The sequence below is a fragment of the Dermacentor variabilis genome, chromosome 9 (genome assembly GCF_050947875.1).
Source record: "Dermacentor variabilis isolate Ectoservices chromosome 9, ASM5094787v1, whole genome shotgun sequence".
NCBI classification, from domain to species: Eukaryota; Metazoa; Arthropoda; class Arachnida; order Ixodida; family Ixodidae; genus Dermacentor; species Dermacentor variabilis.
Genome location: NC_134576.1, coordinates 123345754 through 123489932, shown reverse-complemented (window position 1 = coordinate 123489932; position 144179 = coordinate 123345754). Strand labels below are relative to the sequence as shown.

The window sequence follows — 144179 nt, the reverse complement described above, 5'->3', positions numbered from 1 at the left end:
TAGTTTCACAGCAGTATATCAACACGTTGACTGGAAAACAGAGAGTCATCCTGAAGTATATACCGACAGGCTGACGACACAGCTGTCTTACGTATGCATTACGGCGAAGGATATACCGCTGTACCAGATGCATTTCGGTGTAACGCTATACGTGTGTTAGGTCGCGACAATTAGCTCAGCACGCCTGCAGAGACTTCGAGAAAACCAGCAATTCGAATAAACCGGTTTTGTCATAGCGAATGGCGTCAGTAAGTACACGACATCGATTTCAAGACGACACACTCAAATAAGCAGGCTCAGGCATAGTGGTGGCTCAGGGGCCGAAGGCGAAACCGCGACCTCGTGCTCAGGTGCGCCGAGCCGTAGCCGCCGATCACGAAACCTCGGACGGGCCAAGCTACATCCATGGCGTAAAACTTTCATAGCCTCTGTGTCCTTAAAGAACGAATCAGGGTGATTAAGATGCAGTATGGATTAGATGGCAAACTCGTTTAGAGGATTAGAGGGCAAACTAGTTGGCTCCTGACAGAGCCTTCCCTTGTTCACCCTCTGTTGGTCAATTCAAACCTCACCATCTCCCTTTGACCTTGTGACAAATACAGACCCTTGTCGAAACGTTGGCTCCTGACGCAGACTTCCCTTGTGCGCTCTTTGTTGGTCAATCCAAACGTCACCATCTGCCTTTGACCTACTGACGAATACAGGCCCTTGTCAAAACGTTGGCTCTTGACAGAGACTTTCCTTGTTCACGCTTTGTTGGTCAATTCAAAGGTCACCACCTCCCTGTGATTTTATGACGAAGACAGGCCCTTGTAGAGTAGTAGTCAACACTTTCTTTATCCTTTTTAAAGGAAAGGGGCAATGGGGTAGAGTAGGGGAAGGGTCTACTCGTAGTGGTCCTCCGCCACCCTCCCAGCCCACGAAACGTTGAGCCCTGACAGATACTTCCCTTGTCCATCCACTGTTGGTCAAGTCAAACGTCATCATCTTTCTGTGACCTCTTGAAGAAGGGAGGTCCACTTCTGAGCGAGACTTCCATTGTTCGCTCACTGTTGGTCAATTCAAACATCATCGTCTCCCTGTGACCTCTTGATGAAGACATCTTGTTGAAAGATTGGCTGCAGGCTTATGACGATACGTCGGTTCCTTTTTAATTGCACGCTGTTGAGCAATATTATGCAGACTACGGGCGCTGCAAGAAGGACTTAATTATTTCCCAATATAGGCAAATAGCCTGGAAACGAGGACTACGGCCTGAAATTATTCCTACGTAGAATTTCTTTTGACGACCACGATGGCCCCGAAAAACAGCTAAAACATTCCCAGTGCTTTGGAAGATAAAGTAACGCCTAAAAGCGCTGGAAATGTCACAGATATCTAGGTTCTGTCTAGTTGAGCTGTCTGCTTTTAGCCGTGAAGTAATAATAGGGATAATAGAATGGTGGGGCAGAAAGGTGTGAGATAATTTTGATCACATGGTTTTTTTTAAGGTGACGTAAGATTTGGTACAGCAGCCATTTTGCTTTCCGCCCCATTCGGGATGTGGCCGCCGCGACCGGAAATTAAATAATCGAAATCTACTTCAGTAGCGTAATTACCGCATAAACTCGTGTAAGGGCCGCACTTTTTTTTTCACAATTTTGACGAGGTGCGGCGCTTACGGCTCGGTCCCGTCTAAGGGCAAGCTACTAGACAGCTCTAGATACTATATGCCGCTACTAGATGGCTCTCGCCACCTATTAGTGGCACGCGGTAGTACGCAGCTCGCAAATATTCGCCTGTGCGCGCGCGCGCGGCATCGGGGCACCAAACGCGGTTGCTTCTCCGCTGCACATTTTGCCACCAAACTTATGGGCTGCTAGGTTGGAGGTGCGGCCCTTACACGAGTCTTTACGGCAGAACGGCAATCTGGGTGAGTTGGTGATTTGACATCTTTGAAAACAAGAGCACGGTGTGTAACATACGAAGGACAAAGAAACAGGCAAGACTGAGGCAACTGTTCCTTTTTCGTTCGCTTTGGGACGCTAATTTCGGAAATGCCATGGACACTGAGATTAAAAACAAGCGATGTGCTCGTTATGACAGAGCTTTAGCATTCCGCTACAGTTTCCGCCATGTGCCAGTATTGAGCGTGCTGTCCGAGCGGTGCCATGTACGCTTGGAGCTGATTAGCTACAGCACGCACGAAGCTGGCAGATGGCTGAAGCGGTATGCTAGAGCTCCCTATTTTCTGATTGTGCGTCTTAAATAGCACCGATACTACAGCTGACACGCATATTTTTAACTGCGACACAGAAACAGGGACGCGACACAAATAAAGCAATAAGAAAAAGAGAGAACAAGGTGATTTGTACACAACAGCGCTGTGATCTTGTGGTACTCTTTCTCCGTGCCGTGTCTGTGCCTTCGCCCTGTAGTTGCAAGTCTGTAGGCGCGTCTTTCTACGCGTCTGTATAGGCGGTGTAAAAAAATCGCTGTTTTCCCGACATCCGTGGTCCGCAATTCATTTACTGACGGGCGCGTGCACCTGCACTTGTCTTTGAACACTTTCTCAGCCCCCTCAATATTTTGTCGAGTGCAACCCAATCAATATTTTGTCAAATGTGGAATAAAAGCTTTCGTCTGGCAGTGCGTGACTGCATCGTCTTTTCGCTAATCCGTGTCTGTTGCACCGTTCGCGCAGTATAAGGCAACTAAACCAACTATAACCCGATTCATTCATTCATTCATTTTCATGAGACGACACAATTGCATCATAACATCTGGATCCCTAATCTCTGATTACTTGGGACCCGTTCACCGAATGACTATGTCAGTGACTGATCCATATAATTAAGAAATAAAGGCATATTGGAGTCAGCCACCTTGAAGGTAGGTTTCGGGGATGCCGCGACGTATAAGGGACAGAGCCCGGGCGAGCCCGAACTCCTGCACACTGCAGGAACGGGGCTCGTCGAGGGAGCTATAGGAGCGCCGGCGAAGGTTCGGAGGGGAGGACGGGAGGGTCGGGATGTAGCGGTCCGATGGAACGCAGGAGGGTGGCCGCGTTGCCCCTGGCAACGGAGGAGGCAGCGCGCGGCGCTTGCACACAGAGGCCGGATGCCGGCGGGCAGCCGTGCGCGCACCTCGGAATCGATACTATACGCGACTGTAACGGGTTCAATTTCGAGAGCCGCGCGAGAACTCCAGGCGGCAGAACCCGCCCGGTCCCAGCGAGCGAGCGGGCAAGCACAGCGGGTGCGGGGAGGGGGGCCTGCTGTATGGCAGAGCGGCGGCTCGCTGTGTCCGGTCGGGCGCAGAACGGTGTACCGCATCTGCTCGCCACACAACTGTCGTGCGCTACAATGCGGGGACGTATACTTCCGAACCGCCCGCCTCACTACCATGTGTGGATCTACGGTCGGCACACCATACAGATACGCAATGAAGGGAGGAAGTCAGTGCTGCTCTCGCCTGGTTGTGCCCACGTTTTTTTTTTTTTTTGCTTTAAAACCTTCCTTTCGACCTGTTACTGCTACTGAATTTTCTTCTAGCGCTGTCGCACCTGTAGCACTGCAGTATGCCATTCCTGGGAATATAAAACGAGATGCTGGCTTATGCTCTTATGCCACGAATATTAAGGTGCAAGGCTTTCGGGTGAACGATTGGCTGAGCTTCAAGGCCGCAGCAACTAAAAGGCTTAACCGATATGTTCCACACGATAGATCATTGCTGACCATTTAAAAGGGATCGAAAAAGCTAGATATGCACCATCAGAAGAAATGAAAAAGCGAACAAGTCGAAAACGACTGGAATGTACGGATGCTTTTGTAAGTTTGCCCGAGTTTGTAACCACGGTGGAAAATTTAGGCTCCAAGACGCTCACCTGGGACTACATCATGCTTAAAAGCCTGCTACGAAGTGATTGCGCATCGCGCTTCTATGTAATTATGCTAGACAGATGTTATGGTCAGTATTTTCTTGCTCGCCTTTCAGTTTGTGCTGAGGGTGCACACGATACACTTAACATGTTTTCTTCCACAGAGCTAACTTTCGCATCGAATGCACCGTCATGCGCACCGTCTCTTCCAAGAAATTATGATCCGCCATGTCAGACCTCGTGGCTTGTCCACAGGCTGCACTTACTTGCCACTGTGATCGACCGACTTAGCAGTGTACACGTTCAAGTGTGTTTATGAGGACTATGCGCTGACGTCGTCTCAGGCGCCAGGACGGTGTGTAGTTATAGCACAGTGAAACACGCTCGTTATGTCGGTTCGGCTATCTTCAGAAGCGCTGTCAAAGCTGCGAATGCCACAACAATATAGCGTCTGTGATGTCACGTGACAAACTCCATACACATACCGGCGCTGGGAAAGAATGAATACCAGCGAGTGCAGCGCTATCGCTATAGGCTCACGATAGAGCTGGTGGTCTACGCATATTTGGAAACATACGGTGCTTTTTATGCATTTTTAATCGGCACATCAGACAAAATCACAGACAAGCTGCAAGTTTGTAAAGAGGTATCTGGAGCACATGCAGAATAAACAGACGATTATGTTAAGGGGCACTGAGATAAATAATTCAAACTCATTTGTAACGTCCACTTCTGCAATAGCGAAAAAGCCACTCTTTGAGAAAAGGTGTGCTGAGCCAGGGCAGACGCAAAAAATGATATGAAGATGGCGGCCAGCTTACCGTGACGTCATGGAATTTGGCGGCGTCTGCTCGAGGTTTGTTATTCTTCAATCGGTATAAATACAGACTGCATTGTATTGTAAAAGAGCCAAATACTCAACTTTACAAGTTTGAAGAACTTACACTAATGCAGAACAGCCAAAGTTCGAGGAGATACATTGAAATCCGTGACGTCACATTGAAGTACGAGCGCTGGCCTTTCGTGGCGAAATTCGAAACCTAGAACTACGGAGTTCCGTTTTCTATTGTGGTAATCAACTTGCTATTGCGGAATTAACCTAAATAGAGTGGCGAAAAAAATATTTTACCAGTCTAAACTGATTGAGTGTTTCTTTTCAGTGGTTTATTTGGTAGTTAACATTTGCTTCCTTCGCTGTTAATTCACCGCTTTGAGCAATAATTCTTGCCGAGGAAATATCGAAACATGGCTATTTGTGTCAACTTTGCCGCAGAGAAAATTCGTGCCATTAGAACCGACGAAAATTTTTATTGCGACAGCAGTTATACGGATTCTCCAGGCGCATTTCTGCCGTCGGCGTCGCCGTGAGGTTCCTTATAAAGTCCAAAGGCGATAAAATCATCGTATGCTGTATGTGGGAATGAAGGCGTGCGGGGGTGAGCCGGCAATCGCTGCTCAATGTCGCTCGCGCAAGCGAGGAAACTGGTGAGGAAGCACGCCGTCTTCAGTCGCGCGCAAAGCTCAGGGGGAGGGAGGGGGAGGGGGCGGTCTACACCGGGCGCACGCGCGTGCCCGCCTGGGGCGCTCTATCTTGAAAACCATCGGCGACGGGGACCGAGTCCGGCCGCGCGCTGTGTTTTCGCGGCTTATAGTTCGCGCTGATGCAAGACGCAGCAGGAAGGTGAATTCGCTCGCTGCTGCTACCGCGCTTCCTCGCTCCAGCGTTCTGACAGCGAGTTTTCGCGGTCATCGAGTGAGATGCGTTCATGTTCGCTCGTGCGCGTGTGACACCACGCTTGTTAGTTTTGCTAGTATGCCTATGTTTACGAGCTTATATGGCCGATAAAATTACTACCCTTACTTCGTATAGCTAGCTGTCTACTAATTTGCTATCGCAATCGATGCTTCGCTTTACAGGCGAAACTGCGGCTTCTTTTTTTTTGCTTAACATCTTCGGGACGTCAAGTTCTGGTGAGATAACAGACACGGTGATAGCCGCAGCTAGTATTCTTCATGCCAAAGTGGGCCCCAACAAATAGCCGTGTTGGAACTGTATGTCGAAGAAAGCACTAAAGTTGGGTGTCGAAAGAAATCCGCGCGTTGCAAGGAGCACTAGCATGAAATTGAAACTGTTTTTGAGTACTGCGGACTGGAGTTTAATGTGGCTGTGTTGAGTTGAAACTTTATTGGGCTAAAGGAATTGTTAGAAGAAAGGAGCGCTGAAGAAGGAGCACAGGTGAAATTGTTGCAAAGTTTACTAGAGTTTTGCAAGTCCTGCTCGTATTCCAGTTGCATAATACAGAATGGCGTATGATTTGCAAATATTTTTCGCTTTAGATGTCTGATCAGGTGCGTTTTGTAGCCTCGTAATATCGAATGTATCCTGAGTTACATTGCAAACTTGTTTCGGCTTTGTTATTTATTTTAGTTTTTTATTTCCAAGCATTCGTTCTAAACTTTTGATTATCTAAACGCAAAAATTCCTTGAGTAAGTAGATTTTATCTATTTTGAATGCGACGATTCTAATCAGAAATAGGTAGTACGGCGGATTTAGAGAAAAACGATTTCTCCGTTCCCGTGTATTTTGATAGCAGCCCTATCTTGAGGTGAGACATCTTCATAAACCATTACCAGGGGCTGTATCTCGCCTGTTCACTGAACGTCAGCTTGTGACCCTGCTTTTTGCGAACCGTTCGACAAGGACTGAGACAGAAATTATGAGAACAGAAGTTCGAAAGGAACAGACATTAGGGAAGACACGCTACAGACGGGTCGATACGGTAGACTGCTTTCGCAGGGTTCGGCGCAATTTTCCGAGGAGGCAGGCGCCGGGCTAGCTGCGGAGTATCAACAGAAGCACCGGAGGTTCGGACCCTTTGCCCAGCGCAATATTCACGCCCCGTGGACACGGCTCTGCCCGGTGTGGCTCCGAGGGCGAGTGTACGCCCCTGTTCCGTCTCAAGGATTTCCGTCCTCGTCTTACAGTTCACGCCACCGCAATTTCGGTGCGTCGCTTTGAGAGTGCGAGAAGATTGCTCTCCTGTGTCACGTCGACTTGTTTACGTGCGGCTGTGCGCCTTAGCACGCGTGCATGTTTGTGGAAGTGAGTGAGTGAGTGAGTGAGTGAGTGAGTGAGTGAGTGAGTGAGTGAGTGAGCGAGCGAGCGAGCGAGCGAGTGAGTGAGTGAGTGAGTGAGTGAGTGAGTGAGTGAGTGAGTGAGTGAGTGAGTGAGTGAGTGAGTGAGTGAGTGAGTGAGTCTGTGTGTGTGAGATAGAGTAAAATTGTATGTGTGTGTTTGTGTGTGTGTGCGTGCGTGTGCGAGAGTGAGTGAGCGTGAGTGAGTGAGTGTGTGTATGTGCGTATATGTGAGTCAGTGACTCAAAGTGCATGTGTGTGTCAGTGCCTGTGTCCGTGCGTGTAAGAGAGTGAGTGAGCGAGGGAGTGTGTCTGTGTCTGTAAGATAGAGTGAGTAAACGTGTATGTGTGTGTTAGTGTGCGTGCGTGTGCGAGAGTGAGTGAGTGTGAGTGAGAGAGTGACTGAAAGTGTACGTGTGAGAGTGAGCGTGAGTGAATGAATGAGTGAGTGCGCGTATGTGCGCATGTGTCAGAGTGAGTGAGTGAAAGTGTATGTGTGTGTCTGTGCCTGTGTGTGTGCGTGTGAGAGAGTGAGTGAGCCAGCGAGCGATTTGAATTAACTATGCTGATACTGATTTTTTTTTGTTTAATAGAGGCATTTCTTCTGTATCGGTCTTTTTCTGACATCAGCTTGTATATATAATCATGAGTTGGAAGATTAGCGTAGAAAACACACGCAAGAGGACCGAAAAGGACAACCGAAATGTCACTTTTGTTCGTCACAGAATTTCTTATATACGCAAAAAGCAATAGTATGGCGCTAGTGTATATGGGAGATGCACGCACAGTGGCCCATAAAGCGTGGGAATGTTGGGTAACACATGAATGTGGCTAAACCACATCCTTCTAGCTGGCTTGGAACGGCTTTGCGACTTGCAAATTATCATTTTCAACAAAATGTGCAACTATTCGCAATGATTTTATGTGTGTTCAGACACTTATTGCATTTATGCATTTAGAAATATATTACCGTTTGGAAATTTAGAAACAGAAAGCGTGATTAAAAATAAAGGTAGGCGAACATCTGAAGCCACAAGCCTGAAGAGTGGGAAAATCTCTTAATGGGGTACTCATCAGTAACATGGTAACTGAATAACCACAGCGCCTTGGCCTTCTGCAGTAATTTCAGTGGGAAACTATATGGTATCTGTATCACCTAACCTTTCGAATCATGAATCCTTCCTAACTTGCTAATGTTTGTCATTTTTACATTATTGTTCCTTTTTCTCTTTCTCTTTCAACCTCACTCAGTTTGAAAGGAACGGTGAGTCTGAATGCTTGTGTTTGTCTTGTGCGCTCGCTTTGAGTTGCCGTTCGCACGAGTACGTGTGCGTTTGTGTCTGGCATATGAGCGCGCTGAATATGCATCGCTTTCTTCTTCGCTACTTCAAAGAAATGCCGTCTGCTTCCTCTGCTTGCTATTTCTGCAGATGCCGCTTACTCCTTGCGCTGTTATAGCTGCCGGCCAGAATGTGCTCACGCTAGAGTATTCATATGCGTTTGTTGTGCACGTTTGCCTTTACGTCTGCTACAGAACCCGAAAACAACAATCTTGCCGTTCATCTCTCCACACTCTGGCATACACTTCGCATAGTCCCGTTTTGTTTTCGTTCAACCTGCTGCCGTTTCTGTTTACCGTCTGCTTCTGGAAGTGCGGTTGGTTGTGCAGACGAGCAGTCTCTTTCGCATTTCGATGCAACGTCTCGTCCGGCCACATCGTGAAACCTCCAGTAACGATCGAAACACAAAGCCCGACATGGGTCTCAACATATAAGATGAATACAATCACGTGAAAGACAGTTGGCTGTACATGTAATACCGTTTATTACCAGGACGCTGGTGCAGCGCGGCGGTTATAACAATGGAAGCTCTCGAGCGAACAAGTGGTCAGCGAACGAAAGAAGATTGAGCCAACGTTTTGACAAGAGCTTCGTCATGAGGTGATAGAAAAATGAAGACCTTTCAGTAGACGAACAGTGGGCGAAAAAGTGAAGGCCACAAGCGGACGTTAACATTTCGATAAGTTATCTTCTATAAAGGAACGGGCTCTCAGCTGAGACTTCCTGTGTTCGCCCTCCGTCTTCCTGTGACCTTTTTGTCTTGTTTAGTCCTCTTGAGATGTAGCTTTCGGGCGTAAACCTACATCAAATAATGCTTTTGAGACATTCGTATAATCCCCTTTGAAAACTGAACTATTAATTTTTCAGCTCTGTTACTCATTGAATTAAAGACAACGCCATACCTATGTCAATTGCACCTTCTGAGACATCTAGAGCGGTCAAAATTGGTCGAAAGATTAAAGCGGTTCAAGGAACTTAAATTTTGTGCGGTCGCAACATGTGCGGTCGCAACATAGACGCACATGCGCGTCCCGCCCATGGAGAGTTCGGAGGTCTCCGGAGAAGCGCAGTGCGTTTTGGCTGCAAAAGCAATAACGACGCCAAGCAGACGCTCCGTCACGTTCCGTTAGTCGGGCTTTGAGGAACCAGCGAGGCAACCCTTCGGGTTACACTGTTGGCACGAGTGCTGGGCGTTCCTGCTGTGGGAATTCCACACTGTGGTGCATACACTGGTGCGAGCGAAACTGACAGTAGACGCCAAGCTAAACCTATACGTACTCCTTTCATCGGGCACTCGCAAACGCCGTGGGTTTTCCGTCGGTCTCATCTCGTGCACCATCGAGGTGCGACGCCGGTAACGCCTTAAAAAAAAATTGGCAGTGGCTTAGCTCGGCTATGCCAGGATATACGTAGCGAAAGCTAAGGCATAGCATGGTTAGCCTTGGTTAATCTTGATTGCTAGTCCAGGTTAGTCTGGTTGTCTAACTATGTTGCGGCGTTTAGCCAGTCGTTCGGCGCGCTGTTCGTCTGTTACCTGGGCGATTCGTTTCCTCTTCATCTCGTTCCGATGTCGATTCCAGGCCTCCTCCTGCTTATCACAATTGTCGCCGTCCAAACTGCCGCCTCAACTGTGGTTGCGGCGCACGCGAGCTCTTTTTTTTTTTCAATCCTCCGACATGTCATCAGGCATTTGACGCAGCTGGCGAGCGAGCGGAGGCGAACGCAACGACGAGGAACGCGGTGTGACGTCATGTGCCTCCTCGGAGCACGGCCACGGCGAAATCGCAAGCTCGCGGCCAGTAAAGCGTTCGCTTTAAAAGAAAAACACAACTCAGTGGCATTCCACTCTGTGAAGAAGAATGACCAGCGAAGCTGTGTGTGTGGGCCCCGTAATGGCGAACTGCACCTCCGCCGCAGGTCGGCATTATAGTCTGCACGGCTGCTGCTCCATAAGAATCCCAAATCATCATCATCAGGTCGGCCCGGCATTGTACCATCTTCGGGATTTGTTTTTTCTGCACGCGGACACGACAGTGGGGAAAATAGCCCTTGACAGGTTCGCTGTAAAAAGTGTCAATACTGCCAGTGTTTCTTTAAGGCGTTAGCATTATAGGAATGTCAAAGTGGAAAAACGTGCGTGTGTGTGAAGTTCAAATGACGGTGGTCTGCTCCAGACCACAGTCGTGCAGTTGCACTTCGCTCCTTGAAGAGGCAGGACGTATGTACGCCCGTCGAGCGAGCTCCTGAACAACACTTTGCAATGTGGCGAACGCAGCTAAAGTCATGAACCCAGGACCTCAAAGAGCTGCGACTTAATGCTAACACTTTTATCTTTAGCAGTTGCCACTAAATTGACCATGACTCTTTCTTTCTTTCTTTCTTTCTTTCTTTCTTTCTTTCTTTCTTTCTTTCTTTCTTTCTTTCTTTCTTTCTTTCTTTCTTTCTTTCTTTCTTTCTTTTATGCGATAGCATCAAAGGGCTCCTTGAGCGAAAAAGCTGGCGTTTGTACTGTGCAGCAGCGAAACGGCAGGTGAATTCCCATTGGCATCGCCGCAATGGCACGTCACATAGAGTTTTTCACTATGACATTAATATAGTGAGAAACTCTATGGGCACGTCACCCTTGCTCTCGGAAGCCTGTGTCACGGCCGTACCTGTGTTATCCGCGCGTTGCTTGTCCGCGCAAGCTATCGCCAGCGTACTAACTGCGCCTCGGTAAGGCTAAACCAAAACGCGCCGAGCGTCTCAACGCGCTCGCTTGAATGCGAGGAGTCCATAACTCGAAGAACCGCTCAGCGGTTTTCAATTGGATATGAGTGCTTTCGCATGCACAATTCGTAAGTGCTTAGGTGTCCTCCGATTGTTTTTTCTAAGTTATAGACGTTGGAATCAGAGAAAGCATAGAGGTAAATGAATCATCGTGTTTAACGGAGACGTTAAACGTGCCCTGGCCTCGACAGAGCCGGTTGAGCGGAACGTGACGATGCGCCTATACTTGGGGCCCTCGAGGGAACTCGCCTCGAGTGTCCGCATAATTTTAAGCACAATAATAATGGAAAAAAAAGGAAATAAAAATGGACGAAATGAGAACTTGGAGCTGCAGGTGAGGGGCGAAACCCATACCTTTTGCGCTACGCTTGTGACTCTAAGAAATAAGTTATATGTACCACGGGGCCATTCTCCCGTCCATGTTCTAATATATTTGTGTATTTGTAAAATATTATTCATGGGGACAGTTAGCCAGTGCCACTCACGGTCACGGGAGCGGATGCATTTTAAACCCCCGGCATCACAAAGTGAGGTTAGTTGTTCGCTGGTATCGTTGTGATTTGACGACTCTTGCCATCTCCTTCAGGGTGCTATAGTTCGCCCAAACGACGATTAACTTCTTAACGCACGACTTGGGCAGTGCTTATTTCTTCCCCGCGTCGCTGCAACGTGGTGCCATCGTTGCCAATATTCCTTTTCATCGCTGTGCATGCCTGTCACTTCACTCCGGCATATGCCATAAGAATGTTGCACCGGCAGAAACTCTCCGGTTTCTGCAGTCTGCAGATGGTTCTTCGCGCTCGGCAAACAACCTAGCGTTGCAACTAGCGACGCTCCATAGGAGTTCATCCACTCGGCTGATCAAAAGGAGGGAGCGCCAAGCGATCCCATCCTCTCGCCTCGATGTTCTTCGCCCATTAAGGTGTCTGCCCACTCGTGCGCGGCGTCTTTTAAGCGTCCCGAATGCGACAGCTGGCGCGGAGGCGCCCAAGCACGTCAGACGTCGTTTAGGGAAGCGCGGGCGCCTATTCCCGAGTTTTCATTAAGCGCTGCTTCGCCGCACATCCCCTCGTATATGTTTACTTTCAAATGACGCACTTGAGTGCACTGAAAGGCTCGTACTTTCCAGCGTCTCGTCGGCAAGCATCGAGGCACGTGCTTTGTGCAACGCTCGGAAGCATCTACCACCGCCACACAGAGAGATTCGCGGGTCTGCAGCTCGCTTCAGCATTCCACCAGAACCGCTATTTAAATCGCGGCGTCCTGCGACGAGATTCGACGAGATTCGCGACGGTCGTGCAACAGTTGCCGCCGCATTATATGATCACCACGGCCATGTACCTCGGCTATGAGTTACGCCAGCAGGCACGCACGTACACCCGCACCTGTCGTCTCGCGAGATGGTGCACGCAATTACAGTGAAATAGGAAGGCGTATACGTGTACTATACATGTAACTAACGGCGCCGGGATCCGCCTGGCAGAATAAACACGGGCTCAGCCTGCGGGCGCTCGTCTCAGAAACGACGGGAGCGGCCATTTGCTAGCGTCATTCGCGAGTGCACCGAAGGCCCTTTTCAAAAGGACCTCCTCGTGGGAATAGGGAAGGAGGGGATTGCGTCGCCGCCACCGTTCCCTTTAGGGAGCGGATAAAGGGAGGACTCTTCCCTTCTTGCCTCATATCTCTCTCCCTATACCTGGCGCTGCGAGCTGGAACGAGCTCTCCATCCATTGGGGATGCTGCATGAGACCAGCGTGCGCAGCGCCTTTCCCGTTTCGGGAATTACGACCGCATAATAGGACCTCGCTAACGTCGCCGAGCGCGCACCTGCTGCTACTGCTGAGGCAGCGGCAGTGAAAGTGGCGCAAAAGGACGACGCACGCTCGCCAAAAAATTATAAATTGATATAAAAGAGCAACGCCAGCTTAAGGAACTGAGAGGGGGAAATGGGATGTAGAAGGATAGACTCTCGCGGAGACGGAGTGCATGGAGAGGTCGAGGGGAAGGACTATCTTTTGTGCGGAATATGGGATAATAAGGACAGACGCTTCCCTAACAAGAGCTAGACTTAGACTTGCCCGCAGCTCAGTGCACTCGCGAGAGGTTTTCTTGCGGGGCCGTATAGCGTTTCGAAATGTACGACGCGTGTCCGTACAGGTTTGTTGTACTACACGGGTGGAAATAGGGGAGCCCTTGTCGAGAGGATAGGGAAGGTTGCGGTGAGAATTTAGGGATGCGAGAGAAGCGAGCGCTCGTAAACTAGATGAGATGTCCGTCACACTCTCCCTAGGAGGAAAGTAGAGAGAGAGAGTGACTGTCCGGAGGAGGAGGTGCTACTTTCTGCAACGTTCTTTTCACAATCTCTCTCTCTCTCTGTTTTTCTCCCAGGGACAGTGTGACGGACGTTTCATACGGTTTACGAGCGAAATAACGTGCTGGAAGGCATCCGGCAAAGACCAGTCGTAAGAATATAAAAAGGAAGTAAAGTGCGTCCTTACAAGGACGGCTAAAGAAGCTAAGCGGGACTTTGGAGAAAGGAGAAAGTGGGGAGAGGGATGATTTCTGAGCCACTTCTCTATCACAGAGAGACAGTGTTCTTGTGGTGGAGAAAACAGAAGTCCAAGAAATAAAAGCTAGGGAAAAGGGACTAGAGATAGGAGAGGCGGCATAGAGGCATAGAGGTCGACACTTGGCATGCGAGGAGGTCGCTGGCTACCCTCTTGTTTCTCTTCAGTTTTTGTCCCAACCCTGGGGAGAATGAAAGGGAAAGCGTGCCAGCCACCCGTATACGGGAGCCGCGCCGTCTATCGATCCGCAGCGTCGCTTCGATCGAAACCACCACGTGCGCCACGTCGTATAACGTACAGGCGGTGCCGGCTGGGTGGTAAGGAGGAGAGACGGGAACATAGCGAGAGAGAGATGGAACGAGCCTTGGCCGTCCGTCTACTGAAAAGACAAGCACGAGATATACGTCATCCGTGCGTGCGCATGCGCGGAGAGGCCATGATGTTTCCGCCTTTCGTCCCTTGCAACCTCGATTTGGACTCTCTCCCTTGCTTCCTCCCTGTTTTCTCCCCCGTCCACTGAATCGATAGCTCGGCGGCGGACGGAGGTTCTTTCGGGGTTCTTCGGCGGAGCTTCAAAAAGTTTCGGCGCAACACACAACGGTCGGGCCTCACGACGGCGGCCACTATAGCTGGAGCAGGAACCGGCAGACGGCGCGGCGTTCTTTCCAGCCAAAGGGAATGAGGGGAGTGCGTGGGGAGAGAAGGGAAGCTGGTGGCCGGCAAGGGAGAATAATGTGACAGACAGCGGAGGAGGCGCTAGAGACTGCAACCGTGGGGCTGTTCTGTCTTTCCCTTTCGCTCCTATTCGTTCACTAACTCCTCTCTCCACTTTTCAAGGCCTGAGTTTGCCTTCTGGGTTCCTCTTGCACTGGGAATGAAACACCCTTCTCTCCATCCCGGTTTGCTTGATTTCTTTCTCCAATCCTGTGTCCCACACATTTCAGTTAAGGGAAACATCAGGCACTTCTTTCACTACCCTCTTGCCTGTTATATTTTTCTTTTGGGGATGATTGCTCCCTTTTGAAAGACTTGTCTCTACCCGAAACGTTCAATTTCATTCGTTTCGGGAGACCCGTCGTCCTTCCTTCGATTCTTCAACGTACTGCATCGGCGTTTTCGTTCGTTCCTCCATCCCCTTTCCCTCACTCGCAGTCCTCCTCGCCGCACACACGACGCGCGTCACGAGGAAGCGTTCTCCCGATCGGGATCTGCGCGTGCGCAGGCGTACGTAGCTCCCCCTGGATCCCGGCGTCGCGTCATCAGACCCGGGGACTCGGAGGAGGTGCGTTAGGTGCTCCGGTGCAGGGCTCGCGACGTCGCAAAGGCGCCGAAAAGCTTTTCTGTTCCTTTTCGGAAGGGGGAGGGGGGAACGGTTATCCCCTTCCCGTTACCTCCTTGCACCCCCTGGGGTGGGACCTGGTCGAGAACTGCATCCGTCGCTCGCGAGAACGCGCGCCGTGCGCTGCAGGCGTCTGCTACGCAGCCCACGTAGCGGCGTCGTCCACGTCGCCGACTGTGCCGATGGACAAAAAGAGGACGCGGAGCTACCACTACCGACGAACTATGATCACTGTTATTTCCCATGCTGCTGCTACTGTTCCTACGTGGTTTGGTTGATTGGTGCGCCATCGACCTCGCCTGAGCCAAGACCCCTTTTCCCGAATCGACCTCGAAAGCGACGACGAAGATCCTGCTGGAAGCAAAAAAAAGGAAGAAAAAGGACGTGATGCTTATGGGAACTGCGGGAACTCCCACACGCGGAAAGGCCGAGGGACCGTAAGCGCAGTATGGAAGTCACGGAACTGGATAGCTGTGAGTACTTTATCGTGTGCTTGGAAGGTAACTGTACAACGCCCCTTCCGACCTTGCTTTCACCCCGGTCCTCCCCCGCAACCCCAAAGCCTCCCTCTGTGTTTCCTCTACCCCGCCCAGCGGTGGTCGCCGCCCCGCTTGCCTCGCATGATTTGTCTAAAGATTAGTGGCTGTGCATAGATGGTGGTAGCCTTAATGAAAGAATCCCGTAGAACTATAATACGTACTGACAGCATGGAACGCCCATGTAGAGAATGCTTCTCGGCAGCGTAGGCTGTTTCGTAGGCATCGTACATACTCTCGCTTTCAGGCACCGGTGCTCTCTTTGTTCGCCTCGTTACCTATGTGGTCACTTGAGTAGGGATCGTGCGCGAGGGCCAGCGGCCCTACTTCCTCAGTACATAGTTTCTGATTCTAAAAAAAATGATTGCCAATCGAGACTACTTTTCTGAAGACACTGCAGGCAGATTTAGTACACGCATTTACTTTTGCCTCAGCTAAGTTCTTTTCGGCCACGCGCTCCGCCTCCCCCCCCCCTCCGCCCCTTTTTTTCCCTCACGAGAACTGTTATACCATGAATTACGACGCTAGATATACAGCGCAAGAGACTTTCGGGCCAACCGTGTGCAGACTTGATCCCAAGCCTAAGCATATAAAATGCCGGATGGTTACCGACCGAAGAGCGTAGTTTTGCCGACTTTGGAGGCCAGTAAAACGTTAGACGTTATCGATGCAAAAGGCAAATGGTTGGCAGGAAATGTCATTATTACACGAGTAGTCGAGCTAGCTTTGTTTAGGCCGGCGCCATATGGCAAACGAAATCTATCGGACGTTGCTGAAGAAAGCATGTTAATCCCGTGTTGATTTCGTCCACTGTTTGTAGGCGTATTATTTCCTTTTGCATTAAATGCCTACAGGAACTCGAACCCTGCACACTACCTGTTTCGAGACCTCGCACAGTTACTTGTGTGGAAGATAACTTGACGGCGTAGTAAGTCGGAATTGAAACAGCACTGCCGCACTAACTCTTGCACTGAAACCACTTCGACAGGAAAATTACGTCAGAGTGCTTCAGACTTGCGATCTCTTGGTCACGTTTCGGTTCTCCTTGTGCAGAGAAAGGCTTCAAGTTGTCAGTTCTAATTTTTTTGAATTGGAACTAATTTATTGTATTTAACAAATACCAAGCCCTTCTTAGTCGTCGCTACAATCTGTGAAGTCACCAGGTGCTCCTTACAGAGAAGGTTGCAACGACGCTGGTCATTTAATTTAACCTATTTCCGTTCTTTCTTTCGCACCGGAGCTTTCCAGTTAGTAAAAGCGAAGCACTTGTTAGCTTAGATGTGCTGAACTAACCAATACGGCTTGAAGCCTTTTCTTATCATTCTTCTACCTGTTGTAGTTATAGCTCTGTTTGTCCTCTCTGCGAACGTTCTAGGTGTCCGCCAACGCAATAATGATAATGGTATTGCTGTATTCTTCAAGCTTAATGATTCGGGCAAGCTGTGTAATATTTTTGCCAGTAGAAATATATACATGTGTAGTGGCGGCCGGCCGGCGTCGTTCCGGCTTGTGGCGCCACACAGCGAGTGAACGCCGAAGCTCAACCCTCACATATGCGTCCTTGAAGATGCTTCCCGAGATGTGCGCTGTCTGATATCTTGCGCGTAGTATCGCATCATTTCACAAAATTTTTATGCGATGCATCTCCACCCAAGTGGGCCTAAAGAATATACTGGTGGTGGTGATGATGATGGTGGTGGTGGTGATGATGATGATGATGATGATGATGATGATGATGATGATGATGATGATGATATACGGGTATTATGTATGCAGTAGTTTTCGCTTCTTCGGTATCTACTCTATGGCGCTCCTTAAACAACGCTCGCCTCAGATGTGCATTCGCATATTTTGTCAAAACTATCGTGATCTTCACCCGCCGTGGTTGCTCAGTGGCTATGGTGTTGGGCTGCTGAGCACGAGGTCGCGGGATCGAATCCCGGCCACGGCGGCCGCATTTCGATGGGGGCGAAATGCGAAAACACCCGTGTGCTTAGATTTAGGTGCACGTTAAAGAACCCCAGGTGGTCAAAATTTCCGGAGTCCTCCACTACGGCGTGCCTCATAATCAGAAAGTGGTTTTGGCACGTAAAACCCCAAATATTATTATTATCGTGATCTTCATTGTTCGGGAACACGCTTGGTAACCGAGCTCGAAAACAAAAAATGCGCACCGACTAGCGAATTTTAGGCAGCGCCACTTTTCAAGTTCACTTTGTAATAAGCTTCACACTATATATATATATATATATATATATATATATATATATATATATATATATATATATATATATATATATATATATATATTATAAGTTTGCCCCCGGTAGAATGGGCAAAGTTTGCGTATCCGTCAACACAGAGCCGTCAACAAGTTTATTCACTGTTGTGCCGTTTAGCTAGTTAGTCAACGCGGTGGCCCCAGTGGATGTGGTGGTTTTGCGATTCAGCACGAAGTCGCGGGTACGATGCCCGGCCATTGCGCGTGCATTCCGATGGGGGCGCTACGCAAGAATTCGTCATCATGATCATCATCATCGCAGTTTATTATGCCCTTAAAGGCACGCTGTAGGCGCACGTCGAAAAATTATCAGGTGGTGGCAGGCATTCAACTGGAGTCCGTACATATACGCATGTATATATTATCCGATTAGGGCAAACCGGCTGGGAGTCTATTTGTCCCCGCAACGTTTCAAAGGGCATGCCAATAAATCATCATCATCATCATAATCATCACCATCATCTCTACGTCGCCTCATAACCAGTGAGCTGCTTTGGGGCGTTGAACCTGTTAAATAATCTAATTTTATCATTGAACGGGCAGGTGTCTCTAAAAAAAAAAAAAGGAAAGTGATGATACATCAATGGAAGCGAGTGCACGTGGTTGCCGGGAAAATTCGACCTTCGCTGTTGAGACATCATTATTTTTTTTTTCATTTGTGTGTAGAAAGCAATCGATGAACACGATCGCTTTCTTACATTGTGGATACTTTTTACAAGCACAAGCCACTTTTCTGTCAGCCCGTCCCTGCATCTGCACCCGACGGAGACTTTCATCGCTTAAGCCACGTCAGGAACGACGCTTCGCGTTGAATCATCATCATCATCATCATCATCATCATCATCAGCCTAGTTACGCCCACTGCAGGGCAAAGGCCTCTCCCATACTTCTCCAACTACCCCGGTCATGTACTAATTGTGGCCATGTTGTCCCTGCAAACGTCTTAATGTCATCCGCCCACCTAACTTTCTGCCGCCCCCTGCTACGCATCCCTTCCCTTGGAATCCAGTCCGTAACCCTTAGTGACCATCGGTTATCTTCCCTCCTCATTACATGTCCGGCCCATGCCCATTTCTTTTTCTTGATTTCAACTAAGATGTCGTTTACCCGCGTTTGTTGCCTCACCCAATCTGCTCTTTTCTTATCCCTTAACGTCACACCCATCATTCTTCTTTCCATAGCTCGTTGCGTCGTCCTCAATTTCAGCAGAACCCTTTTCGTAAGTCTCCAGGTTTCTGCCCCATATGTGAGTACTGGTAACACACAGCTGTTATACACTTTCCTTTTGAGGGATAGTGGCAACCTGCTGTTCATGATTTGAGAATGCCTCCCAAACGCACCCCAGCCCATTCTTATTCTTCTGGTTATTTCAGTCTCATGATCCGGATCCGTGGTCACTACCTGCCCTAAGTAGATGTAGTCCCTTACCCCTTCCAGTGCTTCGCTACCTATCGTAAACTGCTGTTCTCTTCCGAGCCTGTTAAACATTACTTTAGTTTTCTGCAGATTAATTTTCAGACCCACCCTTCTGCTTTGCCTCTCCAGGTCAGTGAGCATGCATTGCAATTGGTCTCCTGAGTTACTAAGCAAGGCAATATCATCAGCGAATCGCAAGTTGCTAAGGTATTCTCCATCAACTTTTATCCCCAATTCTTCCCACTCCAGGCCTCTGAATACCTCCTGTAAACATGCTGTGAATAGCATTGGAGATATCGTATCTCCCTGTCTGACGCCTTTCTTTATAGGGATTTTGTTGCTTTCTTTGTGGAGGACTACGGTGGCTGTGGAGCCGCTATAGATATCTTCCAGTATCTTTACATATGGCTCATCTACACCCTGATTCCGTAATGCCTCCATGACTGCTGAGGTTTCGACTGAATCAAACGCTTTCTCGTAATCAATGAAAGCTATATATAAGGGTTGGTTATATTCTGCACATTTCTCTATCACTTGATTGATAGTGTGAATATGGTCTATTGTTGAGTAGCCTTTACGGAATCCTGCCTGGTCCTTTGGTTGACAGAAGTCTAAGGTGTTCCTGATTCTATTTGCGATTACCTTAGTAAATACTTTGTAGGCAACGGACAGTAAGCTGATCGGTCTATAATTTTTCAAGTCTTTGGCGTCCCCTTTCTTATGGATTAGGATTATGTTAGCGTTCTTCCAAGATTCCGGTACGCTCGAGGTTATGAGGCATTGCGTATACAGGGTGGCCAGTTTCTCTAGAACAATCTGACCACCATCCTTCAACAAATCTGCTGTTACCTGATCCTCCCCGGCTGCCTTCCCCCTTTGCATAGCTCCTAAGGCTTTCTTTACTTCTTCTGGCGTCACCTGTGGGATTTCGAATTCCTCTAGGCTATTCTCTCTTCCACTATCGTCGTGGGTGCCACTGGTACTGTATAAATCTCTATAGAACTCCTCAGCCACTTGAACTATCTCATCCATATTAGTAACGATATTGCCGGCTTTGTCTCTTAACGCACACATCTGATTCTTGCCTATTCCTAGTTTCTTCTTCACTGTTTTTAGGCTTCCTCCGTTCCTGAGAGCCTGTTCAATTCTATCCATATTATAGTTCCTGATGTCCGCTGTCTTACGCTTGTTGATTAACTTAGAAAGTTCTGCCAGTTCTATTCTAGCTGTAGGGTTAGAGGCTTTCATACATTGGCGTTTCTTGATCAGAACTTTCGTCTCCTGCGATAGCTTACTGGTTTCCTGTCTAACGGAGTTACCACCGACTTCTATTGCGCACTCCTTAATGGTTCCCATGAGATAGTCGTTCATTGCTTCAACACTAAGGTCCTCTTCCTGAGTTAAAGCCGAATACCTGTTCTGTAGCTTGATCCGGAATTCCTCTAGTTTCCCTCTTACCGCTAATTCATTGATTGGCTTCTTGTGTACCAGTTTCTTCCATTCCCTCCTCAAGTCTAGGCTAATTCGAGTTCTTACCATCCTATGGTCACTGCAGCGTACCTTGCCGAGTACGTCTACATCTTGTATGATGCCAGGGTTCGCGCAGAGTATGAAGTCGATTTCATTTCTAGTCTCACCATTCGGGCTCCTCCACGTCCACTTTCGACGAACCCGCTTGCGGAAAAAGGTGTTCATTATCCGCATATTATTCTGTTCTGCAAACTCTACTAATAATTCTCCTCTGCTATTCCTAGAGCCTATGCCATATTCCCCCACTGACTTGTCTCCAGCCTGCTTCTTGCCTACCCTGGCATTGAAGTCGCCCATCAGTATAGTGTATTTTGTTTTGACTTTACCCATCGCCGATTCCACGTCTTCATAAAAGCTTTCGACTTCCTGGTCATCATGACTGGATGTAGGGGCGTAGACCTGTACAATCTTCATTTTGTACCTCTTATTAAGTTTCACAACAAGACCTGCCACCCTCTCGTTAATGCTATAGAATTCCTGTATGTTACCAGCTATATTCTTATTAATCAGGAATCCGACTCCTAGTTCTCTTCTCTCTGCTAAGCCCCGGTAGCACAGAATAGCTGGGAGCAGCATTCTGTAAGCAGCAAGGCCTCGTGGAGCCGCGTTCAACCGCATTTTTTTTTTTTTTGCAGTGGTGTTGCTGAAACGTGGCTGATCGGCGCTGCTCTTAGCTTGGCTTGCCTTTGTGACTCGACACTTTAACGCCTCGACTGTGACTCGACACTTTGCGACTCGACACTTGCGCGGTGCTTTTTACGAACGGATAAAATACTTCGTGCTAGACGCACGAGGAGAGTTGCCGGCACTGAGGCTTTCTCACACTACAGTTTTCGAAACCTGCGGCTTTTTCTTTTTCCGTGGCAATAATAATAATAATAATAATAATAATAATAATAATAATAATAATAATAATAATAATAATAATAATAATAATAATAATAATAATAATAATAAATCCTGCCGCTTTACGTGCCACAACAATCCAATAATGAGGCACGTCGAGGGGGGGGGGGGGGGACTAGGGATTGATTAGAACGATAGAAAGCTGAGCTAGTTGGTAAGGATTCATTATGCAAAAAAGAAGTGAGGCGTGCAGACAGGACACAAGAGTAGAGAAGTGGACAACACGAACGCCGACTATCAACTGAAGGGAACACTGAGGCGAAAAAAGAAAGAAGACACAAAACTCATCTGCGCATGCTCAGGAATGGTAACACCATGTGTCAGTCGGGTACACGTGCCGGTCTACGTGAGAGATAACTGTTAAGGCACTTAATCTCTTCCTTATGTAAAGTAATCGAAGGCTGACTCACGAACGCACTTCCACCATTATAGATATGCCATGCCTCTACCATAAAACGCGTTATGCCTGTACAATATCGCGCATTCATCTAACTCTGGCGTGCAGTTACAATCTCGGCAATGTCGCAAAAGATTAGAAGGCGATCCACCGGTTAACGACCTTTTATGTTCCATTAGCCTCTGATTGATACACCGTCCCGTTTGCCCTACGTAGACCTGCCCACAGCTAAGGGGAATATTATAAACCACACCCATACGACAGTCAGTAAAACTGTTGTTCTTATTGTGTTTCGCTGGACAAATATCTGTTCGTTTTTCGCCTTTTACCCGCTCCTTTTTTATTCTGTACGGCAGCGCATACCTTACCTAGCTTATTCGGAGCAGTGAAAGCAACATTAACATCATATCTACTTGCAACTTTTTTAAGCCTGTGCGACACTGAATGAATATACGGAATAGCCACTACTCTTTTTTTGCTATTATTACTTTGTGTAATCACGTCCGTCCCTCTCGAAACCGACTTCTTTAGGCGCTCAGCCACAGTGGCCACTGCTACACTAGGATAAATTGCTTCTAATAGGCGCCGGACCTGCGCATATTGCACAGGCATAAGAATGAAGATACGCGTCTTATGGTAGAAGCATGGCATATCTATAATGGTGGAAGTGGGTGCGTGAGTCAGCCTTCGATTACTTTACATATGGAAGAGATTAAGTGCCTTAACAGTTATCTCTAACGTAGACCGGCACGTGTACCCGATTGACACGTGGTGTCACCATTCCTGAGCATGCGCAGATGAGTCTTGTGTCTTCTTTCTTTTTTCGTCTCAGTGCTCCCTTCAGTTGATAGTCGGCGTCCGTGTTGCCCACTTTTCTACTCTTGTGTCCTGTCTGCACGCCTCACGTCCTTTTTGCATAATAGGGATTGATTTTGACCTCTAGCTCACCAGCGCAACGCCATAGCTATTAAGTTGCCGACGCGGATTTTCTCCGAGTCCTATATTAGGTCAATTACGGAAAGTGTTCCGCGGCGCAGCGGCGCATACGTAATGGCATCAATGTTCGAATACAGGCGCGTCATACGGGATTTGTATCTTTTTTTTGCCCTAGCCATGTACAGTCGAACGGCTCTTTAACGACGTGCTTGGGCCCTCCGAAATCATTCGTTATACAGGTCACTTCGTCGTAAAGGTCGCGCACCGCACAGCTCGCGAGAGAACCGGGACAAAATTATTACTTCGTTACAAAGGGAATTTCGCTACAGCGGGGTGTTCGTTGTACAGAGGCGCTCGACTATATAGGTTTGTTCGATTCAGATAAAGGTGCACGGCACCTCAAACGAAAGGGTGCAGGGGGTGCCGCTTATGGTGTGCCGGGCTGCACCCACTCGCTGCAAGGTTCAAGGGTGCATTGCACCGCGGCGACACCTCGCCTTGCACCCCGTTCAGTCGAACACTGGAGTGCGGGGGTGCACCGCTGCACCTCAAGGTACCGAAGGCCTGAGGTGCAGTGCACCGTGAATATGTGCAGAAGGTGCAGGGAAACTTGGCTGAATCGAATAGACCTTGTATAGTCGCATTTATCGCTCGGCGTTTGAGTGGACGCGTTCGCAAACACGCTATAGTATATCGACTACACCGCGTCGCGCGCACCCCGGGGCCAGCCGCCCGGGGTCCTGGCTCGGTCGCTGCCGCGCCCTGTGGTCGCCAAGGGCGGTGATCTCATGCCAGCGGCTGTGGCGCCGACTCGCGCCGAGGGCCACGCCACCGCGCGCAGGTTTCCCACCCGCAGCACGACTCGAGAGACACGCACGCACAGCCGTCGTCGTCGTCGTCTTGCCGCCGCCGCTTTGGGCGCGGCGCGACAAAAAGAAACACCCTCCCCCACGCCCTCCCCCATCCAGGCTGGCCGCACGTAGTCTTTGCCAGTCCCCACCCTTTCACCCCGCCGCTGTGCTGCCGTGGCTGCTGTTACAACCACCGAGGCCCTCGGCGTCGCACGGCGGCTTGAATAATGCACGCCCCCTCCCCCTTTGTCCCCCTTTCCTCCTGGAGCGGTGAGCGCGACAACCCGGGGCCTGGACCGTTGAATCGATGCGGAATACGTGACCACCCCTTCTTCCCCTACACTCAACGCCTCGTCGTCGAGTACGACGACGCACGGTATAGTGGGCGACGGCAGTTGTGCTGGTCCCCACCGACACACTGCTCTTATGTAGCGCCGGCATCGAGTCTTTCAACTTGTGGCGACTGCTCATCGGTCCAGCTTTCAGCTTCTAGCCGGCAACCGTGGCTCCGGGGACGGCGGGGAAGAGTAAATAAGCCCCTGTGGCAGCGATTTGAAGAAGGCGGCTAAAGAAAGATTGCTTGAGGCGAAGGAAAGCGTCCGCTGAAAGGAACGGTACATTTCGTACTAAATTGTAGGTGAACATGTCAGGTCTTAAAGGATACGCTGGTTTGGTACACCAAGATCCACAGGTCTGTGGAGTGAGGGGAAGGCGCAGCGGAGAGTTGGAAGGATGTGTCCCCCTTTTATATGTCCATCCATCCATCTATCAATCACTCATTCACTCATCCATCTATCAATCCATCTATCCGTATACCTCCGTCCGCCATTGCGTACACGTTTAGAGGCGAATATTTCGTGAGAGCGAACCGTCTTAGAAGGACGTTAGAGAGAATAGTTAAATTGGACAAGTACACTTGCGGCATTCTGTTAGGCCAGTTAAACCTCGGAAGTGGGCCTTGGTGAGACAGAACCGAAACAGACAGTATATAAGGGCTCGACTACGCCAACTCCGAAATTAACCCACAGGGTCATCCCGTGACGCCACGAATTTCGGCAACGCCTGCTGCTCGCGGATGGCAACTTCTTATCAATAAAAAAAACACATCGCATTCGAAGATGCCATAACAGTCGACCTATAAGCGTTACACAACCTTGCCGACTCAAGAATGGCTGAAATGCGTGAGAATGTAGGGAAGCTTGAAACGTCATACTGACGTCATTTGGGCGTAGTCCCATTACGGAATACAAAATGCAGTGATCGGTCGCCTTTCTCTACAGTAATGATCGACGTCGTTAATTAATAAATAAACACAAATAGTACTCTGAGTGACTCAAACACGCCACCTTGAATTGACGTTTTATTCTGATTTAGAATCTCTCATAGGGCTAGCTGGTATCCGGAAACGACGGCAACTGGAAATCGGCACCTCTGTCGGGAGGCAGCGTTCCGCTCAGGCCAGCGCCTCCTCCTGAATACGGCATTCACTTGCCAGTGAGTGCCTCTGTCGGTATTCGGCGTTAATTATAGCAGCTAGAGGTGGCGGGATCGAATCCCGGCCACGGTGGCCGCATTTCGATGGGGGCGATATGCGAAAACACCCGTGTGCTTAGATTTGGGTGCACGTTAAAGAACCCCAGGTGGTCGAAATTTCCGGAGTCCTCCACAACGGCGCGCCTCATAATCAGAAAGTGGTTTTGGCACGTAACACCCCAAATATTATTATTAATTATAGCAACTACGAGCCCGTTTGTACTCCGCCATTCCTTTGCACCACGCTGTTATTCTCGTCTTGCGCTCTTTGTCGTCATGTCGTGAAAGCAGGCGAGCTCGGGTGAATTCGCCGCACCTTCACAATGTCGCACTCGGCGTTATGTTATCCGTTATCCGTAGCACTCCCGTTGTACAAACAAATGGTGCTCTTTATTTTTTTTAAGCTGCGCCACATTTTTAAATATTGCATGCGGTAGACAGCCCATTGATAACCCTTGAGCTAAATATACTCGATGACAGGGGTCAGTACTTCGACACGAAATCAAGATGCTTAATTGTATAACTATCGAATGTTCACAAATTAATTTTTTACTAATTATTTTACGGCGCATATTGCAATCTACGGATTGCATGGGTGGTCAGCTTGCAAGGCATGTCGACTTGAAACGAATTCTAGGGATGGCACTGGTTTCGAGATACGCGTTGTCAAACTTGCGGTGAAAATGCACCGTTGCTCCACTTACTTTTTTAAGAAGCTGTTTCATGCGTCGAAGCACGAAAGTAACTGGAACGCCAGTGCATTTCGCCGGACGCATCGAAAATTGAAACTGGCATAGTCCTGAGAATTCTTTCCAAATGGACACGCCTTGCGAACTTGCCGGTTAAAGTTCATGAATCATCCCGGCCACGGCGGCCGCATTTCGATGGGGGCGAAATGCGAAAACACCCGTGTGCTTAGATTTAGGTGCACGTTAAAGAACCCCAGGTGGTCGAAATTTCCGGAGTCCTCCACTACGGCGTGCCTCATAATCAGAAAGTGGTTTTGGCACGTAAAACCCCAAATATTATTATTATTAAAGTTCATGAATCGAAATGTGTGCCGTAAAGTATTTCCTTAAAAACTTAGTGTCACTTTGTTAACTAATAAAAACTATTTAGATTTCCCGTAGAACGGCCGCCTCGTAAGGTAATTTAGCTCAAGGGATAGAATTGCGCTATCTACCACATGCAATTTTTTAAAAAAATTTGTGCAGCTAAAGAACAAGCACCTGCTACAGATTGCTACAAAAATCACTCTGCGATAAAAATCGCTCTGCGATCACTCGGCTACCACGGGACAGATGGATAGTACATGGCTTTATCTAATCTTCATGCTCATGGCTTCAGACCTTCCTGCAGGCTTCATTTATCTTTATGCGCTTCCTAGCCATCATAATTTCTCATGTTACGGCAATAGGCGTCTGCGCACATGCGTATACATTGCGAATTGTTGCGCTTATGACGCAATGATTTGTTCGGAACGTTAAATTTGCGATGTAGCCAAGCCGTCTGAAGCCTCCGAGATTCGAGATCGTCGGGGATTCCGAGATGAGTCCGATCTCGGAGGCCTGAAACTGTCTGCTGAAACAAAACAAAAGCTTCACGTAAATAAGGCGTCACAAATTGATGAACACTGGGTGAACAAGGAAAGTCTAAGGGTGCATGCAGTTACTCCGTCGTGCGTGAGTAAATTATTTGGACTAAATTGGAAATGTTCGTAACTATAGGTGGTGCCCCAAAAGCTGACGTCTATATGACGCGTTTCCTGCTCCCAAAATCGCTTCCGCCGCATTCAACCAGCAAAAGCATAGCCTTTAATATTTCCGTATTAAATCTAGAGGGCGCCACTCTATGGGGAGTGGATTTAGACTCCACCTATTGCGTCACACATAAAACGTTTCAGCAATAAAGCACGTTTTAGGATGAATTCAGCGGAAAGAAATTGTTACGCTACCTGCAGTGTCTCGACGCTGTCTTTCACAGAAATCGTGCAGTCGTGAAGAAGCAACATACTTTCGCCCAACATTTCTCGAAGGCAAGATTCAGTTGTCTATAGTGGCTTCAGACTCTACAAAGACCAACAGCACGATCAAGCTGTTTTTCGGTGTTTTTGCTACGTCTTAATTTTTGTGCCTGTACACAATAATTTATACTGACTATCCACTCACGCAAGCACTTGTGCTTACGTAGGCACTTGATTACAGAAGTGCTCTGTTGCGGACCAGTTTGTTCTCACAGAACAAGTACGTATAGCGCAAACACTTAAGAAAGATAGAACAGCGTGCAGTCCTATTTTTATTTTCACCCTCCTTCATCTATTTGGCGCAGGACGTTAATCTTTCTTACCTTGTACATGGCCTCCGAGACTGGACTAGGTTCGAGCCGATATTGAAGGCCACAGTTTGTTTCACTTTGGAAAAAAAAAATTTCATTTACAACCACAGACAACCGAGACAACATTGACAATAAGGCAACGAAGCTCATCAATGTATAATTGACACGTCAGTTAGTATCAATAATTACTTCTACGTGTAATCAATTACCATGACGCTAACTTCTTGTGAATGTGCGGCGTTGATGATCTCACGCGCTGGCATATCTATTAATTCAAATTCAACTCTAAAAATTGTGGGCTTTAACATCGCGAAAGTCTATGAGCGACGTCCTAGTGTCAGGCTCCGGATTTTGACGAGCTGAGGTTCTTCCACATCAGCAGAGGACGGTCTTGCATTCTGCTTTCTATTGGAATGCGACCACAGCGACCACGAATCCAAACCGCGACCTATTTCTTTAGCAGCAGATCGCCGTAGCCAGCGAGACACCTCGGCATTTCGCTTGTCATCTGGTAACACTAGCCAGTCGCTGTGACTTGAGACGATTATAGGACGCCTCTTATACGTATTTACGGTAAAATTATTATAATTAAACGTAGACATCATTCACGATTTTCACTTCGTACTCAGTTCAAGTACAGAAAGACGGAATCGTGGGCTGGTTTTCTTTCGTTCGCTTTCGTACAACGTGTGCAGCGAGCTATATCAACACCATCTACATAGCACAAAGCCTTTTCGCTCCCATCCTTGACGTCATATTAGTGGCCCAACTACAGTAGAATCTAATTGGGATGCTCCCGACTAGGCTACAGTGATTTTGACGTCACCGCTGTCGTCACGCCAGCCTTGGCAACGGAAATTATGGGCTAGTAGCATGACGCAGTGAACAGGCCTTGTGATATCTAGGTGGTGTTGGCTATATAAGCGTGTGAGACAATGGGGAAAGCCAAATGACGCAGCACTTCGTCTTTCCTGTCGTTTTTGGTGCTGCATCGCTTGAGCTGAGCTGCACGGGCGATACTCAGCCGAAGCGATACGAGGTTATTTCCTAGGTGGAACATTTCGCGCAGCAGCAGCAGCAGCCACGTGACGTAACTATGGCGGCGTCCGGATAGCCCTTCGTATGCAGCTGCTCTCACAAACACTCGCGAACGCGCACGCGCAAACAGACACCGCGCGCTGTAAAACACAACAGACAAACAGTCAGACACACCGGATGATCTGTTTCGTCGACCGGCGGTCAACGTGCGAAGCGCAGCACGTGGCCTTTTTTTTTTTTTTTTTTTTTCTCCCGCCGTTCTGTTCTGTCCAGCGCACGCGCTCGTTTTTACGCGCGCGCGCGCACACACACACACACGCACACGAACACGGTCGCCCCCGGCGGGGATTCCCCCCCCCCTTTCTCGGTTCTTTTGTGTGTCTCCTCCTCTCCCTTCCTCCCCGCCATACTTCCTTGCTTCTTTGCCCTCTCCCAACTGGCGGTGCTCCACCCCCTCTCCCCTGCACAAACCAACCCTCCGAAGACCTACCTACCCACCTCACCGACGTTCGTTCCACGGCTGCTCGACGAACATCTGTTCGCGCCCGGAAACTTCCGGCAGCCGGGCGACCAAAACCGGCGGGATGTCGAGGGTGCAGGAGGGGGAGGGTATATCAAAACCCCAACGAGGGGATAGGCCCCAAAATCGGGGGTAGAACCGGGAGGGGGGGAAGATAATGCAGAGAGGACACGAACAGTGAGCGCGTGCTATAATAGGAAGGGCAGCTTCGAAAAAAAAAAAAAGAAAGAACAGGAAAAAGAAAAGAGACAAGAATCGTCAACCGTTGCTGCGCCATGAGGTGAAGAACGTGTATGCCATTCTTGCGTATCGGGCCTCAAGCAAGGTTTTGCGCGGTGTCGCTCGCATCCTTAGCTGTGTTCGTACGTGTGTTTGCATAGCTGAGGTCGCGATGTGCGCAACACCACAGTCCCGCGTTTACAGCGAACGCTAACAAGCGCGGATGTTTGCGCACGGCACAAAAGCCCGCTTGAAGTAACGAACTTATTCGAGAATTTACGAACTAGGGTTAGGGCAACCGAGGCGGGGCTCCGCTGTTTGTTACAGTAACAAATCTACAACCGCGCGTAATCCAACAGGCAATGAAGCCCAGCTGAGCATCCGGATAATTAACTGCGTTTTCTTTAATTCAAGATGTGCAACGGGAAGTTGAGCGCGGACCACCCCGCTCGGTGCGGCAAGGCACAAGTGTAATAGATAGCTTGCACGTGACGTCATGGACGCAGCTTTTTATCGTGCTGGGTCGCAAACATGGCGCCTAGGATGACGTCAGTGCAGGCCGTGTATGAGCTCTTTGGAGCAATTGGCGCAGCAGTCCCGCCTGTGTATTCGACATGAATGAGAAGAATTAAGTAAACCGTAGGGGACAAATTTTTTGTTAGTAGCAAACGGTATGAAGCCAACGGAACAAACAAAGCCACGGAATACACGTGTGGAAATTATCCGCGTTTAGATTAAATGCAGAAATGATACGTAACTGGGAAATATGAAAGATGGACGAAAAGACAGCCTCGGCGCCGGTGAAAGTCGAACCCGAAACCTCGGCACGACGCGTGCCAACGGATTTTAGACTAAATGAACTTGCTGTTGAGCTACTTGGTGACAAATTTCAGCGAATCCAAAGAGCTCAAATAGGCACACTCACAACCACGCGCTCACCCACACACGCATCTAGGCGTGTCTGTGTGTGCCTGTGTGGACAACCAAGCGTGCACGAGTGTCTATTTGCGCTTTTTTGATTATCTAAGATTTATAGTCGGCGTGTGCTTCTATGGGCCGTTATGTTTTCTCTCTCTCTTTTACGCGGGAAAAGTTATCAAAAACGCGGGAGGGTAATTGAGCCATTGACTTCTTTGCAATGTGAAGATAAACTACTTAGTCTCGAGTATACGGCTACCAAAAGACGCTAGTGCGGGAATGTGACGGTAGTGTCGCCACCAGTCTAGCTTCTTTTATTTTTGCGCCTTTTCTGGCTTACCAGGTCTCTACAAGCAGTAGAGTAGCTGTTTTTTTTTTGGGGGGGGGGGTATTACGGAAATGTGATATAGCTGTCGCATTTAACGTAATGACTTTTAGTTAGCTTCCCTTTAGTGATACTGAAACACGCAGAAAATTGGGAATAGGACGGGGGAACTGAACGTAAGTGAGTGTGGAGGCGTAGGTTTCTTTTGATTGGGTGCACCTGTATGTGTTGAAAAGCAACAGGAAAAAAAAACATTACTGCTTTTTTTTTCACTACTGCACCTTGGGGCACACCCAGCGCCTAACCCGATCATCAGGAGCGTTGTTTGTCATCGACGGAACACTGCTCGTGCTTTCTCGCGTGTGGTAACATCCACTTCCTCTCTGCATCATTAATGACGATGCCACCGGTAACGAAAGACCGCACAATGTGACGCACCGACGTGCCGTCAATTTTCTATCTGTCGTTTACCAGAGGTCTGCGGTCGCCACTTTTTTCTCCGTATCTTTTAAGCCTTATTCGGAGTGGGTGAAAACTCTTCTCCAAACAGAAAAAAATTTCGTGCGCTTTTCTTTTTCCCTGCTTTTGCAGTTTTTTTTCTTCTTGCTCGTTACCTTGTCTACCGTTACAGTATACGAGTTTTACACAATGCTTTGACGAGGCTAAGCACTGCGCGCATGCGTACAATTGGCGTAAAAAAATTTTACGGGCCACGGGGACTCGGGAAACACCTTAATTCCGATGGCTGCAGGGGGCTAGCGCAGTTCAATAGGCGTATTTTCAGCTTGTAATGCTACATGCAGACTATAGTGCCCTACAGTTTCACTTTCTGTATGGTCACTAACTCCTCCCAAATTTAACGTTTTCTCAGATACTACGGTGCGTAAACATTTCACGTCGACTGTGCGTGCTCTAATACACGGGCAGAAACCTGGGAAACATGGCCCATCTACGCAAGACGCAGGAAGACGCAGCACAGACAGTAAGTGCTGAACTAACAGCTGAAGTTCGAAACTTCGCTCATTAGTCCAGGTGACCGTCCTTTGTATGCTTTCTGTCCCTGCTTTGTTTGTCCTGTTTTGGCTAAGTCTTGCCCTAGTCCACAATGCAGACCTTCCTCAGGACGGATTCTTTCAGGCGTAAAAAAATTCAGACCGAGCTACCTGCTGTACTCGAAGTCGAGGATTCATTGCCAGCCGCGTTCAAATGACAGTAAAGAAGCACACGTGCATCTATATTTCGACGGGCACTACACGACAAAAAAAAAAAAAATCCTACATGTGACGAAACAGAAACTCGCATATCGGGCTATAGGTAGACGTCTACTGGAGAAAGGGATTACGTAGAGGTCAGGTAGAGATTTTTTCCCACGGCTGATAAGAGGGTAGAAGGATTTTCGCAAACATTAATCTCGAGTACCCATTTGAGGGCCATGCTTACGGCACCAGGCACTAACGTCTCTTTGGAGAGGCTATCTCGACAAGTAGACGCCCGCTGTTCAGTTTATGTGCGCAAAGTGATAGCGGAGCTAGAGGTATGGGGAAGTGGTAATACTGAAAGGTTAAACGACTTAAACTGTCCTCTGTATTTACAGCTTAAGGAGGGGGTCGTCGTAACGCCGCTAATACTTCTCGTCTTTGGAGCAACCATTAGCATACTTCACTGAGCTTTACTTCGAAACACGAACAACGATCTCTTGTTTGCTGGTCGTATATACACACTGGACCAAGTTGAAAGGCCGGGCAGCCCTGTGCACAGGACGTGTCTCGTAAACGAATGTCGAACGTTAAAGAAAGAAGTCAGTGATGCATCGTGTGAACGGACAGAGTGCTGTTGGATTCAGCCCTTTAAACATGATGTTATACGATGGCTATTATTACCATTACTACCATTATCTCCGTTATTACTTTGAAATGAATTAATGTAATATGCCTTCTTTGCAAGGCTTGCGCACATTTGAGAAGATAAAGAGCTGAAGCAACAAGCAAGAAGCATGAGCAAAATTTTAGCGAACTATTGAATTAAGGACGGCAGTGATATAAACAATGAATATAAAAGCATATGTAGCGCGTCATGAACGCCCTAGGGCTGTATAAAGGCTTGCGTGTGGGCCTCGCCCTAGCCGCTTGGCATTCAGGAAGTAACACGCATCATAGGTAATGTTCTTTTTTTTGTGTGTGTGTGCTAAATGAGACATCCATTTCCATCATAATGCTCTAAAAGCAGTGAAATAATGTATTAGAGGGTAAATGAGGTTATTCATTGTCCCACAAAGAATTCGCGACGACAAATTAGCTTAGTAGAGGATCGTTTGAAGACAGGAAGACGAATTATATGTAAGCGAATGCGCATACTGAGCCTTCATCTCCAGGTGAACTTAGCTCTCACGTCTGTGGCGCACGCAGAACAGCAGCTCCGGACTTCAGTCTGGCATTATTAGAGCGAAGTTTTCGGTGCGCGCGATTCTCCGCCATCAAAAACCAGATGCGGGACAAGAAAAAAAGAAGAAAAGGATGTGAGTTGAAACTGGCAGCGTCGTCGTTCCAAATCCCCGAAACCAGTAGCCGCCAGTCGAACCCCCGCCCTCCCCCCCCCCCTCCGCGGATTACGTCCCATGCACGCATCCCTCAACGTGAATGAGAACCTCGAAAAAAAAAAAAAGAAGTCGCCGTATCAGAAGCTGCTGCCTCCAGGCATATGCGCGCGTACGTTGGATGCATTGTAAACGATGACAGGGGGCGGCCGTAAGGGCTTGGTTTTAAAAATCGGGGCTGGAACATAGCGCACGGCCAGAAGACCTCCTCGGAGGGGGGAGGGAGTCCGAGCCCAACCAAGGGCGTCGCGCGCGCGTCGATTCAAAAGGAACGGGAGCTCGTCGCCTTTTCTTTCTTTCTTTTACTTTTTTTTCAATGTTCCTCCACAAGCAGCTCTCCCTGTATAGTTTGCCAGGAACCGAAAGCCAGCCGAATAAAAAAAAGACAATAATACTGCATAAAGAGAACGGAACTTTTGAAAGTGTCGGGACAGAGAAATGATGTAGGGACGAAGGCCGGTTCGAAAGAATGTTGGTCGGCGAGAAACGGGGTTGGCGTAACAAGTTTGCGCTGAATAAAAACGAATACGTCGTAAAGAAGCACGGAGAATAGAATCAGAGAGAGAGAGAGATAGGGGGGAGGGGATTACACGAACGAAACAAGCAAGGTGGGGAGGGAAAAGGTGAGAGGAGAAGTACGTCGCTTCTATAAACGGCTTTTTCGCAGCTGCTGTCCCCAGGCTGCATGGCGAGGTCGAGGGGGCGAGTGGATAAGGGGGGGGGGGGGGAGGAGAAATAAAAAGCCACGCACGCGTGAGCACGAACTTTGTGTATCACCGTGGATGGCAGATTTGTGTGCACTAATCTTGGTGACTCCCCCCCCCCACACCTTTTCTTTGTTTATGTTGCGTAGTGGTCCGGACACGACTTTTCATTTGCACGCGTCACTTTGTTGCTCTCCTTCTTGGACAGTCCGTGCGTCCCTGTTTTAACGAAGGACGTATAAGTGTCAATTGCAGAGGTTCTGGTTGGATCCAGCCGAGGACTGTCGTACAGATGCACAATGCAGCTCGAACTGTAATGGCTTGAAATGAAAGCGTCGAAACTTTGCAGAATTATGAAATAGCGGAGGTCGAGCTGTCAGTTGGCATATAATACGGTCGAACAGGAGTGAAGAAGCGTTCGCTTAAGTTACCGAACGTTCTCGAAGTGTTTAAAAACAAACATTTCAAACTTTTCACCCATGTTCAGTAGCAACTAAGAAAGGCTTTCAGCACCTCCAGATGTTTCTTCGTCTTTTGAAAGCAACAGCGCGAACAAAAAGACGTGGATATAATGTGCAACGACACTAAACTATGTAGCGCGCAAGCTGGCAGTACCAAAAAAAAAAAAAAAAGATTAAGAAAACCGGACGCGCTCGCAAGACGTATGAAGACTGAGCTATAGCGCAGTTTATGTCATCGCTATTTGGATTCACTCAGTCTAGGACTGCGGTAATGCTGGAGTCACTGAGCCTCACGCCTTCCACCGCCCTTCACCCCCTCCCCCGCCTAATAGAGGCACTCTGTATTTCTTTCTAATATCATATGCTTGCATGATTTCCATGGCAAAAGCATTCCCACTCCTGCCTAGAATCCGAACACCAGAAAGAAATGGCTCACAAGCACAGGACCTACACTGCATAGGCAAATGAAATGAGGCTTCATTAGCTACAGATCGCTCGTGTTCCCGTGCCCGATGGGTACGTCACGCTCTTTGGCGGCGCGAGCTAAGCGCAGGGCATACGCGTTGTGGAGAAAACGCCGCCTCTTACTACACGTCTTGATGCCTCACTTCGGTGGAGGTTTGCTTGCATGCAGCGCAAGTCCGCGAGCGCCTAATAGTGACGTCAACGTTTCGCTGCGCAACGTCACTTCGGGCGGACTAATGTTGTGAGCAGAGCGTCTTCTCAGGCCGCAGTAGGAACTACGCGGTGCAGTGTTCGGTTACCCATGTAAATATTACGAAATATTAATCCGAGTCATTTAGCTGTGCAGAAGGGTTGAAATCTGGGCCAGTTGGCACATACTTGAACGAAAAAAACCAGTCAAGAACACAAAGGACAAGAGGACAAAGTTGTGGTGTGCACCTCTCCTCTTGTCCTTTGTGTTTTTGACGGGTTTTTTTCGTTCATTTAGCTGACCTGGCAGGTAGGAATATAACGACATTTATGAGCACGGAATGTGCTAGCTCGGCTGGCGACTAAGCATCCCAATGCCATGCGCTGAACGGAAATAGTGACACTACTTCACAAAATAAGAATATTGTGGGAAACAAGAACAACGACAGAATGTAAGCTTTATGGCTGCGAAACACACCGCGTTCGCTCATAGCACTTCTGACTCCCTTCTGGGTGGAGGTGGAAAACAAAAACACTCGTGTACCGAGGTCTTAGCGTGTGTTTCTCGAGTGATTGAAAACTCAAATTATTTTGAAATGAATGAATTGAAAACAAGCCGTCTACTACAGCGTCTCTCATAGCACCTATTTGCTCAAATTTGCATAACGTCCAGGCTGTTACGGCTGCTTATACGTCGCCCGAGAATCTCAAATGCAAGCTGGTACCTTTACCACGATTGAGCACGCCGCTACTCCGAACTAGATCACAGTGTTTAATCAGCACCTTGACATGTCGTGTTTCTCCGCGTGGAATGACATATATGGTCTTACGGTGAAAAAGTTAAGATTACGTAGAGAAAGTACCAGTATGTAGAGAAGGCAGGAATGGTCGCACAAGGTAATGGTTGTTTAAAGGTCAGCATCTCGTTTCAGCCGAACAAGAAGAATGAGCTAGAGTAGGGACTACGGGACATGTTTAAAAGGAGAGGCAGTCATTAAGATATTCAGTGGGGACTCTGTCAAAAGAAAATAATAGAAAGCCAGCCCCAGTGAGTCCTTATGCACCTCAACTGCGGTCCGTTCGACCTGGCCCAATCAAACACCCTGAATGATCAGCCAGATTGGTAGCCGGCCCCCGCCATCGCCAGCTGAGCACATTGGAACCGGCACAACCTTTCCAAGTTGAACCCAGCTGGTCTGGACCAATAATGCACCGATCCAACCGCCACACACCGCGCCCTCACGCCATACCACTCCCAGCAGCATCGATCCATTATGACGACGCAGGCGAGGAGTGTAGAGGAGGAACTCCTGACGTCACACCTAGCCCTCCTTCCCTCCAAACCCAGGCTCGATACGTGTGCCTCTCTCTCATGATCCGAGGTACTTTTCTTTTACGTCTGGGTTCACGTCGTTCCCTCTCACACATCACTGAGGCTCGCCCGCTGCGCAGGCGCACGGAAAGGCGAGTGCGAGTAAGAGAGGGCGATAAATGAAAGAGCGAGAGCGATAGAGAGAGCGGAGCATGGAAGAGTTGAGGCACTACGCTGGCGAGGGAGAGGGGCAACCGGGAAGGGGTGTGATGAGAGGGAAAGCGGAGAGCGAAAACGCAGCGTTGGCAACAATGGGCCGCCTCAGTGGGAAAGCAAGGGGGATAGGGGTGGGAAATAGGGAGCCTCAGCTCCAGCGCCAGACGACCGCGGCGCGCGGAGCAGACGACGCCAGTCGCCATGGCGCCGCGGTGAGTTCGTCGACGTCTTCGTCGTCTGTGCCTTCGTCAACGTAACCGGTGCTTTTCGAGCGTCGTTCATCGTAGCCCGTCTGGCACTGACTTCCTCGCCGACGACGCCCTCACTCCGCCCACCCCCACCACCCCCACCGCTGTACGCTCGGTTGTATCCCCCTCGCCCTCTTCTGTCGAGTCCTGGCTTCTGTCTAGCTTACCCTCTCCCACCATGTATCACTACAGGCTGGCACAGTGTCCAGGCCCCGAACGAACGCTTGCGTTTCCCTAACGGTTTCAACCCTTCTTTCTCTTCGACGTCAGTGGCGGCATGACTCCGATCCACCCCCAAACCCTCCCCAGTTCAACGAGTCCTGGATTTCCTCTAGTTCAACCTCCTCTCCCATCGTACCGTGACAAAAGTGGCTGTGCATCCGGACCTGCACTCGCGCTAGCGTCTCCCTAACGGTTTTATTTGCGACGTCATCGATGGCCTTCCTTTATTTGTGTCTTTTGCGCCCTCTTTTGCGACGCCCCTCCTTGCTCTTGTATCGTCCTTTCGCTCGTTACGACGAAGGTGTGTAATCGTAATCTGACATTTGGCTTTGCTTGTTCCAGGGAACTGTCCGTGATTTGTAGTAGTCTTTATTGCTCTCCGATAAACGTGCGTACACGTTCTGGATCTCACTCTTTGCACATGTTGCTCAACCGTTATGTACCTAGGGTCCTGACATAGCGATGTGGTTCCGAGATTGAGTTCATCGGCTACTTCCTTGGTGTACGTAGTCCTTAGTTTGCAGAACCGTGTCATACGCAATCGACGAGAGGCTTACGTATCGGCGCACCAAACCGCGTCGGATCCTGGCGGGGTGGATTCGAGAGACGGCCATCGGCATGGATTTGACGAAGACCCCAGGGATCGTACAGAGATCGTTGACCCCCGACTGGTGCGGCTTCGTCGTGGTAAGTCACTGCTACCGCACGTGCTGTAGTTGTAAGGGAACGTAGAGGTTAAATGCGCTTGCTTGTAACGGAACTTGTCTTGTTTGTCTGTAGACTAAACTTACACATCCATGCTTAAGACGTAGAAATAGTGTTAGTGCATGAAATGTCTGCGTTGGAATGGTCGGTAGTTCGACTTAGATGACGAGATATGTATTTTGCTTCTTGTGGCATCCTTCTTCTTCTTTTTTTTTTTTTGTCGTATTCGGTGAACCACACATACGAGAATCATTCGAATTAGTTGCAAGAAATGACAGAAATTACTGCCGGAGTTGCTCGACCTGTAATCGCTTTTGATGACACAATTGATTGGTTCGTTGCTGAGGTTAACACGGGATTGATAACTGTTATCTGAACTGTGAACTGCAGAGTAGCGCGGCATTTTCTGGTCGCTAATTAACGAGGGGGCAATCACAGTGTGGTTTGACTGCTTCCGCAGCGTATTTTGAGTTGCTTAGGACGAACTGTTAAGACAGAACAGCAGTGCCTTGATGACGAGTAACCGAAGCTTTGCAGTGGGCATGTATGAATCCAAATGCTAAGGGCAACAATCGCCGGCTTAAACCGCTGATTTCGTACACGTAATAGGAGAACGCCAAGTAACTTCCAGTTTAATTGACTATACCTAGCGGAGATGGCACACGTTGAATGAGAACCTATACTAACTCCTGTATGGCTGTTGTTAAGTGTCGTCAAAACGATGAATTCATACACTGATACTAAGAGTGCGACAAACAATTGCACATGTACTCTCTCGATAGAACTTGACCTGGTCGGAAAAAACTGGCTTAAGATGGGCGCACATGAGGAAGAGACAAATTCAGTGAAGCGTTCAGTGAAGATACGTTTGCGTGCACCACACCTATGCACTCGTTAGGACACTTAAGCTCTCAAAGTTCGTCATTCTTACTAGCATTTCGAATGGCTAACATTCTCACAATATTGTTGTTGGAAAAGGTGAATACAATTTCGCGCGGCATATATTCAAATGAAATTGGATGTACAGATTTTCGTACATCATTCGCATCCCGTGTGGAAAGCACCAAAACGGGTATTTCTGCTCATTGTGTCAATGTTCGTACGATTCTGCATGTCGCAACGTGACGACAGAAATCTCGTGCTTGCATTTCTGTAATGTTTTTGCGCGTTGACCGAGCACAGCGCGCGCGATTCGAATTCAACCTATTCGCCAGAAGCAACCCCACCTTTACGAAAGTCGTTTGTAGACATTCTACCGCGTTCTTGTTGAAGCCCAACGGCGTTCAATGAACTCTCTATAGAAAAGCTATTGAATTTCAACGGAGAATACTGTAGGGGGCATGTTTGAGCCTGATCTCGTCGGTTGTGCAACAGACAGGTAAGGTGACCGATCACGCGTAGCCGCGGTATTCTCGAATATATTCGAGCTCAAGCGCATGCACTACAACCGCGATGACATTCAGATCATTTCCGGACACGCGAGCGCCACGAGTCACCTCAAGCAACTGACAGCACGAGAACTTTCTGCACGTGAACACTAAGCTGTTCAAATGACATGTTCACGACATCCGTAGCAACTTCCAAGTCCTGCAGTTTCCTTAGCGACTGTTTTCAGGTCAGGCATTTGATATCACGTCTGTGATCGCTTTAAACCTCGATGACACTTCCAACCACGGCCTTAGGGAGCGTTTTTTTTTTTTATGGTCCCGTGTGATATGCTCGCGAGAACGTGTCCGAGTGTTTCTGATGATTTTTCACCCGTAGCAAGTTGCACAGACCAGTCAGGGTACGTAATATTTCTCCGACTAGTTTTTTTAGCTGTCCGCATAGGTTTTCCCTACTCCTTTTTGTCCACAGTTTCGTCAGAAAGCCTAAACCTTGTACATGTTCGGCGGGAAGACGTGTTTCTTTCTTTTATTTTTAATCCTAGTGTAATGCATGCTCGAATATATCCGTTGTTCAGAGAATATTCGCCTTGCAATTATTCATGGAAATCAAGGATTAAAATTAAATGTCTACGAATGAGGAAATTAAATCGATAAGGTAGTTTCTCCAGTGCTCCTTTGCGGATATACGACAGAACTCTCGCGGGCTTCCAAACGGCAATCCTGTTCAATGACATCGTCAGTGACTTAAAAATTTAATCTAACTACAGGTAAACTTTGTGCTCATTCGAATGCAGGGCTAGCAAGCGTTGGAATACGCAGGTGGTTCCTGATTAATAACCACGTCGGACGTCATCACAACTAGAAAGTTTTCAAGGCGTGCTAGTTAGACTGGATATTGCCATTCCTTCAAAAGCTTAATATTTCAGATTGCTGCTTCAGGCGGCAACCATACGGCAATATTGTGTAAGGGCAGAGGATATGCAACTGGCCGCGTGGTCCTGGTGTCGCCTACTACTCATATGCATAGTTATGAAGATAGCTCAATCGCCTGTCTTTCCGGAAGTGCCGCAAGCGATAAGAATCGTAACGTAGCCTTTGTAGCAGGCTGCATTCTGCATTCACTTGGGTTGAGCGGTCCGCCATTCGCATGCATTATCGTCAAAGACAGTGAGCTAGGCGTGAAGAGAGGGCCTATGCTCGAATCAGAATTCAATCTTACGTATACGTTGTTTGTCATTGCTTTGTTTTCTTCATCGGAATTAGAAAGATACCTTGCGGCGGGGTAGCGTGAGCGACTAACCACATGTGGACGAGCTTACGCAGCCCACCGAACCACCTTAGATAGTCAAGAAGACTCTCGAGGAACATAGTCTGTACTATCAGCACAATCTCAAATGCCACCTGTTCCGAAACTACTCCAATGGGTGTAGTACGTCTCCAGGTTCAACTGCATTTGTAACAGTGGCTTGGTTCAGACTAAAAAGGACATGCGCTTTGGGACTGTTCAATGCTTTAAAAGAAACGGCTACACAGAGAGGGATTAGACGTTGCACTTACACGTAATTGCGCATAACGGGCGTTGTAATCAGTTATTTCCCGTTCGCGTGTCAATTTACACGTCGGAACGCCTCAACGTCATCCGTGTACCTTCAAGGACAACGTCCGCCCTGCCGCGTGGCCCACCTACTCGAAAGTTCAAAGCGCTTGTGCGCGCGCAACTCTAACGGCTGCAGTGAGGTGGTTCTTAGAAAACGAAAACGAAAGAAAAAAAACCCGAAAAGGTAATGACGCGGTCCGGCCGGGTACGCATGCATGCAACAAGTTGCAGATGCCACGACGGGGCCAATGTCTCTTTCGGGAGCGGATGTCAGCGCAGATGGGAGACCGGCCGAAGACGTACAGGCACGCCGGTAACACAAGGGAGGAGGAACACACACACACAAAAAAAAAAAAAAAGAGAAAGGAAGGAAGGCGTCGGACGGCGCGAGCCACTTTTGTAACGCGCGTGCGCGCTCAAGCTTGCGCCGGAGCGCACACATACGCGCGCTCGCGCGCGTACGGCAGATGTTTGCAGTGCATTGAAGCGCGCGCTTTCCTCCTCCCTCTCCTTCCGTCCCGTGGCAGCGGTGGCCGGTGTCTGAGAGGCCTCCGTGTGTGAGTCGAGCCCGCTGACCCCGGCTATTCGCTCGCTGGCGCGAGCCGCATATTGGCATGGAACTCGCGCGCGAGCCCGCTGGAGATGAAGAACGGGGCGAGTACGGAGGGAGTGCGGTTGCCGAAAAAAATAAAAAGAATAACGCATAGATCCCGAGCAGCATTAAAGTACGCGCGAGAGTTGAACATCTGCGCGGAGAAAGCCTGTTGCGCCGCATCGCCAACTGTTTTGGCTTGCTTCTTGCGTACGGCTGTTCTTCATTGTTCGAGAAGAGAAAAAAAAAAGAAAAGCCGGGTGATATGCCCCCCCCCCCGACGATGGAAGGAAGATTGTGTGCTTGTGAATGTCTACAGGAGAGAGCAGAGAAGAGGGGGGGGGGGGGGGAGGCGGAGGGGAGGTTTCATATTTTATATTATTTCTTTCATGTAGCTATACCTTCTTTATTGTTATTCAGGGAATGCTTGGCGATAGTTCAGGCTTCTGGTGAGGGGTCTGGAGAGGGTAGGTCTGCTGGGCCTGGTAAAGGACGGGGGAAGAGAGGGAGGAACTGGGGTTCGCGATCACAAAGGCGTCGCAAGATGGCGCGGTCGTACTTCGGCTGTCACTCGCACCCGGCGGTGGCTGTAACGGCGACGGGTGAGTCGCAGGCGCATAGGAAGAACTGGAGGTGCGCGAGAAGAGCGGATAAGGGGGAGCCAAATAGTGTAACAGAGTGTGTGCTTACCCCTGCGTACGTCAGGGGGGAGTCCCTCGTTCCGGTCTGCGCGCGGTTCATCGCGAGCACGCGCCAGCGTTTGATAAATAAGCCGGATGGCGAGGACAGGATGAGGCACTGCAGCAGTGCAAGAAGCGCGGGAAACGGACGATTTAGAGGTTGACGAGAGGGAAAGCGCGGGAAGCCACTGGGCGAGAAATTTGCAGCCCCCAGAAAAAAAAAAATCGTAGCCCAGACGGACGCAGGCCACAGACTAAAGTTTTTTTTTTTAATTAAGGGAAACTGAGACATCCACCCGTTCGTAGCAACTGCTATAAGGGGAACCCATACGGGTTCCTCGAGAGAAAAGCCTAGAAGTTGAAGAAAAATTCGTCCTGCACCGGGACTCGAAGCCGGGACCACCGCTTTTCCTGGGGCAGCCGCTCTACGATCTGCGCCAAACAGGCGTCTAGTAGATGGCAGGCGAAGTCTGTCAACAGCTCGAAGCAAAGGCAAGAGTTTGACGTAATAGTTCTGCGAAAACCCGCAAGGCGGAGAAAAGCAATTAATTAAAGGAAAATAAAACGTCCAACAAATCGTAGCAGTTAATACAAAGGAAAATCCATACGGGTTCCTTGAAAGAAATGCCTAGCAGTTGAATGAAAATTCGTCCTGGTCCGGGACTCGAACCCGGGAACACCGCCTTTCTTCCTTACCTTTGATTCTTTGTTTTTGTAGTGCCCTAGCGCTGCGATATATACTAGAATTGAAAAGTTGCGTTTGAGGGGAGGTGGAAATTTAGTCATGCGTACTTGTTAAACTAAAGCGTCCAAACAAAGTTACCAGCGCGCCTGTTGTATGTTAGCTTCTTTACAACGTCGGCATTCGCTCATGCAGGACACTGACAAGCAGTTGTTGGCGAAATATTGGCTCAGTGCTCACTTTTGTGAGAGCCGAGTAGCGGATAAATCAATCGATCGATCGATCGATCGATCGATCGATCAATCAATCAATCAATCAATCAATCAATCAATCAATCAATCAATCAATCAATCAATCAATCAATCAATCAATCAATCAATCAGCCAATCAATCAATCAATCAATCAATTGGAGTATCTTTTTTGTTACTGTGGGCATGAGATATCAAATTTATTGCAGGCTGCACGAGAAGGGAATGCTATGTGTACACACCTTCCATACCGGTTGATCTTCGCAGCCGATGATGTTTGCCGCGATTGCGCGACGCATTTCAGGCCATCCACGCCATTCCCGTGTTCTCCTACGAAAACTATTTTGTCGCTGTCTCAACGCTTTAGGTATCATCATCGTCATCATCATGCGCAGTCTCCCTTTAATGTGTCTTCTGACTACGTGTTATGCCTGCAAATTTCCCAATTTCACCACCCCGCCTAGTTTACTGCCGTCCTCGACTGCGCTTCCCTTCTCCTGGCACTCGTGCTGTTACGCCAATAGCTCACCAGTTATCTGCTGCACGCAATGACTCCAAGAGTGTTAGTACTTATACTGCATCGAACAGCTTTTCGTAACGTATGAAGGGCGTGCAGGGGAGTTCTGTATATTATGCGGACTCCCCAATCACCTGTGTGATGACACGAGTGGGAATAAATGTTCCCCTTCTTTTAAAGCCATCCTGTTCTTTGGCATGATCAAAGTCAAGTGTAGCCCTGTTCTATGCAAAAAGTATAGGAGCGAACATTCCGTGTAGTAATGAAAGCAACCTGATAATTTGACGCCTCCCTTGCTATCAATTATTCTGATATTTGCATTCGTATAAGTCTCTCGTCATGAGGCATTGCGAATGAAGCCTCGCAATAATTTCGAGCACAATTTAGCCGCCATTTTTTTAGCAAATCTACTGTTATTCCATTTCTCCCCGCTGATTGTCTACTGGGCATGTTTTGAAAAGCGCTGCTAATTTTATCCTTAGTTACACATGGAGTTCGTGCTTCTTTTTGTCACTAAGTATTATTGTGGTGATGTGACTGTTCAGGACGCTGTACAGTTAAGTACGAAATTCCTCTGCTGCCCTTACTATATTGTAGAAATTACTGATTATATTATCCCGCTCACGTGTGACAGCGTATATCTTACTGCTTTCATCTTCAATCTGCTTTTTTACTCATTTAATTCTTGCCCCATTTCTACCAGACTCCTCATTTTCCCCCAATGATGTAGCTTCAGATGTCGCTCATTTCGTTATTTTTGATAAGTTTTGACATTTCAGCCAAATCAACCTTGTTTCTGGTTTTTTTTTATGTAGCCGTTTATTTCTTGGGATAGCTTGCCTGTTTGTGGCCTTGGTGTCTTGCCACCAATTTCGATTGCGGCATCTGATGTTGCTCTCGGTAAGGTACTATTGCTTATCTACGAATCTAAGGCAGCGTTCCTTGTGAGACAGGCAGTCACCGAACACTGTAAATTACTGCGCTAACGTTTACCGATGTTAGGCAGACGATGCTCACGCAACTCAAACTCACGCCTGAAGTTTCAGAGGACAATATCCGTTGGATAACGGACAACAAATGCGAAATATTTTTGCCGCAGTACCTGCATCACACAGGGCTGCATGCGTTTATTTGACGTACCTTCTTGTTCTTTTCTTTTTACTACGTATGCCATGCTGCAAATCTCTGAAAACAAAAGAAGAGAAAGACTGCTGCTTGTAAACAAATACAAAGCATTAGTCGACAGTCGATGCAACTGTCACTTCGCGTGTCCGCTCGAACTAGCATTTATTCCGGGGAACCCTTCAAGGCCCACTGCAACGCATTCCACGATCAGCTCGCGTTGTGGCTGGCAACCACAAATGTATCGGAAATCGTTCAGATTGCTCTGTTCCAGACGACAGATGCCCGAATCGTTTAAGAATGTCACCAAAGTAATCGCGTGGAAGCTGCAAAACCAGAAAGCACGGAGATTGCTGGATTTCCCCGTGGCACGCGGCAGGCACCCCTAGTGGTGCGGGGCGCAGCGACACGACGAGGCGGATGTGACGTCATACCGAGGATCACGTGCGGCGCACTGGGAGCTGCCCAACATTGTTATTTTTATATCTGCAAAAAAGACACCTTGAAAATGTTACTCAGAGTGCACTATGGTGTGTGGAGCCGCGAACAGGGGCGTCAGCTGTTATAAACGTTGTGGTCAAGTTTAGGCCGAGTCCTGGCTTAGCGCCATTTCGGGCGAGCTGCTATGGCAGCGCTTATTCAAGTTGCGGTGTGGCAAACGCGTTAACCTATTCAACGCAATTAACGCCTAATTTGCTTCAAATTAAAACGCATTATTGCCCATCGCATAGCTACTATGTGCAACACATTGTCGAGTTAGCTGGTTTAAAGCTTGGGAATTCGCTCCTGGCTGATATCAAACGTCTTTCCTTTTTTTTTCGTTTTCAAATGTTTTATTTATAGATATATCAGGCGAAGGTACTGCGTTATTATATATTAATTCTCTTGGATTTGTTCTTTTTTTCGCTTAACTTATTCGTTTACTTATTTTGCTATAGACGATATTGTTACTGCAGTTGCCTTGTGCTTTTAATAGGCACACGTTTAATGCATTCGTTAACAAGAGGTTACACTGCAGTATTATCCTCGGGGAACTCTTTCTGTATAGTACTACTCCACAATGTAAATATGTATAAACGACAAGCAAAACACTGCTACTACTAAAAGAAACATGGATTGACGCGAATTTTGGCCGACGCACTCTTTCGCACTTTGCTCGCTAAAATTTGCTGCTGAGTCTGCTCTCCCTAGATACACTGTCGCTACAAATAAAAATTGTTTGCGCGACTTAACTTCCGAGTTGGTCTGTATGCATAAGTTTCCCGTGGTGTGGCTTCCTCCTACTACAACGGAAAAGTTCGTGTTTGAGACATTTCGAAAAGTTATCTGAGGTTTACAAAAGAAAACACACAGGGAGGGCATAGTGTGAACAGAGGCGTCACAGTTATTTCACATCATTCATTGGTACTCTCTCAGCCCCGTGCTGAGCTATCGCAGGGCTGGATGGAAACAGTTGAAACAATACGCACTACGCTCACGATGGTGAGGATTTATTGCTCAGTCCCAGTTACAACAGAATGTATGAATAACTCACACGTGAAAGTAACGGCAGAGAAAGGCTGGCGTTCGTGGCGGAGAGATGAATAATATCAAACCGCTGGCGTTTTCTTAGAAAGGTGTGCATGCGTACGAAAGGATGACATCATGGAATTTTACTACGCCTTTCATTATGGTATACGCACAATTGAAGACTGATTAGGCCATATAGCCGTAGGCTAGTCAGGGGAGGGGGGACTAAAATTATCATACACTGAGCCTAGTACAAATAAAAAAGAACGTGATTTTTATGTCCCCCCCCCCCCCATCGATTACATAACCTCACTAAAAAATGAGAGTTTTGGAAAGCATACTTATGGAAGCCATAAATAATGCGGTTCAATCAGGAGAGTTAATCACAGCCTACGCGCAACGTATTACAATATATGTGTATCCTTCAAAAGAGAGGGACTGCAAAAAAAAAAAAAAAAAGAAACAAAGCGACCATTTTCCTAGCTCGCAAAGTTTCACTAGAGCATCATCCAATGTCCCTGATTCATCATTCCATGCAGGCGCTTGCGTTAATGCTGAATGTGTTGAAAGTCTGTGATGGTACACTATGCATGCTATACACATCATTTAGAGCCACGTTTACGTTATGTAGATGGCTATGTTGGCGTCATGCATGCGATGACGTTGCCTACTACTATATCGATACCCGCGAAAGTTTTAATCACATTTTCAATAGCGAGGATCTTTTGGTGTCGTTGCACAAATTGCAAGCAGGGGTGTGCGTACGGAAAAGTACGAAGCGTAAAGCTTGGCGTCTAACACGTAAACACCTTCTGCAAGGACATGATCGATTGGATTTTCCAATCGAGACATTGGTAAATTTCCTTTAGGGTCGCACTAAAGAGTACACGAAAAAAATAAACGCATTCTTTTTATGGAAATATTATGCTCCAATAACACGATACTGGAAGCTTTCTGGGGTCATAAGCAATCATCCCGCTTTATTTCAGCGGTTAACATCGTGGAACAAAATAAAGAAACAAGAATATTTCCACGAAGTACTACGACAATACCGTTGCAATGCAACGCAAAAGACGGTACGAGCGTTATGTGCCCGTTAAAAACATATGACTGCACTACAGACTGCTTCTTGAAGGCTCGTACAGCAATGAAGTTCAAGTTCGCAATAGAAGAGAAAAGTTCCTTAACATACCAAGATAAGTTTTACACTACATTCAAGTACGCATGATCAGCATAGGAGAGACGCCAGCGGAGTAGGGTAAACGTAGACAAAATTGACAACGCTACGTCATGAAGACGCAGCGCCCCTGCAATCGCATTCATTCCAGACAAAAAAGTTGCGTTCAAAAGATTATTCCTCGAAGCGGAGAACAGCGAAGAACAGACGTGCCATGACCAGGTGTCGGCACTTCTTGTCTGTACCATAGCCCCTGGAAGCCACCAGCTAATTGTGTGCATTAAACATTTTGAAGAATTTTTTTTTTCAATAGTTCGGTGAGCTTTACCAAAATATCACATTTATACGTTTAAAAAAAACGCTATTGCTTGGAAATTTACAAAAAGGTAAAGCCTGGCAATTCCACCAAGAAGAATGTCCGAAGAACAGGCACAAAAATCAAACAGAATCCCTGTAATTTACACATTTCCCGCGGTAGGTAGAACAATCAAACTGCGCCTGATTTCCAAAATTGGAAATCCTTGGAATTTACTAGGCTTTTCATTGTGTTATGCGCACAATTAAAGACTGATTAGGCAATATAACCTAATCAATATAGCCTAAAATAATATAGCCTAAAAATAATAGGTAGAGCGATCACACTGCGCCTGATTTCCTTCTGGTAATATTATTGAGAAACTACTCGTCAAACACCTCGAAATAACGAAGCCCGCGTGCTGTGAAAGGGTGGCCGTGTCTTCGATTGAAATCCCAAAGTCCGAACACCTGCCGAGGCTGAGCTCGACTAAGCTTCGCGTAACACTCACAACGAGACAGTAAGAATCTGGCGCGGTTCTCAGGTCGTATCGAGTGCGGCCTCCTCGTTTTCTTCGCAGCCCTGGAGGCGGTGTCGGCGACCCCGGATATATTATGGACGGGTAGATGAACGTTGTGGGCATCCCTTTAGAAACGGGGCGGTCGTTGATGCCACCGCAAGCTCGTTATGTTTACGTCTTTCCTGCGCTTAATATTAGGCCTTAATGCCCACGGTTTGGGTTAACGAACCGTGGACCCTGAAGAATGAGAGATGAAACAGGGCAAACTGCTTCTGACAGGCTGTCCAGCCTGTCTGAATTTGATGAGGTTTGTTGCATTAAAAGAAAGAAAGAGCAAAATAACAAGTTAATGTCCGCCCGGACTGCGGCAAGCAGCTTTTTTATTTAGTGCATAAATTATGAAAGAAACATTTCTGAAAATTGTAAAAATAAAAAAAGCAAGAAAAGACTCAAGTATTTAGTTTGCAGTAATGTACGTAGAGATAAAAATGATATCGCAATTGTGTTATGTGCCCCTATACATACTTATAAAGCGGATAAAAGCGATTTGCTATGCAACACAGCATAATTTATTACAGAATGTTTGTTTTAAGTAGAACTTTTCTAAAACCCTAGTAAACAATGTAAAAATTTACGTAATCTGTTTACTCGTACTATATATTTGTCCGCTTTAGATGTTCTAATAGATACAATTTACAAAACTGCTGTATTTGTGTTTTGGTACCGAGTTAAGGAGTTGTAAGCTGTGTGCTTCAGCTTTTTTCTTTAAGTTGCCGAAAATCGGCAACTTTCAAAAACAGTTTGAAGGAAGCGAATCGAAATTCAGTTTGCTACTGTCGGTAAAATTTAGCTTTCTCTCTTAAATTCAGAAAATTTGATTCAAATCGCATTAGAGGTTAGTGCTTATCATGTATTTCAATAAATAATTCCTTAAAATTATTCCACTGACGATTACGAATCACCAGGCAAGCTCGTAAAGTTAACCGCCCAAACAACGTGTACCTCCAAGTAGCGGGCGTATTCTTATACAACCTTTATCGTCGCTCAACTATTTTATGCATTATTAGTTCAAGTATGTATGCTCCTAGACAAAAATACATAGACTGTGTTCAGGAATTCTGCTACCCACTTTTGTTCTGTTATCTGCTCTTTCTCATAGCCTACAAGAAAGAAAAGTTATTACGAGGTTACGTGCTCTTATTTTGCCGAGCCCAACATCGTTTAGAGAACGTCATGCGTTCACACGTCACGTGTGAACACATGACGTGAGCAAGTTTCCCATTTCTTTGCTAATCTAGGTGTAAGGAGGTTTTAAAAATAAGCCAGTTTCCGTAGCAGAACTGCGAGAGAGAGAGAGAGAGAGAGAGAGAGAATAACATTTTAATGAGTGAAAAGGAAAGGGGTGCTGGGAGAGGGTGGGTGGGTCCCTATTCTGAGGCTCCACTAGGTGGCGTTTGTCTCGTCCCAGCGCGACAAAAAAACGTAGCCGTACAAAAGCAAAGTTCACAATAGGAAGTCAGAAAATTTGGTTGTGGGAATTCATCGTGTTTTTTTTTCTTTCTCTTTTTCTTTAACCTAGGTAAGACGTTAGGCGGTATAATAGCAAGAGCTTGGTGATGCGACCCGCCGCCCCGTTCCAAAGGGGACGCTCATACATCCATACATCCATCCGCGCATGCGCAGTGCGTCAGCAACTGCTTCAGTCGCGAACCGTACGTGTAGCACCTCCGCTCGCTTGCGATTCCGCCTTTAATACGTTTGTGTGCTTATCGACATTTTGCAAAATGCCAATGGGTTCCATCGACCATCGCCTCCACCAGCGTAGGACACGTGTGTAGAAACAGTTCGACGACAGCGCACGCTTTGGTACAGGTGTAATTGAGTTTACTGTGGCGTTGTGACAGACACGCAGCGTATTCGCCACGTCACCCGGCCTCGCAAACGCGAGGTTTGTTCCATGCAGCGACACGGGTAGAAAATTCTGGCACGTTTCCGCTTTGCAGGCGCTTTAGGAGCAATGAGGCCTGTGGCCTCCAAGATACTTCCGGTCTAGAGTCTTACAAGCAGAGAACACCTAAAGAAACCACTCAGTTATGAAAGAGAAAAGGTAAGAAAAGCGTGTTTTCAAGTTAGCTAGACCTAGGAGGCGCCCTTTTGTAAATTTTCGAATAAAAGAAAAGCTTGTCGGGCTTCGAGCGTCGGTAATTTGTATTTCTTTATGCATTATGTACGGATAGCTTTATTTGTACATCTCGAATTACCTATAGATAAAAAAAATGTTGAAAATCTGCGGGCCTCTGTCTTGCCGGACAACTGCGGCTCGACAATATGTGTCTTTCTTGCCCGCTCAGTTTCTCTTATGAAAGCCGGAAGCCATGCCAGGGTTTTGTAAGCACCAAAAACGGTCGAATACGAACGAACGCGTCTTCGACTACACCAAAGCAAGAATGGCGCTCGGTGGCGAGAGGCCTTGACTGCGGGTCTACGACTGCTCTGTTGAGTCTGAGTTCATTCTTCACTCCACAATAGCAAACTACACGAAAAGGAAAGAAAAAAAAGAAAAGAGGAAATCAAAGCAAGGAGCGCTGTGCGGTACTGCGTGTGTAGTACTCGGTCACACGATTGGGTGAGCTTGTCGCTGCCGTGCTTAACAGGATAGACATGACTGCTGCCGCCGCCTGCACGGCTTTAAGACGAGTGACGGGTACTCATTAGCATGGTAAGCACCCAAATTTGTGTGTGCGTGTGTGGAAAAATGGATAATAAGTCATATAGCCATATGGCCATCGCATGACCATCACATGGCCAGTAACATGGCCATCGCCTTGTTTGCTAAAATGAATGCTAAATAGAAATGTCAAATAACGCTAGCCTTGCTCGACGGTGAGAGGCCTTGATTGCAGGGGCTACAGCTTCATTGTCGAGTCTGAATTCATTCTGCATTGCACAATACGAAACTAAACACACACACACACACACACACACACACAATAGGAGAACAAATTAGCAACGTGGCGCAAACAGAAGCAGGGGCAAGAAAGACAAAAAAAAGAAGCAACGACACAGGCGCTCGACTCTCAACGCGGAAGTTTATTAGAAACGAAACAAATTTTGTGTGCATGTAGTACAATCAAGCCACGTGGGAGCTCGGAACCCAGAGTGAAAACTAAGTAAAAAATTAAATTAAAAGACAACGACAAGCCATTACACTATGCACTCTAAGTTATCTTTGCAAAAGCAAGAACCGGCGGGATGCTACATACGGGCGCATACTCACAGCAAAGCTGAAGGTCGGAAAACGCACGCGCAAAGATAGGCCTTACCCTTAACGCAATGTCAAGGATGTTCTATTCTTTTCCTGATAATGTCACCGTAAAGTGAATGATGCAAAAATCACTTAAAAAGATAATTATGACGAAGAATGATATTCAAAACATGATCCCCATGGTGAAGTCCCGCCAACTCGCTCAAATATCAATTCTGCAAATGACTCTTCTTGAATGCCAAGTAGCCGAGACTGCCCGACGCGGTGACTCCGTGGCTGTGGAGTTTGGCAGCTTATCACGGGGTCGCTGGTTCGAATCGCGCCCATGACGGCCGCGTTACGCAAAAAGGCGGAACGCAGAACCGGTCGTGTGCTGAGCATTCTATTCGTGTCCTATAACCACAGGTGCCAATGTGCAAGTATACATGCGCCAATGTGCACGAAGCAGTTGTAAACGAACAAGGAAGTACAGCGACATTGCCGTCTGGTCACGGTTTGTAGCGTGCAGCTGTTGAAAACTTATTGAAACAGTGGAACCAAGCATACAACGCGCAGTCTTGTTACAAAGCCGATACCATGGCGGTAACTGCCGTCTGGCGACGATGCCAAGATTAATAACATTCATTACCGTATAGACCATACCTCGCGCTACGCGTCGACGCTTCACTAGAGCGATTGATGCCTGGACTTCGTCAGGTGGTTGAGGCAAATCTACTCCTACGTGTTGTTTCGTTAGAAACGTGCAGTGTTGCGGAAGCTGCAAGGCTTGCAGAAACGTAGTGCTATGTTCTACTGATATTGTGCTATACGCGTCCACTAATCGGAACCGATTTGGACGTTGTGAAGCGGTTCTTTCAAGTATTTCATTAAATTGTTGATTTCGAGTAACGAAGTGAGCCTGCATGTGGGAGTCCGTGCGGAAGCCTGTGTAGTGGTTGGGCAGGATTTGCACAAACCCGTTCAAATTTCGAAATGGGTTAGTTTTAAGCGTGACAAGCCCTGCGGTTACATCACGCTCGCTGTCCCGGTTGACTGGTGTCGGCTCTACGAAAAACGAGTGCTTTAACTTGTCCGAACACGTCTTACCGTTTAAGGAGTACCGGGGCAGCGAAGTCGTGGACGGCGATAAAAACGCTGGTAGCGACATTTTGTGACGTTTTGTCTAACCACGACGCGTTAGCAACAACTTTGTTATCTGGCTGTTCTCTTCGAACGAACAAAAGGAAGAGAAATATAGTTAATTCGGGTTTAATGGCGCAAAAGCGACTAAGGCCATGCTGCGCCACTCACACAAGATGGAAGAGAAAGATGGGCAGCACGTTAACGATTACGTCAGGGCCGACCCTTTACTCCATGAAGCTATAACTAGGATGGGGTCGGTCACCGCAATAGTGGCCGTGAGTCCTCTATGGTTAAACTCTGTGCCACAAGATGGCACCACCAACTCGACCGATCACGCAAACGTCACCGCGGTGACCCCGGTGTTCCGTAAACTGCAATACATTTGCGGACAGGGCGAAAGCTTTCTCTGTTCTGCGACATCGGCGTCCCATCACGCCAGAGCAAAAGGAGCCTCGCCGGGTACGCGTTATGGCGAGGGGAACCACGGAGCCGGGCTTTTTTCGCGTCGTGACCTCGCCGTCCAGGCGCCGGCGACTGGCGGTCGTTAAGGCGTGCGTCGGACCGCGCATGCGCACGACTCGCGACGACGACGCGACGGGACAGTGACTCACGCGAGAGGGCACGGATATAAATACAAAACATGGGGTGTGGGAGGGACGAAGCTATCGATTATTTTGTTTCTTTCTGTCTTCGTTTATGATATAGCACGGACGGCTGCTGTCCTGCGCATTTGTGCGCGCGACGACGGTCGCGCGGCAGCGCGGAAAAACCACGTGATCGGAGGACGTCGTGCAGACGTGTTTGTCGTCTGCACCACCGCAGAGTTTACCCAGTAATGTTACCAGAGGGCGCTCTGGCACTGCTATCCTTCAGCTAACCGGGAATGACGAGTAGTACATTTGTTTCTCCACGTTTAGCGACGTGAAAACACCGGTGTGGATTAGAGAGCAAACGGGGCAGCCGGTATTTGGCAGCTGACATTGAGGTGAAAGCAACGGAGTTGGGCGGGCGATGTAATACGTAGAGCAGGTAACCTGTGGCGTATCAGACATCTACAGAATGGGTGCCAAACGGAGGGAAGCGCACTTGAGAGCGTCAGGGAATTGGACGGCGTAAGAAGGTAATTCGCAGGCACAAGATAAGCTCGGCTTGCGCAATACAGATGAATATTTAGGAATCACTTGGAGAGGCCTTCGGGCCTTGCTAGGGTGGGTAGGTCTAGCCAGCCTAGCTTTGCACTGGACGAACCCGCCGTGGTTGCTCAGTGGCTATGCTGTTAGACTGCTGAGGACGAGGTCGCGGGATCGAATCCCGGCCACGACGGTCGCATTTCGATGGGGGCGAAAACACCAGTGTACTTAGATTTAGGTGCATGTCAAAGAACCCCAGGTGGTCGAAATTTCCGGAGTCCTCTACTACGGCGTGCCTCATAATCAGAAAGTGGTTTTGGCACGTAAAACCCCATAATTTAATTTTTTTTTTGCACTGGACGAAGGTCAACAGCTGCTACTGCTGCTGATGGTGATTGTGACGACGACGACGACGACTACATGGATTTCTGCAATATTTGTGCTTGTGGCTTCAGAAGATCTTGCGGCGACATTTATTACGATTTCCCTTTTCTAAATTTCCAAGAAATCTTAACTTTCTTAAACGCACGAAGCCAGTAATTTCTTTCGGACACGCATAATTATTGTGAAATATCACATCCATAGAGCAATACCTAAGAAAGCCCTTTAAATCCCTTTCTCCTTAATATTTCCCGCTGCACAGTAGCCAGCCGGGCTCAGTCCTGGTTAACGGTCATGTCTTTCATGAATATTTTATCCTCTCTCAAAAGATAATTTCATTTGCAGCCTTTCTTTCCGTCGTTTTTCTCCCCTTAGCCTACCTTTAGTGCAGGGTAGCAAACCGGATACCTTTCTGCCGGTTAACCTTCTTTCTGGCTCATCTCATTCGCCCATCCACCTCTCTGTCTCTCTGTGCCCCAAGACTATCAGCTACGAAATTCATTCCAACGTTGGTACACATCTCGCTATACCCATTTTCGGGAGCGAGCAGACCGGTGTACGCCACATGTGAACGACGGACTGCGCAGTTCCTCGTTCTAAGGTCACCGTGCGACTTTACCGAGCAGTTGTCGTTTTGCGACGACGACGCCAGCAAATACGCGTAAATTCGAAATTTCGCGACCAACCCGCGCGAGACGGTTCTCGAAACAGGCGTTGCAGTTTGCGGTGTGTATCACGTTGCTCCGATTCGGAGGAAGTTCGCCACCGTTCCATGTCTTGATCGCTTCGAAGGTATTCGGCTGTAGCGAGTGCCTCCTCTCCTACGTACGCCTTCTTTCGCGAAGACGGAATTCTGTCAGTTGTATCCTTCTTTGCAGACTGTATGACGTCAGATACACGGGCCACAATTTACATTAGATATACGTCGCAACTGCGCCCTCTTCGTCGGTCGATGTTCTACTGGCACGGACAGTTTCGTTTCTTTTTTTCTGCTGCCGGAGCGCGATCGAAGATCACAATAACACAATAGCACAAACGGTACGTACGTTTGTTTTGCGACGTATCGACGTGGAGCGTCGGCCTGTCGTGGCCTGTCAATAATGCGAGAAGTCAATGAACTGCGTCGTGCCGCAAAGTCGTTATTATTTTTCTTTACGAGTTCTGAAGGTCTCGATAACACTAAATGTGATTTCTTTCTTTTTCTTTCCCCCTGTTACATAAGCTTCTTCAGGCGGAATAAACATCTTATACGATTTTGTCATTACAGCGAACACAATTGAAAGGCAATATAAATCCGCATGGATAAGTATAGATTATTTTTGTTAACATTATCCGTGTTTCTGCGTCGGAAGAAAAGGTTACCAATTAGCAGATGAAATGAATTGCAAAAAAAAAAAATCAACCGTGACGTCCAAGTGAACCTGAGAAGTCAATTGAAAGCAACAATAAACTCAGAGGAAACGCAACGAATTTCTCGTAACATTTTCTAAGGGGGAAGGTCGAGGTACCCTTCCTTAAATTTCGCGCTCCGAACGGTGATGGCCGCGACGTTCTGTCACTCTCGTGTAAATTCCACGTACGCTGTTTTACTTTCTTTAATTTTTCTTTTCTTTTTTTACACAACTTCTGCCTGTTTGTGCAGCTGGGCTATGCAATAGCCGGCATAGCGAGCGGTCTTTTTGTTTAGTGCAGTAGATTTCCTTCTTCTGAATAGACAAGCAGCTCCGAGCAGGCTTGTCAGAACCTGTGATGTCACGGGACGCTCATATCAGTGTCAAAGGGTAGCCTTCAAACACGAAACAGATTTTGAAGCAAAGATTTTATGAGTTATCGCGATGTTGCTGACATTTATTTGAAAATTTCGTCGAGTTTCACTCGAAGAAAAAGAACAAAACAAGAACGAAACCGCATAGGTTTCGTAAGATATCTTATTCTTACTATCCTTCTTGTCGTTGTCGCTGTACTGTTGTTGTGTAATAACTACAAGACAAATAGAAGGTAGGTTACTTTACAGACAGCCATATCGAGACAAAGTTAAGAAAGTAAGGCTACCCCCCCCCCTTTTTTTTTCATATAACACGGACGCGCATTCCACCAACACACAAGCATGCTGTACTCGGTTTGATACCTATAGCAACCAACGCTACGGAGCCTACACGAGTAGTGCGGTCACAGAAGTATCACTCCGCTACGCGTTTCGCAGTGGAGTTGTTCTTGCTCTGCGACGCTCTCTACGAAACAATTTCCTCGTTATATTACAGCCCCAGCTCGCAGACGTTAGGCTGCGTCAAATCAAGTGTTTCATAGGCACATTTTCGCCTTCAGCAGGCGACGCACTATGTTTCATTCGCGAACGCGAGAGGTGTGCTGTGGCTGCTGGCCGTACAAACGTGTCCCTCCGCGCTCGTTCGCTGGTGCCTTTTATGTAATGACTGCCATATTTTGAAGCGTAAACATATGAAGCCTAATGTTCCATTAAAATGTACGAAGTATACCTACAGCTTTGTTCCATATATATATATATATATATATATATATATATATATATATATATATATATATATATATATATATATATATATATATATATATATATATATATATATATATATATATATATATATACACGATGCGCTTATTATTTTGTGGTCGCGTTTTGGGAACTTGGCATTGCCTGCTATGTATGAAATCGAGTATACGTTTGCCTTTGTCTGTCACAGGATAAAACAAACAACACAACAAAACAAAGTAAACACAGCTTCACGCGAAGTTGAGCGCTGCGAGTCCGTGGCAGCCGGTAGGCTTGTGCAACTCCACGGACTAAGCGCTTGCGAATATCCCTGCTTAATTTTCTAGCTTTCATTTCGCACTCAACAAATGGAGCGTTAAGCACAAGCCGCCCACCCGACTACCATCTGTGGACCTACGGGCCGCACCGTAGATCTCCTGTGGGAGTTCGCCGGTCATAACACACTAAACACGACCCACCGCGGTTGCTCAGCGGCGTGTTGGGCCGCTGAGCACGAGGTTGCGGGATCGAATCCCGGCCACGGAGGCCGCACTTCGATGGGGGCGAAATGCGAAAACACCTGTGTACCTAGATCTAGGGGCACGTGAAAGCACCCCAGGTGGTAGAAATTTCCGGAGTCTTCCACAATGGCATGCCTTATTATCAGGGAGTGCTTTTGGCACGTAAAACACAATAATTTAATTATTTGAAAACTGTACACGAACGCATAACGTGCATGCTTTTCGGGTTTCCATTCCGCAGAGCAAACTTTCGTATTAAGGAAAACATGCACAAAAAAAAAAAAACGTGCACGAGTGCTAATCCGAAGCCAAAAACGTTTGAAATACGCAGCGTGTAAACCACGTACATGAAAAAACAACCTCACTGTCGCGTTTTTCTCTCCGAACCTCCCTAAGTTGCGCGTGCGCAGTGACCTGGTCGTTCGCAATTCCCTCACCGAGAACGTTTTGGTTGTTATGCCTGTATTGGATGGGGACGCTACATTCGCTATGTCTCGACAGAAAGTCTATTGAAAGGAACTCAATGGAAATTCAACGTAGACTTTACAAATAAAGTTACAAAAAATTTTGGTCTCTCTAAAAAAAAAAAAGAACCCGTGACCAATTGTGTCAAAATTGCAGGATGGACATTTATTCGGTTGTCCGTAGCCCGATGGCTCTATGTAACCCGGAAACTACGTTAGGGCTTTACTTAGTTATTTACGTTCAGTGTACGTGAGTGAGTTCGGTCAATGGTTCTCCATTCTCACCTTACATTTCGATTTCACGGCAATGACAATACAAAGTAAGGCCGTGGAAACTAGAGCACGAAACCTTCGCATTAAAAAAAAAGAAAAGAAGAAAGAACGAACAGCGCGATCAACTACTTAAAGCAAAAGCTCGCGCTAGCAAATCGATACCGCCGTGTTGATGGAAAACGATGAAGGCTACCGCAGCGCCTCACTTCCGTTTTCCTACCTCCACTGTTTCCTTTGCCCTGCTCTCTCGGCGCGCAAAAGGAAGCGAGAGAGAGAAAAGGAAGCATGAATAATTTCACGGAAATGAACGGGCAGGCCGTGGGTGCGGGAAAAAAGAAAGGCGTTTGTTTGGTTCCACGGTCTGGACTCACGAAGGTAGGGTTCCCACCACGAAAAAAAGGGACACAAAGAGAGAGAGAGAGAGAGGGGAGAGGGGATGAGAGAGAGAGTTTGCTAAAGTTTGGGTTGGTTTTCAACATTCTGTTCCTTCCTTACTTCGAGGTATTTCTACAAACTTGGAGCAGCCAGCTCCCACGTTTGGGTGGTTGCGGAGACGGTGCGCTGACAGTACAATGGCGACGGCGCAAGGTCACTGTACGCTTGTTTTTTTTTTCTTCTCACGAACGTGAACGTGGAAAGGGGAGGGGTAGGAACCGGCGGCAGGGAGTGCCCGGACGTCCGCTCCATTCATACGGAGTGCGTATCCTTCGTGCCGTAAACTTGAGGTCAACGTGGCCGTGCCGTGTGTGGAGACGACGCCCCCCGTTCGTACGTTGATAACCATGTGGAGCCGAGATCTGAAGTTCCGAGTCCTTGATGGCCGCTTGGCCTGGGTGCTGCAACACAAACTACATACATACATACATACATACATACATACATACATACATACATACATACATACATACATACATACATACATACATACATACATACATACATACATACATACATACATACATACATACATACATACATACATACATACATACATGCGTATCGGCCTGAGAGATCTTGTACAATAGATAACACATTGCTCAAAATTAAATTCGAAGTGCTCACGTAAAATAAATAACCTAGATATTAAGTCAGATGCACGTGTAATTGTACAAAATTACTTTAGTCGTATTCTTGCCGTCAGATTCCTTGAATATCGGTACTAATATGACCTTAACCGTCGGGTCGCCACAGACGACGAAGACATGACTGCGAGGTGCGTTTCCAATACCGCGAGACGACGCTGAAGTACAACACTTGTCATTCAACTCGCCAATCAAGCGCGCGTCGCCGCATCTTCAGGTCTGTCTTTAGTAGCAAACAAAAGCAGTTTTCACCATAAGAAGCATGCATGAGCACAAGATTACTTTCTCCCCGGAGACGTTGCTTTCAATATCCAACCGTGGTACCTAAATGAAAAAAAAAATGAGTTTTCCCCGTTCGTAACATACCACTCGGCAATAACAACCAAGTTGAAAAAGCGATTGTGTTTGTGACCTGTCTTTGGGTCTCAGGGAAAGTATAGGCGGAGGATTTATAGGCAGAGGATTGTCCATCCCGAGGTAAACAAATCGATTACGCCCACTCGCTCTGACGCTTTCAATTCTGAAACAAGTGATGCTACGTGCACTGCCTAGTTACGTGCAGCGTAGCAAAGTGAGAGGCCGTCATTCAGCTTTTAGAAAACCTATGCCGACACATGGAACAAGTTGGCGTGCCGCTGCGCCAAACAAATAGCGTGGTAATAGGAATGAACAGTCGTAGTGGGATGTAGTACTTGCTCATATATAAGCTGCTAACGTGCTGAAGTGACAAAAGTGATCTTGCGAAAGTTATCTGAATATCAATTGGCACGAGATACTCACTGCACTGTTCCATTAGTTTGGTGCAGTATCACAGCAGCTGTAGTTACTATACCATTCGCTTGGAAGCATTCGTTTGGAAGCTTCGTTCGGGACTGAACCAATGTAAAGTGGTCTACTGACCCCGCTTGGAGTGCACCATGTTTAAAAAAGATAACAATTCACTTAAACGATAATACGCGAATCATCTTCATAATAAAATAATTCTTAGCAAGGGAAATTTCTAAGAATTTGAAAATCTTAGCGCTACTATTATGATATATATTGCCGGAAATGCAATGATAATCCTCAGAATATTTAAGAGGGCGTACGTGAATCTTTCTAACTTGGTTGGGAAATGTGAAGTACGGTGACGAACACGGCGTTGGAAAAAGAATGTTTTGCAGAGCGTCTGGGGATCTGTATTCACAAAATTATTAAAATTCTTACTCCAGAGTTTGTCGCAAAATAAAATGCCAACCAATCGCGACGCATGGTGGGTATAGACGAATACATGGCTTTGTGAATTCTGCCCTTGATTCTTCATTACGCACATCCCTCTCACATTTATTGATTGAACACAGTTGTGTTATTATTTACGATAATTATGACCGACTAATATTTTTTTTCATTGCTTTAAGTGTTGGCCCTCCGGCGTTGAGGCGATGTGCATGTCCGAACGCTTTCTTCATGGAATGCTCCCACGTTGCACGTTGTGTTGAATCGCTGAACGATTGCTGCAACCATTTGTATAACAAGCTTTAGTAGTACGATGGTACTTTAATACATCCAATGGTATATGCATTAGCATGCAGTTTTGTAAATAGCGTTTGTAGCGCCAAAACCCTGCATTATGCTCCAGGACGATGCGGGTGGTAAGTCGCAGAGTTCACGCGTAGAAAACGCATGCCTCGCACAAGCACCATCACCAGCATGCACTTCGACGTGGGGAGCACGCTTTCGTTACTCTAATATTTGCCTGGAAAATTACCTGATCACATTGCTTTGCCAAAGCCTTGCATCTATTCAAACCCGTTATCCGTGTTTCTTTCCCCCATACTTTGTGTGCATATTATTACCCCGGTCTCGCCTGCACGATCGAGCAAGGGCCACGAACACCCAAGAAGCAAGGCCTCGTCGCGCCTCATCGGTGAGTACCACAGCCACTGTAGACTGCGTAGCTCTCCACGGGCTACAAGAACAGCTGGTGAGTACCACGGCCACTGTCGACCTCGTCACTCGCCACGAGCTGCAGGAACAGCTTGGTCATCACGACGCTCCTGGATGCTCAAGGAACGGCCAAGCAAAGCCCACAGGGGTCCCACTGCCAAAGTAACGGTTAAAGTAAAGCGAACGGAAAGCTTCGAGCGGAGCTTTTCCCCTCGGCATCTCGGAAAAAAGGGGGCCCCTCGCGTTCAACTCTCCGTATTCACTGCGTTGCTTCATGTGCCCACGTTCACGTACCATAAGGCACGCGGTGAATGCCAAGAGAAACGCTTCACATTCGACCAGACCATCGACCCCAGCGCCACCACCGGCGACCGTCGCTCTTCGCTCGAGGCGCCATCCAGTGGTAGGTTTCGGAGTCATAAGAGTCCCGTTAACAGCGGAAATTCTGCGGAGGGCACAGCTGGGCAAGGACTTCGAATTGAATCGAACTGAATTTTAAATATTAATAAAGACTCAGCGTATTACACGCTTATGTGAACGGATAGGAACATTCATTCATTTATTTACAATACAGCGACCGTGTGGGGTATTAGTATAGCGGAAATATTAACATTCGGATACAAAGAAACAGGAATGCGTAACAAAGCGCACATTGGCAACGCGTTATTTGGAAGTGTCTACAGAACAGCAACTTTGAAAAGTGGTTCAAATATAATAAAACGCAACAAAGGGTCAGAAAGAGCCAAGCACGAATGACTATAGGAAGAAGAAAAGAAAGCACAAATAATAACGTTCATCTGTGCCCAGGCTGACATGAATTAAAACTGAAGCACCAATCGGAATGTTGGATGGGAAGCGAAGACAATTTCTTGAGGGAGCTCATTGCATTGTTGAATTGTTTAGTGTGCAAAAAAAAAGGAATATTTAAATAGATCTATTCTGGTAGCAAACTGGCGCACTTTTAATTTGTGATCAATACGGGCAGATGTATATGTAGACCCTAGCATGTAGTTTTCTTTTTAAATGCCCGTTAAACCATTAAATATTTGATAAAACGAAGACAAAGGTAAACGCTTATGCCTGTCTTCAAGAAGAGACCACCCTAATGTATTTCTAATTTGAATGGCCTTTTAAAATATTAATAATCAGCTGTGACTAAACTGACCGCGCGCAACTGGACAGTAAAAGGGCCCCAAGTGCTACCTGCATATTCTAAAATTGAGCGTACGTTCCACATATTATAGGGGTTCCTTTAGACAGGCCGGTGCTTCTTTAAGATTGCATCTCAAGAAGTTCAATGTGTTGCTAGCCTTCGATACAATAAAATTTAAGTCTTCATTCCACGCTAAGTTGCTGGAAAAAATAACTTCTAGGTAATTTTATTCCTTCACAAAAAACAACTACGTTGCGTTCATGGGACAGCTTGCCATCCGGAGATGTGTCTGTTTTTTTTTTCGTGAATCTTAACAGATTGCATTTCGACAGATTGAGAGTAACGTTCCAACTGAAACACCAAGACTTAAAATTGTTCGGATCCTTTTGCAGCTGCTCACTGTGTGCTTCAGATAAAACGTCACGGTAAATATAACAATCATCTGCATATAAGCTAACTTGGCAAGACAAGTGTTTAGTTATATCATTAATAAATATAAGAAAAAGCAAGGGCCCAAGTCGGACCTGTGTGGCACAACGTCAGATGAGCGGACGCCACCAAGGATAACACATTTGTTTCTTTCTAAAAGAAAAGCTTCCAGCCACTTCCGAAGGCTGTTAAGACAGCTTTGTAGTAACAGGGTATTATATATTCTATTGAATGATTGAGTCTAAAAATATGCAATCAACCTGCATAACTGAATTAATAAATGCTGCGATACGATGATAAAATTTGATAAACTGAGCGTTGCAAGGAAAGCTGGCCCTGGAACCACATTGCGTTGGACGAAAAAAAAAGCTATTTTCTTGAAAGTGAAACACACTTGTATAAATGTCACTTCGCGACGTCGTTCCAATTTACAGAAGTGCAGAGAGGTCGCCTTCAGCCCTAACTTGCTCTGGCCTGTCGCTCAAGGCTGGTGAAAACGCGCGGGAAGGCAAATGAACCATGACGATGCTAATAGAAGAATGAGATGCGTACAAATACAAATCCACCACTTTGCGATATCTCCAAAGCCTTATGTCTAGTCCAGTCGCTTGAAGAAAGGCTATAGCTCCTCGTATAATCATGGCTAGGCTGTTTGCGTCGAGCCAAGGTCCCGAAGACAAACTAATCAGATAGGGGTTCCTTATCGACGCCTGGAATCGAAGAGGCCCGTTTCCGCCATTCCCGTAAGCCCGAGGGCGCGTGATCCAATTCCGGCCGCAGTGGCCGCATTTCGATGGAGGCCAAATGCGAGAACAGCCGTGTGGTCAAAAATGCCCAGGTGGTCAAAGTTGATCTGGAATGCCCGCCACGACGTGCCTCATAACCATATCGTAATATCTTGGCTCGCAAAACCCCAATTTCTTTTTCTGCCAATCTCGCGGGTATGCGCAGTGAACACTGTCAGATAGTGCCAGAAACACTTGCGCGCGTGGTTTGCCTTCTCAGGTGAAAAATCGATTAGAAACCGTCTACGATGTTTGAGCAATTGGCCAAAGCAGATCCTGTGCAAACTTAACGCTGATGATGTTTGCACGAAAAACGACGCAGGTCGAGCGGAACGACGATTGTGCCGGAAATTCCCCTTCTTGCGTCTTGTTCTGCTTGCGTTATTCGAGCGCATACCCAGCGGGACATACACTTTCTGGGGCACTGCTCAAAAGTGTCGCATTGCACCCTTGCACATGCCCGGTGGCCCCAAGTTGTCTATCAGGGCACATACGGAAGGGCATATGCGGTGAACTATGGTGGTTGCTTGGGTTAGTTGGTAGTTCATGATAAAAAATGACGTACAGCACGAAGGACAAGGACTGCGAGTGTATGTCGTCTCTCGCAATCCTTGTCCTTCGTGCTGCATAATTCTTTAGCATATGCGGTGTGGGGGCGAATGGCATAGACTCTCGCTTTACTTCGGTCTGCTTGCGCGTTAAAGAACTCCTGGTGGTCAAAATTAATCAGGAACGCTACACTGCGTTGTCTCAAATAAATAAATAAACAAATAAATGAATCATTCACCCAGTGAATGAATGAATGAATGAATGAATGAATCAGTGCTCTTCTTTGACGTCCCTCTAAATATTAAACAGGGTATCGAGTCTTGCAACGCCGTTTGCTCTGGTTATCCACAAGCGCGTTCGCTTGACAGTTCCCAAAAGGAGTGCGGAAATGAGTGTTGGCGCAGACAACTCGGCGTTCGATACGGCAGTAACTCCTTGAGCTGCAGAGCTGCAGTATGAAGGTCAGCGGTGTCATTACGCCTCCACGTGGGCAGCGCGCTTGTCCCAGCAGCAGAGCAACAACCATGGCGTCGGCGCCGCCGCGACTACTTTGCCAGGCCAACGGTTTCGCAACGTCGTCTGTGCTTTAGAATATATATATATATATATATATATATATATATACATATATATATATATATATGTATATATATATATATATATATGCGAGTGTGTGTGTGTGAACGAGAAGCAAGGAAACCGAGGGCCTCGAATCCGGCAGCTTTAATGCCTTCAGGTAGCACGTGTGGGGTGGGTCAACTAGGGAACCTGCATGCAAGCTCTCTTTTAGAGTGTTAACAGCCTTTGTAAGGGTACCTTGCCGCCGCCAGCCAAATAATCGGGTTAAACTTTCAGACAAAATATAATATGTGGGAATCAAAATGGCGACCAGCCGATAGACCACGTTTCCCGCAACCTTTGGTGACGTGAAACTAATTACCTTTCTTTTTCCAATAAACTTTGGCCTCATCGGCCAGAGACATATGACGTGTCTGAGTGTAGTACACGGCGCGTCTATGCTTTAGTTAAACAGGCTAGTAAGCACAGTCTTCATTACCGCACACTTCGAAAGACACCCCTTTATACAGGGTGTCCCACGTAACTTGAGCCAAGAAGAACGACAGGCATGACGTTAAGAGATAGGAAGGCAGCGGTGGGAGATGGAGAGCGAATGGGGGGTAGCCGATATCATGGTTGAGATTAAAAAAAAGGAAGAAATGGAGCTGCACATGCCACGCAATGCGTAGGGCTGTTAACAAAGATGGGGGTTGGCTGGCGCAGGGAAGGAGAGATCACTCGAAATGGTTTTCCTTCTGTAGTGAACGTAGAGAAAAAGGAATAACACCTTGCCGATGAGGATGATGCACCGACGACTCGCGGAAAAGAACTGCAGGTCCACATTTCGGTCAGTTGGCCGCGTAAATTGGACAACTGGCCGAAATCGTATTTTCTTTGATTGGAGCCGGTGGCTGCCAAAGGAACCTTTTCTGGCTTTTTGTAGCCTGTTCTACGCTCTGCTCGGTCTCTAATGATACCATAATGACTGTATTAATTGTAACCGCAATTTAAGTTGTTGCATCTATTGTAGGCATGATCCTCATGTTCCTTTTCCAGAAGTCCCCAGGAACGAAAAAAAAAGCTACGTCATTCATCAACCAAGGTTTGATCCTGGCGCCGCAACGTGTATGACGTCGTCTTGCCATGTTGTCGTGCCATATTGTTGGGTCCTTGTGGTGGTCCTTGCCAGCATTGTCACCGTTCCATGGTTTCTGCTGGTGCTTAACCGCGCAATGCCCAGCGTATCGCGTGTGCTGATTTGGATGCCTCGAAATCGGGATTAAGACGCGGGAAAACGTAACCTACATCCTATAGTGGCGTTTTCAATGCACTGGAGCGAGTTCTCAGTTGTGAATCGTTCGGAAAAACAATTACTATCTGATTAATTACTGTACTATTTACGTTCTAACTTAAAAATCACGTCGTTCTTTTGTAGTTTTTATTTTTCTTAAGAATGTACTCTCCATGACCGGAAGTGAAAGTGAACAATTTGTGCTAATTTTCCTTCATGCAGAATTGTGTCCGGGCATCACAGAGTCAATGTTCCCTTCGACAGACTTTCTCCCACTTTTCCTTTGATTTGAGAATCTCTGACTATGTACGCTCGGGAATAAAGCAAGTGTCAAATCTTTCTTTCCTTGTTTCTGTCGTTTTGTTTAAGGATTATGCTCCTGGTTAGGGAGTTGAACCACTGAGTTGAACAGATATCCAGGCAGTGCAGGTAAAACGTTCCTGTTCCCTGGAAATGGCACTGTGTTTATTATCGTTAAGAAGATAAAAATAGACCCCTGCTGGAGGTTTATAAGTAGCTTGGCTTCCGCGACACCTTTCACCGTCAGGTGGTCGAATGATTGGTGTTCATGTCCGATGGCCACACATGGAAAGGTAAGTATAAACAGCTGCAGGCATGGGCTTCGTCCGTATAGGCTGGATTGGGCGATCCTGACCGGGCAGTTCTGGTTAGCCCGATGATATTCTGCGGAAATTTCGTTACTGCCATGTATTAGCAACTTGGCGGTTAACCAAGAAGGTTGAACAGAAGAAGCTAAGGAATACGCAATGACGATGGAGCAAAGCAAAATATCGATAGGCGTAACGTTGAACACAGAGAGGCAGGCGTGAATGATAGAGCAAATGGGGATAGACGTACGACATTCAGTCTGCGTTTAAGTGGAAGAAGTGGAGTTGGGCAGGCTACGTAATGCACAGGAAAAATAACAGGCGGTTCATTAGTTAAATAATGGACGCCAAAAGAAGGAAAGCACGGTCGGTAGATAGGTAGTGTGATAAAGTTAGGAAATGGGCACTGGGCAGGCACAGAGTGGCGTCAGTCGGTGCAAGACTGTGGCAATTGGAATCTCTGGCAGAGACCTTCGTCATGCAGTGGATGTCAAATAGGTTGATGACATATTAAAAGCGAAGCATGAGAACTTTGGCCATCGAAGGGCTGTCAGTACCAATGCCTTAGGGAATAGAAAACTACCCAAAGAAAACAATTCCGACAGTACCCATCCGTCGGTGACTGTATTGATGAAGGCACCATTATTTAGAACCTGTATAGTGGTCCTTCAGAGATTTCCACTGCTTCGGCAATATGCAACATGCGCTGCCTCCGGGATCGGCACACTTCGCCACGACACTCGGTCGCCCGGGTCGGCCATGAACATGACGGCGTCAGGACAACGGGATGACACCAACGGTGTGACGAACTACGGTGGTTGCTTGGGCTAGTTGGGTAATTCATGATAAAAAATGACGTACAGCGCGAAGGACAAGGACCGCGAGGGACGACGTACACTGCGCAGTGTATGTCGTCTCTCGCAGTCCTTGTCCTTCGCGCTGTACGTCATTTTTTATCATGGAACGACGGCGGTGGAACGGCAACGACGGGATCACGAGCGTGAGCGCATAGTTAGTAGCCCAAGCTAGTCGACGGTGTGAGTCACTGGGACGGCGCAAGACGCTAGACAGACGGATAAACGCAAAGCGCCTGAACTGGGAAAAGAATGGTAATCGCATATATAGAATGCATGCCGTATTCTGCAGCCAGGCTCAGTAGAACGTCACAGAAAGATGGCAGCATCAGTTTTCGATAGCTTGATTCTTCTTCTTTTTTTAGGGGCGAATTACATTAACAAAAAGCACAGCTAAAGGGACATGAGACGAACGAGACGATGATGACATTCAATAAATTTTAATGAAAGGAAGGTGCGAAGCAAAAATACACACATAATCACGGAAGCATGTCACAATCACGGGACGCTTTACCACGCAAAGATACATCAGGCAGTGTGTGTAGAACCTACGCGTGCCGAGAAAAGATCAAGAACAAAAAACTTCAACTTGGCAAACGAGTTTTATCGGAACTATACGCCCTAGTTTACCAAGGTATAAGATGTTTGAATAAAGAAAAGAAGCCCACATGTGTATCCTACCTTTAACTTCCTAAGACCCCTCGTACACTATTGAACGTTGCCTTCAATCTCTTTTTCAAAACTAACTCAAAAGCGATCACTCAAAATAAACTTCCCGGATACGAAGTCCACTGCACGTGGAACTGCAGGAAATCGCTTTACTCCGAATTCTTGTCATCTGCTTTCGAGAAATTTCTCACTAATTTCATGTGTAGTTGGATGCCATTTTAGAAGGCAGCGGCATTTCCCCGCTCAAAGGAGGATGCACACGAGCCTCCACCAATGGGCGCGCACTCTAGACTAACGTCACGAGCCAGACGGCCTGTGACCCCGCCCACGGACGACATGGTAGCCCGCGCTTCGAATCGGGCCAAGTCGCATCAGCTGGACTATTTCTTTAGTCGCTAAGGCAATCGTCTGCCGTGCTTCGGTTATCTGGGCGGGGCCTCTCCTGCCTTCTTAAGTTGTACATATAGACATCTTGCATATAGAGGCATTATAGACATCTGTGTTATCACAGGCGGCGTAAAAGCAACCTTGAAGTGGGTTTCGAATTCCTGAAGGTTTTGCGAAAATCCAGGATGCAACATCAACACGGCAATACACGTAGACGCAGCTAGATCTCCATCTCTGCGCTTAGTCAATGAATCACAGTTTTCACCATAGCAAACATGAAAAGGTGGTTACTTCTACGTACATGGAGATTCATCTTTTGCCATGTAACCGTTGTATTTAAATAAAAGAAAACATGACTTTCCTGTTCGTAACATAGCAGTAGACAATAAAAACGAGCTTGAAAAGCGATTGTATTCCATAGGTGTGTTCGGGTCTCGGGAGGTTAAGTGACCCGTTTAAAGCACATTGTATAGCGCATTAGGATATACAAGTAATTTTTTTTAGTGAGATGGGAGAAGACGACAATGAGGAGTGTTGTTGCTCGGTAGGCCCTAGGGTAAAGCATAATTTTGAACTACGAAGGAAATAATTTCGCATTTTCACACGCTATTTTCAATGTGGTCCGTTAAGATCACTTTGAGAACTCGGATAGTGAGCTCATAATGCAAACTTTCTTCCCCTGAATGAAGTGTGCTTGTGGGGAAGTGTTAGTAACATTCACAGGGTCAGGACCTGTGACTGTAACAACGAGTGAACGTATTCTCGCTTCATAGTGTATGTCATTATGAGTGGCACTAGCTTGTTTATCAGGTAACTTTAACTTGTTCATCTCACTTTGCACACTGCAATAAATAAGACACAGGCAATGCACACGCACGCACGCACGCACGCACACGCACGCACGCACGCACACGCACGCACGCCAAGGTTATCCAGACGCACGTTCGTATTACTACCCTACGCGGGGGAAGGGGTTTAATGGATGAAAAGAAAGAAAGGACAGGGAAGGAAGAACGTACTCTCAGCGGTTGTCCGTCACTTTACGCTTATAATCGATCACTGAGGCCAGTCGATTTCATGAATCGTAGCAATTCCCGCGTTGCATTGGAAGCCATGCGACGCGTGGGGCCATCGTCCGATAATCTTGGTCTCTGAAAATGGTCTGTTGTCTAATCAGTTTCGCACACTCCGAAGACCGTCGCGTGCGTTGTCATAGAGATTACGAAAACTCAACACGTGCTCTATCGTCTCTTGACAGTCGCATGAGTCACAGATCGGTGAGTGCACGAACATGGAATGAGTAGGCTTCCGTAAAAGCCACCCCTAACCAGAGGCGGCACAGTAAAGCTGCATCACGGCGGGAGAAGTTCGATGGAATCTGCAGCTTCAACGTAGGATCCAGCCGGTGGGGACGGCAGTTGGAGAAAATCAGGGTGTTCCACGAAGTTTCCATCTTGATTTGAGCAAGTTAACGAATAGCCTTCGCAGCGTCTGTCTTTGATAAGGGTACAGGAACTGTCAGGGTTTCTTCATGGGCTGACCGGGCGGCATCATCAGCAAGGTCAGGTCCGATGATGCCACAGTGCTCCGGAAGCCATTCGAAGATCGTGTCATGTCCGTTTATGAGAGCTTGATGGAGAACCTTTCTAAAACACCAGTTGTTCATGGGTTTTGCGTCGTAAAGCTGACCGCGGACTTTGGAGTCGCAATAAACGACCCACTTTCGAGGTTTCGCTTGTACGATGTAATTGACAGTGGCACGTACTACGGTAAGCTCTGTTGCCGTCGAGGGACACTTTAAACTTAGATGTGACTTGCAAGGCCGGAGTAATAACAGCGCCTGTGGAGCCGGTAGCTGAGGCAGATCCATCGGTGTAAGTGTCCGTTCTCTGTTCACATGCCTCGTTCATTAATGACAGTGTCAACTGATGTGGAGCCAGTGTTGAAATGCGGGTCTTCTTCGTAATTCCCGGGATCGTGAGGCGCACTTGTGGCTGTCGTTGGGACCACAGGGGTAACAGTGGCCTTGCTACTGGTGTAGCAAGGCCCGACGGAAGGTCGCCATGATGCATCGCAACAAGTTTGGAATATTTGGCTTGAAATCTTCCTGCTGGCAAAGCAGCAACATAGTGATTGGGTACGCGACACAGATGTCGAATGTGTGCTCTAAGGTTGTCAATCCTTATATATGTTGGAACCTAGTCGTCTCTAGCAACCACGATTGTTCCGTGAGCCCAGGCGCATCGTGGTAGTTGAAGACATGTCTGTAAAGCCTGGCCTTGCAAACTTTCGAGGGTACGACTATTTGTTTTAGACATGTCAGCCAAAACTGGCAAGCTGTACCGTAAGAAGCCCAGCAACAGTGCTCTGCACAGCTGCAGCATGGACCGTACCGACGTGGCCCAGGTTTTTCCACACAGGAACTTCATTGTATGTACAATCGAAATTAGACTCCGCTGCAGATAGACACAGTGGGGGCTCCATGAAAGGTCCCTTACAATAATAGCACCTAAGAAGCGGTGAAATTCGGAAATCTGCAGGAATAAGACGGCGTCAGCTGGCGCAAGACACTTGTAATCTACACTGCGAGATTGTATGTAGGCTACCTGCAGAGAGAGAAAGAGAGAGAGAGATAAATAAACATTTATTTGGGCAACAGCCAGCAAAGACTAATCCTTGCCAGCCCAAGGTGGGCGGTCTCCCTAGGCCAGGAAGCCGCGGGCGATTGCTGCCGCTTTAGCCCGATCCGCCATGCTTCGCTGGTGTTCCATGTCCGACGCAAAGAGCAGTGCTTCCTACACTTCAGTGGGGTTGTCTGCGGTTCAAGTGCTTCTTCTAAAGTGCTATTTACTGTGGCTTTTTCTTCTTGTCGGGTTGGTGGTGCTGTCTGCGTGTCGTCTTGGTCCGTGGAGCGCTCTTGGTGTGGGCCACTCCAAGACAATATAAGGAATAAAAATTTGGCTTGCATGACTAGCGCTGTGTTCCCTGCAGATAAAGCGCGTTTTCTTATCGTGTTTCGAAAGCGCTTCAGTCCATCTCTATATATAAAGTCAAAAACAATAAATAAATATTAAAAAAAAACTTTGTTCAATGATTGATACGAAAATTGCAATGCTGTAGTGCACAGGCTTTGAAAATCGCACTGTCACAAGCGCCTGGTGACCTGTTCCACATGCGAGTGTCAATCTGGTGGTCATGAAACTTCCCCGAAAGTTTCATATAGGGACAGAAAGTAGCGCCAGAGGCACTGGTGTAAGTAGAAGGTGAACAATATCATGTGATCATGCAAATCTTTCGCGAGGAAAGGCGCCTTTCCCACGTTTATTTCAGCATGTTTGTAGAGTTAACACGCAACGGGAACTTTTGGCAATATAAATTAATGTGCGATGCGATTGTGTTTAAATTACACACGGCACCGTTTTATGATTGACGTCGCCACCTCCTCCCCCCTAGTAGCCTTCTTCGCACAAACTGTTTCGTTCGGCTGTTTTTATTTGCCCTTTGTCTAGTTAGTTGGATAAGTCAGTTATATTTGGTTAGCTAATTTATTGTGTCAGTTAGTTATCAATTGATTAGTTAGTAAGTTAATATTTGATTTTTTATTGTACTTAGGTTGGTTATTAGCGAACATTTTTGTTATATAAGTTATATAACTTAGTTAATCAGTCGATTAGCTTTGTTAGGTTGATTAGTTAATTAGTTTTGTTAGTTACCTCATTTATTTGGTATAGATGGTGTATTGCTTAGTTATTATTATGTAATTAGTTTATTGGTTGAGTTCGTTTTGTTGCTGTAGTTTGTTAAGTTACTTATCAATGAATTTAGTTAATGTAGTTGCCAGGTTAGTTAGTAAGCTATGTTGTTTATTAGTTTGATAAATGGTGTAGTATCTACCTATTTGATCGGTTAGTTTATACTTTACTTACTTATGTAACTTATTTATATTGAACGAGAAGAAAGGGGGTTAACCGAGGGGCCCAATTTTTCCTAAGAAATACCCGATCATATCATAATACGCCAACAAATACACAAACGACATCTTAGGGGAAATTACTCGTACTTGCTAACTGAATTAACGAAATGATAAATTAATGGCAGCGAAAGTGGATGAAAAAACAACCTGCCGCAGGTGGGAAACGATCCCACGTCTTCGCATTACACGTGCGGTGCTCTAATCAATTGAGCTAACGCGGCGCCGCTTCCTCATCCACTTTCTTGGGTACTTATGTTTTTACTACTAGAACTAACCCTGGGAGTGTTAGCCAGCGCCACCACTCACAAACCTTGGCGGCCGATGTGGAACATGCTTTCTGCCGCAGGCGCCACGTCCTGCATGGATCTTTTCGGGTGAATGCAACTGGTCAATAAACCAGCACGTTTCCTGAAGGCATCAATTATGCCGGATTGAAAACACTCGTTGTGTAATGAACGAGAAGAAAGGGGGTTTACCGAAGGTCCATATTTTTTTTATTACTCATATCATAAGAAGCCAACAAACAAGGACACCAAGGAAAACACAGGGGAAATTACTTGTACTTACTGATTGAATTAAAGAAATGATAATGGCAATGAAAACGGATGATAAACCAACTTGCCGCAGGTGGTGAACGGTCCCATGTCTTTGTATTACGCGTGCGATGCTCTAATCAAATGAGCTCCCCATAAAAATATCGGGCCCCTCGGTTAACCCCCTTTTTTCTCGTTCATTACACAACGAGGGTCTCGAACCCGGCAAAATTGATGCCTTCAGGTAGCATGTGCTGGTTTATTGACCAGTTGCATTCACCCGAAAAGATCCAGGACGTGACGCCTGCGGCAGAAAGGATGTTCCACATCCGCCGCCAAGGTTTGTGAGTGGTGGCGCTGGCTAACACTCTCAGGGTTAGCTCTAGTTGCAAAAACATAAATACCCAACAAAGTGGATGGGGAAACGGCGCCGCGGTAGCTCAGTTGGTTAGAGCATCGCACGTGTAATGCGAAGACGTGGGATCGTTCACCACCTGCGGCAAGTTGTTTTAAAGCGAAAGCTTTACTGGCCGCGAACTTGCGATTTTGCCGTGGCCATGCTCCGAGGAGGCACATGACGTCACTCCGCGTTCCTCGTCATTGCGTTCGCCTCCACTCGCTTCGCCAGCTGCGTCGCATGCCTGATAACATGTCGGAGGATTGAAAAGGAGAGCTCGAGTGCGCCGCAACCACAGTTGAGGCGGCAGTATGGACGGCAACAATTCCTATAAGCAGGGGAGGCCTGGAATCAACAACGGAACGAGGTGAAGAGGAAACGAATCGCCCAGGAAACAGACGAACAGCGCGCCGAACGACTGGCTAAACATAGCTAGACAACCAGACTAACCTGGACTTGCAGTCAAGATTAACGAAGGCTAACCATGCTATACCTTAGCTTTCGCTACATATATCCTGGCATAGCCGAGCTAAGCCACTGCCAATTTTTTCATCCACTTTCGCTGCCATTAATTTATCATTTCTTTATTTCAATCAGTAAGTACAAGTAATTTCCCCTATGTTGTCCTTCGTGTCTTTGTTGGCTTATGATATCATTAGTTATTTATACTTATATTCGGTTAGATAGATTAGTTATTTAGTTTAGCTGGCTTTTTAAATTAGGTACGAGCAAATGTCGTGGGTAATTAGTTTATTTATCTACTTAGCAGCTTAGCCAGTTATTAGTTCGATAATTAGATATTTAGTTCAATTGGTCTTGCTGTTCAGTTAGCTTTGTGACGAAGCATGATGTCACTACACGAAGACAGATGCACAGTGCATAAACTGAAACAAGAGCGGCTAAAAGGAACAACGCAGGTTTTTTTTTTTTACGTGCAATTGCATAAAAGTGCGACATGAACTTGCTCTGTAGTCGGTTTCTAACGACGGAATAGCCCAAGCGTACAACTTGAATTATGAATTAAGCCGCTGTTGCGAACGCATTTGAACCTGGAAACGAAATAAAGCATTGCAGTTGTTTCGAAATTGTTCGCGTTTAAGTTCCCGAACACTGTTCAGAGACAGGGTGGCGATTTGCATGTTGCGTCGACGATATTCACACGCTGATACAAACAGGCTGTCAACGCTTGCCCAATAGCGAGCGTACGCACAGACCGACTGTGGCGTCCATTCGGCGTCTGCTCCAGTCCGACCATAGAGTTTCTCACTATATTACCTAGAGGGAAATCTGGCGCCGCTGCGCTGTGGTATGCATGGGAATGCAGGTATATTGTGACTATGGATTGGCATCGTTCTCGGAGAGCAAAGCAAGCACCGTTCCGTCTGTCACAATGAGTAATTTTCTCGTAAAACTGCACATAAAAAGCTGTTTTAGCTTTATTATTACACAAAAACATGTTTTGTTTAACTATGAGAACTTGTTATTGCATGTCCAATTATATGGAACATAGGAAGTGTCAGCGGGCCGCTAAAGTTGGAGGACAGACGACAAGATTCGTGCTCGCTTTGCAACAATTTGTCGTCTGTTCTTGCTTTTCTTCGCTTGGTTATGCATTGTCGGTGAGTAAACTTCACTGGAAGGTGTAATATGCGTGAATGGAAAGATTTTATGAAGATTTTACTCTAAGAATGCGTTTTTTGTGTAGCCATATCCCCGTTTTGGACGAAGCCTCTTACAACACCAGCCAACACAAGCCTCGCAGGCACATATACTGTCATTTCTATGACGGCACAGCGTTCCTTAGGAAACTCCAATAGACGGTGGTGCCACATTTCCCTCTAGGTGTTATAGTGAGAAACTCTATGAGTCCGACCAGTTGCGCCAGCGCCGCGGTGTGTCCACCGCGGGCACTACACGAAGCTCTGCCATAGCATTACGCAGAAGTATCGAAGGACCCTGACGTCGGTTTCCGAGTTGTGCGTACGTCCGTAACATTACCGAGAAGCTTGCTTTGCCGCAGTAAGGAGCATTATTGGGGTGAGCCCACTTTACACTACGCGTTTAACCGATGACGCCAACAGGACGTTAGTAAGTTTCGTTAGAGATAAATATCATTAAATGCACATATGTCGGAATCATTACTGCGTTCCATAGCCTCTTCCGACATGAACACAGTTCAGTTTATTTTAGGCCGGTTTGTTGTACTGGTTCATTATACAGACGTCAAAAACCCCCCTTCTTTCCTCTGTAATCGTGACTGTTAGATATCGAAAGTGATAACTTCACGCACCTGAACAAAGTAACCATAATTTCATTGTTTAATGATAGCAAGCGCTTTGTTTGCCTAAACACAGAGATGAAGATGGTACACCGTGTGGTATGTTGGCATGTTGACGTTGGATTATGAATCCACTTATCATATCACGATATGCTACAAGAACTTTCTTTTACGGATGCGTCTTGTCAGCTGTGACAAAATAACATTCTGCATCTAATTAGTAACAGTTTTTACGAACACTGATCGCAAGAATATGACCAAACAACTTCCGTACAAATCCGCATGCATCTAACTTCACATCCGGGATGAATATTTAACGGAATCCTTCTCAGGTTTACTTATTTTATCTATTTAATGATAACGTCAGCCTTTGACGGGCTATTACAGGGGTGGATTTCATATATATAAACAGAAGTGCCTTAGTGCACTTTGGACTATTAAAAAAACACAAGGAAGTGAAGCATCGATGCTGACCTAAAGCACATATCATAACATAATGTTGCAGTTCACTAAACTACATTTTATGTTTTTGTAATGGAGTTGAAGAGCTGCAAACGTAAGGCTCCACTTTTGTGTGTGTGTGTGTGTGTGTGTGTGTGTGTGTGTGTGTGTGTGTGTGTGTGTGTGTGTGTGTGTGTGTGTGTGTGTGTGTGCGTGTGTTTGTGTGCGTGCGTGCGTGCGTGCGTGCGTGCCTGCGTGCGTGCGTGCGTGTGTGTGTGTGTGTGTGTTTGTGTGTGTGTGTGTGTGTGTGTGTGTGTGTGTGTGTGTGTGTGTGTGTGTGTGTGTGTGTGTGTGTGTGTGTGTGTGTGTGTGTGTGTGTGTGTGTGTGTGTGTGTGTGTGTGTGTGTGTGTGTGTGTGTGTGTGTGTGTGTGTGTGTGTGTGTGTGTGTGTGTGTGTGTGTGTGTGTGTGTGTGTGTGTGTGTGTGTGTGTGAAATATTTGGAGTCCTGGCAATAGCTGCAAAGAAATATGGCCATAAATATCAATCAGGACATTTTTAACAGCATTTCAAGAGAAAGTTTACAGAATTCAACAAAGGCGTCGGCAGAAATGTGACAGAATTTCTACAACGACTTTGTTAAGAGTAAAGGGAATAAAATATAGCCGGTAAGAGTCAGTACACTATAACCTTTTAATTATGTTAAATGCAGCAAACCTCAATAACATCGCTTAATGTATTCCCGAGCAATACAAATTCCATGTTTTGCGTGTATATATAGAAACTCTGCAGGTAAAGCTTCGTTTTAAGAGGAAGCTTTAGCTCGGGCCCAACTCCGACGCGGCCTATTCAAGTACATGTAAAACACAGAAACGCTTTCCTGAGATAACCACTGGACAGATTTTAATGAAATTAGTTGCATTTGAGAGATAAAAGTAAATTCTAGTGACTGTTGGAAGTGAAATTGTGATTGAGGGCCTGAATTCTGTTAAAAGAATTTTCAAAAATTCGAAAGTTCGAAAAACAAAATAGAAGCACGGAGTTTACATATTCATAGCTCTGCGCCAAGAACAGATGACGCTGTTCTGTAAACGACATCCATTAGATCATTTCAACCGGACAAATTCAATATGTCAATTTGTATCTTACATGAATTCGTTACCTTGTGTGCAAGGGTTCTGCAAAGGCTGTACTTCCATATTACTAAATATTTTTGAGATTCATATGTATAATATCAATCTTGTCTGCGATATAATTTTTCATTGCTGAGTTACAGGGTTGTAAACGTGATAGTTTCGTTTTCTGAAAAAGTTTGATTTTTGTCAATTTTTAACGAAAAATTCACGACCTAAATCGAAAATTCGAAACGAACAGTCACTAGATTTTAAGTTTTCTTTTAAATGTGGCAGACCTCGTCAAATTTGGTGCAGTCGTTGCGGATAAAAAAAGAATTCTCCTTTTACATGTATATAGATAGGAGCACCCGAGCTAGAACTTCTTTTTAAGAGGAAGCTTTGGCTCGGGCTCAACTCGGGTACCACGTATTCAAATACATGTAAAACGCAGAAATGGTTTTCTCGATAACTCCTTGACCGATTTTAAGCAAATTTGCTACACTTGAGAGAGAACATTACATTCTGGTGACTATAGGAAACGGATTTTTGATTTAGGATTTTGTGTGCTCAATAGACATTGCCGAAAATTGGCAAGATTGCAAAAAAAAAAAAAAGAAAGAGAGTTAGAAACACGTAGTTTGCAAATTCGTAGTTCTGCTGAAAAAAAAAAGTGTCGCAGTTGCGTAAAACTGCATCTGAAAGCATCTAAAGCGGACAAACTTGCTATATTAAATTGCAGCTCACGTGGATATACAATGTTTACAAGAGCTTTTAGACAAGACTCCTATTCACATATTTGTAATATATTTCACTGGGGTGTATAAAATATCAAGTTTGCCTGCTTTAAATGTATTAATATATGGAGTTTCCCAATATATTGATATCGTTTTCATTGCCGAGCTACAGAGTTGTTGATTTCATAGTTTCGTTTCTCTAAAGTTTGCAATCTTAAATAATTTTTATAGAAAAATTGACAGGTGAAATAAAAAATTCGCTTGAACAGTCACTTGATTTTAATTTATCTTTTAGATGTGACAAATCTCAGCAAATTCGGTGCAGCGGTTGCTGGGAAGAACACTTTCTCCTTTCCCGTTTATTTAGATCGGAAACCCCGAGCTAACGCTTGCTCCTGACAGCTCACGCTTTAAACGCAGCAGACCAGGTAGCGAGCTAGGTTGACATATATGATGACATATATAGCAGCTGAATGCATAGAAATTCTAGGAAACAGCAGAGCGACTATTTAAAGCAATTTCACGGGAACGACTTGTCTCGTCAGAAAACTTCCAGTAGCAAGCTGGTAGCAGACGACGCTGTCGGTACAGGGACCGAAGAAAATTATCAGAGTTCGAGTTATTTTTCGGAAGATATGAATAATAAAAATAGCAGCCAACAACGCTGTTTTACAAATAGGACGACTGAAACGTCACACGAGATGCGTAAGCTGAGCAAGCAGCGTGTTTTTACTGATGTTCTAAAAAATGCATATAGTGTAGCAGACGACGCTCCACATAGTGTAGCAGACAACGCGCCACAGACGGCTTCGTCTGCAACGCCCCTAGCGAAGGTGAAAAAGAAAACAGCGCGCTTGGCTTCCGCACGTACAGCGCATGCGCCCTCGCATCACGTGGGTATAAGCGGTCCTTTTATGGAAAGGCGCTCAAATAAAGGTACAAACCAGAAACCGGAGAAAGCAGAGAGAGCGAGTGAACGCTTTGAAAGAGAACGAGGGTGATTACGAACGGGGCGCTGGCCGAAGCGCCAGGCGGGATCACAACAGCTGCGAGCGCCTGCGAGCAGCCACTTCTTTATTCTCTCGTTCTCGTTGACAAAATGGCTACCGGAGCGCCGCCGCTGGCTCGGCGGAGCGCGGCGCTACTAGAAAAGCGGAGGCGTCGAGTAAAAGACGGCGAAATTGAGAACAATGTCCGGTAATTTATTTCCTAAGTCCCCCCCATCACGGCTGTTTATCTAGCCCCTCGTCCTAGTTTTTTTTTCTTCATCTACAAGGGACGATTCGGGGACGATGCCGCGACTCAAACGCGGTTCTCCGTTTTTATGTCTTTTCACTTATCTCTTCTGCGGCGGCGGCCGGTTCCGATTTCTCCCGGCTGCAACGTAGCGGCGCACCCTAGCGCCCTCGCTTACAACGAAGAAACTGAAGGTCAACAGAACGCGCTCGCTCGCTTGTGGGAGCAGGACGCGTCTTTTTTTGCTCTCGGTCGGTTCGGCGGGTAGCTAGTTTCTCTGCCTGTCGAAGCGGCTGCTTATGCTGTCTTTGTGATCGCATAATCGCAAAACTTAATACTTTTCTCGGTGACGTTCTCGCTTTGAGCGTTACGTACAAACCGGCATCAGAGATCGAGACCGAGCGCTTCTCCTCACCAGGCATCGTCGTCTCGTGCAGGTTCACTATAAACGTAAGTGTGTACGAACTCCTTTGCCTAGCTGCCACTAAAACGCGTGTTGCTACTTACGATCGCCTCTGTTAATGCGTTGAATTTGTGCGCGTGCTAGGGGGAGCGGAGGGGGGGGGGGGGGTGAGTTGCGTCGCTGTGAATAGGCGCCGAAAATATTTCACAAAGTTCTTGACGTGTTTTTGTTGTTGAGCGGACGGATTGGCGCGGATTGCAGTGGCGTTGCATGCTGGGAGAAAATACACCTGCGAGAGGTCGCGCCGTTTTTTGAAAGCTGCTTGCTGTTTCCCACAGGTCTGGCTTGTGCCGCTTTTCGGTTTCGGGATCTGCCTGTGATTAGTCGACGCATTTTCGCTCCGTCATCTCACTTTCTGCCGCGCGCTGTTCCCTTCATTGTGTTTGCTTGTTTTTCCCCAAGCGCACATACAGTCGGCGTCCGAAGTTGACAAGGCTGCTTACGTGTGGGAATGCGAAAGCATTATAGTCCCTTTCGTGAAATGTAATTTTACGCGCGTTCCTCCTCCGCGCAAGCTCTCTTGCCTGCGTCCTAACTGCGCCTCGGTAAAGCCAAATCAAAGCGCTCGCTCGCCCGGGAGGAGTTTGGAAAGGTGGCGTGTGCAATGGCGCACGGACCAGGACCGTGGAACCGCCGTGGCCTCGGTGAAGCGTGCTCGTCTTACACCCCTGAGTCCCGGGTTCCGTTGCCACCCAGGCCAAAATTTTCCGAATTTGCTTTACAAAGCCGTCAATTTACTTTTTTTTACAGGAACCTCCATGAGAAATGTGACGTCAATCCCAGCACTTTTTTGACGTGTCTGTACTCTTTCGGGCGTCCGCCATTTTTGGTAACATCTGTCGGTCATGCCGACGGAGTTCGGCGTAGTGGGGCATATAGTGCTTTCGCATCAAAAGTTTTCTTACCAATGAGTTGTGTAGTCCAGGGTTCGACGAAAATTGGCCTGATCAGGTGACATAGTGATGAAGAGTAGTTCCGGTCATTGACCAAGTCAGAGTGAAGAACCACAGGGCTGTTGCGCAAGATACGTAAGCGTTTCTTCGCCTTGGCTTGGTCGTCAATGACCGTAACTACATCACCAGCAATATGTGCTGTGTCACTACATTGCTTCAGTGCTATCGCATTAACATCGACAGTCATCGTGACATGGTGTACATCTTTCACGCCGAACGCACTTACTGAGCAATCGCGTGAAAGAAAGTTGCGTGAATTTGATTGATCCTTGTGTCTGTACACGATGACGTCGTGAAAAAGGAGCAACTGCACATTCAATCAGATAGCAAGAACAAATAATTTAAACGAACTGCATTTCGTGCTGACACCTTTATGATTTCGCGTACCAGCGTTCAAGAGCAACGATGTTTCGTTCCACGAAGCGACGCTGGCATACGTGTACGCGTATGATTAAAGAAGGCGGGTGTGGGGGTTACTGTTTACGCACATGTCAATTTCACCTGCTGCTGATGTTCTGATTGGCTGGACTGGGGTACGCGTTAGAAGGAGGCAGGAGCCACCAGCCAATCGGCGCTTCAGCAGCTGACGAAATAGACGTATCCACAAGGCGGACATTTAGAGAATACTTCCCCTGTTGTGACTGCCCTGTTTTTATTTATTAGACTAGCAGCGAACGCTCGGGAAATCACGGGTCAGTACATAAGCGAAATTTCTGGATAACGAATCCTACGCCCCATTATTTGATTCGCCATTCCAATCAAAAATATCTCATTCGAAATTTAATAAACTTGTTCGAATAACTAGTTTTCGGATGACCCGCACTGGCAACGGGAAAGAAATGTGAAACCACTCAGGAGTAACTTTCTGAAGCTCTTAAATGTTGTGTCTTATTCATAACCTGACTCATCGCTATTACATTTGCATTGAGTGTATTACGCTTGTAAAGCTACTACGTTTGTATTGGGTTCCGCGTAGTCACTATTTGATTCGCATTAACTAAGTTGTCATTATGGCTCGTATTCAATTCGTAGTGAATTCGGTGCCGTTCTTATTCGATTCCAACTAAATTCGCTTCCAGAAATCGCTATTCGCACATACCCATGGTAAGAGTTATCGTTTTGCTTCCTTGTTTCGTCGCTTGCCGATTTTATCTGCTTTTCATTTTTCGCTGCAATATGAGCACTAGTCGTGCTAGTCGAGCACTAGCACTAGAGCACTGGTGATTTCATACAACATCTAAATTATCAGATAGGGGCTACGAACCGCTGTTATCACTGTGATAAAACAACATTCAATGCCCTTTGGATTGCGAAATATGATTATTATATTGCGAAACCGCAAGATATGCCAGAAGAAAAAAAAAACATGACGCGGAATCTGCCGGAAGATCCCTTATCAACTAAATGTGCGTTTATGTTTTGTATTATTATTGTATTTGAAAATTATTATTACTGCGGTGCTAGTCAAACCGGAAAAGTCCGTTGAATCTAGCAGGAAATCAGCCAAATAAAATGACTTATTTAGCCTTCTCCAAATCAGGGACCCAAATCACAAAAGCTTTCGTTTGTGGGTGATGCTCGCCATTAGTGAAATATGTTCTTACGAGCAGCTCTAACATAAGAACTTGTTTGTGCGTGAAAACGTGCCTATAGGGGGGCGAATTCCTTTGTGAATTCGTGAGTTTTTTTGTTCGTGCGTACAGTTTCCCGTTGTCTGGGCCGCCTTCGCTAGTCCAACACCACGATCGGCTGGCTACACTCTATACGAACAGTTTCTAACATAAAAAAAAATCCTTCTTTTGTGAACACGCGCCCAGATTTGCGGACCGAACATGGACATGGACGCTACCGAGGAGAGTGACCCGTGCTACAGCCCGGGCCCGCTGGAGATCGCCTTGGACTCTTCGAGTATGGAGTCGTCAAGCTGCGAAGCGCCGGTGGAGACTTCACCGATCAAACCGCCTCCGTCGCTGGCAGGAGCCACGCCGAGGAAGAGGAAGGCCAATCGCAGATTTGCCAAGTCACTGTCCAAGAGCGACGACTCTAGCGCCGGAGCCGACGCTGCCACCGGAAGTTCGCGGACTCCCCGAAAGCGGAAGTCCTACTCCGTCACGGAAAAGCTGGCTCTGGTAGCAGAAGTGGAGGCAGGACGAAAGAAGGTGAGCGAGCGAGCGAATGGAAAGTGTCGCTCCAGCCCGCAGTATAGTTACGTGGCTTTGGCGTCCGGTATGTCGTCACTAGGTCGTGGGTTCGATACCCGACTGCCGTGGCCGCGTTCCAATGCATACGGAAGGCAAGAAATTGCACGAGTACTCCAAGAGACGAAAGAAAGTTTGTTTCTTCATCACTTGGTCGAAGTGCGAGGCTAAAGCTAAAGGCTCAAAGCCTGACAAAGGTCACAGTGTCTTCGACTCTACGGGGGGGGGGGGGGGGGTGATGTAGTCTATTAGAGCCCACCTAGTGGACTGTCCATTTCGGCCGCTGCTGATTGGCTAGGGCAGCTCGTCTCCTCCTCTCTCCTACAGCGGCATCCAATCAGCAGCGGCCGAAATGGACAGCCCGTTAGGTGGACTCTTACAGAAAATCCTCCAGGTCAGGAGCATTTATGCAGTGTTCATGAAAGTACACACACATATAAACATATAGGTACAAGCAGTATATACGTGTAAGCTTCAAAGTACAGTTTCTGCTTAAATATTCAAATTTTTTGTACTCAAAGGGGACCGTTAAGCTCGGGGCCAACTCTTGATGCGGCACATTCAAACACATGTAAACCGCGGAAACGCATCAACGTGTTCGGACCAGTAACAAACGCGACGCACTAGGTCTAAACAGAAAGCAAAACGTGCATTACCATGCTGGTGCCGCTTGAAGCTTTGTGCGACCGAACGTCTCAAGTTCGAGGTGATCCGAAAGGGGTTAATGCATGCGCTCCAGCATGCGGCTCGCTCGGCGCCTCCTTGAAGAACTGCACAGCAACGTATACCGCCCCAAGGTCTGACGGGAACGGCACGCGTCGTGGCCGGGCGCTGGTACTGCTTGCCGAGACATCTGGCAGCGCAGCGTCGACATCAGATAAGCGTCAAGTCAGCGCGTGATGCCTCACGACTTGGATAGAACATGCTGATTCGCTGCGTGCGAGTCGCGACCATAGTTGAGCGCGCTGACTACATCTCAGCCCCGCAGCGCACAGCTCCAGATCAACGGCAGTTGTTCCCCTTCTGTGGAAATGTTACAGTAGCCACTCGCATGAGCCTTGTGGGATCTTATCGCGACGTTCTAATGCAGAGAAATACGTTCCTGCCAAACAAGGAAAAACATTTTGCGATATCGCTAATGTCTTGCCCAAATTTCGCCGCAAGATCGAATTTCATGATCCGGATCGTTCAATGTAGCGTTTGGCACTGTCATTTGCCTTATTTTGATGTGAAAAAATAATGCCGACTGCTCCTGCTGCGCGTGCCCCCGAGCGTTCAATAAAAACGGATCTCGAAGTCTATGCTTTGTCGCACTGCAGACGCCGGAGGGCTGTCGCCGCCACGTCTTAAAGATCATTCGCTGCGAGGGGAGCAGACGATGAGAAATTCGCAGTTTTTTAATGACATACAAGGCAAGTAATAGTGCCAAGTTAACCATCCCTTGCATAAGATGCAATATTTCTGCTTAACTTGAGCAAGAATGGAGCGATGGTTTGCTCGAAAATTGAAAAAAAAAAAAAGAAAAGGTTTTGTTAGACAAGCGCGAGTCTCTGTACAGGTGGTGTCCAAATCATGGGAGCCACGTCGTCGGCGTTCGCTTCCCGCAGCTGCAGTACGGCAAAGCCTGACCTTCGAGACCAGCTTCTAATGCTCTGAGGGAGCCGCCTCAGGCAGACGCTGCGTCTGGCGTTTGAGTTGCGGTGGACATGTGCAGACAACGTGCGGGAAACTATGCCAGGAAGCGGTGAAACTCCCTTTCGCGCTGTGTAACGAGCGGTACTCGCTATTGTTCCGGAGCTGAAGTCCCCTCTTTCGATGTTAGCGATACAACGCTGGCGCATGAGTGAACAATTTTTTTTATCCCCCAGGAAGCCGTGCATCGCGAGGGGCCGCCAACACAAGCACTCCTTCTGCAACAGCGGCCCGTCGACTTGGTTACACGTATTCATTCCAATGCTTGATATGTCAGTCACTATTTTTGCAGCCAGCTGTACTGCACACTTCTGCAGGAATGGAGCGCACTGCTTTAGCGAAAACCCAGTCGCATTTCCCGCAGCTGATCGCACAGTAGCAGGGCAGAAGCGGTAACGGTTTCGTAGTAAGGCATGTCGTCGGGCTAGTCGGTTCATAGATTTAGCAAACTGCGCGAATAAGACAGGACATGAACACAAACAGACGCATACACAAAGCGCAGTGTGTGCGTCTATGTTTCTGTTCACGTCCTGTCTTCTTCGCGCAGTTTTAAATTTCTTTTTTCTGAGCGGTTTCGCATTCGTGCGCTTTGGCTCAGGCAACGTGCGGCGCGCCGCCGCCAGCGCCATCTCGTTCCTCTAGAGCAAACTACTCCGCGAAAAGGTTCTGTATGTATAGGGCACCTCTGCCTTCGAGTTCACGCGATGTGAGTCTTCACGCTGGTTAGCCCGTAATCCCGGAGACGTGATGCTACAGAACAAGAGCTCGCGGCTTCGTCACTGCAGACCACGTACTGACCGCCCATACGATTCATCGATAAACGAGCATACAGTGGCACGCTGGTCCCGATCATACGTCGTCGCTGTTGCAGGTGGACATCTGCCGCGAGTACGGCATTTCCGCCTCGACGCTAGCGAGCATCACCAAGAACAAGGAGCAGTTCATGGCGGCGTTCGAGGAGAGCCGGCTGAAGGCTAAACGGCTGCGCAAGGCCACGCGCGAGGACCTGGACCGCGCTCTGCTGCGCTGGTATCACCAGGCCACTGCCTCCGGGACGCCCATCAGCGGCCCACTCCTGCAGGCCAAGGCGGAGAAGATCGCCGCGGATCTCGGGTGCGGACGCTTGCCACGCGTTGCAGCATTGCCAAGTTTGCCTCGAAACCCCTCTATTCACAGAAGGTCCTGGTCTTAACAGCTGCTTCTCAACTTCATTGAGTAAAGTCACTGGAACGTTGATTCCAAGTTCCAGTGACTCTGTAACTGAGTGGAACGCAGTCCAGTATCGCGAATAACAAGAATAGTATCGAGATAGTTTGTCTTACCCGTTATTTTGCGTTAAATGAAGGTCCTAGGCCGCCAAACCCCAGAATAAGATTGCTGCGAAGCCCCATAATGGGAGGGGGGGGATAACTTAATATGTTAGCTTTCTTATACAACCAGTTTCACTTTCGTTTCCCTAGAGGTTATACCGGTCATACTGTGCCTTGACATCATGACGAAGAATGTGGTCACGTGGGAGCAGGACATCGCGACGTTCGGGCACTCACTGCAGCTCACTCGACCGCCTCCTGTGCTTATACTCGCTGCTATGACCGATGCAGCATTACACACGAGGCAGCGCTAGTGTGTGTGCATGTATACGAAAGACTTCCTACTTTCTTTCTTCGTGTCAAGGTTGAGTGTCAGGTGGAGCAATGTCCTTCTGTAGTTACGTAACCTCAGCAAATTCCGAAATATTCCTGCTACTGCCTTCATCGAGCGCTTGTCGGGCTTTGCCAGTGGAAGCGGGCTCAGAAAATTAATGCTGAAATATTTAAATTCCAGATAGTTTTTGCCTGAGCTCGTTGGTTGCACATAGCACTAACGGTTTGCAGCAAAACATGCTGACACGGACAGAGAGGCGCGGCGACCCACGCATGACCAGCAACTGACTGTTTATTATTCGTTTCCCACATTTTTTTATCGCACTAGATAGCCAATGCTTCCTTTTTTGTCATGCCTATTATCAATTCCACGAAGCATGTCCGGGTTTAAACTTCGCCTTTGAAATGGCCGAAAGAAAATTAAATTCCTTGATTTGGTCGTCACCTCCGAAAAGCAGCTCCCATGCTGGAAGCACGAGACCCGCTCATGCAGCGGGAGTCCTGCCATACGGTTCTGGCCACTCCAAGAACGTTAAGCGAGCCATCGTGGCCATGGTCCTACAAGCTTCACTTTTAGCCGTGTCATCGCGTAATGCAAGAAAGATTCATGCGCCAAGTAACCCCATCTCAACATTGTGGGCTATCCCAGAGACCTGCTTACAGCAGTCGCCGAAGGTGCTGCTGAAAAAGACGAGACCCCTGAACAGCAGTGTTGAAGAAGAAAAAGTTCAACAGAAAAGGAAGAAGGTCGCTGTTGCACCTTATGTACAAGGTCTAAGCCTCAAACTGAAGACGATAGCCGGAAAGGAAGGCGTCGGGGTTGTATGTTCAGCACTAAACAAGGACTATTCAATGTGTGCGTGAGTTAGCAATGGCCAGAAAAGTAAGCAATGTACAAAAACCCACAAGAAGTACACTACCTGCGAGACAGACGATATACCTCTATTATGTGGCCAACGATATATAGGACAAACAAGCAGGTGTCTTATTAACAGCACAAGACAACACGCAGCATATTTGGCAGAATGCTCCGCTGGGCATATCGACTTTCATCATTACCGTGTGCCGTACAATTGTACATTAAGGTTTTTGAAAAAAAGTTATGACAAGCTGGGGACGCGCGAAATCTTAAAAGGCCATTGACGGAAGCGGAGAATCATGCATCAGTACACCATCGATGCTACTAACAAAAAAAAAAAAAAAAAGAAAAGGGATACTTGCGCAAAAACGATCTTTCACCCTAAGAGACGGATAATCGGCATGAAAAAAGAAAGAGGGAGCATTAGCTATCTCATGCTATAAAAAAGCGTGGGAAACAAATAATAAACATTCGGTTACTAGTCCAGCGTGTGTCGTCGTCCCTATCTGTCCGTGTCAGTACGTTCTGCTGGAAACCATTTGTGCAATATTGAATTTTCTGACGAGTAAGACTTTCATAGCGCCCCATTTTAGCGAAATATTAAAAACAGACAGGAGATCCGTGGTAGGCAACCGTAAGTACGCCCGATTCAGCACAGACCGCTGTTGTATCGCCTCTGACACTCATTTTCTTGTTACCGCGCTTATGAACGTTTTCTCACGAACACATTTTTTTTTTGCAAATACAATGGTTTCAACTGCCCAACTCCGTCCACAGCCCCTAAACCAGATATAATTGAACAAGATGTTGGTTGCCGCAGGGACAGGGTTGAGTGGAAACTGCAGGTAGATATCTCCGTCCCGATACGGACGTAAAATAACTAGTAAGATGTCGGTGGCACTGGTGGTTGGTCTTAATCGCAAATTGCCGCACCCTTGCAGGTACGAGAACTGCTCGGTGCCCAACGCGTGGATTGACCGCTTCAAGAAGCGCCATTCGCTCACCTACGCCCGCGAGCGCAAAGAGATGGGCGCCGACATTCCAGACGTGGACACGTGGCTCAACACGTCTTGGCCACAGATTCGCACCGGCTACTCGTCCTGGGACATCTTCAGCGCCGTCGAGACCGGGCTGTTCTTCAGGGCGCTGCCCAAGGAAGCGGCGCAACTCAGTGGTGCCAGCTGCGAGCAAGGACAACTGGCCCAGGACAGGTTCGCTGTCGACTGTCTTTCTGCCTCTTTTAGCTTTGGTCGGAAAGGTGTTGCAATGTCCTACGGATTCCATGAGCAAACACGGGGCTGGTGAACTGAAAATCGCTACAGGCACTGAGCTAGGTGTCACGAATCACCATACATTGAGCATAGGTGTCGCCGGGCTCCAAACTATAGGTGTCATCAGACGCGAAGCTGGCTGTCACCAGACAATGGGATTGTGAACTGGGTGTCAGCGTTCATCAGACACCGAACGTGGCTTCAAAGCACGCCGAGATTGGTGTCACCAGACAGTGAGCTAGCAAGGAGACGTCGACCTCCTGTGTGTCCATCTGGACAGGTGTTAAATATTTGTCTGCTGTTTCGGAGGCGCCCAAAATTATGGCATCATCTTCTGGAGCCGTAGCTTCCTGGCAAGTTGCCGAAAGTGCGCCATGACACCACATGGGTGCGAGGATAATGCGTATCTAGAAAGATTGGCTTGCCTTGAACGCGGCAAGGCGTAAAGCATGGTAAAGCCTCCACTATTTAAGAATCTAGGAATCAATATTTCTAGTTTCAAGTCTACGTTCTCCCGTAATACATACTGCATTATTCGCGCGAACTGATAAACCAAGCGAACGAAGCGAACAGAGCACGTGTGTTTGAAAATGGCGAAGAATGATTGCAGATCTCCGATTACCTTCAAATTCGGACCGACCCGCCGGTGCTACCGTTTAAATTTGTAATAGCTGTATACACAGTACTCCGAGCTCTCTCAATTGGTAGGTACACCTTCAAGAATTGAACCTAACCTTTCAATTCCCAACATCCTCATACGCATGCAACTGCACCGCCATCCTGTCTGGGTAATCGTGAGAACTCTGTCGCCACGAACGTGGTTACGGTATAGACTAAAATAATGATTTTACATTAGACCCTCTTCTGTTACCCTCAGGTTCACGATCTACCTCTGCACCAACATGACCGGCGATGAACGGAGGCCGCTAGTGGTGATCGGCGCGTCGCCGCTGCCTCACAGCGTCGTCCTGCCGGGGCTCACGTACGCCGTGAACGAGAGATCGTGGATGACGCGGCGGTTGTTCCACGAAGAGCTGCGCCGCTGGGACCGCGAACTGGAGTCCCGCAAGCGAAAGGTCCTGCTTCTCGTTGACCAGACCGTCTGCCACGAGCTGCGCAAGAAGGCCAACCTCAAGAACGTCGACATCATACACCCGCCGCCAAATACAAGCGGCTTGCTCATCCCGTTGGACCACGGCATCGTGCACGCGCTCAAGCGCAACTACCGCAGGGCGCTCGTGATCCACACCGTGCTGCAGGAGATACCCACGGTTCTTCAGGTCCACGAGGCCCTGCGGCTTCTCGCCGTCGCCTGGAAAGGCGTCAAGGACCGAACCATCAGGTCAGCCTTCGGGGCCTGCGGTCTGCACAGCATGCACCACCTCAACGACAACGCCGAAGGCGGCGATCGCGACGAGACGGACGACCCGCTCGAGCTGTGGTCGTCCCGCTACGACCTGCCGGAGGACCTAGTCGACGGCATTGGCGAGTTCGAAGCCATCGACGAGTTCGTGGCCACGTCGGCGAAGCTGCAGAGTGACCAGGGCGGCGACGATGCCGGTGAGCGGTTATCCTCGTCCAAGACCGACGGGGGCGTACTGTCGTCGAAGAAGGCCGATGGCATAGCTCCGTTCGAAGTTCTGGACGCGGTGGACCTGCTCTTGAAGTACTGCGAGAACTCGCCACTCGGAATGAGCAGGGCTGATACCGAAAAAGCAGCAGAAGGTCTTAACGCTCTGCGCTTCAGTGCTCAGATGACCGCTTTCAAAAGGACGTACGCCCTGGACTCCAAGTAGCATACCGGACACTGAAGCATTCCTCGCTGGTTTGAAGACGATCCGCTTTAGACCTGCCTACTCCGCTACGGCCCTGTAACGTTGCTGGGAAGGCCGATAGCGCGGAGTAGCGTGTGACAACGCTCGAGAGGTTTCTCGAGAAGACCCTACAGATGTGACCGTGCCACCGAAAAGCATTCGCCATCCAAGATCGAGGGCAGGATGTCTGTTATAAGAAGCACTGTGGCGTGAATTCCTTGGAAAGTGCCAGGTCCTGTGTGTATGTGACCCAGGAACTACTGTCCAAACTGGCCCTTTGTCGTTATTGAGGCTAACGTTGACTGGCTTCCCATTATACTTGTCAGTTCTGGACGTTTGCCTTCTGAAGGACGTGCGCTCTGCACGGAGTGCAGACGCTGGACAATGCGGCGGGTCAATTGGGCATTGCAATCCGCATGGAAGTAAGACGAATCAGGGCATGAACTCTTTCAAGCAGCCTTGAAGGCCGTTACTCTCTTCCGAAAGACTGTATAGGCAAAGCTTACTGTTAACCTGACAAGAACGAAACGGGTCGGTGAAGACAAACTGTCCCACTTCGAATACAGGACTCTACGGACAATAATAAAGGCGTCATTTGTGTCATTTCGTTTAGCGCGACTAATTGGGGGCACCTGCTGAGACTGCGCTTCGAAGGCATGTAAATGAAGTTGTAGAACGCAACGCATAACGGTGATGGCCGCACAGGGTTTCCCTTAAGCATAGCCGGACAAGATTCAGTCCCGATTTCAAAAACGGTGACTCAGAAACAAACTTTGCGATCTCTTTCTAACTGCTTGGCGGTATGCTGTTGGATTTCACTGTCGATCCGTCGGCGAGGTCGCAGAAACGTTGACAGCCGTGAAAATATTAACTGGAACACGCGCGTTAGAAGTACGGACACGTTCGCGGCCGCAAGACGACGCCCACGCGATGCTGCAGCAAAGTTCAATGAGGTCATGAACCCCGCCCAGGACGACCTCGTCGCCCGCCAGGAAATGTGTCCTAATTTAGGACACATTTCCTGGAAAAACAAAACCAGGAAATGTGTCCTAAATTAAGTCCATGAACATTCCGGCAATCACACAGTAGGGGTGTCTTACCGCTACGTTAAGTGTGTATTCTGTGTAGCGCGCACTTCCAGCACTTGTAAAGCAGCGGTTGAGCCGATGCTTTATTGCAGAAGGCACTCACCACGGTAAGGGGCCCTTCATAAGTCTATATGCTATTACGACGGTCACCCCTCACCGTATACATCTGCTAGAGTAAAAGAGCCACGTTTCTGCATCGCATGTTATGTGTGCAGAGTTTCGCTCGTCAGTGGTTTGCCGGTCTCACTGGGGCACACAGTAACAACGTAACAGCGTGTCGTTATTCACTGGTCTGCGGCCGCTGAAGCGGCATTTACCTAAGGCGCCGAACCATCTCCATCTGGGCTTGGCAACGGTTCACTTCGCTCCCCTTGGTAAGAGCCCTGCTTGCTAGGAGTGATGGTGAAGTATCGGACGAAAGACCGAGTACGGCAGAAGTCAAACAAGAAAATTAATAATGCAGCAACGTTTAAAAAAAAGATCTGCCGATGACGCAATCCGATACCCGGTCCCTACAATCATGAGCCCAATGTTTTGCGCGGCGCTATAAAACCGGAGGGACAGGTTCGCTATTACACGGGTTCTGGATCGGCTGCTGTTACCCCGTCGCTATATGGTGTTATGGCTTTAGTGAAGGGCCCCCTCACTACAGTCATTTCCGTTCCAGCAAGCGAGCTAGTGCGCCGATGACGACGACGCAAAGTGAGGATGATGGTTTCGTACAGATGTCTGTATAAGTGCTCACATTATACATTTGTAAAAAAAAAAACTTTGCTAGAAAATCGTTTCTTATGGTGGAACTTTTGTGACGAAGCCTTTACGGTCGAGCTATAAGACACCTTCGGCGGCAGCTATAGTGCGCTAGAAATACTGTCCCAAGCTTTCCTAATATATTGAATGAGACTGAAAAAAAAAAAAGAAGCCTAGCATACTCTTTTGTAGGGCATTTACCTGATGCATTAAAAATGAAACCCAGAACAATTTATTAGATACCTCCGCTCTTGGCCTTGGTCACGGCCTTCAAAGCATTCTGGGTACGCTTCAACTCTGGCCCACACGGTGTCCTGAAGTAACTTTTCTCCTGTGCTCGCTCCAGTGATGCTTTCGGGGCCATCATGCTGATGTACTGATGAGCGTGGGCCTCTTCTTTAAGAATAGCCCACACACCGAAGTTCATTGGGACAAGATCAGGGGAGTTCGCCGGCGATTCTTCAGCTGGAATGAAGACTGGTGTGAGAGCATGCGACCCCGCCGCTGTGGTGTCAAGTGGCTGTTCAGTTGTGCTATAGCGCCGTCCTGCTGCAAAGTCCAAGACCGCTTGCCGAAGTGGGGCCAGGACAACGAGCGAGACTTGAGAAGGAGCTTTAGCTCCGGCCCAACTCCCACGCGGCCTATTGAAATACACGTAAAACGCCAACGCGCTTTATTGAGGTAACCCCTGAACCGATTTTAATGATATGTGTTGCATTTGTGAGAGAAAGTTAAATTCTAGTGACTGCTGCAAGCGGAATTTCGATTTAGGGCCTGAATTTTTTTGAGAGAACTTTCAAAAATTCGCAAGCTTGAAGAAATGTAAAAGCACGAAGTTTACAAATCAATAGCTCTCCGTAAAGAACAGGTATCGCGGTTTTGTAAACGGCACGATTAGATCATTTAAAGCATTAGATCACTTAAAGCTTGAGAGGCAAGTGGACAATCTTGCGGCGAGTTTTTAGAATTTGGTTACCTCGGAAGGAAAGCGTGACGAAATTGTGGGTCGATGTTGTCTATAGGGCGCGCGAGTTCCCGAAAAAAATCAACAGACCAGCACGAAACGCAGTCGAAATACAAAAGGACGATTGATGAAATTATTGAACAAATGACTTCGGGAATCGTTCGCACAATTAGCGAGCGAAGTGTGCCACAGTAATCGTGGCGCAACCCGTAGTATCTAGTAGGTAGTTAATTACATATCTAAATTTGGCTTTTGCTGATGATCAGTGGAATAGCGCATAGGGCATCCCTCGCCATGCCTCAAGCGCTCAGTTATATTCGATTAATTTCACTCGCTTTGCGATAGGAAACAGAAATCGGTATGTTCTCACCAACCAAGCGGGCCCTCATTGCTTTCGGTAATGCGCGCGTTCTGATAAGAGAGCACTTCGATCTTTGCTACGGTTACCCCAATGCCAGCGATCGCGACAAAAAGGAACGTTGGTTTGGTTATGAATGGGAGGACGAAGAGAAATTCATCGCGTTATCATTCGTACCTTTGTCTGGTTCGCGCTTCTTTCAATTAACATAGTGAATAATTAGGATGGTTATACTTATAAGCAGCTTTCGTTTGCAGCAAAACGTCGAGCTTTTGAATTCGTATACATTTCTAATGTCATTAGCAGGGCTCTTATTAGCGGTAGTAGGCTGTGCTCTTTCCGAAAAACGGATCATGCCAACCAATCTGAGGTAGAAAGAAGGCTTGCCGACAATGTCAGTCATTTGCATTGTTTCAAACGTTGCTTCTTGATGAAGATACACGGATGCACACGACTCGGAGCATGACGCCTCTTCCATAAACTTACTCGTCCAATGATAGAATCATGAAATATTCATTACGTTAAAAAGTTATCTTATCTCGCACGCATTCAGCGGCAGGTCATATGAGAAACACAACAATCCTGGAACAGTGGCGGCGTTACCAGCATCCACAGTCACTACTTCGAAGGCCTTGCTCGTGCTATCACGTGACAACCACGTGTTCCTAAATAACGATAGCCGAGGGACGTCACGTGTCTCCTGTGTCGTGTCCCGAGAATGGCACAGCGAAGGTTCTCGACCGAAGCCGAATGTAGGGCGATCAGCAACCCGAGTCCGGCATCAACCAGCTTCGTCAGTACGGTTGCTTCGTTGCACGGCAGTCTTGCACCGCTTACATCGTAAACCACTTATTCCTGAAGGCGAGGCCACATCAAGCGCCTTTCCAGAAGCGCCACTTGTTCCAACTGCCCATCGGCAAAGCGATGCCGACTTACCGCTTCGGTCGCCACCGTAACAGACGTCACCTCTTTGTCGGTGGTCAACGTGCCACCCACGGCAAACAGTCACCACCAGCCTGTCCACAAGCACGGAGCACGGCCGATTTGTCTTTTAGTAACCGATGAGTCATCGCGTGTCACCTGCAGCCGTGTCCTCAGAACGGCACAGACACTTCCTGACCAATGAGTTTCGTAGATCCAGTTGTCTTCGTCGAACGCTCAGTAAAGCTTCGACTGGGGCTAGCTTGGTATGACATCATCCTGCTTGCTGAGCTACACTGTTTATATGAAGGACCAAAACGAGACAGACACACATGTGCGTGCAATGTGTGTCCTGTCTCTTTTTTGCCCTTCGTCTGAACAGTATACCGCAGCAAGCAGAACGAGTTCTTCGAGCGATTGCCTGGTACATTCGGGGCGACGGCATAGCGGTCCTGGACGGCTTACAGCGTCCCCAAGGTCGCGTGACATCGCTACATCAGGTGTCTTCGCAGAAGCACCACCTGTTCCAACTGTTCGTCGGTGAAGCGATTCCGACGAGCCGCTTGAATCGCCGCCGCAACGGAGGCCACCTCGTCGACGGTGGCAGGCGTGCCGCCGACGGCGAACACCGACAGCGCCAGCCTGGCCAGGATCGGGAAGCGCGGCTGATTCGCCTTCCAGTAGCCCAGGGGTGTCACGGTGTCCTCCGTCGTGTCCTCGGACAGGTACAGGCACAGCTCCTGTCCCAGCGGCGTCGTCGGCCCCGGCTGCTGGGTCGACGAGGTGTCCAGGTTCCGAATGTTCCGGAACAGCTTCTGGCCCTTGTTGCCGGCGTCGGCGTCGCGGCGTTGAACGGCGACCACGGGCGGGCAGTGGAGGTTGAGCGCGGCGCGCTGCTTCTCGATGGCCTCCTTCATCTTGCACGCGGTCTGCTCGTCGCACCAGGCCACCTTGAAGCGAGGGTCCAGCAGCGCGCCCGCCAGCAGCACCGGGTCGTTCCAGCTGTGGCCGAAGTGCGTCTCCATGCTGCGCAGCAGGTTCTCGGCCATCGTCTTCAGCTGGAAGCTGTCCCTCGCCACCGCCCGCGTCAGACTGACCTGCGAGAACGAGAGAGAGAGAGAGAGAGGGAGGGAGAGCGGAAGAAGGGTTCGCGCGAGCCCTGCAATTATTTCGCGCGATCCCTAACGACATAAAAGAACGCTCTTGCCCGAGACACTTTTCAAAGCGAACGTTTGTCGTTTATTATTTTATTTCTTATTCCCCGTAGTTTGGAGCTCTTTGACATTTTTTTGTCCGGATATATTTCTCGTTGTATATAGCAGACAACTTTGGTCACCGAGTATGCGCTGTCGTTTTACTGGCAAGTATACAACCCGGGGCATTCGATTTGTGCCGGAATAGACGGCTTGCCGCTGTCTGGCTTAGAAGACAGTTTGGGTCAGTCAGTGGGTATGTAGCCTTTCTCGGCCGATCACGCGCGATATATTTCATGTCTCCAAATATATATTTTTCTTTCTGGAATGGGCATAGACATGGACAACTATGTATTCATATCGCATTAAGTCTCTCCACGAATCGATCACACAAAAGAAGGTTAGGGAATACGGAGAGGATTAGACATTCTTTTTTTTTTCTTCCGCGCACAATCTCAGAAAGGAATAGCTTAACAGACCATGTTGCCACCATTATTTCCAACTCTGTTATCGATTCCCTGATGTAGCTTCTTACTTTTTTTATAATGTAATATTTTATTATTGTTATTTGATGCGCTATGTCAGATTGTTGCTTTTGATGTTCAACGAATACCTGTACATATCTCAGCATTTCAAACTGCAGTGTGTAACTCCTCCCCCCCCCCCCCCGCCCTAATAATGCCTTGTTGGCGCTGTGGGCACTGTGACAAATAAATAAATAAATAAATAAATAAATAAATAAATAAATAAAGTGACTGTGCCACTGGGACTTAAGAGAACTTCTTGTTGGGCAAGTTGCTATCGATTCATTATAGCTATTTTAAAATGCGGTAAAAACCACACGCGGCACACAAGAGAGGATAAACTGGACAGAGCACTACTGGGGCACGGTATCAGGCCTTATATGTATTTACATAGGTGTCGTACTCCTCAATGCATACGCCTCCCATCAACATTCTTCCCACGAGAATCGCCTTCGTCCTTGTGACAAAGCTATAAGCGACGAGGCTGCGTTCGCATCGTTCGCTACTGCTGCTACTTCCCTAACTCAAACAACCTTCGAGTCATTTAAATTCCAACATCGTGCCGGATCTTGGTATGTATTGTCCGAAAGCATTTCCCAAGCCACTTTTTTTTTTGAAGTTTGGATCGGGGCGCCTGAATTCGGCAAAAAAAGAAAAAAGAAACAGGAAAAGAAAACTTAGTGCCCTTCCACTCTGAAGAAGGATAACTAGCGAAGCTGTATTTGGCTTTACTGTTGTGATGACTATATTTATTTATATGGTTCTTGCTATAATGATTGAATAAAGGCACATACGTACACGTAACTTCATGGTTGTTATCATCTTTTATTTTCTCTCATTCGTTACCACAGTGACCATAACTTTGTGGTCGCTGTGGTACACCGACGAAGAACTACAGAGTCTGGAGCGGCGGCGGCGGCGGCAGCAGCGAGAATAGAGAGTTTTAGATTAGGGGACGCAAGCGGCTCGCGTCCCCTAATCTAAAACTCTCTTATATGTGCGGCGACGGCGGGCGAATACGACCGACGAGGAGCGGGCCGCGGATGCCAAGCTTTGTGCCCGTCAGGACACCCCGAGTGCACACATCATCATCATCATCATCGTCGTCGTCGTCATCATCATCATCAGCAGCAGCAGCAGCAGCAGCAGCAGCAGCAGCAGCAGCAGCCTGGTGCACACACACGGTAGCAAAGCCATCGCCGCACATTCACGCCGATGTTGATCACGCACACGGCCGATGGTGGTCCAGTTCCCGGCAAACCACAGTCGATCACACACACCACAGACCTGGAGCCAAACGAGTTGCCCACAAACTCCCGCTCGAACCTCGCCGTCGCCCCGGGGGAAACGTTAATGCCGATGGATTGTAGCCACGTCTACGCCTTGCGCTTTTCAAACTCAAGGTACTCGGGGGTCCTGCCTGACGGGCACACCACTTGAGCTTGACATCCGCGGCCCGCTTCCTGGTCGGTCGTATTCGCTTGCCGTCATCGCACATATTAGAGAGTTTTAGATCAGCGCACGCAAGCCGATTGAGTCCCCTCATCTAAAACTCTCTATTCTCGCTGCTGCCGCCGCCGACGCTCCAGAGGGGCCCCACTGCACTTCGACGGTGAGAAAGCAGCTACTCGATGGTCGCGACCGATGGTCGCTGCGCGTTCGGCGGCCGCGGCTTCCCGTCGCTATCGCGCCCCATCGCGCCCCATCGCGCTGTTGTTCACGTCGGCGATCTTTGAGGGCACGTTATGCTTCCTCAGGGCGAACTACGCGCGCCCTGCCTATAGCAAGTCCAAAGCGCAACTGCCGATAACGTCATTGGGGTGATGACTACGTCAGAAGAAAACGAGAAAGAAAGATTGGTTGGTAGGCTATGGCATTTCATTTTCTCCGTCGATGCGACTCGATAGACAGAGGCAAAACATTTTCCGAACCTAGACATATGCAGCTTCGCTGTAAAAAAAAAAAAAAAACCATTAGCTGTTTCGCCGGGAGCATCCACAGCGATAGCAGGGAATTTGAATACTGCAAGAAGTTAGGCCGGTAACCTTACGGGCAGAATAAGCTACTGTAAACGTTCGGTTACTAACTAAAGACGCGTGGGGTCGAAAAAAACGAGAAGACAATATTACGCCGATCCAACGGATACCTTGGGATATATACAAAGCCAAGCTTTCTTGGAGCGGGTAATCGAACGACACAAATGTGCCCATTTCGTTCCTGCGTCTTTGGCGCAGAGAAAACTGGCTCTCGCGCAGCCTGTGCTACGCTATGTTAAACGCGCGGCGATCATCTCAAAGATATATATACCTGGGGTTGGCAGGATATAAGCATACGTGCGAATGAAGTCTAATGGTTAGATCATCGGACTGTTGGGTTGGAGCCCAATCGTTCGATCCCACCACTGGACTCGTAATGGAAACTTTTTTTGCTTAAGTACTTAAGACAGCAGCATCACCTAGCAGCCACGGTCAGGCAAGTCCGGAAGCCTTTGCAGGGAAAAGCAGCGCTTTAAGAACTAGGAACGAAAATGACGTCATGCAGCGACCCTTCGCAAGCGAACGCTGCCGCTCCCTTTACCAATTTCAGTGTGGTGCCTCCGGAAAGCGCACATCCTTGAAGGCGACGGCTTCCTGGCCTTCGAAGAAACCGGCCGTGTGCTAGCTGCGAAAGCGCTCACTTTGTTATAGCTGTGAGTAGAAGCGAAATGCGCCGTCTGGACTCTGCTGACACCGCACGTGGCGACGATACGCGCTGCCTGTTTCAGTTCGTCGCTATATATAGACGCTCTCATATAGCATTCACGGGCGCAGCCATCGTAGGCTGTTACGCAAACAATCTCTGTGTTTTATCGGACGCACAGTGCCGTAACATGGTCATGAAACGCTGAACGCATTTATACAACTACTTTCATGCTTGCGAATCGACTGTAGTAACGCACACTTCGTCGTTAAAGACAGAAAACAGCAGCGTTGACAGCCCAAGATGGCGGCACCTAAACACTTTCGTAAAACGGTCTGTACTCGGTGCTCTAGTTTCGGATATAAACATGCCACTACTAGTACTAATACTAATAAAAAAACTTAGTCCAAAGTTAGCGCGCTGTCGTTCTTTCTCGTGCGGCTTGCCTAAACGCTACGGTGTCCAGCAAACTGCATGCACCGAACCAACAAGCCCAAATAATTCCGCACTCCCAGTGGTTCCCTGGCTCACCTGCAGGTTCCTGAGCGCGGGCAGGACCAGTCCCACGGTCTCCTGCGGCTGTCGCAAGGCGTTGGTGGCCTCCTCGAGCGGCGCCAGCACCTCGAGCAGGTCCTGCAGCAGCGCCACGTCGTTGGTTGTCAGGCCCACCTCCTTGCAGGCGTAGATGCGCTCCTGCAGGTCCGCGTGCTGCGTGAACACCGAGCACAGCTCGCGCAGGCAGTCCAGCTGCGAGGTCCACTCGTCCGAGTAGCTGGACGGGAACGGGAAGGACACGCCCGTCGCTCCGGCCACGGTGGCCGCGTCGCGCGCGCTGGCCTTGATGCCGGACACGACGCGGCTGCACCGGGCCACAAGACTGACCACGTCCTGGTCCTGGAAGAAGGGAAGGACCGGCTGCCGGAATGCTTGGTTGGTTCGTGGAGCTTATTATCGTCTCACAGCAACGGTGAGGCCGTGAGATACTCTGCATGGGGGCTAACCCGTGGGAGTATCCCCACTTAACGGGTGTTTTGGGTTGCCACAGAAAATTGCCTCCACGGAAGTGGCTCAGAGGCTGTTCTATAGGGTTTTGTTGCGCCCAAAGTGCTCGACGGGATTTCAACGGCGCAGGATCTTTCCCCAGGAGAGATCACACCCTTAAGAAAGCCGTGTGTGAAGCCGGGACACTTCTGTGCCCACTTGCCTAACCGGGGAGTTAAATGCACACACACAAACACACACACACACACACACACACACACACACACACACACACACACACACACACACACACACACACACACACACACACACACACACACACACACACACACACGCACACACACACACACACACACACACACACACACACACACACACACACGCACACACGCACGCATACACGCACGCACGCACGCATAGACACACACACACAAGGAGAAAGATAGATAGAGAGAGACCGAGGGACGTTGTGCGGCCATGCGTTCTTTTTTGTGCCAAGATTGATTACTAACCAGCCTAGTTCCACGTTCTTCTAGATCTCCTTTCGCGCTCTACTGCCATTTTTCCCAACCTTACTACGAAAGATCGTCTCGAAAGACGCGTCTGAACGCGCATGCGCAAAGCAACCGACCGAAACCGAGGCTGTACTTATTATGAATGACTGCAGGGGGAGGGGCTAGCATTGCAGAATGCCGCGCGCCGTCCCGAGTCCGAAAGACTTCTCCCACCCCAACATCACGAAGGTACACCGCGAACCACTCGGCGCCTCAGCTTACACGACGTTACCCTTCCTCTGTCGTCGTCGAGTGCGGAACGAACACGGGGCACAGGTTGTTAGCTCGAGTGCTCGTTAGGCGCCGGTCTGCGCTCAGACACGCGTTGCCCTTTCTGCCCCCCCCTGCCTCCCCCTCGCCCCCTCCTGCCGCCCACCCACCTGCCCAGACCTCGTTTGCCGCTCGGGTCTCCCGTGTGCAAGCGCACGCTCAGACGGTCGGCGTACATTATTAGACACACATTTGCGAACCCCCCCCATTTTTTTTTACGATAAATATTTCAACCCGCGAGGTTTTCTCGGCGGTGGTGCACGCTGCCTTTCCTGTAGAACCCGCAACACCTCGAGTCTGCAGCTTTGAACTATAGCGTCGCGAATAATTAACAACCCGCTTTAGCTGTTCTTCCACGCAGCTTAAAATGTGCATTAATTTACGGCGGTGCCGCAGGCTTAGGGAGCAGTAGAAGCGCACATTAAGGTCGGGCCGTAAGTTACATCGCCACACGTTACGGCTTCGCAAATGAGTTGTGTATTTGTACACTGCGGGCGCGCTTTGTTAGGTTATCAAGCTTTGCATTCGCGCCGTTCTCAGCGTTTCTCAGACGACTATATTATACGCAGGGCGAATGCGCCTGCGCCTGCTCTATTTATACATACATACCGGGTAATATTCCTATATTTCGAGCGTTTTTTTTTTTAAGTAGCACGAAGCATGCAGTCGAATCCGGCCCCTTCGGATGGATCGCCTGGAGGCGAACACCACTAAACAGAAACCATAAGCGAGGCCACATTTCCGTGATATGCCTACGTCCATTAAAAAAATTCACAGGGTCTCTTACGTTATCCCAAAGAAGACTTGAAGGCGACAGTCCCAGTGCCGACGCATTAAAGAAGGACACATGAGGTACACATACCTCTTAATTCGCTTAGACTGGTAGTCGTTCGATTCTCACCAAAGGTCGAGGGTTCGTGGCCTCAATTAACATCAAAAGTTCGTGGGTTCGACTGCCACCGAAGGTCGTGGGTTCGTAGCCTTTTTGTACCTTCAATGTCGTCGACGCGTTTTCGCTCAAGGGACTGACCAATGAGACATATAAGGCTTTCGCCTCAAAGCGCGCACACACACACACACACACACACACACACTACGAGGGCGAATCAAAAAGTATCTTCATTAGACAAATCACGGCTGTAACTGCGAAGCCACCATAACGATTCCCAGCGGTGGATTTTTCTTGCACCGGCCAGGCCATATCTACCGGTAGCTCCGCGGCACGGCGCTGCTGTCAGATGTTGAAGATGGCGGTTGTGCTTCACACGTCCATGGAGTACGAGCAACGAAGCGCGATTCCTTTTCTATGGAGCAAGAGACGAACGCCCATCGAAATACACAGGGAAATCCAGCACACGTATGGGGACAAGGTGTCAGGCTTGTGGCGGTGGTGTTGCGAGTTCGCAAAAGGACGTGAAGACTTGCCTGACAACGAGCGTTCGGGGAAGCCGCGTGTGTCGCTGACTGGCGACAGGAGCATCTCAAATTTAGTGCTACGTTGAGACAAATGGTCTGAACCTGTTTGGGGACCATGTGGCAAAATAGCGTAAGGTACGTAGTATAGTACGTGTATTTGTAATTACCTGTATGTACATTACTTTGGCTAATAAAAGATAGGGGCAAATACTTTCTGATTAGCCGTCGCAAATAGTCGTTAAATAATTTATTTAATTAAGCACTTGCATCGTGTTGCACATACACATTAAGCACATGGTGTTACATTTATATACATAAACGAAAGCGTACTCACCACGTCGAATGCACTCCGCAGGGCACAGTGCAGGCGGTAATTAGAGCTTATGGACCAGTCTTGTTCGGACGAGTCCAGTTCCTCCAGTATTTCGTGGCTCAGGTCGAACTCTCCAGAGTCCATCGAACAGGCGGCCACGCCTCCCTGGCCTCCTCCGTGGCTCGAGTCGCTCGCCCAGCCGGGAAAGGAGAAGGTCTTGGCCGTGCGGGCCGGACTATCCACCAGAACTCGCATGATACGCTGCCGGGGTTATCGAAAAGACACAAAAGAAACTCGCCACGGTCGTAACCGCACGAAGACCGCAATTTTTTTTTCACGCAGCGGCGTGGTCGGTATTGAACGACAATGGAGAGCTTTAGCGTGCCTCGTATCCCGCTATACACGGCATAATAGGCGGCGTCTAAAAACCCAAAGTCTGTGACGTGTTTCGGGCTCCCGTGATCGCTCCCGCCGCATGCATCCAGCGAAAGCATAGCCTTCAAGACCTGCGCCTGTTAATGCAGAAAGCGCCTCCACTGGGACTTGGATCCTACTAGTATCATCATCAGCAGCAGCAGCCTGTATTTATGTCCACTGGGGGCATGACGAAGGCATCTCCCAGCGATATTTAATTGCCCATGTCTAACGCTAGCTGATTCCATCTTGCGCCTAGAAATTTCCTAATTTTGTCACCCCACTTAATTTACTGCCGTCCTCCACTGCGCTTCTCTTCCCTTGACACCCATTCTGTAATGGTCCACCGGCTATCTGCCCTTTGCATTCGTCTTCTGGCTTCTAACCAGAATACTAAAAAAAGGAAGTTCAATTGTGAGTTAGCGGGAAATGCGAGAAAAATGCGTTAGCGTTACTTCGCATGTCTCTGAGATCCCGCATCCATGATTTAAACCGCGTTCACCGCATTGAAAATGTGTTGTTCAGGAGCTCAATTCACACAGGAAGTGCCTCTTGGAGCAGCGAAGTGCAACTGACAGTGGTCCGGAGCCGATGACCACTGTCAGTTGCACTATATATATTCTTCCACGTGACCAACTTCCCACACTTCACACACACACACTCTTTTCGACTTTGACACTTCTAATGTTAAGGCATTAACAATTGCTTTTTCACGTTCGTAACACGTCGGTGCCATTGAGCTGCCCTCAGGATGATAGGCTTCGAGCTCTCCTTAAAGAACACTCGATAACGTTCGTAAACAATAACTCCGAATCTTCTCCGTACGTTCTTGTCGACGTTCCATCGCTGGAGCGCCGACTCGAACACGTCGCGGACCGCGTCGGCGGCGTCCTGATCGGCGGCGACCCGCCTGAAGGCGACGCTCTTCGTCTCGGTGCGGAAGTGGCGCGTCGCGTACGACACGTCGACGCTCGCGTACACGTCGTCCGACTCGCCCAGCCAGACGCCGATGACCGCCGAGGCGGAGTCGGCGGCCGCCTTGGCGATCGACGGCGACAGGGCGTCCCGCAGCTGGCCCAGTCGCCGGGGAAGCAGGACGTCCGCCATCTTCTCGGCCGTCGGCGGCTCGTAGTCGGGCGCCGCGGCCTGGAACCAAGAGCTTTCATTCAGAGATAGATAGATAGATAGATAGATAGATAGATAGATAGATAGATAGATAGATAGATAGATAGATAGATAGATAGATAGATAGCGAAAGAAAGAGAGAAAGCAAGATGGGAAATAACGATAGATAGATAGATAGATAGATAGATAGATAGATAGATAGATAGATAGATAGATAGATAGATAGATAGATAGATAGATAGATAGCGAGAGAGAGAGAGAGAGAGAGAGAGAGAAAGCAAGATGGAAAATAACGACCGTGCACTACAACCACGAGAACAAGTCACAAAGCACGCAAACTGTTTCCTCACGGGCGACCGAACTGGAGGCACAGTCTACAGTCGAGCGCCTCTGCAACAAACGCCTCTGTACAACGAGATGAGCTGTATAGCGAAGGAACCACTCTGTGCCGGTGCTATTGTGAGCTGTGCGGTGCACGACATTTACAACGAAGTGGCCTGTATAACGAGTTACGTTGGAGTCCCCAATATTTCTTTATAGAGACAGTCAACTGTATACTGTTTGGGAAAAAGCCCCCGTCACATGCTTACCCGCCCTGCGCAGAGCAGCAGGCCAGATACATAACGCACCACCAACATAGGTGGAAATGCGAACAGGAAGCTGATCAGAACTCCTGTTACGGGTGAACACATGGAATTGACACGCGCATTCACTCTGTAGCGGGTATTTAAGCGTGTAGTAGTCCCAAATGTACGCTTTGGAGTCTGAATGCAGTCACTGTGAAAAGTTCAGGTGAACCCGGAAAGGGAACAACGCACTGGTGTAGTTTCGGAATTGGTCGCGTTTGAAAGTATGATGACAGTACGTAAGTTGCAGGAACCCAATAAGGTACGGTACACGCGCAGTGAGGACACCGTTATTTCTTAGCGTGCGCAAAGGCGATTACGTTTGCATGCAAGCTTTTATTCGGAAAGTGTCTGCTACCGGGCTCACAACAACAGCAGGGTGCGGTGTTGATCTATTGGTTAAAGCGTGAGAAGAGAGGGAAAAAAGGAAAACAATTACAGAAACAAGAAAGACGCCACACGAGATATGTACCAGGTGTTCCATTTTATCTGGAACACTCTTTAAAAAAAAAGAAACTCTCATACGCAGGGCCCTGCCGTTTTACCGGATACACTGCGTGACGAGACAGACCTTAGCAGCAAGAAAGCCTTCAGCAGCAATTTCGTTAATGAACTAAAATATACTATTTGACTTTTAGGCAGCCGTAGGGGACCAGTCGGCAGTTTTTTACTGCCTCCTCCTGCAGAGTTTGCGCTCTTTCTGCATTGCAGTGCTGCCTGCCTGTGCGGATGGTCGGCCTCGCCGGTACACGCATCCTTGCGTTCGGTGCAGCTCAACGATACACCGTCAGCCCCATCAGTGACGGCATCAATCTTCAGCCAGGAGAAACGTGTTTGCATCCGTGGTGATGCTAGCTCGGTCCATGGCAAATCCCTCGTCTAGATCGTAGCCGCCATCGTGGCAACGGTACGAAAGCGCGAACCGTCAAGATCTTCTCAGCTGCCTTTTCCGTGGATTTGCTTCAAGCGAACGCAACAGCCCTTCCTCGAGGCAGCTATAGTGACGAAGACGTCGAACTGCATGGCTCATTTGAACAGTTCGCCTACCGTTTGGCTCTTCACTGGGCGCGGGTGAAACGCTGTGAAGACGGCTCACTCTTCGCATTTATGTGCTTGAGTGCCCCGCAGACCTACACCCCTGAGGAACCCCAGAAGCCTGTAGGCTCGCAAAAGTGTGAGACCCTGCTGGTCAGCTCTGCTTCGGAAGTACAAGTCCGGGTCACAGCACGAGCCCAAGAGGCGGTCGCCTTCAGCACCGACTGAGGCGCACCTGGTCGCGTAGCGGAACCTATCACTCCCGGTATCGATAACAAAGTTTTATGACCGACTCACTATGTGCTCGGCAGGTGTGCAAACGCTGTTGTATGTTCGTAAATAAGTCCGGCGATCCACATCTTGCTGTTGCTCCCGCGCCCAGAGATGCTTTGTGAAACTGCTGGTGATGGTTTTTCAATGATTTTCCTGTTAGTACGTTGAGGATGTGTTGAATCTAACGCCGGCCCTCGAACTCGATCCGCGGTTTTGGTAGAACCAGATAACTTGCCAGACCAATCTTTCGAGCAAGAGTAAAAGACGTTCGCTCTTGATCTGTGCAGTCGGCTAAGGGTCAGGTTTATTTATTTGTACACACTGAAGCCAAACATTTGACTATAGCAAGAGTAGGAAAAGAACAATGAATTTCACAGATACATTCCAACCATTAAACATCAATAAGAAATTCATCTAAAGGGCATTCACGTGCATTGCCGGGCAAAGCATTCCAGCACTGAATGGTACGAGAAGAAAAACTGTACAAAAACAAGTCTGAACGAGAACTTTACGTAGCAATATTTAGCGAATGATAATTGAAGAGTATTTGAGGAGGCTGAAAATGAAATATAATTATGAACAGAACAACGTGGTGAATTTATATAATTGTGTGTGTTGAGTTAGTTTTCGACGTAACGCAATAAAATCTTGCCGAAAGAACAATGAAAAAAAAAACAACACTAAAAAACATTGGGAGCATGCAGAAGAGGCTGGAAATCTTCGTAAGAAAAGAACGAAATCGCTCGATCGATATAACCAAACTAAGGCTGGCTTCCAAGCGTCAGTAGGAAGCCTAACTACTCAGCATGATGATACCTTCACTTTAAGCATTGACGAACAAGAGGACAGATCCAGACACGGAAATCTTTTCCATGGCATTCCTGACTCGCGGGAATACTCTGAAGAGCGCATAAAAACTGCTCTCACCGGTGTGACCGAGGTCCTACCCTGCAATTCCATGAAATGCGCTCCCCAGTTAGGACCTTATGCGGCTCACAAGTGTCGTCCCATCATCGTGAGGTTTTTCAAGTTTCAAATTAAAAGAAGCCATTCTCGCTGCTCTATAGCAAGATTAAAAGAGAAAAAAGAAAGTTGTTATACTGCGAGCGAAGACTTTTCGCCCGCCACGGGAAACATTAGCAGAAGACTGTTCGAGCTTGCCAAAAATCAGCCTGCGCAGTTTCCTTTCCGGCTTCGGCTCAGGAAATTAGCGATTGATTGAAAGCACTACGTGTGCGATACCGCAACCGATAGAGTAAAAGAGCACGCGCGGAAACAACAAACGCGGCACAACATGGGCACGACTGAACGGATAAAGTAAAAAAAAATAAGTTATGGGGTTTTACGTGCCAGGACCACTTTCTGATTATGAGGCACGCCGTAGTGGGGGACTCCAGAAATTTGGACTACCTGGGCAGGGGCGTGGCCAGGGGGGGCGGCTATGGGGCTTCAGCCCACCCCCCGAAATTTTTTCGTGCTGTCCATGCACCGCCGACCAACGCGACCCCCGGCGCCGGAAATCACTCTGGATTTTGTCTGGAATGTCTTTTTGACGCTCGAAAAGACATTTAACCGCGAAGATTGCGAACTCGGGCTGGATTTCGTGGCAACGCCCATACACCGGGAGTCAAATAACGCCAAGCAGTCCCATCCAAGCACAAAGTTTCAAGGGCGTTTTGATGGCGAACGGGATCGCCGCGGCATATCACTGAGGCCGCGGAATATATGGAGCGCATGGATATCAATTGCGAAACCTTATGGGTATAAATCTCATAAGCTCTTGATGTGAAAGGTGCATTGACATTTCCAAGGTTGTGCTTTACATTTTCAATTGCGTAACTTTGTGGGTTTAATGTTGTTATAAACATTTGACGCCAAAGGTCGATTGATTTTCTAAAGTCTTACATCGGAACATACAACGAGAGAAGCCAAATCAACACACTAGCAGACAAGTTGACAAAGCACGCAGCAAGGTCGAATGAGACGCAGCGTTGTGGTGGTTCATTTATGCAGTCATGTCACATAAAAAAATATCAACTTTTCTAACCTAAGCCAGAACATCCATGTCAAGACACTAAAGCCAGCCAAAGTAACTACGTTCTTATTTATTTTTTCTACTTTGACTTTTATTCGCGGGGACACATTGAGCCGCTTCAATTTTTTTTCTCGCTACCCTACCCGCGGGCTGCCAGAGCCAGCCAGAGCGCACACATTTTTCTCGTATGGCCCCGACCACCGAGCGGAGCACTTCGGTGCGCGTTCGGTTTGCTCTGGCCGAGTGGATTTTCGCCTGGCAATGTTTTTGACGCTTTCTGGCTAGCAGACGAGAAAAAAAAACAATGGTCGCTCACCGCCATCACTGTGGGGACTCGAAGGATTGCACCGCGTTCCTTGAGCGGAACCATTCCGGAAAGTCTTGTTTCGCCGGTGTAGGATACTGAGCAGCATGCGTATGGTTCTCAGTGGACCAAGCGTCTCATGTTTTCTTCGATATTCCTTCCGTAGACCCATTAGGTGCCCAAAGTAGGCATTCGATTCTGGCCAACATACTTTCCTATGCGTTTTTTTTTCATTTCGGTGTCCCCGCCCCACAGAAAAAAAGAATACATTGTTGCGGAGCAGCGAATTGCCGCATGGTGAAAGTTCGATTTTGTTACTTCTTTTGCGGAAAGTAATGGGCGACGGGACGCTTCAGTTGCCGGATACGTTTATTATATTATTGCGATAGCAATTATATGGACACTCCAGGCGCATTCCTGCCGTCGCCCTCATGTTTCGTATAAAGTCCAAGGGTGATAACATCGTGACCCCGTGCCGCATGCTGTATGTGCGAGTGAAAACGTAGGGGGTGAGGTGGAGTGGGTGAGCCGACGATGGTGACTCAGTCTTGTGTGCGCAAAGGAGAAAAGCGAGGAACAAGCACGCCGCCTTCCGTCGCGCGCGATGCATCGGGGGGAGTGGATGGGATGGGGGCGGAATCTAGGATTCTGTGAATCTGTGATTGCACAACATGTTTATTTGCTTCGTTTGACGCATTAAACACCGTGACTTTTTCTTATATATGTACATTTATTGGAGAGTTATACGTACATTTAAATATCTTGTTGGGAGATTTTGTGTATATGTGCAGTGAACTTTGTTTCCAGTGACACTTTTTTATCCTTTATCAAGCCGTATTTTCGCAGTTGTATATTCCATTCTATCTTTGAATTTCTAATGTACGAGGGCGAGTCAAATGAAAGTGATCCTACCCTAACCGCGCAATAATGGTTCAGTTCATTCTCTGCGAGGCATGCGCGTAGGAGAGCGGCATGTCTTATTTATAAAATTGACACAGGTGTGACGATAAATGTTCTTTAATGCTCTCATACACTGGGTCGAATATGGTTGCGTCACATAATGGACACTTCAAAAGTTGAACAGCTGGGTGTCGCGAAGTTTTTGACAGCTGAAGGTGTTTCCCAAGCAAAAATTAATCGCCGTATGGCTGCCGTGTACGTTGAACATTGCATTTCATTGGCCACTGTGAAGCGTTGGAGCAAACGGCTCAAAGGACGGGAAAGTTGCAAAGACATTCCAAGACCGGGCCAAAACCATCGTGCAATCACCTCCCACACAATTTCAAAGGTTGATGAGCTGATGAAACAAGAACGGAGGATAAGCATCGATGAACTGGCAGACCGTCTGAACATCAGCCACGGTTCGGTTCACGCCATAATTGATGAGCTTCTCGGTTATCCGCTCTTGTGTGCGCAATAGATCCCCAACATTTTGATCCACCGCGAGAAGACGGAGAAGTTTCGCGCTGCCTTGACTCATCTGATCGGGTATCACAATGAGGATGCCGACTTCTTGTTGGCAATTGTGTTCGGGGACCTTGGTGCCACTACTACGAGCCTGAAACGCGACGGCAAAGCTTACAGTGGAAACATTCGAATTTACCACGCCCAAAGAACGCAAAGGCCATCATTTCCGCCGGAAAGGTGTTGTTGACTTTTTTTTTCTATCGTCAGGGGCCATTACTGATAGAATTTGCAACATCTTGAGAGGCTATCAATTGTTTCCGATATTGTGAAACGCCAGAAGGGCAGCATGTCGCAATCAAGAACGAACAACGTGGATAATTGACGAATGGGGTCATCTTGTTCCACGACAATGCCTGTCCCCACGTCGCTGATGTGGTTAATACAAAACTGGCAAAGTTCAAGTGGGAAACGCTGCAACATCACCCATGCAGCTCAGACCTGTCACCTTGCGACTTCCGCATTTTGGGGCAAACGAAAAAAAAAAGAAAACAGCTCAAGGAAACCAGATTCGTGCCGGACGATGACGTGAAAGAGTCAGTTACAGACTTTTTGAAGCAGCAACCCAAGGAGTTTCATGAGACGGGAATCACGCGACTCGTTAGTCAATGGGACAAATGTCTAAATTCTCATGAAGACTACTTTTAAATAAAGTACCCCGTTTGTAGGCTCACATTCATTTGACTTGCCCTCGTATATCTCGCAGAACTCCTGCTTTTTATACGTGCTCTCTGTCGCGACTATAACTTCGGTGCAATTGCTCACGATACACGACATTGGAACAAACATTGGAATACATTGGAACAAACGACAGCGTCATTAAGATTTTTCACTGGCCATTGCATATATAAACGAATGTAAACACGTATGAATGACAAAGTTTCATACTGGGCCCAGCCAGACGCTCGTCACGTCCGCCTTAAAAGTCTGGATCCCGATAGGAAATTTCCTATTCTGCGTGGAATTCCACGCCCTCATACATGCCTGCTACACAGACTGCGATTAGGCGTCGCCTTTACGCGCAAAAATTTGCACATTATCGGACGGACAGACTCCTCGGACTGTTCAGTGTGTGGCGCTGTAGAGACTATATAACATGTGCTCGTGGTGTGCCCTGAGTATGCGCGCGAAAGACTGACAATGGCAGATGCATTGAGACATTTACACAATGGACCACTGTCGGAGGACCTCTTGCTAGGCGCATGGCCACAGAGTTGGCAGACGACAGAAACAATGCGTGCACTTTCACGTTTCCCAGGTGACACGGGCCTGGACTCACGCCTGTGATACCAGTTGTGTAATGTGTCCTTCACCTCGTTCCTCCCATTATCATCCCCCATTGTGACCCTTTTTCTTCCCCTCTTCCCTTCCCTTACGTAGAGTAGCAGGCCAGATGCTCCATTATCCGGCCGACCTCTCTACATTTTCCAATCATTAAAATACTTCTTCTTCTCTTCATTAACATAACCCGAACAAAATTTCTGGCTACGCCACTGCACCTGGGGCTCTTTACGTGCACCTAAATCTAAGTGCACTGGTGTTTTCGCATTTCGCCCCCATCGAAATGCGGCCGCCGTGGCCGGGATTCGATCCCGCGACCTTGTGCAGAGCAGCCTAACACCACAGCCACTGAGCAACCGCGGCGGGTTAGAAAAGTAAAGACGCGCAAGGGGTAGTGGCAGTTGCCTACCAAATGTGTCGCTCCTTTGCTGCAATATAAGGAGCGTTTCTAAGAAACATGATACCCTAAGTTCGAATAGTAGTTATTGCCAGTTTATTCATAGCTAAGAGTAGTTTCAAAGAGCTCAACTAAAAAAAAAAAGATCAGTTGTGAGTACAGTGACATTTTTGTCCGTCTTCCTGAGTCCTTCGTATTTCTCTTTTTGGTTCAGCTTGCCAGGATCACAAACTTTTCCCAATTGCATCTCGTTTTTTTTTTTCAATCTATCGCTGCGACCGTACAGCATGAAAAGGAGCCGGCGTACTCTTAGACGTTTCCAAGGACTTCCTATCGCGGTGCATCCATGCTACCAATGAACTAGAAACAGTGTGAGCTATTGCAGAGCTTCCCCTAACATACGAGAATTGACATTTGATAATTTTGTTGAGGCAACCACTGGTTGATGCCCGTGATTTCTAAAACCATGTATTATTCACTACGTTTATAGGCATATATGTATGTGCTGAGACCAGTTTCTTCCTTAACATATACCTTATACTAGTGCTTTGCTTTGTACCTTTGGTTTGTGTACCCCATTTCGCTGTGTATGGCACCCCTGATTTTGTAACCCACTCCTGCTATAGCCCTCTTAGGGTTGCAGTGTGTATGAGCAAAATAAATAAAAAAATAAATAAAATAAACTGACAAAATATTATTAGTGTTTGCACACCTAATTTCTCTCATCAACTACACGACGTAATTAACATGGTGCTGTCTGGTTATCCTACGTTAACTTTCTTTTTAACTGGGCGACTTTAACGCTCCTAATATAACATGGAATTCTGAACAATCCACAACGGTGCCAAATAAGTTCTAATCAAGCTCGCTTTTTTTTTCATTTCTCAACTAATCACACAACCAATAAGAATAACGAGATTTGTCAAAAGTATTCTCGATGTTGTTCGAACAAGCCTTGATCTTTCTTTTTTTGCCCATAAATTATTTACCAGGCTTGTGTGACCATTCTCTACTCTTTCATATTACGTTATCACGACCTACAGTTAAGAACAAGATAAAGACCATCCGTCTCTATTCGTTTGTTAATTCCTGTGCCAATAACAATGAACTCAGCGCATTTCTTGAAACTTTCTTTCGTGATTTCGACGTCCGCACGCTTCAAGCTAATTGGAGATGCATTTTTTGCTAAAGTTAACGGTTTAACTAACAAATATATGCTTCCTCGCACTGTTATCGCTAATCACAAGGCTCCATGGTACAATCGTAACATTAAACGCTCATAGAACAAAAGAAACGCGTATTCAGATCTGCAGAGTTATCTTCAAGTAATGCTCAATAGAATGCTTGCAAACTTGCTTCGACCGAATATATAACTATAACGGCACGAAGGAATGCCAAACACAATTTCTTGCATACCGTGCTGCTCCCATCCAAGCTAACTGTAGTAACAACTGATCCAAGCAAGTTTTGGCGTGTCAGTAATCCCAAACCAAATGATTCAATTTTGACATCTTGGGAAATGTCATACCTTCTAAAGAGTGCTCAACAGCCCCTAATGAAGTATGTTTGTCTAGTTTTTCTACCATTTTGACTATTTCGCCACCGGCTATGGCCACGTCTCATTGAACAAAGCCTTATTGAACAAGATCACGTCTCATTGAACAAGACCAAGTCTTACTGAACAAGTCAAACCAAATCAAATCAAAAGGGAATTTTATTACACAATAATATGAAAAGTGGGTACAAAGATATTTGGTCCCATAGCCTAAAGGGCTAGTGATGGGTTCAATACAAAAAATGTATTGCAATAATTAGCGGTCTTATACAAACAAAATAGCGAAAGTATCATACCCCCATAAGCGGCAAATACTAAATATAATCACAAAACTGCGCCAAAAACGAACAAAACAAAAACAAAACTCAAGAACGTGCTTGACAAGATAAGAAGTGGCATTTGCATGTAATGTCAAAATTCTTGCGAGTTTTATTTCAAGAGGCAAATTGTTCCGCAGCTTAACACCTGAGAATTATTTATGAACAAAATCAAATGTTACTGAAGAACTCTTATTGAACCACCTACCGATGTCAACGATATATATTGACCCAAGTGGCACGGGAAACAACCAGAAAGCTAAAAGCCCCTTCATTCCTTAGTTGTGATTTAATTAATGCCGAATTTAAATTAAAGCGCGAGCTGCTGTTCCTCAACATTACTTACGAAGATCTTCCGGCACTTTCTTGATAACGGGTCACTGTGGGAGAAGCTGATTCCACTACATAAATCAGGTAATAAGCATTCACCATGCTCGGTTACCGGACCATTCCACTAATCAGGTTTCCAAGCAAGATACTTGAACATCTCTTGTTTTCAAATCTGGTCAGGTTCCTCGAATACAACTCTTTTTTTTTTACGCATTCACAGCACGGCTTCACACAAAACCTATTCCGGTAAAACGCAGTTCATATTTCACGCACAACCTTAACGTGACCATCGACCGTGGATCCTTAGCCGATTGTTCCTTTCTAGATTTTTTCGAAAGCACTCGACAAGCTGAGTCACCAATTATTCTCGTATAAGTTACATTTAGTTGCCATAGGCCGCAAACTTCTCGTCTGACTCGAATTCGTTTCCGCCAATAATGCTAACGCATTACCAACTCCGGCGTGCCACAACGTACTGTACTTGGCCCTTTACTCTTTCTTATCTATATTAACGATTTACCGAATTGTGTGTCATCTGATGTGTACTTATTCGCTGATGACTGTGTAATATTTCGCGAAATAGGCCACACTAGCGACATAACGTACCTTCTATCAGTCCTTAACGGTATTTCTAATTGGTGCACGGAACTAAATGATAAATGCAAATATATGCGCGTAACACGATCCGCTTGTGAATTGCAATGTCATTACCTTAATGACACACGCTTGGAGATAGTGCCTTTCTACAAAAACCTGGGAGTGCACATCACAACCGACCCCACGTCAACAGTTCACGATAACTATGGAACTAACAATGCTAACAAAGCTCTGGGATACCTTCGACGGAACTGTGCACACGCACCCCCGAAACTAAAACGCTACCTAGCATATCACTAATTCGTTCAAAACTTAGATACGCCGCATCAGTTCGATACCCGAGCCATGAAAACTTAAAATATTCATTAAAAATCATTCAAAACAACTAGGCTAGTTTTATCCTATCTAACTATAACAGAACTTTCAGTATAAGCAGCGTGATACCTAGCCTCGACCTACCATTATTACCACAACGCCGTAATGTCGCTTGTCTGTGTCTTTTTCTCATCACGTATTTCATCATCATTATCTGCGCGATCAACTTATTTTCCTTTCCCATTATGTGCCATATCGGCTCGACCATCGCCACAAGGTTGCTATTCCATCATGAAAAACTAATGCTTTCTTTAAAAGTCATTCTTACCACGAACATCCGAAGAGTGGTATCACCTTCCCGTGCACTTTGCCACCACAGCTGACAAGAAAAACTTCAAGAATTGATTACATAACATTACATAAGAAAGCCGTTTTACTGTACACTATTTCTCTTGTTTCTTCTTTTTTGCTTGTGTGTTGCTTTTCATTGTGACTCTAAGCACTCCCCTCTACAATGCTGTTGGGCCCTGAGGGTATAATAAATAAATAAATAAATAAATAAATAAATAAATAAATAAATAAATAAATAAATAAATAAATTTTTGCTAACCTTAGCGCACATGTTACAATTGCGCAACTGATGCCGAGGAAAGGCGAAGTCATGTTCGCTTTGCAAAAATTGTCTGACTAGCACTATTTTGGAGATATGCTGCCTTAAAATGCTGCTACAGAATACATGCGCGTTGAAGTTTAAATTCTTGGTCTGACCGGTAAGCTTTCCGTCGTACTAAAAAAAAAAAAAACGCGTATCTAAAAACTGCTTGTCAGTTGTCAAAATGAGTTGAGCTGTGTTAACAAATAAAATAACTACCACTCTGCAATATTAAAAAAAAGCTAATTTTACCACGACAGGAGGCCTGATAAGCCACAAGAAACGCAAAAAAAAACAACAACTGATGACTGGTTTCGACGCCGTTTAGAAATTGCCGCACCACTTAGCCATGTATTTTGACGGTGTCTGGTTTTGAAGCATAGTTAATTCTTTATCGGTAGAGGCCGGGTGCATTGTAATCCACAAGAGCAGACTGAACTTATCAAGATTGAAGAACACTTACTAAGCCATAATGAAACAATTCCATAAAATAATTTTTAAAAAATACCTCGAAATCCGTGATTGTCACACTGACGTACCGGCGCTAGGATCTTGGTACGAAATTAGAAACAACACTATAACCTTCATTTTGTGCTCAAATAATGAACATATTATTGCGAAATTAACGAGAACAGTGTTTTCAAAGAATACTTGGTCAGTACAACATGATTCAATCTTATTTTTTTCTCCATTAACGTGAATGTGACCTAGGGGAATGAAACAAAATCTAGGAACGACAATTCGTTCCATGAGGTTAACGCCAAATACCAGTAAGTTTTTTTTTTTGTCCTATCTAAACCCAGCAACTTTTGCTGAACTTGCTTGCAAAGTGAGATAGGTTCACGGTTTCACAGCATAATTTGAACACTGCGTACACTTTGAAATAAGGCGGGCAGAGACCAGCAGAGAACGAATGTCAAATTGTCAAAGTCAAGCGATAGCTTCCCATAAGCCTGCTGAGATGTGCTACCGGAGACACTTTTCGCTTAGCTGTGATGGTTAACACTTCAGGTGCGTGGCTCAAGTGACAGTGCACGGTTTCCGAGATCGGCCTGCGTTACAAACCGCATTAAAGTTATTGGGCGTATATAGCTGTATATTGCTCTGGTGCAAAGGTACCGCCCACCAAGTCACAACTTTCGATTACTCCGGGATCACTCTAGTTTGACCAGACGGACGACCAAGGAAAGTTAGGGAAAAAATGCTCAGCGTTTTAATATTACCTTCATGAGCTGCAGGAAGCCCGGCCTGTTGACCACTTCGAACGGCTCCAAGTCACGCCACACCAGTCCCAGGACGGCGTCGTTGATCTCATTGCGGCGGCTCCGGGGACCGTCGTGGCTGTCAACTACGACGCTGGGACTCGCCGTAGCAGACGACGTTCCCGGACTGTCGACAGACGATGCGGATGCGCAATCGTTGGTCGTAATGGCCGGGTACCTGCTAACCGTCTGCACGGTCATCTCGTTGTTGGGTTGGGACTCAACGAAAGAAGGCGTCATCGACGTGTTCAACGAGTCCAGGCTCCAGGCAAACCTCAGGCTGTTGTTTTGGTCGTCGACAGCGTCGTGCGGCATGTCGGACAATATGTAGCTGCCTGTCGACGAACTGTCGTGCATCGTCGTCATGAACACGGTAGCCGAGGAGGAGCCAACGTTGCCGGGTGCCATTTGCAGCGCGGGTCGTTCGTAGGGCACCGGTGGAGGCAGAGCTGCCCTGCCCAGTACATCTCCGCTTGCAGTCGACACTGGCACTTGGCTAACAGAGGAAGAAGAGGAGGACGTCGTCGTCGGGCCGACCTTTCTTTGTTTGCAGTCCTGAAGATGCAGCGCTATCTCGAGCTCTCGCGGATGCTTCCTCTTGAGGTGTCTCAGCAGGTTCGAGGAAACGCCGGCCGTGGCGTGGATATATTCGCTGCAGAGCAGGCACGTTCCTATTAGTCTGGTACCTTCCGTCCTGGTGATGTAGAACCTGCGCCAGGATGCCGGCGGGGGCCCCCTGGTGAAGGTGCGTCTATGGATTATCGCGGCCACGGACGATCCGGTGACGGCTGCACTCTGGCGCTCTTGAAGGTCCACGACGAGTGGCTTCGATTCATCGCTGCCGAAATCGGCCATCTTGATCTTTAAACCTCGAGTAGTGAGTTCGTCTCCTAAATAAAACAATATCGGAACGCAGTCCACATTACCTGACCAACCAGTCTCATAGCCGCGCCGTTTATTCTAATACGTCGGCAGCTTTCGTGGACAACACGCGACGACCCACGCGCCAACCGTTCGATTCAGCCATGTAAATGTTGGCAACATTACAACACTGCTGTATTTTCGAAGACAGCGATCACCGCCTCGCAACACGTTTCACGTACCCAGCTTCGTGCATAAATTCATTGCGAAAAAGAAAAACGAGACGAAGCAACGATGCCTCCTAACGGACGACGTACGCGTATACAAACCCAACACAGCTTAATGTGATCACGAGTATGTTGTCCAAACATTTCCCACTGCCAGATTCCGTGGTATTGCCATTACGAGCGCAGTGCCATGCGCACCACAATTCCTTGAGAGTCTTGTCACTGAGGGGCGCTCCTTCTTTTGCTAAAAAGCTTCGGCTCCTCAAAACGCCGAAGCCAACCAGTCAAACGCACCCACGAAGAATGACGACGAAATCAGAGACAAAAACTGAGCGAAATATCTCTTCGAGGCCACGCTCCAGCGCCGATTCAAGTCCGCCGCCGACACCTGCGCGCAGCGCCTAGCAGACGACAACACGCAGTGCTAGCAGTCGACGAGAAGAGCACTTCGATGCCGTCAAGGTACGAAATGGCAGTTGCAGTGAGCGCGAAGCACCCCCCTGGTTTTGCTCCCAGTCCACGATTCCACACGTGGCAATACAGCGCTTCTTTAGCAGACGACGCACACTTGCATACGGCGAAAGAAGAAACAAAAATCGAACGTCTGTACGAGCTCACACTGTCGCGGGAGTCGTTCCAGTCCGCCACCATTCCGCGCAGCCTCGCGTCGCCGCTAGCCGCCATTCCAGTCGAATGGCGGATGCTCCCTCAGCGAGTGGACTCGCCGGCCACAGCGTCACGAGCCAAGCCGAGCGGCGAGCAGCAGCTCTCAGCGCGAGACACGCGAGTAATAACAAACACGCAAAATAAAATAAAGAAAGAAGCACAGCTCGCGAGCGACTCCCCTCCACCGCAGAGCGGGCGCGGAATGGAACTATGGGACGGAATGGAATGCCGCTCCCCTTCGCAGCCTCTCCCATTTTCTCTCTCACAACGGCCCTCGCCCTTCCTCCGCGCGCCGGGCCTCCTTATCCCTTTGTTTGCTTTTTACGAGGAGGGAAACCGGTTGCTAGAGGCGCTGCGGCGCCGCCGTTCGTCTATTCTGCGTTCCACGTCCTTTTCTTCTGCCATCTTTTTTTTTTATTGCCCTTAGGTAGAAAGAGTACGTGCCACGAAACGGAGAAATGACCCTGCAGCCCGACTTTCGGCTGTGTAGTCAGTGTAGCTTACAGACGCTCGTGCGCGCGGAGTTTTGAGTCTCTCAAAGGCGACGTTGAGTCGCGCCGCCAAGCGGCGGCGACAGCGTCAGCCCGCGATCACAGAGGGGCTTTGAACGCGACCAGCTGCCACATTTCCGCTTTAGAAATCGTCTGTCGTGAGAACGCTTTAGAAAACAAACAGAAGACGAAAAAAGAATGAATGACTGAATGAATGAATGAAGGAACAGAATGACGAAAAAAGAAGAAAAAGAAAATGAAGCGTTGAAAATTTAAGGCCGGTCGTGTAAGTCCCGTTTTCGTAATGCGTACCACCATTGGTCCGTGAGGCGACAATCCGCCACAGTGTATGAGAGTCACACAAATGCCGTCATAATAAAGGAGTAACAACAAACACAAAAACAGTGTATCTTGCCTAATCCTTTTTCTTGCGTTGTTAGCTGCAGACCCGGTGTCGAGCGGGCCTACCTCGAACTCGCAACAAGTAATAGCAACCTCGTTTAACGCGAACAGTTCAAAGCACACACCAAAAGCAGATTAGTTGTCACGTGACATCACAACCACTCACGAATGCGTGTCTCAGCCTGGTGCAGTGGTCGCAAATCGCACGCAATGACCTAGTCACCTAAAGGCTGAGCGCGCACCTTGCTGAAAAAAGAAAATAGAGAAACAGGAAAGAAAGGCTTTCGGCAATACGACTTCTACGCAGCTTCGGCCACTACACCGACTCATGCATCATTAAAACCGCCTGACCACTACGGATGGTTACCTTTATCACCACCTAGTTATAAATATAACCGAAAATGGTGTCGTTGTTTCACCATTGTAAATTAGGACGGTCTATTTCATATGTACTTTTACTTTGTATCGGTTGTACCTTTTGAATTTGTATTTTGTATTGCTCCTGTAGTGATTGCGCCATTAGACATTGGGTTGTGTATTTCGGTTTACCCGCAGTTAACTTGTCCAGCTGTGTATCCAAACTATTTTGACTTTGTACACGCCCCCGTCCCGCTCCCTCATTTCCTCCTTACAGTAATGCCACTACGGCGATGCGAGGCATAAACAAACCCTTCCCGAGTTTTCTTATGCGTGAAGATTGTAGAGGATACCTGCTCAATACTACCGAAGCTTCGGTCCTCTTGGTGCACTCTGTAAAACTCTTTATAATGCCTGATTTCTTTCGTATTTGAGGAATTGAGGCCTCCTCCCCTCTTTAAAGGGTCGGCAGTTATCTGAGAAAGGATACATTTTGTGAGTACTCTTTTAAGATAGCGGAAAAAAATATTGTGTCTTGTAGAGCTCTTGACGGCCTTGGAGACGTCCTTTAAGGTCCCTTGCAGGCTCGATTATTGTTGCTGTTGGCAGCTACTCTAACGGTGAATCTTCCCGCGATATTCGGAGCCTTATCTTGTGAAGGTTATCTATCTCTTCCCATTCTCAGGGACTTCATTCTGTTCTTATCATCCGTCGCACCGAGTGGCCGATCACAGCGATAACAATGGTGCGGCATCGTGCGAACCCAACGGCGAAGTGAGATAAGAATCGACAAATAAAAAAAGAAGACACACTTTGAAAAGAATGTCCCCTGTTGGACTGTGCCACTGTTATCTACCCAGGGCCAGTGGCGCGATAGATGTCGCGACGTGTCAGAGTGTCCTTGGACGCGATAAATAGAACAGCCGCCGGTAGAAATTGTTTCTCCCGTTAATCTTGGCGTCATTGGCGCGTGATTCGGCTAGACGGGTTGGTGGGGCTGCTTTTGAGGCTCTGCGAAGCAACATTTATTTCGCGAAAAAATTTCGTACTCATATCTGGAGGTCCTCGTTTTGCCTTACACAGGATAAATAAATAAAAAAAAAATGCTCGCCGAAAACAAGTGAATAATGCCGACTGCGAGAAAATAACGCCGTCATCATGGAGGCAGCGTTCTGAGCCTAACCACGAGATAATCGGCTTTATTGCCGGCCAAAATTAGAAAGGGGCTAAACGAAAAGAACGAAAAAGAAAGAAAAGTAAGAGAAATGAAACACGATAAACAAATGACGCTCGTTACTTAGACTTTGGTCATGTTAATTAGATCCCTTGGTGATCCAAATTTATTCGGAGCCGTCCACAAAGGTTTCTCTCATATAGATTCAGTGTTTATTGGGAGGCCAAGCCGCATGAATACGTCAATAAATAAATAAATAAATAAATAAATAAATAAATAAATAAATAAATAAATAAATAAATAATATTTATGATCTGGATTGTGTCCAAGCATGGCTATCGTAAGTCACTCGCTCTCTTATATAATTTTGGTCTGGATTCAGCGATGTAAGAGATGGTAGATGAACACAGGTACTGAGCTTATTTATGTAAGTAAAGCATACATGCACAGGGGAAACGGAAAATGTTGAGCAGCAACTCTTGTATAAGAATGAAATTGGGCTGACCAGCCACTCTATAGCTTAATGGCTATGGTGTTGCACTGCCGAGTTCGAGGTCGCGACCCCGACCATGGCGGCCAAGTTTCGACGGAGGTGAAATGCAAAAAGTAAACAAATAAGCAAAAAAAAAAAAAGACGCTCGTGTACTCAAATTTCAATGCGCGTTAAAGAACCCCAGGTGGTCAAAATTATTCCGGAGTCACCAGGTTTTCTTGGCACTCAGGTTTTTTTGGCAATCAGGTTTTTTTTTGGCAATCAAATACCGCAGAATTTGATTTTTCAGACAGGTCGCAACGCGTTTGATAAGCACTTCTAGGTCATGATGGGCGGCTTACCGATAGCTGTGAAAATTATGCAGTAATTTCATTCTGTAGTAGAACTAACCTAAGGGGCGAAAGCTTGTTGAATTCACGGAGAAGCTTGAGAAGAAACCACGGACCGCTCAGCGAGTTCTGGAGCGAAAACTGACAGGCTTAACTTTAAGAGACGGGGAGAGAGTAGCGTGTTATTTGAAAGCAAACAGGGGTAGCCGATATTCCAGCGGAAATTAGAAGAAAGAAATGCAGTCAAGTTGGTATATAGGGTGTCCCAGGTAACTTTAGCCGCGGTTTAAAAGTATGCAAATGGCACGTAGCTGGACAGAACAAAGGTAATGTTTGCTGTCGCTTAGAGATACTATAAAACTATTATTTGCAGTCGGCCTAATTAGATCAGTTTTAACTAATTAATGAACTTCTCTAATATTATGATTAGATTAAAAGTGTAATTGAGAAAATTGTAGAGCTACACGAAAAAGTCCCGATACAGCTTTCTGTTCCTCAGTGCGTGCTACAAGAAAGTGTTTTTCCGAGCGTGAATGAAGCCCGCCAATGCACGTAAAATTGTCGCACGACTGGCCTCTCGAGGCACTTTGCGTGTACTCGCGGGCTACTTTCTCGCTCGGAAAAATACTCTTATGTAGCGTATATTGAGCAACAGAAAGCTGTATCGGCAGTTTTTCATGTTGCTCTACAATTTTCTCATTGACACTTTTCATCTAATCATAGTAGTTGAGAAGGTGATTAATTAATTAGGACTAATTATCTAATTAGGCAGAATGAAAGAAACATAGTTTATCTCCAAGCGACGGCAAACAACGTTACCTTTGTTATGCCCAGCTACGTGGCATTTGCCCAATATTAAGCTCTGGCTAAAGTAAGCTTGGACACCCTGTACATAGAGCAAGTAACGGTCGACCTATTCGACTCAGAGTACGATAATTGCTGCCAAGATAAAATAAGCTTAGTCAAGCACGGCAGTGTATCTGGTGGTATGATAACGTTAGAAAAATCTAGAGGCATAGAGACAGATCACCGGGAAATGTCTTGGCCTTGCAGTAGACGTAAAGGAGGTCTGTCATGACGTCACTATCGGAGAGTTTCACGAATACATCAATTTTAGTCCGCGCGCTACACTTTGAAAAGTTAAACTCAATCAAGTAAAGGAGCAAACCACTACGGTCAGTTATCCAAGCCATCACTTAATCATTCTTTCTATCTACATGCCAGTCATCGAATCGATCTGTCTATCATTCAGACAGTCACTAAATCCGTCCCTCGCTCACTTCTTCCAACTAACCTTACTGCCTTTCCCATTTCATTTGTCTCATTTGATTATTGACTCGTTCAACAAACAAACAAACAAACAAACAAACAAACAAACAAACAAACAAACAAGCAAGCAAGCAAGCAAACAAACGAACGAACGAACGAACGGACGGACGGACGGACGGACGGACGGACGGACGAACGAACGAACGAACGAACGAACGAACGAACGAACGAACGAACGAACGAACGAACGAACGAACGAACGAACGAACGAACGAACGAACGAACGAACGACACCCACTCCTGAAGAGAACGAAGCAAACAAGGAAGTTCGTCAACAGTTTAAGTCACACGCGGAAGTGAAACATCACATCCGTGAACTCCCTAACGTGGTTCACGCTGGCTCTGTAAATTACCCCATGCGCATAAATTAAAAGAAGCGAACTTCACATCGACCCACGGCCTACGCCGAACAGTGGCGCCCTTCAGGAAAAGAACTCGGTGTTGACGCTTCGAAACTTCCCGTCTCTCTCTCTTCTGAAACACAAGAAAGTAAAGCTCGCTGCACAATACAGAATTTCGGTTTGTCCCGACCTTTCTAAAGTTCGCGCTTCCAATGGTTCGGTGTTAAAGGGCTCCTGTATAAATTTTCCTTGTTATTTTTATATGAGTCTGCAAATATTCGGAATTTCGAATACCAATTCAGTTGGCTTTGTTGGCGTTCCTAGAATCGGACGTTCGAATATTTTGAATGTTCCCTTTGTAGCGGAAAATTTACTGGGTAACAATGATTATCGGAGCCTGCAGGGTGAAGACGCTTTCCAAGGCTGTCAATAATGCCAGTTGGTAATTCAACTTAGCATGGGAAACACCTGTAAAGGCGTTATAGATGAACAATATTTTATAGCTGTATGTACACGTGTCACACGAGAAAATATAATGTCAGCCGTAGGTAAAGACATTTGATACATCACGTGACACATAGGCTGCAGTGGCTCAGCGCTACAAACTATATTGCCATTCGCTTAAAATGGTGATGACGATGTGTTAAAGAATAAAAGACACAAAAAAATGCAACAGTTTCGGCCAACATTTCTTGAAGTGAGTGTCTTAATTAAAGTTAAATTTATAGATATATGACAACCATCTAAAACGTTAAGGTCACGCTTACGTAAGTAATCCAGTTATACCTTGTAGGATGCTAAGGTGATACTCACCCAGACGAAGACGATACAAGTCTTGGGCCAGGTATGAACCTAGTAAGTTGTAAAAAAAAAACATCATAATAAAGAAAAATAAAAACATGACGGACTTGCATTAACCACCACCAACGCGTGGAGGTGTGGTCTGTCACTGATGTAAGTAATATGCATAGCAGCTTTGTATTTTTATAAAGTATATTAAACGACGGCTTACATTTTTATTAGTTTTACCTTGTACGTTGGGTGCTTTTTCCGCTCGTACATAGTTCCTGGTACTCTCAGGTGAAGAGTACGGTTTAGGTTCTGAAACACATCCGAATGACTTGATGGAACTCATCGGGGATTGCAAATGTCGTTTTCATTGAACGACCACAAATATCCTAGCGTAGCAGCGATTTAATTGCAACAAATAACTTTAAAAGGATGGTACCACATGTGTACCTCCCCGAGGAGCTTTGCGCATGGCGGCTTTCGGTTTTCGAAAGAAATGCGGCCTTTAGAATGGGATGCACACCTGTAAGCAAAAGCGTACGGGTCACAAGGTCACCGAAAAAATAAAAGAAGTTTCTTCGCAATGAATACGTATAAACGGAACCTGACGAGTGCACTAGAAAATTTGTAATGCCAAGTTTGTACTGCAATCTTAAATTTCAAGTTGCATTCACACACTTAAAATCAATCTTCAGGAAAGCTAAACGACTTGTAGTCGTATCGTTGGGCACAGATAATCAGAGCGCAATAGAGAACATATATTCAAAAATTTATTAAGGTCAGCGGACCTCGAAAAATGGCCGGAGTTGCCTCTTAACTAGCCTTCTCCTTTCTCAGCTCTAGGCTCTCGCATTTCGACGCACCTTTGTCGGTGCTTACCTGCGCTAACCTTGGTTGACCCCCTACAGCCGCCACCAGGGGCCAAAGCGGTACGACACTACGGCGCTGCTTTTTGGAGGTGAGGGAGGGGGAGGGGGTGTAATCGGATTTTCGGTTCATTCTCCTTGGAGTCTCAGGGGAGAACTGGTTCACTGCCCGGCGACAAATTTTGAGCTCGGTCGGCCGGTGGAGAGCGGGAGGCGTGTCGCGCGCCCGTGTTGAGCCCGTCCTTTCCGAGGAAGCACAACCGGTCACTGCTGTCGGTCACTCTCGGCCTACGATGAAAGAAGCTACGATAAAAAGAATACAGCGAAAAGCCTCTTTGGGTGTACTTTCATCGGCTTTTACTAAGAATCCCGGGTTTTAGCACGCCACAAGAGGACAGTGGACCCTTTTTCCAGTAAGGGAACCCTCCAGCGGCCGGTGGTGGTGACAACTTTATTGAGGTTCTAAACTAAATTTGACGGGCCACGGCCGGACCAAAGATTAGTCACGAGCTCTTCTAAAGAGCGCATGTCTCCTTTTCAGTCCTGCCATGGACGAGCAAGGCGCGCGTGCGCCCTCCCACCCCCATTGAGTTTCCTATAACGATCACTAGAGGGAACTGCAGTGTCGTCGGGCTTAATCTACCATACTAACAGGCGAGTACAGTAGTAGAGCAGCAGCTTCCAGGTTTATTTTATGCGGACGACGTTGTGTTGCTAGCTAACAAGCAAAGTGATTTGCAACGTCCGGCTAATATCTTTGGAAAGGAAGCCGGAAATTTAGGCTTCTAATTTAGTGCCAGAAGATCAGGTGTTATGGCATTCAATGAAAACAGTGGACAGTGACAATACAGGGCCAGGAAATGCCTCGGGTAAAAGAATATAAATACAGATATATATATAGATATAGATAAACGAAGTCAATAGATATATGGAAACACAGGAAAAAACAATAACAGTGAAGGGGAAAGGAAATGCAGCCATAATGAATCACAGAGCGCTATGGGGATACCATATATAGGTACGAGGTGCTCCGGGGTATGTGGAAAGGTGTAATAGTTCCAGGACTTACTTTTGGAAATGCGGTTGTTTTGCTTGAAATCAGGGGTACAATCAGGACTCGATGGGAACCAAAGGTCAGTGGGGCGCCTCGCATTGGGCGCTCATGGGAAGACTGCAAACGAAGCTGTGCAAGGTGATATGGGCTGTACTAGTTTTGAAGTGAGGGAAGTTCGCAGTAAAATTGATTACGAAGAATAACTGAGGAATATGGAAAAAGTAAATGGGCTCACAGAGAGTTGAGGTATTTGTACAGGGAAAAAAAGACATTGATTCACAGGGGAGAAAAATAACTAGGAAGCTTGCCAGCAAGTATGCGGCCTGTAGGGTGAAACACGGCAAGAAATAATTTCAAGCGGAAAGTCAGAGACGCTGAAATAATCTCGTGGGTAGCGGCAGTGGAAAAGAAACCTGCCATGAGTAACTACTTAACAGGAATAAACGAAATCAGGAAAGAAACAATTTATGATAACTCAAAGGGAAACTCATTACTTTTTGAAGCGAGGTCGGGATGCCCTAGAACACACACCTATAAAGTGAGATATAAGAAGGAAGGAGAATCATGTGCTTGCTGCGGTAAAGTTGGGGAAATGGTGGAGCATGTCTTATTTGAATGTGAAGAAATCTGCCCTGTGGTCGATTTAGGCACCACTGGCCTCCTTGAAGCCCTTCGGTTCAGCGAGAACAGTGGAAAAGTAAACATGTCTACAATAGAGATTAGTAAGAGGCGATTGGAAGGTTGGTGGAAGAAAAGTAAGGAAATGACAAAAAAAAAAAAAAAACTGGAGAAGTATAAAAGCAAAGTTCACAATAGGGGGTCAGAAAGTTTGGTTGCGGGGGTTAATGGTGTTTTCTTTTTCTTCTTTTTTAGCCCAGGTGGGACATTAAGCAGTATAGAGAGAGAGAGAGAAAATAATGCAGAGAAAGGCAGGGAGGTTAACCAGAGGTAGGTCCGGTTGGCTACCCTGCGCAGGGGGAAGGGTTAAGAGGGATAAAAAGAGAAACAGAGTAGAAGGGGGAGATAGAAAGAAAGGGAGACAAGCACGAACAAAGCGCGTACACTACAGAGCGGTAGGGGGCGGCATTCTTAGAGTCTGTCGTGAAGCCCCGTAGACCGCAAGAACCTTACTAGCGCGAGTAAGATAGCAAGAGCTTGGCGGCGCAACCAACCGCGCCGTTCCGAAGGAGACGCTCATAACATCCATCTATTCATCCATCCGTTCAGCCACTATGGGGATGATGGGTAGTGCATGGATTTGTCCGATGTTCGTGCGTGTGGTTTCAAACGCTCTTGGGGCTTTGTTTGTTACTCTTTATCCGCATTCACTGTCTTAAATCGCAGAGCAACCTATACTTTCTCTAATTGCAGGATACAGCGAACACGCACTATCGCTACTAAACGCAGCGGTTCAGCCTGTCCAGGTGGCTGAATCGAAATGCGCCGGGCGCCTCAACGCGCTGGCTTGCGCGCGAGAAATATGTGTGGCGGCTTGTCGATCCGTGCGCCTGAGGTGCAACCCGGGTTTCAATATCAAGCTTCTGTACGGGACGTCCTGTGTTCGAATCCTGCCGTCGGACATTTATAATGAAGTGTATTTAATTATTTAATACACAGTACTAGTGCATTTAAGAGTAAGTGTTGTTCTTCTCTCTGTCTCTCTCTGTCTCTCTGAGAAAGGGAGAGAAGAAAGGGGAAATGCAGGCAGGTTAACCAGAGGGGAAGATCCGGTTTACGCTGGGGAGAGACGGGAGGGGGAGGCAAAGTAACAGGAAAAGTAGAGAGAGAGAAAGAAAGAAAGGGAGCACAGATACACAATCACAGTCAGTCGCTGTCACCGCATACTATAACCCCACAGCACAGTATCCCTTGTGGGATTATAAACATCAGCTAAAGCTACAGCCGCTTCGGTATAGCTTTCGAAATGTAGCGTATGGCCTGGTACATGGAAGGGAGTTGATGCAACGCCTTGTTTTGTCAGGTGTGTAAAATTGCATCGCCCTGTAAAAAAAAGAAAAGACAAAAAGCAAGAAACCGAAAAAGAAAAGGGAGAGGCTCCTATTTCTGATAATGCGACACCGCCAGTGTGTCGCTTCGGTCTCGCGCGATGCATTCCAATGGCCCTATGTGGCGACATCCATCTTTCTGTCAGACCCGACGTCACCGTACGACCGTTCGCAATGCATGCCGCAACGCGTGCGTCAGCCAATAGCAAGAACCCAGTGATATAGACTAATATATCGACTAATATGGTACTATAGTAATATAGTAATATAGACTAATAGAGTGCCGAGACTGCCGAATCAGTCGTAAAGCGGCAAGTGCGATTCGAATGTTTACAGAGCTCGTGTCTTGCCACTATACCAGAACGTAACAGTTCTGCGGAAACCCGCAATGTGGAGAGAGGTAATTAATACAGGGAAAAATGAGACGTTCACTCAAACGTAGCAAATTGCTGCAAAGGAAACGCATACGGGTTTCTCGAAAGAAAAGCCTTGCAGGTGAAGGAAAACTCGCCGTGGTCCAGGACGAATTTCGCTTGGACTACGAGGCTTCTATATATATATATATATATATATATATATATATATATATATATATATATATATATTTCTGGCAACCTTCGCGAAATGCGAAGGCTGTGGGTTCGGTTCCCACCTGCGGCAAGTTGTTTTGTGATCCACTTTAATTTCTATTAATTTACCGTTTCTTCAGTTCACTTATTAAGCCCACGTAATTTCCCCTATGTTGTCCTTGGTGTCAGTGTTTGTTGGCTTCTTATGATATGACTAATAAACATCGGGCCCCTCGGTTAACCCCCTTTCCTCTCATTCATATATATATATATATATATATATATACATTCATGGGACTTGACAGTGCGCGCCACAACAGTATAACACGCCCAGCATGCCACGGTGCATGGTTCGTGCAATTCACAGTGCAGCACGTTAGTAAAACACGTTGTTGAGCTAGTTGGTGCATTGTATATTAAGATTCTTTCCTGTATTCTCGTATTCTTCTTGTGTGCGTCTTTCTTGGCTGTTTTTTTTTCTTACAGCGCAGCAAGTTTTCCGCATGAGGTCCGTCGCAAACGCTGATCCTATCGTTCGAGCGTTCGTCCAAGAATTCGTTTTCATCGACGAAACTACTTGCAGTCTTTCCCACGAACTGCTGAATTTTTTCCTTGCCCGATATTACCACGCCAAAAAGGTGAAAAGGAGTTATTGTTTACTCCTTCAGACTAAGAAAATTACGGCGGCTCAGGCAACGGGATCACGTACTCGACGTCGCACAGCTGCCCTGCGGTAATGGTTTCACAGCTCGGCTACTGCTGGGGGCGAAGGCATACGTGCATGCGCATAGCTTAATTGAAAAAAAAAGCCCATTTATTGCGCTAATAGTTACGTGCAACTGACTTATTTGCCATCATCGGCCGAGTGAAACCAAATTCGGCATGCGCCAGTCCGAAACACCCAACTTCCGATGTACGAGCTGTGGAATCGACAGCCGAACTGCAAAAAAAAAAGACAAAAGAAAAAGCCAGTAGTGATTTGTTTCAGTCATGTGCGTGTGATGAGAGAAAGCAATAGTCTGCTTCAGCATTTGTTTCTTGAGAAGTTACCAGTTACTCGTAAATCAGTTGATATTTACCCCTAGGCGAGAGCTTCGATAGGTGCCGCCACAGTTTTTGACGCAGCAGAGCCGGTGAGACAAGTTTGGGGTGAGACGCCGTTCCCCAGGAATAACGTGCTATACAGAAACCCCGAACGCCATTTGCGTCTCACGCATACGCAGTGACAACGAAGCTATGTCTTCGGAGCCCGTCTAGATTTCTCCATTAAATGTGCAATTCATTCGATGCAGACTCGTTGAATCTTCCCACGTAATAGAGACTTCAGTAAAAAAAAAAAAAAAAAAACCCTACTCGCAACGACAAACTTGCCACTCTTGGCGGTAGAGGAGGCTCGGTAAGACAGAAAAGACGCAGGACAATAAAATAAAAATAAATAAAAAAAATGAACCGGTGACTTCATCGACCTGGTGTTCCCGTACTAGCTCAGGATGACGTCATTCATCTTGACACCGACTGCTCTTGTCTAGTTATTGTTCGCCGGTAAAGACCAACCAAAATGCTTTCTAAAGAAGCCAGATGCTGAATGTAGCAAGTTTGGAGAACCTATAAAGAGCATAAAATCAGCCTGGTTGCAAGAAGACACTTTGAAATCTGGGACGTCACAATGGCGTCCTCGTACTGACGTTTCAGCGCGAAATTCAGTAAAGGAATTCCACATCCGTTTTATTGTGTACGAATCACTGTTTTTCAGTAAAATTGGATTAAATACAGCTTTGTAAAATACTTAATTACGTTAAATCAATTCCGTCTCACTGATTAGTGACCAATTAGAGTCATTCCTAGAACCGCTGCTTCTGTGGACTATGCTACCGTAATGCCTTGTTGCTGCGAGAATTCGCCGGTATACCAAGGCTAACGTGTGGATTAGCACATAATTTTTGCGTGGTGTACACGAATTGTGCAACCCAAGAGATTTGTTAAATATCGTTTTGTTCTTTAGGTAGACCCGTCCATGTGTGCAGCAATCGTTTTCTTGTCGTTTAATTCTTAGTCATGTATAATATTTGGTGTTCGACCCCATATTCTCAAGCCAGTTCGCAACGAACATCGGAATTCGATTCCAAAAAGTTCGCTTTTTCAGAACTAGTTTCTATCATAAGTTCTGCGGCAGGACGTCATCTGCATTATGAAAAAATAAAGAAAAATGAAGGCGTTTGGCGCGAGATTAACCATCCATCATTCCTTGCTGCATAACAAAGAAAAAAAAAGAGAGATCAAAAAACATTTTTTGGGGCGCAAGAAGGAGCGTAAAATATTTGAATAGAATAGAAAAACCTAAAACAGTTTTTCGGGAAGTAAACAAGCGAGTAAAGAATAAAAGTATAAAATGTATGCTCATATGCTACTACACCTGTTGCGTAAGTACCAAGATCCATATCCCTTATCAGTGTAAACAAAAACGAAATAAAAATAACGCGAACCTAGCACCATTCGGTTGGCGCAATGTTCGGACAGATTGATCAGATTACCGATAACTCGCATCGCACTAAAGTAGTTTGTCCAATTATCCGTAAAACAACGAATTCTTGCACGCAGAATTCCTGGCTCTTTATGTCTTGATTCAGGTGCAGATAAAAACAGCGGGGAAAAAGAAGAGAAAAAAGTTCCTCACCATTCGCACGAAAAGAAGGTGTTACAAAAGTATACGACCGAAAAAAAAAAGAAAGAAGAAAGACAGAAATTTATCGCACGCATTCACCACACTCACGTTTGCGTGCTGCACCGCTCAACTTTGAAAGGGAGCGAACGTAAACATGAATAAACGAAAGGCATAATACTTTCTTTCTCGTTTTGGAACAACACGAAAGCGCGCTATAGCGTACTTTTCTCGCTGTACTATATTTAGAATCTTCCTTTTTTGTGTGTTTGTGTTGTTTTCTTTTTTTTCCCCCAAGTCAGTGAGTGATTGGCTTGGGGGAACACTTTCCCTGCGAACGGGCGACGGATCGAAGTATTGGAAGAGGGAAAGGGCGTACGCTAGGCGTCAGCTTGGAGGATGGATGCTGAACTCGCAGCGGAGCTGCGAGTACGGGCGTACAGGTCATGATCGTGATGCTTGCCGCAGCCGTTGCACTGGGATCATAATCGCGAAACACGCGCGGAATGCACGAAGCGTGCCCGCTCGTTCGCTTGCTCACACACACACGCACGCACGCACTCAGAGAAGAGACAGACAGACGGAAGAAGAAAACTGCACCCGCCGTGGTTGCTCGGTGGCTACGGCGTTGGGCTGCTGAGCACGAGGTCGCGCGATCGAATCCGCCTTTCGATGGGGGGCGAAATGCGCAAACACCCGCGTACTTAGAATTAGGTGCAAGTCAAAGAACTCCAGGTGGTCTGAATTTCCGGAGTCCCCCCGTGCGGCGTGCCTCATAATCAGAAAGTGGTTTTGGCACGTAAAACCCCATAACTTAATTTAATAAGAAAACTGCCCAGTGTTGCCAGTATACAGGACGCTGAGCCGGAACACGCTTAGCGGTGCTCTCAGTATTCAGGGTGTTTCAGCGAACACTTTCAAAAATCATTGAAAGTTGTCTGTGGCAGATATCATAATTCTAGTTCCTAAGCTGGTCTACTCGAAGCGGCGGCGGAAATCGCTTGCACAAAAAAATTGAGATGCAAAATGGACTAATTAATAAGAATTCACTAATACAGTTTCTAACTAATTACATTATGGCCGATATTGCAATCTACAAATTATAGCCGTGGAATTCGCAAGGCGGATCCACTTGGAACGAATTTTCAAGATGACACCAGTTTCCAGATATATATTCCCGAACTTTGCGGAGAAATGCGCTGGCGTTCCAGTTAATTTGTTAACAAAACGTCGTTTAAAGCACTGAAGCACACAAGTAATTGGAACGCCAATGCATTTCTCCGCAAAATTCGGGAATTTATATCTCGATACCGGTGTCGTCCTGAGAATTCGTTCGAAGTAGATCCGCCTTGCCAAGTCCACTGCTATAACTTGTAAATTGCAATGTGGGTCATAAGATAATCATCCAAAAAAGTTAACTCGTGAATACTCGTTAATCAGTCAATTTTGCATTTCAATTCTTTTTGCGCAAGTTGTGTCCGCCGCTTCGAGTAGACCGGCTCATAAACTAGAATCGAGCTATCTGACACAAGCAGCTTCTAAAAATTTTTTGAAAGTGTTCGCTGAAACACCCTGTGTATGCCAATGCGCTGTAAGACACTGGAATTCAGTTATGGGGTTTTTACATGCCAAAAAACCACGATTTGGCCGTGAGGCTACGCCGTAGGTGGGAGGGACTCCAGTATAATTTTGACAACCAAGGGACACTTTTTAATGTGCAACAAAACACTGGAACAAACCACCCAGTGGTTCTAGTATAGACCAACGAGCTGGAAGGAACTGGAATGCACTGGTTTTTTTTCAGGCGGGGTCCCGTTAGGTTTACAGCAGCTATTGCTTAAAGGGATAGTCAGTGTTTTTGTGGTGTTACGAGCCGAAACCGCAATGCGATTCGGAGGCACGCCGTCGCGGAGACTCCGGAATAATCTTAACCACCCGAGGTTCTTTAACCCGCACCTAATCTAACTACACGAGAGCGGTTTCCATTTCGCCCACATCGAAATGCGGCCGCCGCGGTTCGGATCGAACCCGCGACCTCGAGGTCAGCACTGCAACGCCGTATCTTCTCGGCTATACTGCGGTGGTCTAGAGAGATGCTGAAGAGAAACGTATTGTTAAGGATTCATTAGAAAATAACGCTTGTTCGATATCAAAACAAAGCTTGCCTCATAATCAGGTGGTGGTTTTGGCACGTAAAACCCTTGGAATTTTTTTTCATGTACTAGTACAGTCACTTCTACAGCAAGAGCAGATTTGACAAGTCAGAAAAGACGCAATAAAAGAAAAAAAAGAAGAGACACGTTTCGACGGAGTCCGAAGCTTCTGTACCAGCCCGCCATGACGTCTTTAACTTCGACAACAACTAGTCGGATATAGTTAATCGTTGGCTAGCAAACGAGTACGCCGAATCCTAAACGAAGCAAAAGCTTCCTCATAGCGAACTTTGTGCGTCTAAAAATGGTAAGATAGGAGAAAACATATTGTAATCCATGCCATTACGAAGGAGAAAGAGCGGTCACATTACGTAAGCAGAGCACAACGTGTCGCGTATAACGGTCATAACGGTCATCGCCAGAAAGATGGCTTTCCTGTTGGGCGACCGAGTAATGAGGACGCGTTTGTGTTGAAGCAGCTACCCCAGGCCACGCAAATTTGCATATCATGACTGCAGCCTCGTCTTCACTGAAACGCAAACATAAGGCACGTTGTTATCGTGGCGAATGAACTGCAAGACGCTACGCGGAGATGTTCTTAGGCCTTCTCACATCCTGAACTAGGTTTCCTTTTTTTTTCTTTCTTTTTTGCCGCATAACATGTGGACCTCGAGGCCGTATTGCGGAAACCCTGGGCCACCTTCTGCGATATCGTGTTACTCAGCATTACTGTTGCATCTCAGGAGTCGGACAAGCAAAGAACGCGCACAAAGAAGATTAGCGTATACGCGCACCCACTTACACAAAGAAAACAGCTACGTTTATTCCTTGCTAATGTGTTCGGTGTTCCAAGCTAATTGCATTTGATGTTCAAGCAACTACTCTTTCCTCAGACTTCTCCTTGCATCCCGTCCCGTCCTTGCTTTCCTTTTTTTTTTATTGCGGTGCCGTTAAATATATGATAAAGGGCTTAGGTGTTCTGAAGACGGTCTTCATTAAACTCGTTTAGACGAAAACCATGGGCACGAAACGATGAGTGTGGAGAAATCCAGAGGCGTTTCTAAACGTCTGCACTTCGAAACTAACCGAGGCGAAAAACTACGCCAGGAAGAAAAAAAAAGCGTAAGTTAGTTCCTAAGAATTAAACTGTCACTTTACTCGCAGCTTTGGACGACTAAAGAACGTGTTTATTGGACGCGCTTTAAAAAAACTAATAATAATTCTATATTTACATTCACTGCAGGACGGTCACCCCTCCCTGCGATCTCCAATTATACGCCTGTCTTGAGCTAGCCGATTCCAACTTGCGTCTTCAAATTTCCTAATTTCATCACCCCACCTAATTTTCTGCCGTTCGCGACTGCGCTTCCCTTACCTTGGCACCCATTCTGTAACTCTTATGGTCCACCGGTTATATACCCTACTCACTACATGGCCTTCCCAGCTACATTATTTTCTCTTATGTCAGCTAGAATTTCGGCTATCCCCGTTTGCTCTCTGATCCACACCACTCTCTTCCTATCTTTTGGCTTACCGCTAACATTTTTCGTTTCCGCCCCACTTGTTAGCACCGGTAGAATGCAATGATTGTACGCACACCTTTCTGTTCAACGACAGTGGTAAGCAAGCAGTTAGGATTTCGTAATGCCTGCCGTATTTACCCCAACCCGTTTTTATTTTTCTGTAAATTTCCTTCTCATGATTAGGGTTCCCGGTTAGTAATTGGCCTAGATAAACGCACACTTGTGCAGACTCTAGAGGTTGACTTCCGATCCTCAAGTCTTGTTCCCTTGCCAAGCAACTGAAAATTATCTTTGTCTTCTGCATATTATTCTTCAACGCCACTCTTACACTTTCTCGGTCATGGTCATCTATCATTTGTTGTAATTCGTCCCCAGTGTGGCGGAACAGGACAATGCCATTTGCAAGCTGAAGGTTGCTGAGATATTCGGCGTCGATCCTCACTAGTAATCTTTCCCAGTTAAACAGTTCGAATACTTCTAAGCATGCCGTGAGGAGCGTTGGAAAGATTGTGTCTCCTAGCCTGACCCATTTCTTGATGGGTAACTTTCTACATGTTTTTTTTTTTTTTTTGTGGAGAAGCAAGGTAGCTGTGAAAGCTTTGCAGATATTTCCCAAAAGATTCATGTATGCCTCCTGTACTCCTTGATTGCGCAATGCCACTATGACTGCTGGTAAGTCTGCTAAATCAAATGCCTCGTCATAGTCTACGAAAGCCACATGGAGAGGTTGATTGCACTCCGCAGATTTCTCGATTACCTGATTGATGACATGGATGTGATCCATTGTAGAATATCCCTTCATGGAAGCCAGCTTTTTCTTATGGCTGATTGAAGTCGAGCATTGCCCCTATTCTATTGGAAATTATCTTGATGAATTTAATTCTTCAATTATTCAACGTCTCTATTCTTATGAGTTAATATAACGTTGTCATTCTTCCAGCTTAAAGATCAGCGCATCTGATCAATATTGCACGTATTCCTTAATTATTCACTGCAGTATGCGTGTAACTTTAGTGAAAGGCGGCAACATGGTGGTTGGTAAGCACTGAAATGCAGTATTGTCATACCACCTAGACCGGCTCCTTAGTGCCTATTCATGAATAGAACAAAGAAAAAAAGAGGAAAAATTTGTCGCCAGTCAGAATGCGCAGTATGAGCAAGAAACAGCTGTCAGAATGCGCACGCGCTCACAGCCTCTTTCGAACTCGTAGCTTGCGTAGATGTAGATAAATCAGTCAACAAATGCTAATTCATTTAGTCTCGATCAGTCAGCCCTGTAAAGGGTTAATGCTCGGCTGCAACTGCACAGTCCGGCGCAGCCCTTTTTCTAGGTAGGCTGTAGGCTGGCGTGTCACGATACGTCATCATGCACGTACGCTGAGGCTCCGGTTGCGAGCCGCGTTTCAAAATAATTCTCCCGGCGTTCTTGGCCTTCCAGGACGCTATTCTGGACACTGTGTAATTCGACCATATTGGCGCTTTCAGCCAATCAGAGAGACTTGCCTTTACTTATTCAAGCATGAACCAACTAGCCCAAGCAAGAGTTTTCCTCGATGACTTCGAACAGGCACTCGTTGTGGAACGCGGAAACCCCAGGCCCCTTCGTTTATGCAGCCCCGCACTGTTCGCAAACCGTCTACGGCTTCTGCTCTGACTAGCCCCGACCGAAGAGCGCGTCACAGTCACGTGATCCAGCTGTCAGGAATTGCCCCAGGTTTCGTTCGAAAGCACTGTGACCGGAAGTCACTCTCCTGGCGGCCGTCGTCTGTTCTTAGTTACTCGTAGCTAGCTATCCCCTACCCAGCGAATTCATTAGTGTGGCCTCCGAAATGGTGCGGTCTCAGAGGCCACGTCGCCGACACAACCATAAAGCTTGCATAGTGGAATCGCAGCTTGAGCGCATAGAAACGTCTTCGCAAAGCGCAGTTTACGACGTACTCTCGCGCTCTTCATGCCCCTTAACCGTTGTAATTAAGCTAGCCCATTGCCTGCTGAGTTTAAGTGGAATTCCCACACGGACGCAAGCAAAATGGCGGTCGTGCCACGTCGCTGTTCATGCAGAAAGCATCCCGCCGATAGCAGCACAGCTCGTGAGACCGTCTGCTAATTAAAGGCTCGACGCGTCTCTAGGACAGAGCGCATGTGCACCGTCTACTAATCCTGCGCGTCCAAAAGCAAACGCTCGAACTTGGCAACAAAATGGACCAACGTATGCAAAGTCCTGCATATTTCACGGCGCCTGTTCGAAAAAGAGATTTTGCGCTCACGGTTGCACTGCTGTAGCTCAAATTTGTGCAGGAAGATCGCATTTTTAAGTCTACGTCGTTTAGCACAACACTAGGCACAGTTAAACTGCTTGGATATTTAAGAAAAAAGTTCACATTTGTCTGCACTTATGGGGATGCGAGCTGCTGGCGCGATGGCGTAAGCATAAACTCGTGTCGCCGCCTGCCGCCAGCTGCAGAGATTCGCGTTTTGCCCGCTCCTGGAACATCACATTTGAAGTTCATAGTTCTTGTGTGCATATTGAGGAAAGTAGAAGGATACAATTAACATGGCGGTCTGTTTGTTTCACTTACAAAATTAAATATTGCGTCATATACGTTCCTATTGCAGTGTCCCATAGTGCCGACACCTCAAGAGACAGTATCGCAGGAAGCGTAATGACCAATCCAAGTTGGCGAAGGTTACCGTCTAGAAGTCGTTTGCTGGCGCACGTCGAACTTACGATACTCTATAAAGAAATGTTCCACGGTTTCAGGTTCGCTGCAGTAAGAATATTGAAGGGAAGGTACGAAACCAGACCCGTCTGAATAAAATTTAGGCGGTGGTATTCGGCAACGCATCCTCGTGAATGAAACTTCAAATTTTCTTGTTGAACGCCATCTGCTGTGCCAGGAGAATCTAAGGTGCTGAAAATCGGTGTTATTCAATACGCATGATTTGGCGTGTTCTTCTTGGGCGCAACATTTTTTAAAAATCTTGCAGCCGTGATGCATGTCGAAGGCTTCAGGATCCTCAATACCGGGCCTTTAAAGGGATACGGACACAAAATCTGAACATTTTACGATAATACAGAAAATGAGTCCTCAGTGTGCGAGTACACCGACAACAAGTAGTCACTTCGCTCATTTTTTCAGGGGATGGCTTTATTTTTGCCGTTTTTGCGAGCGCGCGCAACGCCGCCCGGCCCAAGCGAGTTGGAAGGCGTGACGTCACGAAACCCTCGCCGGATATCCAGCCGTCCTGCCGCGGTCATTCGAGGCGCACCGCCGCCGCCATCGCGAACATGGATTCATGTTCTGCTGCCTCTACCAGCGATGAGTACACGTCTGTAGACGAGGACCGTTCCAACTTGGCAAGAAATATAACCGCTTACGGTTCTAGGCTTCCGCGTCAAGCGGCGAAGAAGAGCAGACGGCCTTGAACGGTCAGGCAGTCCGGGCCAGCAACATGGTAATTTTTTTTTCTAGTAATCTTGAAGTGCAGCGGCAGCAGTTCGTAACGTTATGTTACGTAGGATGCAAAATGCCTAGTTTCGTGACCCGCGTTGAAGCAGAAAGGCAGCTATTACGGCTGAATCGTAGGTAGCGTAGCTCGTCGCTTTGTAATTATCTATACGCTGTCGGCTTTCTACCGCAGCACACTTCGTTTTTACGCGACGAGGCACGGCATGTGTAGAAGTTTCCAGCCGTTTTATAGGCCTGTGTTTACGGATACTATCACATTATCGCCATTAGAAGCCATTTACTGGTTGAACTCGTTGCGATGGGCGGCTGCGCTAGGGACCCGTCGACCAGATCACTTAGCTACATCGATTCTGTGGCCATAGAGAAGGGAAAGTCTTTGGCTGTGACATTTACTAGGGAAATGCTGCGCGAACAACCAAGTCATGAACCCCGATGCATGATCATGCAGAGACGTATGAAAATCCGTAATTTTTTGCTTGAGGTTGAAAAGCAACGTGTGAAAAGGCAATGTAGATAAATGTGCTGCGCATTTTAGATTACTACACATGCATGCTGTTGTCTGGCGTTCATTCACTGGCTGTGTTTGGTATATTTGATCAATTAAAAGAGCGCTCGTACGCTGTCGTTCAATATTAGACGCAGAGAAAATGTACACAACATGATTATTTTGTTTTTGTGACAAAAACATGCATCCGCAGGGTAAACAATTTTTCACAACCCGAGAATATCTGTTCTTGCACAACCAATGAAAGGGTAATTTCCCTTCTTTCAACAGGCATACAGAAAGAGAGACGGTCTGCTGCCAGAACAACAAAAGATGGTGAACACGACAGCTGACAGTTACGAATACACCACTAAGCACCCGCTCTTTGAATTGTATTGCCTCAACAGGACCCTTTTGAGCGGCATGCCAAGGCTTTTGAGCACAGCCGGGCTGGTCGCATAATCATCGTCGACGAAGTGGTCAGCGCAAATGAAGCCATTCTTTAGAAGTCTCCATGCTGGGTGTGGTGGCTGACAGGCACGTATGCAAAGTTTACGCACCTTCTCGTCTCTGGGAAACGTGCGCGACGGGGTGTCACGACCGATAATGCTGTCATAACAGCCGTGGGCGCAGTAATGTCTGGGCATTTTCTTCCGCCGCAACGAATGCGGCAATACCGATCGACGACCGTGCGAACACGCGTGTAAGACGCACCACCTGCATGGAGTGCTGACGGGGATAATGTTTCAGACGGACCACGTGTGGACATAGCCGACGGCGATAAACAAACGCTGCAAGGGACCGACACTCCCGAAAGACTGAGCCGACTGTAGCTGACCTTGGCCGCGCGCGCGGGGGTGTCATGACGTCAAATTTCAGCTTCTCCCGGCGGCCGCTTGGAGGCAAGGCGCAACAGAAAATCGCAAAAAGAAAGGCGTTTCTCATTCTTTTTTTTTTCTAAGCAGCTTGTTGTATTCGTCATTTTCAACAGTTCAACTTTTGTTCTGACGCAGAAAACCACCCACCAACTTTTGCGTCTGCTCACTCGTTTAATGTGGGTCCCATGTGTCGTGGTACCCATACCAAATGAATGAGGCGTAAATGTTGGGGGATATATGAATAAAACTGTCGGAGAATGGTACATGAATTTGGCACTGACAGAGCAAAACAAACGGATAAGGAGTCGGTTATGAGTAGGTCTGAATAAATGGATACACCAGATACAATAGATACACTCAAACCTTTCATAGAGAAAGACTGGTAGCCAATAACACTGCCTGAAATAAGGGCCAAGGTCGAATAGAGAAATACCAATTTAATGATGGCGAAAAAGGGCCCACTTATGCCTTCTCTTCACTGGCAAAAGAATATGTGGCTATCGCTGCATTTATGTGCAGGTTCTCAAGGTAGTCATCTGACGAACCTTTTAGGTATCTAATAGGCAGAAGCTTAGCGTTATTAAGAAATATATCATTGAATTCAACATTTACTGTCGCAGACGGTAAATTTGGCAAAACCACATCACGGACTGACACTTGTAATGGTTCCAATAGCTTCTGAACAAAAATAACTCGGGAATGATGCAGTCGAGACCATTGATTCGCAATTTATTGAAAACATCTTTATTTGCAGAATATTCGTAGAACTCGTGGGTGGGCCGGCTAGTCCGGTAGTCCATTGGTTATTGCTGCTGCGCTGGCCCTCCCCACCAGCCAGTGCTGATGGTCAGGCTCATCGCTAAGCAGAATAGCCTCCCACTGCAGTTCTGAGGGATTTGGAATGGGGTCAACTATGGGATTAAATTGGCAAGCCCGCACCATGTGGTAGAGGTTAGCTACCTCTCCACAGTGTGGGCATTGCGGGGAGTATAGTGTAGGGTACCATTGGTGTAGCTTAGCTGGCGTTGGGTATGTATTAGTTTGTAGTCTCCTAAGAGTGTTCTCTTCTAACTTATTGAGGGATTTATGTGGTGTTGGGTACTCCTTCCTGGCTGTTCTGTATGGTGAGAGATGGTCAGCATACACTGCTAAAGCAGTTCGGTTGCAGCACCCTTCAAGGTCATCAGGGGGAGACGCCCGGTATAGAAGAGCTCGGGCATGCCTGTGAGCGGCTTCATTTCCTCCTGGTAGTTCCAGGTGACCGGGAAACCAGTTGACTGAGGCTTGGCTAGGTGGATGCTTAGTCCGCAATGACAACCCTGACCTGTGAATTAATCCATTTTTGAAGTTGCGACAGGCGTTCTGGGAGTCAGCGAGTGCATCGGCGTTGGGGTTAGGTGCTATAGCTAATGCAATAGCTGCTTCCTCTGCGTGAGTGGGGTTGGATGTTTTCATCGAGGCGCAGTTCACCATCGATCCTGAAGGCGTTGAGACCACAATAGTCATCCCTCCATTCTTTGGCCCTGCGGCGTCCACGTAAAGGGTGTTAGGTTGCTCGTCCCATTTCTTCTGCAGGGCTTCCACTCTTGCTTTTTTCCTTTCGCAAAGAATGCAGTTGGCACTCGAATGAAGACATGGGAGGAGCGTCTCTGGGGAGAAGCCTACATATTCGGAAATGTTCGGACTGTCAGTATCCGAAATCCAGTTTGTAGAGAAGGCAGGTGAGTTTCAGGAAAAAGAACATTATTCGCAGCAAATTTTGGGAGGCCAAGACGTAGACGTAATGATTCGCGTTCTAAAAGAACCAGAAGGCGCAATTTATATGCAGCACCTCCAGAAAACAATACACAACCAAACTTTAACATGGGGTGGACATACGTACAATAAATGAGGCTGTTTCAACTTTTCGTCATCCTCAGGACTGGCGTCGCTCTCTTCTGAGCCTCATCCTAACAATATTATAGCTGCACGATCACTGCGAACCCTTTCCACTTCCTTGATGCCCAGTGTACTCCATAAGTGCGCCGTCATTGACCTTCTCAAGTAAGCCTCTAACGAACGCAATGTGCCAGATGCCGCATTTCTCGACGAAGGTGCAGTTTTCCAAGGGCTCTTTTGCTAGTGTCAGGAGTCGGCTGGAGTGCATGGGGTGAGAAACTTGCTTTTGAATCACTGTTTGTACGTAGGCAGCCATCCCCCGGTGTAGTGCAGCGGACATCATCATCACCATCATCATCATCATCATCATCACCATCATCATCATCACCATCGTCGTCGTCGAACTCGTCATAATAATCTTTATCATTATCACCATCAGCCTGGTTACTCCCACTGCAGGGCAAAGGCTTCTCCCATACTTCTCCGACCACCCCGATCATGTGCTAATTGTGGCCATGTTGTCCCTGCAAACTTCTTAATCTCATCCGCCCACCTAACTTTCTGCCGCCCCCTGCTACGCTTCCCTTCTCTTGGAATCCAGTCCGTAACCCTTAATTACCACTGGTTATCTTCCCTCCTCATTACATGCTCTGCCCATTTCTTTTTCTTGATTTCAATTAAGATGTCATTAACTCGCGTTTGTTCCCTCATCCAATCTGCTCTTTTCTTATCCCTTAACGTTACACCCACCATTACCCACCAGCCGTTACACCCACCAGCCGACATGCCCGGATTTTATCTAGGCTTGCGACGTGGCACGGCGCAGGTAGTACGCGAGAATTGGAGTCGAACAGTGGAGCTTGAATGACGATGATGCCACGACCGTGCCGGCAACGTGAACGTGAGCATACAACTCGTGGCTGAACTTAGTAGGCACCGGCAGCCCCCTCGGGATAGGAGGCTAGATAGATACACTGAAAGTTCGCAAAGAGTGCTTCGAATTAAAGAGTCCCTTCGTTGTCGGAACGCTGTCTTCAAGTTGAAGCTTCCCTTGTCGGCCAAGCCGTTGATAAGGGAAACCCCAGCATGGTCAACACCTTGGTTATGGGAAGAGGCTTCCCTTGTTCGCCAACCATTGATAAGGAAAGTCCGTTCATTGCCGTAACATTGTCTACAGCTTGAAGCTTTCCGTGTTGACTGAGCCGTTTATAAATACCTGCACCGTCGAAACGTTGGTTCTAGGCAGAGGCTTCCCTGAATCGTCAACCGTTGATAAGAAAAGTCCCTTCATTGTCAAAACGTTGCCTTCAGGTTGAAGCTTCCCTTATTGGCCAAGTAATCAATGAATAAAATCCCTGCATCGTCGAAACGTTGGATATAGGCAGAGGCTTCCCTTGTTCACCAAACATTGATAAGAAAAGTCCCTTGATTGTCAAAACATTGTCTTGAGGTTGAAGCTTCCCTTGTTGGCCAAGCCGCTGATAAGTAAAATCCCTGCATTGTCGAAACGGTGGTTCTAGGCAGAGGCTTCCCTTGTTCGCCAACCGTTGATTAGACAAATCCCCTTGTCGAAACAGCATAATGCTGAGGCTTCCCGGGCTAGCCCGCTGTTTATTAGGGTTTTCACTTGTCTGTTTGCTTTGTCTTCGAGAGAAAGACTGCGAGCCTGAGGTCTGGAGTAATTGGCGGTTTGCAGCATGAGCAAATGAGTTTTGCACATCTGGAGCTTCCATAACATTTTCCCCAAGGGGAACTGGCCGTTGCCTTATCCACTTTAGTGCTGCGCGGCGTTCCAAACGAGGCAATCAATCTTTGCTCTCCTCTTTCTTTTGTGTTCGAGCTCTTGTGAGGGTGGCTTGTTCTGTGCGCTGATGAAGTGTTTGGCGTAAAGCTTTGTTAGGTGCTCATTTTGTTACCATCTTTATCTTTCTGTACTCCGCCCGTGTACTACGATAGCTTCGTAGTGGTGTTGTGCACATCTGATGATGGAGAGTTGCTTTGATGATGGCGAGAAATAAGCTTTATCTGCGAACGCTCGCTTCTCTGCGCGATCGCTAGATGGTGTAAGGCCGGTGAAGATGTGTGTGCTGAATCCAAAAGGAATGACTAAATCTCCCATGAATGCCACTGAGGAAATAGGTATAGCGATGTTGATGTAGGATAATTATAAATCAACACAGTGAGTTGGGTGAGCTGGTAGGTTAACATATTTACGTATATGTGCGGCGCGACACGGACGAGTCAAAAAGTATACCAGGTAAGCACCACATGACTTAAGTGTCTATAATGATTTGTGAAGATTTAGGGGAGCTACTCTCTTCTTTAAAAAGGTCGAATGCACGCTCTTGTTGCTCGCAGTGCGCTTTGAGTGCTATTCCACGGCCCCAGAATTGTCTGCTCCGAAGGAGGTCTGTCGTTAAAACTTGACAATGCGGCGTCAAGTATCTGACGTTCTGTGATATCTGCGGTGCAAGCTAACGAGGCTGACTTATGAGGTGGCAATCCATTGATGCAGGTGAGATGACCGCGCGCGAAATACAGGAAGAAGCGAGCAAGACATTGCGGCCATTTGTCTGCCCGAGCACCTTCCTTTAGGAAAAGGAGACGCTGTGGGTTTGTCGTTGTGTTCGTCGTCGCTCAGAAACGCAGCGCGAGCATGATGACAACAACCTTAGCCTCTCTACCAGCGCACAGAGACACTAACGTGAAAATGATTCCAATAGTCGATGCAGAGACGCGGTGACTCAATGACGCCCTCATGGCCTAAGCACAAAGTCACAGCGTTCGCATGCCGGTTTCGGCTGTCGCAGTCAAATCTGAAATGAATCTAAAAAAGCTGGTCAAATAAACTCAACTGGTCAAAATTAAACCGGAGTTCTCTAGGACAGCGGCTCTGTTAGCCCCTGTTGTGCTTCGGGACGCTTCAATCAATCAATCAATCAATCAATCAATCAATCAATCAATCAATCAATCAATCAATCAATCAATCAGTCAGTCAGTCAGTCAGTCAGTCAGTCAGTCAGTCAGTCAGTCAGTCAGTCAGTCAGTCAGTCAGTCAGTCAGTCAGTCAGTCAGGTCAGGTCAGGTCAGGTCAGGTCAGGTCAGGTCAGGTCAGGTCAGGAGCGGCTTGCCTGAAGATTTAATGACGAAAATATAAACGAATTTAAGAACGCGTTCTTGTGCGGTCTAGGAGTTGTGTAGGGAACATTTAAGGATGCGTTCTTAAATTCGTTATTATGTTGGTTATTAAATGTTCGTGCAAACGGCCCCAGGTCAGGTTGGTCGGTCGGTCGGACATAATGATACGCAGAATGTGTGGCGAGCGAATTCGGAACGAGCACAGTTCAAAGCGAGTGCAGAGGTCGACGGCGTCAAAGCATGCTTTTGAGTTCTACAACTGAGCTGGTTTGACCACTTTA

The 144179-nt window shown here is 47.2% G+C and overlaps 1 protein-coding gene, 1 long non-coding RNA gene and 1 other non-coding gene across 5 annotated transcripts; 1 reads left to right on the top strand and 2 right to left on the bottom strand.

Annotated features, from left to right (window-relative positions):
• Positions 1–43081: 43081 nt before the first annotated feature.
• LOC142557403 (uncharacterized) lies at positions 43082–83552 on the bottom strand. Its single transcript, XR_012822767.1, has 3 exons — positions 83125–83552; positions 44711–44755; positions 43082–43383 (listed from the first exon to the last, which is right to left on the bottom strand). It is a non-coding gene; the product is annotated as an uncharacterized LOC142557403 (long non-coding RNA).
• TRNAT-UGU (transfer RNA threonine (anticodon UGU)) lies at positions 73085–73157 on the top strand. The gene has a single exon. It is a non-coding gene; the product is annotated as a tRNA-Thr (tRNA).
• Positions 83553–93701: 10149 nt separating the features above from the next.
• LOC142557402 (E3 SUMO-protein ligase ZBED1-like) lies at positions 93702–117702 on the bottom strand. 3 transcript variants are annotated; one of them, XM_075669204.1, is made up of 6 exons: positions 115723–117702; positions 114176–114226; positions 103019–103339; positions 101801–102040; positions 98756–99139; positions 93702–94925 (listed from the first exon to the last, which is right to left on the bottom strand). In XM_075669204.1, exons 1-6 carry the CDS (start codon positions 116614–116616, stop codon positions 94320–94322), a joined length of 2496 nt encoding a protein of 831 aa, XP_075525319.1. In that variant the 5' UTR covers positions 116617–117702; the 3' UTR covers positions 93702–94319. The 3 variants fall into 3 exon arrangements, with proteins under 3 accessions (XP_075525319.1, XP_075525320.1, XP_075525322.1); XM_075669205.1 differs by having other exon boundaries at positions 98756–99118; positions 115723–117700; XM_075669207.1 differs by lacking the exon at positions 114176–114226 and having other exon boundaries at positions 115723–117700.
• Between the last annotated feature and the right edge of the window lie 26477 nt (positions 117703–144179).

Coding starts and splice junctions, on each gene's coding strand:
- LOC142557402 (XM_075669204.1), bottom strand. CDS start 116,616: ATGGCCGATTTCGGCAGCGATGAATCGAAGCCACTCGTCGTGGACCTT. Junction 114,227..115,722: donor GCTTCCTGCAGCTCATGAAG/GTAATATTAAAA, acceptor TTTTCTTGTCAG/CTGTGGTGGCAAAGTGCACG. Junction 94,926..98,755: donor CCGCGCTCAGGAACCTGCAG/GTGAGCCAGGGA, acceptor TCGTTCTCGCAG/GTCAGTCTGACGCGGGCGGT.